At 33.6% G+C, this 130,029-nt stretch overlaps 9 protein-coding genes, 1 long non-coding RNA gene and 1 pseudogene across 11 annotated transcripts; 5 read left to right on the top strand and 6 right to left on the bottom strand.

Moving 5' to 3' along the window:
• Window positions 1-5,138: 5,138 nt before the first annotated feature.
• Window positions 5,139-6,523, top strand: LOC120577206 (auxin-induced protein 22E). The gene is made up of 3 exons (XM_039828365.1): window positions 5,139-5,543; window positions 5,680-5,979; window positions 6,078-6,523. Exons 1-3 carry the CDS (start codon window positions 5,302-5,304, stop codon window positions 6,148-6,150), a joined length of 615 nt encoding a protein of 204 aa, XP_039684299.1. The 5' UTR covers window positions 5,139-5,301; the 3' UTR covers window positions 6,151-6,523.
• Window positions 6,524-11,101: 4,578 nt separating this feature from the next.
• On the top strand, window positions 11,102-14,072 carry LOC25499196 (tryptophan synthase alpha chain). The gene is made up of 9 exons (XM_013594370.3): window positions 11,102-11,335; window positions 11,897-12,043; window positions 12,144-12,209; window positions 12,335-12,443; window positions 12,701-12,777; window positions 12,902-12,979; window positions 13,211-13,288; window positions 13,544-13,603; window positions 13,759-14,072. Exons 1-9 carry the CDS (start codon window positions 11,141-11,143, stop codon window positions 13,891-13,893), a joined length of 945 nt encoding a protein of 314 aa, XP_013449824.1. The 5' UTR covers window positions 11,102-11,140; the 3' UTR covers window positions 13,894-14,072.
• Window positions 14,073-18,640: 4,568 nt separating this feature from the next.
• On the top strand, window positions 18,641-22,503 carry LOC25499194 (ATP-dependent zinc metalloprotease FTSH 3, mitochondrial). The gene is made up of 3 exons (XM_013594368.3): window positions 18,641-18,881; window positions 19,913-20,715; window positions 20,870-22,503. The coding sequence occupies exons 2-3, from the start codon at window positions 19,999-20,001 to the stop codon at window positions 22,256-22,258; spliced, it is 2,106 nt and encodes a 701-aa protein (XP_013449822.1). The 5' UTR covers window positions 18,641-18,881; window positions 19,913-19,998; the 3' UTR covers window positions 22,259-22,503.
• A 210-nt stretch (window positions 22,504-22,713) lies between these two features.
• Window positions 22,714-23,228, top strand: LOC112416496 (glycine cleavage system H protein 2, mitochondrial-like; annotated as a pseudogene).
• Window positions 23,229-26,286: 3,058 nt separating this feature from the next.
• Window positions 26,287-36,186, bottom strand: LOC25499192 (histone acetyltransferase GCN5). The gene is made up of 13 exons (XM_013594366.3): window positions 35,540-36,186; window positions 34,936-35,000; window positions 34,051-34,131; window positions 33,102-33,173; window positions 32,452-32,620; window positions 31,294-31,337; window positions 30,869-30,968; window positions 28,790-28,858; window positions 28,418-28,469; window positions 27,411-27,529; window positions 27,123-27,216; window positions 26,651-26,792; window positions 26,287-26,556 (listed from the first exon to the last, which is right to left on the bottom strand). Exons 1-13 carry the CDS (start codon window positions 36,095-36,097, stop codon window positions 26,493-26,495), a joined length of 1,629 nt encoding a protein of 542 aa, XP_013449820.1. The 5' UTR covers window positions 36,098-36,186; the 3' UTR covers window positions 26,287-26,492.
• A 1,444-nt stretch (window positions 36,187-37,630) lies between these two features.
• Window positions 37,631-45,844, bottom strand: LOC25499190 (guanylate-binding protein 4). Its single transcript, XM_024770668.2, has 17 exons — window positions 45,531-45,844; window positions 44,547-44,649; window positions 43,832-43,901; window positions 43,680-43,718; window positions 43,461-43,578; window positions 43,313-43,370; window positions 43,169-43,233; window positions 42,987-42,993; window positions 42,828-42,888; window positions 42,620-42,679; window positions 42,514-42,533; window positions 42,356-42,421; window positions 42,048-42,215; window positions 40,374-40,631; window positions 39,317-39,529; window positions 38,916-39,187; window positions 37,631-38,249 (listed from the first exon to the last, which is right to left on the bottom strand). The coding sequence occupies exons 1-17, from the start codon at window positions 45,614-45,616 to the stop codon at window positions 38,117-38,119; spliced, it is 1,797 nt and encodes a 598-aa protein (XP_024626436.1). The 5' UTR covers window positions 45,617-45,844; the 3' UTR covers window positions 37,631-38,116.
• A 5,730-nt stretch (window positions 45,845-51,574) lies between these two features.
• On the bottom strand, window positions 51,575-52,337 carry LOC25499189 (uncharacterized). The gene is made up of 2 exons (XR_003007297.2): window positions 52,161-52,337; window positions 51,575-52,089 (listed from the first exon to the last, which is right to left on the bottom strand). It is a non-coding gene; the product is annotated as an uncharacterized lncRNA (long non-coding RNA).
• A 5,964-nt stretch (window positions 52,338-58,301) lies between these two features.
• Window positions 58,302-60,160, bottom strand: LOC25499188 (uncharacterized). The gene is made up of 3 exons (XM_013594362.3): window positions 59,422-60,160; window positions 59,113-59,308; window positions 58,302-59,012 (listed from the first exon to the last, which is right to left on the bottom strand). Exons 1-3 carry the CDS (start codon window positions 59,794-59,796, stop codon window positions 58,513-58,515), a joined length of 1,071 nt encoding a protein of 356 aa, XP_013449816.1. The 5' UTR covers window positions 59,797-60,160; the 3' UTR covers window positions 58,302-58,512.
• A 6,998-nt stretch (window positions 60,161-67,158) lies between these two features.
• Window positions 67,159-69,225, bottom strand: LOC25499186 (uncharacterized). Its single transcript, XM_013594360.3, has 3 exons — window positions 68,680-69,225; window positions 68,480-68,596; window positions 67,159-67,817 (listed from the first exon to the last, which is right to left on the bottom strand). Exons 1-3 carry the CDS (start codon window positions 69,031-69,033, stop codon window positions 67,743-67,745), a joined length of 546 nt encoding a protein of 181 aa, XP_013449814.1. The 5' UTR covers window positions 69,034-69,225; the 3' UTR covers window positions 67,159-67,742.
• Window positions 69,226-69,381: 156 nt separating this feature from the next.
• Window positions 69,382-75,693, top strand: LOC25499185 (beta-carotene isomerase D27, chloroplastic-like). 2 transcript variants are annotated; one of them, XM_039827715.1, is made up of 8 exons: window positions 69,382-69,816; window positions 69,884-70,023; window positions 70,120-70,212; window positions 70,724-70,785; window positions 71,191-71,297; window positions 72,191-72,283; window positions 72,531-72,571; window positions 75,517-75,693. In XM_039827715.1, the coding sequence occupies exons 1-7, from the start codon at window positions 69,603-69,605 to the stop codon at window positions 72,566-72,568; spliced, it is 747 nt and encodes a 248-aa protein (XP_039683649.1). In that variant the 5' UTR covers window positions 69,382-69,602; the 3' UTR covers window positions 72,569-72,571; window positions 75,517-75,693. The 2 variants fall into 2 exon arrangements, with proteins under 2 accessions (XP_039683649.1, XP_013449813.1); XM_013594359.3 differs by lacking the exon at window positions 75,517-75,693 and having other exon boundaries at window positions 69,384-69,816; window positions 72,531-72,871.
• Window positions 75,694-85,474: 9,781 nt separating this feature from the next.
• LOC25499184 (protein LONGIFOLIA 1) lies at window positions 85,475-89,434 on the bottom strand. Its single transcript, XM_013594358.3, has 4 exons — window positions 89,147-89,434; window positions 87,997-89,070; window positions 87,700-87,886; window positions 85,475-86,259 (listed from the first exon to the last, which is right to left on the bottom strand). Exons 1-4 carry the CDS (start codon window positions 89,294-89,296, stop codon window positions 85,703-85,705), a joined length of 1,968 nt encoding a protein of 655 aa, XP_013449812.1. The 5' UTR covers window positions 89,297-89,434; the 3' UTR covers window positions 85,475-85,702.
• Window positions 89,435-130,029: the final 40,595 nt, after the last annotated feature.

Genomic DNA, 130,029 nt, shown 5'->3' with positions numbered 1-130,029 from the left:
TCCACATACCAATCTCTTTGATTATTTTTACTAAGTATTAACAACGCTTTTTTTTAATCTCAGATCAAAATTTTATTGGACCTAATTGGAAAAAACTTAAGTCTCTCATCAGATAAATAAAATTCTTGATAAGTGTTTATATAGAAGAGGTACTCCTCATCTTATGAACCAGTTTTATAAGGATGAGTTGAGCCCCAAATTTTAACATGGTATCAAAGCTTGTTGAATTCAAAGATCATATACCTATCATATTCACGCACCAAACTTCCTATGACATTTTAGTTGGTGCATGTTTGATTTTATTTTTTAAAGTGGCAAAATTGATTATAAAGATAGTCAACAAGTTACTGATTTTAGGCTTCTCAATTATTTTTTTTACTGATTTTAGAAATTATTAGCATTGCTTGTGCCACTTATAATTTAAGTAAGTAATCTTCTTTTTCAATGCGTAAAAATTTGTTTATTTTCTTGGATCTTGCGAGATCAGATCCATATATTGTGCTTTCTAGGGCTCCTTGACAAATTGCAAATTCGAAAATTCCACGCTTATACCAAAAGTGCATGTACACACACAGCCCTAAAAGCTTCCTCGAATTTTAAATACCCTTGGTACATAGAATCTGAGATTAAATTCTGTGGTCTTGAATTTTGCTAATGTTTTATTACATTGATCAGTTTGTGTCAGTTCTGCTGCACATGTCTACGGAATGAATTTGATTAAGTTATGTTATAATACACTAGGTAGCTAGCTAGATCCATTATTTGATTTCACATGCATAAATCGAAAATTTGGCAATATATACAAAAATATTGATCCAGCATGTTGTCACCTGTTCTGTTTCATGAATAAAATTAGGTTTTATGTCATACTTTGGTCTCCTTGATTACTTATCAAATGAATATGAGTAAATGATAATATTAGTACTTTGAACACATTCACCATCAGTTTCATAACCAAATACAAAGAAAATGCTTTGAAAATATATAGAGTTGAAAAACGATTAACAAGCATGCCTTTGATCAAGACTTTTCAACGCAGACTATGAAATTAGATGGGAACCAAATCTGACTTTAACTTCACAAACACATGTAAGCAGGGAGTCAAAGGCAACGTCCAACAAGAACATCAATTATTTAAGCCGTATTAAAAAATAGTAACAAGAAGATATCGTAGTTGTTACAAATTAATAAGAATCAGGAGCTGGGGGGCCTACGGTGCAATGACATATCAGCAAGTGTTCTGTTGATGGGCCACTCTAAAACTAAAATTTACTTTATTAAAAATCTATCCTCATACAATATATTAAGGTGAATTTCAATCTTAGTGCACAAATGAGAATTTAGGTTTAATTTTGATTTAATCAGGGACACAATTGGAATAAGTAAAGATATAATGACACATCTTACGAGTAAATGTGCAATACACCATATAATCTGACGTTGCATGGATTAAATACATAAATGATCAATGACTTCACCATAAAATTTTTCTTAGAAGTTATGTAGGTTGAGGTTCTAAATTTCAAGCTCCTTCAAATGAATATATGAAGGCTGACACTTCTTGTACTTTAGCTTCTCTTAGAATAAAATTTTGCTTGTGAAAAAAATAAAATGTGTTCAAGGTTGGTAAGCTCGGGGAAGAATGGGCAATTAACCCGTGTATAGCTTTAGGGTAAATAAAGAGATCTAAATGACTTAAAATCTTTGGTTCGATTCTTTCCGTGACAATTTGAGTGGGTTATTTAACTTAAAAAAAAATGTTAATAAAATTTTATAACATTAAATAATACTAAAATAAATATTAAATGCATTCACATTATCTATTGCCTTTTTTACTTAATTAGTTATTAGCAAAATTAGGAGTGAAAATTTATACTTTGAGGGAAAATTGGTAGAAAACAATTAAAATTAATATTAATAGTTATATCAAAAAACTAATTTTGAGGCTTGAAGTAGTTCCATTAATTGGATAGTCATTGAGATGTGTTACTCTTTGTAACTTCATTCCAAACTTTATCTCTATTTTATGTGGGATTTGAGTTTGACCTAATTCAATCCTTACAAAATTGCATGAGTGTTGCGCCACTTTGTAGTTGTTTTTGTGTAAGTCAAGAATTATTTCATTTAGGATTGTGGGTCTCTAAGGAATTTCCAACCCTGCTTTCCCAACATCGCAAGATTAAAAGCAAGATTTGAGTTTGAATTGCTTGAGTGTTGCGCCACTTTGTTGTTGTTGTGTAAGTCAAGAAAAGATTAAAAGCAAGTGTTGTTGTTGTGTGTAAGTCAAGAAAAGATTAAAAGCAAGATTTGAGTTTGAATAGAATGAGTGTTGCGCCAATTTGTTGTTGTTGTGTTAGTCAAGAATTGTTTCTTGACTTATCCTTAAAACTGGGTTTATAAACTTTTATCAAGAGTTATCTATCTGATGTGGGACATGAATTTTTTCCAATAGTTAACTCATTTATAAACACATGTTCACCTCATATCTTATTCAATATAAAAGTTTTAAAACCTTTCTTAATTCCTATTTCATGACATTCAAAATTAGTGACTAAAAACAAACCTATGTACGTATGAGCATCAACAGGTTAGCTCCAATACATAAAAGCTGGAACTGAGTTACATCATTGCAGAATTGTCTGTGCTACTGCTTTCACACTAGCTGTTTTGCCATGATATCTCAAAAGAAGGCGTGTTGATAGAATCTCATGGCAAATGTATGGCCTAAACAATCAACAATCACATGGAATACATTGACATCAAGCGGGAACAATGGAACAGTGAGACGTTGAGAGTGGGGTCTAACTATTCTTTTACCCAACAAAATTGAAATTGGGCCTTCATTCCCCACCTCCATTAACACCTAAAAGGCTCCAATAACAATTCCCTCACAACTCACGTGTGACTCTAGTCCCACATTAATTAATTCACTATCAATATAATAATTTAACGGGTGTGCTACTGTGCTTCCATAAGCTTCTACTAGTATATTCAATTTAATTTTTCTTCTATTTAACCATAGTTTCTCTATTTTTTAAGTACTTGTATCTTTTTCTTTGTGATATCATTTTTTATTTAGATACATTATGTGATGTTAATCAGTTAAATAAGATTAGGAAACAAAACAGAAATTTCTAAATTTGGTTGAGTTATCATGGTGAAGTGTACAACAAAATACAAATTAAACTAACATGGAGAAGAGGGAATTGAAGTAGCATACCCTCCATGTGCACGTTGCTGTAGGAACTTAGACATCATTGAGGTTGCCAGCCTTCACTGGCTTTTTATGAAAACTTTTCGTGCATTTATATTTATTTGGTATATAGCCCAATCAATGAATATTCCCAAATATGTTGTTGTAGCCTGTAGCTGTTTTTGTTTGCATGATTATGATTTTGAGTAGCAACGAGATGCTCGATGTGGCAAGTGTGAGGTGAGTTAGATGTCTTACATACACATTGGATGGAAAAATGAGTGTTGAGCAATATATAATTGAGATGACTCATAACTCTAATGTTTTTAAGATTTTGAATACAAATGAAGTGTCCAACTCACTTGTGTGGTTTGCTCTTGCCCTAACGTAGATGATCCACCAGACTCCCCTCATCTTGATCCAACATTGGTATTAAAGTCAATGGCTGAAGAGTTCCATCAAATCCTTGTGTTGATAAAGTCTTCCTGACAATGATGGTTAGGTAGCGTGTCCGTTGAGAACAGCGGTGACAGAAATGCAAGATGTGTGTGTCAGTGTGTGGGTGAAAAAATTTACACTTGAGGGGGAACATAAGTGAGTTAGAAGTCTCTTATTGGATGCAAAAGGTGAGTGTTCAGCCATATGTACTTAAGATGGCCCAAAAACCCTATTGTCTTAAGATTTTAGGTTAAGATGTAGTGTTCAAATCACTTGTGCGGTTGTTGTTTGTCCAACACAGTTGATCACCACGTTCACCTCATGACCCAACAATACTAACTCCACTATTTTTTAGTTTTCATAGGTTGTTTACACATGAGCTACTAAGTATGTCATCTGAAAGAACATGTATTTTGAGATCCATGTTTCATTATCTTCTATTCAATATCTGAAACATCTTTGAAGATTTGAGCTGAGCATATGTATTATTGCGGTTCCTAATTGAAGTCAACAATTAGAACCATATCATCCGAATCTGAATACACAGATCAGAATGATATATGGCTCAAAGTAATTGTATGATTAAATAAATTAACAAACAAAGTGATTTATTCGATTGGATAGCATACCAGCACATGTATCAAATGAGTGTATAATCTTCATAATAGACATACAATAGTCTATAATATTACAGTATATCTAAACAACATATACTTTTGTGAAATTATGAAATGGTAGATAACATATAGAAAGAGTTCTTTAAAAAAAAAAATATATATATATATATAGCTAGGGGTTGAGCAAGGAATTGAAATCCCTGCAATCATTAACTGCACGAACTCACGTACTCAAACATCATCTGATTGGGATATATGAAGCTCAATAATTTAAAATTTTAGAACCCTTGAAAAAATGTTTATTTTTTGAACCATCTAATCTCGATCCGATAGTCAAAAATCTCCTAATTGCATGAATGCGTATAGTCCAGCGACTCGCTACATCTGACCCGGAACAGCAAGACACATGCAAATCTCACATGTCATGTACCCACAAGCCAACATCCACATGGTAATGCTCATCCAATATGGACATCCACGTAGGACCCTCACCCCCAATCACATGTCATTGTTTCCAATATCAAAAAAAAAAATCCCTCATGATCCAACGCTTCTAGATTCATTACTAAAACCTCCCAACACCAATCTAAACCGTCCGTTAGTAGTGTATTCACCATCCATTATTAACTCTACATGTTCCTTGGTTGTCCCCTCTACCTTAAACAACATGCTATTCCTTGTCTTTCATGTCACATACACTCACACCTGTAGCTATGACAATCACTCTTTCCACCGTGTGGAGTAGGTCCCACAGCCTTAAACAATGCCGTGTCAATAGCTTATTGGTCGCTGACTAAGCGCGTGTGACACATTATGGTCGGTTTATTATCCTCCACATGAGAATAATTTAGGTACATTTATTTAATGTGCTACTATATAATTGATGAGATACCTAGCTTCTTCTCATCTCATTCCATTTCATCAATCATCTATTCTCTTTCACATCCCAAAAGAATTTAACAGATTTCAGAATTGATCTGTAGAGTTTTGGATTTGGATTTGAAGGTGAATTTATTAAGGTAGCATCAAAGAAAAAAAATATTACCAAGAAAAATGGGGAGCTATATTGAAACAGAGTTGATTATTAATCACAAGGACACAGAATTAAGGTTGGGATTGCCTGGAAGTGATGATGAACAATCATGCAATGGTGGTTCTATTGTTAGAAGCAACAAGAGATCTTTTTCACCTGAAACAAGTGTTGAAGAAGAGTCCATTTCTAAGAGCTCTGGTGATTCTAATTCCACAACCACAAGTGATCGTGATCATGACCAAGACTCTGTCCAACCTACAAAGTAAGTCATACATAATCAACACACACACACACACACACACACACATATATATATATATATATATATATATGATGAATACACATAAACTTTTGTTGATTTTTGGGATTATATTTATTAATGAATTCAATATTTGCAGGGTACAAGTTGTTGGGTGGCCACCAATTAGATCTTTTAGGAAGAATAGTTTACAACAAAATAAAGTGGAAGATGGAAATGGAATGTATGTGAAAGTGAGCATGGCTGGTGCACCTTACTTGAGGAAAATAGATCTCAAAGTTTACAAGAGTTACTCAGAACTTCTTAAGGTTTTGGAAAATATGTTCAAGTGTACATTTGGTGAATATTCAGAAAGAGAAGGGTACAATGGATCTGAATATGCTCCTACTTATGAAGACAAGGATGGTGATTGGATGCTAGTTGGAGATGTCCCATGGAAGTAAGTTCTTAATTTTAATTAACTTGTTTTAATTCCGATTATATTTTTGGTTTCATGGAGTAAATTAATTAATAATTGTCTGTTTTTATTAATTGCAGCATGTTTATATCCTCATGCAAGAGGCTCAAGATAGTGAAAGGATCAGAAGCAAAAGGGTTGGCATGTTTATGACCTCACAAAATCAGGAATGCATGTCCTAAAGGATGCATGAAGTTGAAGATACACAGCAGAGAGTTCTATAGAGGTGGCTTTGAGGCCTCATTTCTTAATTCAAGCCTTTCTAGAAACTTCTAAATTTGATAATGCCAATGCTATTTTGATTGTACATAAGATATATATAATTAAGATCTCATTTTGTAACTAGATCTATTTATGTTCAATTAAAATATATACACAACATGGGAATTTTTTTTTTTTTTTTTTTAGGGAAACATGGGAAAAATGTTGTTTCTTCATATACACTTTTTTTTTCTATTTATAATTTTGGTGTTAATTGCACAAAGTTAGTTCAAGTTTTTGTAAATTTGACATGACACATGTTTAGGAATTTTGATTTTTTTTTTCTTTCTTTTTACGTAAGGAATTTTATTGTTAGTTACACGATTTTGAAATTATCTTCCGTTGTTGTGAATATGAACAAATCACATAAAAAAATAATGTGTTGAGAAAAATATCAATGACAACTACATACATACTAAAATGATCCAAACAACGAAACTAGCAACAATCAAATAAAGAAATAAAGATTAGAAAAAAAAAAGAGAAAACATTAAGAATTTGTTTACCTAGTTTAACCTAAATTGACTTACGTCTCAGGGAGAGATTAGTTCTCTAGTCCTTTATTAATTCTCGGAGAGAGAGTAACTCTCTAATCCTTTATCAATGAGATTCTTTCAAAGATATACAAGAATTAACCTTTTAACAATAAACCTTAATTTCTACAATATTCTCAGTCTCTTCCTTTAAACAAGAGATTCAAAGATTTTCACTCTCCAAATTGTTTACGATATTTCTCAATCCAAGATTCTACTACAAAAACACTCAATTCTTAACCTTTGACTTTCTAAAAATTCCCTCTTTTATCAACAGTGGAACCTCAAAAGCCTCTCATACACTCTCTATCTTGTAAATTGTGCTAAAAACTCTATGTTTAACATAAATTTATATGCGTTTTCAAGGTTGTTTCTATCACCCACAAGGTTGAATCACGCAGTCAGAAAACCAAATTTTCCCTTGTGGATGCTACCTTGTGACCATCCCACTCAGCAAGGAGGATTGTGCAAACAAACAGGAAAATACGTATTTGCAAGGCACACTTACAACAATTCTCCAACTTACCTTTAAATCAATGATGATGTCAATTTAATTATCAACCATCTTGCAACTCTTTCCATCTTTTTATTATTCTTCTACAAAATTGATAAAGTTCAAGAAATACTTGAACCTTGATTTAGGTAATAATTTTGTGAACACATCCGCAAAACTGTCTTTCGAAGCAACATTCTCAACTACAATCTCTTTAGATTCAATCATGTCATTAACAAAGTGCAAACAAATATCAATGCGCTTTGTCCTTTCATGAAACAATCTCTTTGAACGATACTTTGACTATCACAATATATCTTCACATATCATTGAGTAACTCCTAATCCTCCAATAATATATTTCACCATATGACAACTTTGACCCATTCAACAAGGGATATATACTTCACTTAAGTTGTAAGTAGAACCACTATGGACTGTTGATTTATCTACCAACTAGTAGTTGTGTCAAACTCATGATATCTACCAACTAGTAGTTGTGTCAAACTCATAATATACTTCACGTATATTCAGACCCGGCTTTGAGGGTGTGCAAGGTGCTCAACCAGGCCGGGCCTCCAAATGCTACGGACCTCTAACGAAAAATTAAATCTAATACCCACTCTCCACTTAAATAAAAAATATATATGTTATATCTTTTTCTTTCTTTAGTACACGTTTGAGTTTTTTTCTAGACTCTAGTTTTTTTTTTTTTTTTTGTACATAAGTCGGATCCTATCAAATCACCCCTAATTTGTATAATCACTTAATCAGTCAATTTGGAAAACTATTTCATTGAAAGAATCACAACAATCATTTTTTTCTTCGCATAAACCATTCGTTTTACCCTTTTCTACAACAGAGGAGTGACAAATCCAAACGACACCGTTAGATAAATTTCACCTCTTCTTTCACTTAATTTTTTTAATTCCTTTCATGTTTAGAAGTTCTTCTGATTCTGATTTTTTTTTTTAATGAATTTAGCTACACAAAAAAAAATTACATTTTATTTTACTAGGGGCCTATTTTAAAAAGAGAGCCGAGCCTCCTATTTCACCGGGACGGCCCTGCGTATATTATAGGTATAGCCCACGTTTTCGACAACGCTACTAGGTTTGTTCCTGCGCTATAGTTTGCATCTTCATAAAGGTTTATATCCATCACTCTATAAATTTAAGCATTAATTATTCTTATTAATCATGTAATATACGTGAAGTCTAAAAAATGACCATGTAATAGAAAAAAAACATAGATTCGACCCCTGTAATTTGAAATTCTCCCTATTTTTTCCAAGGACATAAAGTCTAGAAAAGTGACTTAGAGACTTAATTTTTTCATGATTTTTTGTTGACATGTTAAGGACGTTACAAAAAAAAATAGAATTATCTGACAAGAAACATATTAATTATGAATTTTTAAAACGCCAAAACATAAAAAAACAAAACAACGGAAATATTGATCTAGTAATCAATATTTGAGTGGTTTTTTTGTAAACACTTCTATAAAAATAAATGGAGATGAATTAAACACAGGTCAAAAATTGCTAACACGTGTTAAAGTTTACAACATCTTGCAATTTCGATCCAAGTAAACATATACTCATGGGTCAAACTTTGTTTCCTAATTTTTCTAGAGGGTATATAACATCATAAGAACCTCAAACACTAAATTTTGGAATTTTTAAATGAGAAGGATTTATTATGAATTTGCATTTCCCATAATTATGAATTTCTTAAACAATTCATAATTAATTCATTCTTCGTTTAAAAACTCACTACTTTTGGTTCCCATAAAATTTTCAATCACTACTTTCTGTCAAAAAAAAATAAAATTTTTAACAAAACATAAATTAATCATGAATTTTTTACCTCCATATAAAAACTCATATTTAATTCATTTTTTGGTAAAATAAATTCTATATTTTTTTTGGGAGAGATCCTTATAATAATATAAAAAATTTCTACAAAATTTTATTCAAAAATATGAGTTTACTTTAAAGGAGGACCAAAAGTGAAGATAAAAAGTCTCAAGAGGACTAAAAGTTGAAGAAATTTTTTAGAGAGACTAAAACGAAAAGTTGACATATTTATAAGGACAAAAAAAATTATTTAACCATATATATTATTAATTTTTCACTTGTCAAAAAATATTATTAATTTTTCCCCTCAAAAAATATATATATTAAACAATAGGAGTCGTGCGCTTCTAACCTTAAGAAGATTTTTCTAAAAAAAAATAAAAAAAAATTCCGATGAGACTTTTAAAAATTAAAACAAGATATTTACCCCCCATTAAAAAAAGAGGGCATTGTTATATCAAGCGAGAATTTAATTCGCGGAAATTGACGAAGCAACGTCGTCAGCTTATACAGAACGTGAACATTTATTTTATTATTTTAAACAATTACAGGGCCGTCCCGGTGAAATAGGAGGCTCGGCTCTCTTTTTAAAATAGGCCCCTAGTAAAATAAAATGTAATTTTTTTTTGTGTAGCTAAATTCATTAAAAAAAAAAATCAGAATCAGAAGAACTTCTAAACATGAAAGGAATTAAAAAAATTAAGTGAAAGAAGAGGTGAAATTTATCTAACGGTGTCGTTTGGATTTGTCACTCCTCTGTTGTAGAAAAGGGTAAAACGAATGGTTTATGCGAAGAAAAAAATGATTGTTGTGATTCTTTCAATGAAATAGTTTTCCAAATTGACTGATTAAGTGATTATACAAATTAGGGGTGATTTGATAGGATCCGACTTATGTACAAAAAAAAAAAAAAAAACTAGAGTCTAGAAAAAAACTCAAACGTGTACTAAAGAAAGAAAAAGATATAACATATATATTTTTTATTTAAGTGGAGAGTGGGTATTAGATTTAATTTTTCGTTAGAGGTCCGTAGCATTTGGAGGCCCGGCCTGGTTGAGCACCTTGCACACCCTCAAAGCCGGGTCTGAACAATTATTAAAAAGAAAAAAGAGGAGTCTCGTAAGTGTAGCTTAGTTGGTAGTTACCAGATATAATTTGTGCAGGAGTCGGGCTTCGAACCGCGGATTACCCACTTCTCAACACATAATGTGTGTGAATTTAGCAACTAAATTACTTAAAAAAAAAAAAAAAAAAAAAAAAAAAGGAATTGACAAAACAACTTTTGTGATATAATTCCGGGATTAGTGGAATACAGACCGCAGTGGTGTGTTAATTAGCCAATGGAATGCATTCGTGAATATTTCTGGATAATTTCTTTCGCTAAACATAGCATTATCCAAAAAAAATTACTTATACATACAACTTTCTTTTATCCGAAACCATTTTGTTAATATACGATTCAATTTTAAAGTAAAAAAAAATATGACTTAATGTATATTTTTTACTACACAAATATTAAAATAAAATATCCCTTCTTAAGAAAATTAAATTAAAATATATAAAGAAATATCTTTATTTGAATGATTTTTTTACAAAATAAGATAAATACCATAACTATGCCCATTTATATTTTCTTTAAAAAAAAAATCAACAAAACTAAATTTATGAGGAGGAAAAACCATTGAACTTTAACCATACTTACAAGAGCTACATTGTACATGGACTTCGTCCCATTTTTAGCAAAATCCATTTAAGGTCGAATATAATAAAAGGAAAGAAAATGAAGAAAATAAAAAGATGTGATTCATTCTTCAACATTACAAAACGCATTCACATCTGATTTACATTGTATTTAACTATTCTAATATTTTTCAATTTAAATACATTGTAACTAATCAATATATCCTTTATATAATTTGATTTTTCTCATTCTAATATAATATTTTGGTTTGGTGTTTTGTGCAATTCTTCTGTAGAATATTGAAGACAAATTGTTCTCATGGCCATTGCATTGAAATCACATTGCTTGTTGCAATTGAAGAAACCTGAAACCGGTTTTCGGGTCGGTGTTTCCTCCAAGAATGCTACAATAATCTCAATTAAAAGATACACTTCGGTGTCTGCTAGTGCTACCAGGAGTATTGAAGCGATTAGCATCTCAGAAACATTCAACAATCTGAAGAAACAAGGAAAAGTGAGTGTACTTATTTATTATATTTTTATTTTTTGGTTCCATGCAATGCATGTCACGTTTTCTCTTCAACTTGAATAGTTGTACCACATATTGTTTTAATTATTCCATTTTCTATGCTTTTACAAATCAATAACTTTTCTTTGCCTGGTTATAATATGGATTAGTATTTATGTAGCAAAAACACCATACACGACACTGACACCAACACTGACATTGGTAATAATATTTAAGAAAATGAAATTGATTAATTGTAATATGGCGTTAATATTGGACACTGGACAGACCTTTGATATGAAGCGTTTGTACATCATGGATTAACAATATTGTCAGGATATAATGTATTAGTAACTATGTTTATACATACTTTGTACCATGCCAACTTAATTTATTTGCAAAGATGTGAATGAAATTATGAATTGAAATACTACTGATTTTTTTTTTTTTTTGAATCGGCAAATATTATTAACGAACAAGCCCATACTTGTGTAAAGGTGGCATTATCCCATACTACTGATTGATGAGTTGAAATTATTATTTTCTAATAATCATATTTGTGTGAAGGTGGCATTGATCCCATACATCACAGCTGGTGATCCTGATCTTTCAACCACAGCAGAAGCACTGAAAGTTCTTGATTCATGTGGATCTGACATTATTGAGCTTGGTGTTCCATACTCGGATCCTTTGGCAGATGGTCCTGTTATCCAGGTTTGTTAATTTCATTCTTTCTTATTTTCTATAATGCTGATATTATTATAATTTATCACTGTCTTTAATGATTCTCAAACTGATGTGTCTTTCTGTTCAGGCTGCTTCTACAAGATCTTTGGCAAGGGGGACAGATTTTGATTCAATTATTTACATGTTGAAGGAGGTACAGTTTTATGAAACTATTTTCCATTTATTGAGTATTCATCTGTGTCGCACTACTAATTTTTGTGTGCATTGTTATCTAGTTAAAACTATTTTTTGTGACATTCTAAATGGTTGATTTTTCAGGTTGTTCCAGAATTATCTACTCCAGTTGCTTTGTTTACTTATTACAATCCAATACTGAAGCGTGGTACTGAGAGATTTATGTCCATTATAAGAGACACCGGTGTTCATGGTGAGACTCAACTTAAGTAATGGTTTCACAAATCAGTCACCAACATTAACGACTAGTGGTTTAGTCAATTTTCATAAAAGTAGTATGTTTATCGACTAATTTAGAGACCGGTTTGAAAAATAAGCCGTTTAATTGGATGCTACAGAGACCAAAAATATATATTGGTCACTAAATTTGTTTATATATACCGAATTTCTAGTAGCAAGTTGTGCTTCATTACTGGTGATGATATTATTTTGTTTCTCATATGTATGCAGGGCTTGTAGTCCCCGATGTTCCTCTGGAGGAGTCAGAATTTTTAAGGACCGAAGCTAAGAAAAATGGAATTGAACTGGTTTGCCAAGCTAACTTGAAATTTTCTTTTTATTTTGTTAATTTTTGGATTTCAAATGGATATATACTTCATTATATTGTTGATCATAACGATTTGGTGCATTTTCTTCTTTGATGTCATGAAGGTACTCCTCACAACACCCACCACTCCGACAAACCGAATGAAAGACATTGTTGATGGTGCAGAAGGATTTGTCTATTTGGTAAGAGCTTCTGTCAAGTATGCTAACTTTGGCTATTTTTCTGTATGTTTTGTTTAAGTTCTTCAGACATGAACTTTAAGTTTCGGAAGCTAGATCAAGAGATTTATTTTCAAAAAAATTATATAGTTTGTGTGACATTGATAACAAGTCACCGTAGTGCCAAATTTTGGGAATACAATCAAAACCAAAAATATGTTGCATTAACCATTTGTTTGTTTAATTGATGTATAGGTAAGCTCTTTGGGGGTCACTGGAACCCGAGCATCAGTTAGTGATAAAGTTCAGGCACTTCTGCGGGAAATCAAAGAGGTTTGTCTTCTGAAACGAGATTTGGATTCAATGCTGCAAAAATATGACACACAATCACAAGAAGAATTCGTTATAGATATAGATTAAACGACTCAAATTCTAAATTTATATTTAAATTCAAAAAAATACTCATTTTATTTTCATCCAACGACTCTAATCTTATGACGGTAGATTGCAATAAACTCAAATGTAGCTCAAATTTGGTTAGTGAATCTTGATACTTACACTCTTTATTGATTCTTTTTTAAAATTAAGGCAACAACGAAGCCAGTGGCAGTTGGCTTCGGGATATCAACAGCTGAGCAGGTGAAACAGGTAATAATTTCTTTAATAGTCTTACATTATTCGTTAGTATATTATGTTAGCGTCAAAGTTTGAACTTTAGACCTTATTTTCAAGCCACTTCGAGTTTTATAGTTCAATCACTTGAGCTACGCAGCAACGACATTTGGTTAAATAATTTGTTACAGGTAGCTGGATGGGGAGCTGATGGTGTAATTGTTGGGAGTGCTATGGTGAGGTTGCTTGGTGAGGCCAAATCTCCTCAAGAGGGATTGAAAGAACTTGAAAATTTCACCCGCTCCTTAAGATCAGCACTTGATTGAAATTATGTTTGGAAGAGCACAAAATCCTATTAGTTGTTTTCACAAATAAGGATTGAATAAAGATTGTCTTTAATATTTTCAATACAACCGTGATGTAATATGTTCAAGTTTTTGTTCGTTTTCAATTGTGACAGACAGGATATTTTCGTTACCGAAATAAATGTTCAATGTTAGATGTATCACCTTTCTCTGCTAAGCCGTGATAACTGATAACTGGTTCTCATAATCATTTCATATGCTTAGCAATATCAGTTCTGCCTTGTTTTATGATTTTTTTTACATGAGTTTTAAGATTGATTAATTGAACACTTAATTGGATCATCTACATCAGTATCTTTTTAATAATACCAAAACTGCCCTTCTCCATCTAAATTTGTCAAAAAAACATTTTCATCCTTCAATCTGAATTTGTACTTCTCTCTCACAAGCATTCATGGATGTGTGGCCTAATCTTAAATGAAATATTAAAGATTGAATGAAAAAAGTATTATAGTAAGTGAATTTCTTCCTCTCATTGATTATTTTATAAGTTTTTATGCAATTTAGAAATTTCTGTTTGCGCTTTTGGAATTGTTGCACGAGCTCACGTTGTAGGAACGACATAGGAACATGTAAACTGAGTTTACATAACTTTAAGTAAATCAAGTTTACATGACTTACTCAAACAAATTTATTTTATTTTAAGGATATTTATGTCATTTTAGGATGCAACAAATGTTTTTAGGGGTGTAACTAGAAATAGTTGCATTGTATCCACAATAAGGTAACTGATATGTGCACCAAATAGTTTAGTACACTCCCGGACTGAAGAATGGTGGGAAATATCAAGCAACTATGTTATCATCTCAACACCTTGATCTTGGGAGATCTTTGTCATATGATTCATCATTTTCCCTTTAAACAGGATGTTTAGAAGACATGACATATCATCCAGTGTGATGATTATCTCCCCGACAGACAGATGGAACCTGTTAGTCTTCTGATGTCATCTCTCAGACAAAACCGTAAGCATGACATGACCCACATTGTAGAACCCTGTCGTAAGCAGCAGAACAAGATCGGAAGTCGTAACTTGATTCCAAAACCAATTCAAATGGTCAGATGAGTGTGTTAGTGCATCTATCTCCTTCACATGTCTAATGCATCATAGTACACGTTCGTGACTCTAAAATACAAACAAAAAAAATTGTTAAATTATAACACAAAAAACTGTTAAATTAATATAATTACACTTGTAACGCCCTCTTTGATTATTTTTTTTATAGAGTTTAGAGTCTATTATATGATTTATATGATTGATGTGATTTAAATGATTATGAGATGTGTGTTATTTTATTTAAGAGGCCTTATTTTATTATTTAATAGAATAAGATTTGAAAATAAAATAAATATTGAGATGAGGGGTTGTTTTGAGAATTTAGAGAGTTTTGTGGGAAAAGAGGAAATAAGATAAAATAGATGGGAAGAGATAAATAGGAGAAAATAGGTTTAGAATTATTTTCACGTACAATCAGTTTTGGAGAAAAGGGAGAACAAGAGGAGAGAAGAACCAAGAGAGAGGCTGTCGATCGATTTTCTATGGTAAGGGTGGGACTAACATTCAATCTTCTTAAGCCTATGATTCTGATAATTAGATTTAGCATGTTGTAGGTTTAGTTTTTTTGAGAATTTGAAATTAGGGTTAAGAGTGATAATTGATGATTAGATGATGAGAAACTGCTGAATTGATGTAGAAAGTGCTGAACTGATATAATATGATTTGATGTTATTAGTAATGTGATATAGTTGTATATGCATTATGTGGATTGTATAAGATGTTTAAGTTGATGTTGATTATCATTTGATATTGTTATATCTTGAGATGTTTATGTGCTGCCTATGTTGTTGTTGTATATTAATTAAGCTGCATGTGTCGGTCTGAGATGTAAGATGTCGTTCCAAAGTATTGGAGTCTTAAGTTGTTGATGTTGTCCAAGTTATACACGTTGTTGAGTCCATGCATACTCATTTAAGTTGAGGGCTTGATGCCCTGAAGCCTTTGCTCAACACGTTGGGGGCTTGATGCCTTGTGAGCTTTTGCTCAAATAAGTTGAGGGCTTGATACCCTGGGAGTGTATTTATGCTCAAATAAGTTAGGGGCTTGATGCCCTGGATTGGTACCACATGCATGATTAAGAAGAATAAGTTACATAGTCAAGTCGAAGTTGCATTGTCGAGTCAAGTTGTTAAGTTGATAAGTTGTTATGTTTTTAATGAAGTTGTTAATGAAGAATTATTATTATGATGTGTTGATGATGTTTATGTTGTTAAATATAATTGATGAATTATATGTTTAATATTATTGTTTGTGAAATCTCACTCCTTCTGCTTGGAAATGTTGCCCTTCGTATGGGTAACTTGCAGGTAATCGAGAATAGTTGTTGTTAGTTGATGTCGTGAGTGGTTTCTCTCTCACGTGTGTCTTAGGTGCTCTGATATGTAACGAGATGAGTTTTTGTTGATGTTTTCTATTCCTTACTTATTACTTTATGAGGTTTCATGAATAAGTTGTTGATTGGATTTTATGAGATTTTTATGATGAGGGCCTTCGTGCCAAAGATTGTTTAACGTTGAATAAATTCCGCTGCGAAGTATTAAATATTATGTTGTTGAATTTTGAAGGATAAATAGTTATTTATTTCCGTTTATGATTTTAAGAAAAGAAGTGTGACATTCCGTTTTTGTTGAAAAACTCTGATTATATGCGAAATTTTTATGTTGAGAAAAACGGGGTGTTACAACACTTACATCATCGTCCGTCTAGACCTTCTAGGCAGGCAACATGATCTACAAATGAGGGCAGTATAGATAAATCAGAAAGACCCTAACAAAGGCAGCAAATGTTGGTGGGTTTCATTGAATTATGTTCTTCATCGGCTTGAACCTCCTCATACTACTCCTCAAGCTCATAATACTGCTCATAAGGCTAATAGTGTTGCTCCTGCATAGGGTCAACCACTTGTGACTAACTTGGCTTTGATTTTCCCTCCCCATCGGCGTTCCTATGCCCCAATCCTCGTTTAGGAGGAGGGTTCAATTTCGCTTTATCTCTATGTGCGCTACCGACCATGGTCTCCATGCCTAGCATGCGCCTATGTGGGTTGTCAGCCATATCTACACAACAAACAACATGAAAAAAAATTAATTAACAACTCGTTGAGACATTTCGTCAAATACTTGAAGCGTAAACTATACATTCTCAATTCATTGTGTTATTTCAATTTTTAAATTACCAAGTTGTCCTAAACTTAGTCTAAACAACATTCAACGTCAAAACATGCAAATATTTAAATCACAAACTAACCAAAAAAAACCTAATAAAAATATCAATGTATTGGTGAACTCTTTCTTCAAAAAGAAAAATGTATTGGTGAACTATTGTCGTTTTTTTTTTTTTTTGAGGGAAGTGAACTATTGTTGTTATTCATTATTGATTGACACAAGCTACTACTCTTTTATTCGAGTAAACCCTCATTTGAGTCCCTAAAAGTATACATCGCTATCAGACACGTCCCTGGATCAACGAAAATTATCAAAAGCTCCCTCATTGTTAACTCCGTTAGTCATATTAGTCCAAAACGTTAAGTGAACATTAAGTATGGTGACATGTCTGTTATTTTTGCCATGTTGGAGGCTTATGTGTCACTTATAGGTTGGATGAGGACCAGAATGAATGTAACGTCCCTTACATTTTCTGGAAAACAAGCTTATGTCTTCATCTTCCTACATACTCTCCCTCTCATCTTCTTCCATACTCTCCCTCTCAATACATACCAAGAGAGACAAAAATAATGATCTTTGCAAACCATAAAATTTGATGCACGCATAAAGAGTTTTGCCCGATTGCTAGAATCTTGTAGAACAATAAGAGAATGGAACGGCGAGGTTGCTGGTGAGAGTACGGCGTTGTTGTTTATCTTTTTCTTCTTCTATTTACCAGAAAATCAAAACCAAGGTGGAGGAAGAAGATGATGAATTTGTTCATCAATAACCCATGTTTTTCTTTACCCTTTTATGTTGACAAAAATCCAATAAGCTTCACCGTTTTTTCAATATTGAATTTGTGTTTTGGATTTGGGGTATTTTGAGAGTTTGATTTTTGTGCTCGGATCTATGTATTTTGTTGGGTTTGATTTTTTAATTCTTATCCCCATAGTTCTGAACACCAAAAGCCATGGATGCAAGGAAAAAAAAATAAAGGTTTGCGCATGAACAATCATGGAGTTTTGAGGAAATTTAGAATTTTTTATGTTCATCATGGTTTTGAGTTGTGAATTATGAATTTTGAATTGATGATGAAGATAAATATAAAGAGGGTAAATCAATTTTGAATTTTGATTTTGAATATGAATATGATAATTTCTAGCCAGATGTGTTGGTGAACATGAGTTTATGAGCACTGGAAGAAACATAATTGTGGTTATTTTGATCCCTCACCTACCAGCAACCTAGTCCCTTGCCAGCGTGGTACGCCAATACAACAGCTGAAGTGACAAGTATAAAAGACATGTCAGCATCGTTAACACTCTGTTAGTGTTTTGGATGTGAATGACTAACGGGAGAAACTTTGAGGGAGTTTTTGGTTGGATTCCTTGATCCAGGGATGTGTCTGATAGCGATGTACACTTTCAGGGACCCAAATGAGGGTTTACTCCTTTTATTCTGTATAGAGCAAATTACCAAAATGTCCTTTATAACTTTTTACATTTACACATACTCCTTCCCGTTCTTCACCCTCGCACAGTTTCAGTTCACGACGGCACTGACTCCTCTCTCCTCTCAGTCTCCGGCGACGGCGAGGCGAAAACGAGATCGCATAGTCTCACCGGTGCGGTGACGCGTGAGCGTCTTTCCTCTCTCAGTCGCGACAACAAAATCTTTTTACATATCAATTTAAACTAATGCGAGCTTCAGTTCCCTTCTCGATTCGCTTCACTTCATAAATTCAGGTTTGTTTTCTTTAAAATTTTATCATTTGATTCAATTCAATGTCGGTAATAAATTATTCTATGTTACTTGAACCCTAGAAATCAAAAATTGGGGAACTTGAACCATTGATTCAATTCCATGATTTTCATTATTGCCGTTTGATTGGAGATTTTCAATTCATGCTTGTTTTCCTAAATTCTTTGTACATACCTCTATTTGTTTTCCTAAATTCTTTTACTTAGATTTTGTGGGGTTTTTTTATATAGCACATAGAGGGTGAAAACAGCAGAATTGAGGTCCTGATCTTAATGTGATTTTTATTAATTTTTTTATTTTGAATTCTTTTTATTGGTCTATCTCATGATGATGATGATGATGATGATGATGAATTATGTTTTGATTGAGAGAAATTCTGTTGGAATGAATAGTTTATGACTTGGTTAATTGGAATTTTGTTTATGATTTTGGTTAATTGGCTAATTAGAGTAGTTTATGACTTCACTCATTGAAATTCTGTAGTTTTTTTTTTTTTAGTGTTAACCCCCCCGCCTCTCAGGGAAAAGAGGCCCTGTTATTCCGTAGTTCGGCCGGGTAAATAAAGTCTGCCCAAGAATTGTTCCAAATCCAATTGAAAATTCTGTTTATGACTTGGCTAATTGGAAAAGTTTATGACTTGGCTAATTAGTCTAATGATGATGAATTTTGTTGTAGTGGCTTAATTGGAATGAGGCTAGTTATAGTTTATGACTTGCTAATGTTTTAATAATATGACTAGCCTAATGTTATTAAAGTTAGACTTAAACTCATGTATAAGATTTTTTCTATTTTGCAAGTGGCAAGCATTTTAGTTGGCTGGTTTCGATTCTCTAAGGCTATGATAGGGCTGAGTTGGTAGCTAGTATATTTGGAGCTTCAGTTTTGTGTTAGAGTTGTTGCGGTGATATTTTTTTGATGAAATTGTATACGACATTCATGAATATCAATTATAATATTGTAGTTAATATTTCGTGCAAGATCCGCCACTGCTAATCTCCCTTCCTTCCTTCTACAGTTCCACTCCATTGTTCTTGAAACTGCAGAAAGTGTTCCCAATCAATCTTGCATCACCGTTCAAAAAATTACGTTTGAGGAAACAGAATGGGAAATGATAAGAAAAAAACGAATCGAAAGAAGAAACAAAGTCAAACACAGAAGATGAAGGAAGGAAGCTTTCAAGAAGCATTGATGAAACAATTTCAAGAATTTCGCACCCCATTGTCGGTGGCGATGGCGATGATACTGATAATGGGGATAACTCTTTCTATCTTATATTTTGATGCTGGGAAGCAGCAGCAGCAGATTAGCTTTCAGGAGTTTGTGAATAAGCTTTTGGAACCAGGATTGGTAGATCATATTGTTGTCTCTGACAAAAATGTTGCCCAGATATATGTTATGAACTCTCCTCGTAATCAAACAGAAACGAACTCTCCTCATAATCAAACAGAAACGAACTCTCCTCGTAATCAAACAGAAACGAACTCTCCTCGTAATCAAACAGAAACAGACGGTGAAGAAACCCATCCTGCGAAGGGATATGGTGGGCAATATAAATATTATTTCAATATTGGGAATGTCTTTGCTTTTGAGGAGAAATTAGAGAGAGCTCAAATAGCACTGGGCATTGACCATCATGATTATGTACCTGTTACCTATTCTTCTGAAATTGGCTGGCACCTGGAGTTCATGACATTCATTCAACACCTGTTGCCTTTGGCGTTTCTAATCTATATGGTTGCCGGTGGTAAGGGTCCTTTTGGAGTCTTTAACATCGGAAAACCACATTTTACTAAAGTAGACAAAGATGCCAAAAACAAGGTTTGTTGGGTCTACTTTATTCTTTTGTAAATAAATGGTTTTTTTTTCTTCTTATATTTGTATTTTGGGGGAGTTGTGGTGTGGTGAATAACTTAAGAGTGATAATAAATTAATTTAAGAGAATATTTTTCTTGTTTGAATTATTTTTTGTCAGGTATATTTTAAAGATGTTGCTGGCTGTGATGAGGCAAAACAAGAAATTATGGAGTTTGTGCACTTCCTCAAGAGTCCTAAGAAATACCAAGAGCTTGGTGCCAAAATTCCAAAAGGTGCTCTTCTGGTGGGTCCTCCAGGCACAGGAAAGACCCTTTTAGCAAAAGCAACTGCAGGGGAATCTGGTGTGCCATTTCTCTCTATATCCGGTTCTGATTTCCTAGAACTGTTTGTTGGTGTTGGATCATCTAGGGTGAGAAACTTGTTTAAGGAAGCAAGGAAGTGTGCTCCTAGTATAGTATTTATTGATGAAATTGATGCAATTGGTCGGGCAAGGGGTAGTAGAGGCGGAGATCGTGCAAATGATGAACGTGAAAGTACTTTAAATCAATTGTTGGTGGAGATGGATGGTTTTGGAACCACTGCTGGAGTTGTTGTGCTGGCAGGTACAAATAGACCTGATGTATTAGACAAAGCCCTACTTAGACCGGGGCGTTTTGACCGCCAAATAACAATTGATAAACCTGACATCAAAGGTCGTGACCAGATATTTCAGATTTACTTGAAAGGGATCAAACTTGACCACGAGCCTTCATATTATTCACATAAGCTTGCATCCCTTACTCCAGGATTTGCTGGAGCGGATATTGCTAATGTTTGCAATGAAGCTGCTCTGATTGCTGCAAGGACTGAAGAAGCACACGTCACACATGATCATTTCGAGGCAGCTATTGATAGGATCATTGGTGGTTTGGAGAAGAAGAACAGGGTAATAAGTAAGCTGCAAAGACGCACTGTTGCTTACCATGAAGCAGGTCATGCTGTTGCAGGTTGGTTCTTGGAACATACTGACCCATTGTTGAAAGTAACTATTGTTCCTCGCGGAACATCGGCTCTTGGGTTTGCCCAGTATGTTCCAAATGAGAACCTTCTCATGACAAAGGAACAACTTTTCGATAGGACTTGTATGACCCTTGGTGGTCGGGCTGCCGAGCAGGTTCTCATTGGGACAATCTCTACAGGAGCACAAGATGACTTGGAGAAAGTCACCAAGATGACATATGCTCAAGTAGCCGTCTATGGTTTCAGCGAAAAAGTGGGCCTCCTCTCTTTCCCTCAAAAAGAGGACTCGTTAGAGATGTCTAAACCATACAGCAACAAAACTGGTGCAATCATTGATAATGAAGTGCGAGAATGGGTGGACAAAGCATATGAACGTACTGTGCAGCTTATAGAGAAACAGAAGGAGAAAGTAGCTCAACTTGCAGAGTTGCTTCTTGAAAAAGAAGTTCTTCACCAAGATGACTTGCTTCCAATCTTGGGTGTGCGACCCTTCAAGAGTACTGAATCACCAATTACGATAGAGCCTGAGGTTGTTCCACATAGTTGAGTATGTTTAAGTTTATTACTCCATTCATCCCCATAATATATGGCTTATTTGAACATCTCACCTAGATTAAGAAAAATATTTAAATGAAAGAGAGATAATAGTATTTTTACTATATTATTCTTCTCAAATATTTGTATGTTTATGATTAGCCTAAACGTTTAGTAGAGCCTTTGAATTGGAATTCTTCTCAAATATTGGTATGTTTATGATTAGCCAAAATGTTTAGTAGAGCATTTGAATTGGAATTGGTGTATGTAGTATTAATTATATGTACAATTGAAAAAATATGATGAATGCGACCTTGAAATTTAAAAGAATCAACAATTTTAGGACATTCTTTTTGGAGACAGGTCATATAGTATGGTTGTGTTAAAGTTGGTAACCATCATGGTCCAGTTGATATCAATTGTAGATTTTGCAATAAACAAATGCAAGGGTGAACACACTCACATCGCAGCCAGCTAGAAAAAGATGCCTTCTAGGTAGTTAGGCTCTTCAAGCGCCGCTCTGTACCTTGGGATCTCTTGCATTTCACAAAAGCTTTTCAAGTTTTAAACAATCTGAAGTATGCTGATTCTCATGAATGGGTGAAAGTTGATGGAAATTCTGCAACCATTGGCATGTTTGATCACGCCCATGATCATTTGGGCGATGTTGTGTACGTTGAGTTGCCAGAAGTGGGAGCTGCAGTGACACATGGAGTTGTTTTTGGTGCAGTTGAAAGTGCGAAGGCAACTACAACTACTGACATTAACTCTCCTGTTTCGGAAAAAGTGGTTGAAGTTGAAATGAGTGAAACTCAACAAATTGATGGATTCACAACAGTATTCCACGTTATGTGAAGAAGATTCCAAGCATTAGTAGTCTTGCCAATATCTTTCAGTACAGATGAAGTCAATTTGGAAGCTAAGAATTGCTTATTTTTATTTGCGGAATCCAATATTGAATATTGAATTTTGAAAGATGAACATCAACAACATTAGGTGATTTGCTAAAGTCATATATAAATATACCTTCTGAACAGGCAAAACACGACCCTTCCCTTGGGTGAAGCTCGTGCTTATAGAAATTCCTCAAATTTTGAAGCAGAGATTCAGAATCATAGTTGTTGTTCTTAAGTGCCTTCAACAACTTGTAAGATGGCGTATGGATGAAAATATTATTCAAAACTGGGTAATACAACCTACGTCAGACAAAAATTCCATCCTCTTATGTGGTCTATGTATCGACTTATCCACTAACTAAGCCATTTGAAGTGACGAAACATCACCTTTGAGATTCTCCCTGTCACAATAAACAAAGAAAATAAGGGTAAAACAAAAAAGAGTTGTTTTTAGGTAAATGAAACGACATTACAGTTATTTGGAGGAAGTAAATGGTGTCCAAATGAGGGGGAAATAAAAACTGACATTACATAGTAGTATTACTTAGAACTGATACTACCATACTCTTCACTTGAGATCTCAAATATTAAACTACCATTTTCTAAATTAATGCCAGACTCATTCGAAGCACTTAGTAAGTTGAGATGCTTATCAAGTACGAGCAAGAACTCACAAAATCCTTATAGAAGATGTATATGCAGCAACCGGAGAAGTGACATTAAGAAGTTAACGTGTATCATGTATGTTGTTGTGTGGTGCAAGTACCCTGCCTAAAAAATTATGGAATTAAAATACAGGGTAACATAATTGGATGAACATGCTGGTAGATTTGAAACCAATGACGGAAAAAGCATATGTATGATAAGGCCTAACTAAACTAACAATGTCGTTATTGTTTAGTTGGATGTCTTCATCCAAATTCAAACCTGAGACCTCAAAATTGTTTGTGTGAATTTCAACGGTCCTTGCAACACAACGTCCCACTAGTCAAACAATAAACTTTTTGGTAGTAACTATCTACAAGAGTAATACTAGAAGTATTTGTAATTGGAATAAACTATCTGATGCTTAGTGTTTAGTGAAATTAAAGGAATAGAGTATGTTGTTATTCATTAGGAGCAATCATCCCGTGTTTACTACATGCTAGAGAAAGTAATACACAAGTAAGTTTATCTCCAACAAAGTTTCAATTTTTTTTGATTGCAGGCGCTGTGACGAAAGCTTTCTTCAAAATTTCAAAAGCTATAGCAGTGCTTATCGAAGTCCAAACCTTACATTGTGTTGCAACTATTTGCACAGGGACTTAGAAATTTGGGAAAAATCTTTGATGAATTTTCTGTAGAAACCAGCACGTCCTAAGAAACTTCTAACTCCCTTGATGTTTGTAGGAGGACGTAGCTTTTCAATAACATCAATTTTAGCTTTATCTACCTCCAAACCTTCCTTAGATATTCTGTGTCCTAACACTATGTCCTCCTTCACGATGAAGTGAAAATTGCTCTTGATTATGTAGGTACTTGTGAAATGATTTCCCAGAATCTGAGAAATCATTCATGAACAATTTCGTAGATCTTTCAATAAGATCAGAGAATAAAGTCATCACACATCTTTAAAAAGTTGATGAGCATTACGTAGTCCAAATGATATTTATTCAAACATAAATCACTTTATATTCAACTCACTTTTATTCAAAAACAATTTTATAGAATTAATTTTACTCACCATAGAACCAAACATATACTATGTACAAGTTGTTTATTAATGGATGAGTTGTTGTTTTTGCATATTGTTGTTGTTATTTAAGTACGAGAATAGTGTTGAAAATTATGCGATTAAAGTTAATCTGTATAAATTAAAGTCGAACCATTCATATACTCCCTCCGTCCCAAATTGTATGTCATTTTAGAAAAAATACTTGTCCTAAATTATATGTCGCTTTACAATACCAATAAAAGATTAATGTTACTTTTCCTATTATATTCTTAACAATTTATTACACTCTCTTCTTTCAATTCCTTCATTTATCTTTTCCATATCATTTATTGAAGACAATTTTGTAAAACAACTCACAATATCTCTTTCCCACATAATATTAATTATATTTCTTAATATGTATGAAATGCCCAAAACATCATACAATTTAGGATGGAGGGAGTAGTACCTAAATTTGATCTTTGACCGAACCAATCTTCGAACAAACATCATTTACCTTTTGGCCTAATTTTATATGGCACATTACCCCAAAAAGGGAAATTGCATAACGTTCAGTGGAAGTCTAAAAACTTCCAATATCATTTAAATTCGAGGTTTTTTAACACAATAAACTAACAGCTATTTCATAAGGTTACCGAGTAAAACTTTATGACCTATGTGGTTGGAGAAAGTATTTTCTATTTTCATTTTTAATTATAAAATTGTCCCTTTTTTAACTAAAGAAACGTGATTGTTGTAACAATCAATAAAAAAAAAACTTCACATGTTCAACCTTATATACACAACATAAGATTTTCAACTCAAATGAGATGGAAATTTTGGTGTAATGAGAATGATTTTGACACTTTGTTTAATAAATATCATCAATATACAATACGGTAAAGACCTTAGGCAGTATTATGATTATGTTGCTTCACCGAAGAGAGCAGTAGTTTTGGTTCGAATGACATACATATACACTGCAGCTCTCAGTATAGGAAGACAATATAACTTACTGAGTTATCAACACTAGTTCAATTGCAATATCTTCCCTTGTTGTGTAGACTTTGACAGTTGTTTCTAAACATCCCAAAGGAATATAATGGGTACCAATATTAGTGCCCATTAAATTAATTGTAAAAGTTAAAAACAGAGGCTACTTTTCCAAATAAAATAAAAAATCTTAATGATGGCGGTATAAATGGAACTCTTCACATTTAAGAAGGCAGGGAATCACCATATTAATCACAATTACCACATCATCACAATTTGAATTTAGTTGAGTACATTAAGTTTGACAGATTGAAGAGAAGTGACATACTTGCATTGTATCCACAATAATGTAATTTTGAATCACGGTATTTAAAAAAAAAAAAAAAAGCAGAACCGATGATTTTTAACTATCCAATCCTTTTTTCTTTCCAAAAAAAAAAAAAAAAAAATATCCAATCCTTTTGAAATGTCCAATTCTTTTTATAAAAAAGAAAAAGAATATCAAGTGTGTTGCAGCAAGTCAAATAGGAAGTTACCCTAAATAGCATCAGAAAAAACTTTGGTTCAAGTCGATACTACTACTTACATGGCTGATTGATCATAGGGAATAATTATACAATATCTATAATCTGAATATAACAGTATGCATGGCTGATGAAGTTTCCCTACTGAACTTTGTTGCCGGACTGGAGAATCGAATGCACTTTGCTTTGAAAGTGTGCTTCTAGCCTGCAAAAGAATACAAGAATACAAGTAAACATACATTCTTGATATGAAGGGTAAGTGAATGAAAAAAAATAAACAGAAGGTTGAAGCACCATGCCTTGTAGCACATTTGTAATATATTGTTTCTGGAGAATTATAGGTCCGTGCATTCGAAAACATTCTTTTGACATCCTCAACAAACATCTCAAATGTGACATAATATAGCTCTGACTCCACCCTTTTACTCATTGTCTTCAGATCTGTGCTCAAATTTGGAATATGTTATATAGACTTCACACACATGTTATATAATGGATTTAAATGCTCTCATGTACCGATTTCATATAAGAGAATTATGTGGAAGATCTCACCATTGAAAATTAAAAATTTAGTTGCATATTGTTTTAAATGTAAGACACGGTGAATTTTAATGATGAGATCTCTCATATAACCTTCATGTGAGATTCACGCATGAGAGAATTCAAATCCATGGATTCGAAATAATATCATACCAATAACAGATAGCAAAAGCAGCGAGCATGCTTCTAGACATAGGTTAAGTTAATATGAAATACAAGGATCCTTCTTACCTATTGGATCTTTGATGATTTGATAATAATCAGGAACATCTAGTTCATCAACAGGTTCCTTGAATGGCCAAGCATCAGCGTGATCATGCATCGTCTGCTTAAAAGAAAAATGATTATAATAATTGATTTCTCCAGTGTAACTATTCTGCTCTCAGACATATTTTAAGGAGGGACTATCCATGAATATGGATTTATGTATCAGTGCTTCTTTGCACTGTTTTCAATTACTTCACTGAAAAAGATCAATGAATGAAAACTTGAGTCGAGGTGCAACATCAAGTAACTTGCCTTCAGAAGTGTACGCATAAACGCAGTTAAATGTTTTAGATTTGTAGCAATGTCGGTAGAACCACCTAAGGTTCTGAACCGCGAATGACCCCACTGATCAGGACTCCATCCAACATCTCCTGTTATTGCCATTCAACCATTGATTAATTCAAACATTGATCAGGAAATTACCAAAGAAAATATTAAAAAGAAAACCATTCATTCATAAGGATGCAATGGGTTAATTTTTTCATAACATCCCAGTTGATGAACAAACATATTATGCTATCTTTATTAGGAGTAGGGGAGCAGGGAGAGAAGAGGTGACAAAGCTTTTGATTGGAAGTTTTTTGCAGAGGAAAGGGAATGGACGGGGAAGGACCAAAGGAGGTGCACATGTTCACACCATCCTTTCTCCTTGAATTTCAGGGTTGAGGAGACATTTTTTTCTTTCAAATTTAATAAAAGGAAAATGGGAAATAACATCCCTCTAATTTTAGTTCCCAAACAAGGTAAATGAGAGTTCCCCTCCTTTAATGAAACATCCAAACAACAACAAAATAACACCGCCTCCCTCCATCCCTTGGCTCATGAACTTCCAAAAATGGCAAAAGTTTCATACATAATAAATAATACCGCCTCCCATTTCCCTTAGCTCAAGAACTTCCAAAAACGGCATTAGTTTCTTACATCATAAATAACAAAACAGAACTCCGTACCCAAAATCTATGATGATAATAACACTAGAACTATGAGTAGAATCTATGCTTCTAGACATGGTTAAGTTTAAGCAGTAAGATGCGATCAGCATTAAGAATCAAAAAGGTTTGGAACCATTCATACGGTCTTAGATGAGAGAGGTCGACATATCATACAAGTAAAAGTTAACTGAACTATAAAAAGAAACGAAAAAGATTGAAATGAAACACGCTATATTGTGAAGACAGGTAATGCATAATCTTTCCCACAGAAACCAAACAAAAAATGTTGATAAGTAGTTAAACAGAAATTGGGAATAAAGTACGTACCACCTAAACCAGGGATGTCTTTAATAATTTTCATAGGAATACCAGCTTCATTCTGCATATTGTGTCAATCAGGAGGGGGAAGGTTAATATTCTATAAGCTTTCTAATCAGACTGATGTATGAAAAAGAAGAAAAATGCAGCTTCAACCAAAATAAAAGATGATTCTCTTCTCTATCCTTACTCATTGTTAATGTTAAGGAAGTTAGCATGCTTGGATATTGTAAGTACAGTACAATTGTGCTAATGTCACAAATGCAATATGCATTAAGCCGACAATACAATCCATATTTTACAAAATCACTAGACATGGGGAAAACATCAAATTCTAGACAGGAAATTACAGAAACAAGCAGAATTGAGAGTGCCACATACCTTATAAAAATTGAGTCCTTCATGAACAACTTGACAATTAGACAATTCTCTAATCTTTTCATCTATTGCCTACAATTACAACCAACAATAATAACCAAACATGTCATGATTTATTAAGAGTGGCAAGTAAAATATTAACTAGTAGAAGCTAAACATCATATAGAAACAAAGATAGTGCATTCAAAATATAAAAATGGCTAAAACTTCAACAAGATAACATCATATTTTTTTACAAAATTTCAACTGGCCAACTATACATCATATAGAAACAAAGATAATGCAGTCAAAAATATAAAAAAGATCAGACCAGCTACACATGTAAAAACAAAGATAATGCATTCAAAAAAATATGACTGATCAGACCAGACAAGACCGACAAAAAATTCATTCAAAATTGTAGAACAGATTTGAAATAATAGAAATACAGCACAAAAATAACTTGGTTGTTCACAGAATTAAAGCAGACCAGACCAGCTACACATTATAGAGAAAGAAAAAAAAAGTAATCAATTGACCAGACGGGGGGAAAATTGGTTATTGGGAAGTTATTGGAGTGGTTATTTGGAGGGAGAGGCCAAGCTCTCTAATTCTTGGAGAATCAAGACAAAAGTCGTGTCCCTGTCAACATCTTTCTTTTTTATAGTATTTTCTGCTGGAACAATTGTGCACGTGTATGTTTGTATATCTGATTGAGAACTTTTACATCATGTAGGACCTAACACCACCTAAAAGAGCTTACATTCACAGCCTCCCTTCTGACATTCTCGGTCCCCTATCACGAGGAAGTCGCGCCAGAAAAAGCACCATCCTCATCCTCGAATCGTAGAAAAATGATATCTCTCAAGGACATACTATCAGCTAGGAAGCCCTTTAGGCTTTGTTTGCGAGTTTGGAGGGGAAGGGAGGGGAAGGCTTGGGAAAAAAGGAATGAGCAAGTGGAAGAAATAGAGGAAAATGGGAGGGGAGGGCTTTGGGGGGTTAACTTTTCTTCATAATACAAAACCCTCCTCATTTGGGGGAACTATAAAATTGTATTGGAGGAGGGTTTTGGAGGGTTTATATGAATTCTTCAAATTTAATCTATGTTGTTATAATATTTTTAAAATTAAAAATATAGTAATCATCTGCATTAATTTATCATTCTCTAAAAAACTACTCTTTTAAAAAATTTGAAAGATTTCTCCATTTTCCCTCAAATTTTCCACCCCTCAAAGCCTTCCCTTCCCCTCCCCTCCAAACTCCCAAACAAAGCCTTAGGATTCGAGTTTTGTGATGTCGTGTACTGCTTTATTGCTCTTGTACCATGGAACTGGGTTCAGAATTGTGCTCTTTTGTTGAATATGTAACAACCAAGTCCATGACCAAGGATAGGGTGAAACATTTTGTTGAACCTTTTGTTACTCCTATTCAAAGCTATAAAAAATTCTTATTCTAATATAATTTGTAATCTTCCTTTCCTATTTATACTTCATATTTGATACTCTCGTTTTGATCTTCAACATTGTAAGGTAAACAATTCTTGTGACAGCAAATTGTTTGATCCAATGTTGTCAAGATCGAGATCCTACCTAAAGACCAGGAGGAGGTTGCAAGATCGTAAAACATAGGACCGTAATGTGACAGAGATCGTAAGATTTGTAAAAATAACAAACTACACTGAACACACATGCACGCACATAACAACAACAGCCAAGCCTTATCCCGCTAAGTGGGGTCGGCTAATATGTGTGTGTGTGCATTGATAATAAGCTTTTTCAGAGTCCGTAATAAGTCCTAGCTCAATTGGCAAAAATGCCGAAATTTTTAGGCCGGACGCTGTGACAAGGGTTTGAACCCCGGCTCCTCCACTTGTGTGTGAGTTTCCAATGGCTATTATCATTTCATCTATCTACCAAAAAAAACAAATAAGCTTTTTCTGAGATTTAACATTATGATTTAATGTATTAGTTATTTTCAATTATAATCCTGTCTTTTTATTAAAATAAAATTTATCTAAAACATTTTAGATGGGTGATATGATATGACCCTGTTTTAACAATGCAAATTAAAACTAAATTAAAAATATATATATTATCTTACCTGTCTTTGACGACGGATCATAGTTGATAAATCAGTGTAGGGAAGCTTTGGATCAATCTTACATTCCATGAGAATTCCCCCATCATAATCCTTTATGTAACTGAAATGACAAGTAAATATAATGAATTTTCATAGACTGTAAACGAGAATACATCCATTTAACTAAATAGTGCATCATGAAATTTTTATTTAATAGAAATCATAATCATAATCTAAACAAAGTTACTAGAAATCCCTGCAATGGTACTTTAAAACCCCACACCCTCAACAACTAAATAAAGTTATATAATAGCAAAATCTAAGTTCAAAATTTTCAGTTCACTTAATAGACGCAGCACAGCATCCATAGTAAAATCATGAAATGAATGTCCTAGTGGGAAGTGCTTCTCATAGATATCAGACAACAAAATTGAGTATAAGCATACCCATGCCATCGATCTTTCTCCAAGTGAATCTCTTTAGTAAATCCCTGAAAATACAATCAAATAACATTGCAAGTTTGTAAAATGTAAAACAGTATCCGGTTAATTCAACATAAGTTTTTTTTGGCACAGAACCCCTTCCAAATTTAAAAAATAATTTCTAGAGTACCAAAATATTAAATGAAATAGAAAGAACAAGATATGGATCCTATATGACTGCTACCATGCAGTGAAATTATGCTTCTGTGACTACCAAATTCCTGACAAACTTAACCAGGAAATATACAGGTCGTTGTGAAAGTTCTTTGCGAATAAACTAATATTGATAGCCTCCACCAAGAAGCAAAAAAGAAGATTCGTAACAGATAATTCTACTATTATTTTCCAGAATTAGGGCAGAAGGAACCCATTACATACTTTCTATTTTCTAATGCCAGCTAGTAAAATCCAGATGTATCTCTATCGGAATTTACCAAGCCATCAAGAACCACGAAGAAAATTTGTCAGACAAAATCTCATATCAGATGGAAAAATGGTTTTTTTTATCCCAAATTAGGTATTTTTCAACTTCATGCTATACTATATTGTAGTTGTACATTTTCAAACAATTTCCCAAATTATTGCTCCTTTAGCCACATCATCCTTTTACTCCATAATAGCAATACACATTGATTCACCATAATATTATACTATTAGCATTTAGCACAACCCAACTAGGATGTGATGCTCCAGAGCGTGGTTGGCGGGTTGGCGCAATAAACATTGCACCTACACATGTTAGAAATATGCATATTACTTTTAGGCAAATGCTAACAAGTGCCAAGGGCACATATTAAGGAGTCAAAGATAGAGATATTATTTTGGAAGTTGTGTATTTAATTCTTTAAAAGTTTAAAATTGTTCTGTTCAACACATATTCCAAGATAATGTTTCTATATTTAGCTCATTAATGTGTGCCTTTAGGGCACTTGTTAGCAAGATCCTTACTTTTATTGTTTTTCCTGCCATGTGAACTGCTGCAACTCATGTAGCAAAAAGATTAATATTTAGGGAAATTGTTCATAATATATGTATGACTTGGTCAGAAAGCAAAACATTTATCTAACTACTGATATCAATAGATACCCAGATGATAATGATCATAAATATTGACAACCGAACCTGTTTGATGAAATATCCAACAGCATTATTGTCAGCATATGTGAGAAAATGTGTCAGCCCATCTACATCACGAGCATACTGTTTTAAGTGATTCATCAATCTGGTACCATACCCTTTTACTTGCTCATCAGCCGTAATTGCACAAAAGGCTATCTCACCAAACCTCTGGCTATCAACCATAGTGCATAACAGTATTAATAAATTAAACCATGGCGCAATCCTTACAAGTAAATTTTTTTTAGTAGGGGGTGGGGAGGAGAAATTATAGGAAAAATAAGTAGGCAGGAGACAAAATTAATGTGGGAAAACAAGCACAACATATATTTAGAGCTTGGGTATTTCCCGTCAAATTATTAATCAAACTGAATCCCAGACTGTAAACTTATATGGACCACGAGAAGCATTTTTATCATGTGCAACGAAAGTACAACTGTACAAATAAGACAATATAACAGCTAAAACAGACAACAGTTCACCTTTTTAATAACCTGTGATAATGACTACTATTACTGTAAACATTTTGTTCTCGGTTATTAATACAAGAACAATAACAATATAACGACATAAATATAGATATGTACAAGAAAAAATATAAAGCAAGGACTGCTTGAACCTGAAAGGTAGATAAAAACATAGAGACGAATTATTACCTTGCATATGGACGATATGTAATGCCTCCAACAACGTGATTACGCCTTATAACCATTACAGACTTATGGCTCCTGCAAATTTACCATAGAAAGGTTTCATAATTAGAGACAAAATGAGGAAAAATTCCAGAGTAGCAGAGGAAAAAAATAATAATATCTAGGATGCGGTTCATATTCAATAAATTGACTAGTTTCCGAACTAATCCTAAGTATCAAATAGAGATATCCCTTACAAATCAAACTTTAATCTTTAATAAAATAAAGGAGATGATATTGATGTAAGACCGAGAAGCAACAGTGGTCCTCTTGGCAGAATGAAGAGTACTCCTGGTATGGCACGTTGGTAAACCTATGGTGCTCCTCCGCATCAAGTTTCAAATACTCTTTGAACTTTGAAGCAGCAACAGATACAGTATTATTACTCATGCCACAAGTATGAATTACGTAAAGTACTTGTAAAAATACTAAGCTATTCTGTATAGATAGTTTCATGTCTTTCACTTCTATTCCTAGTTTCTTATTGCTTGGTATGGCTGCAAAATCTTTGGGAAACCATAAAAAACAAAAGGAAAAAACTTTATGCACTTCCACTTCGCAATTAATTAGAACTGTATCTGCTAGTTTTTTCTACATAGAAATTATGGGATCCTAGTTTAGATGGGTAGAGAAAGGGAGGAGAGAATTATAGTAAAATAAGTTTCCCAGTTGTTACTAATGAAGAAAATTTACATTCCAAACTAAAACGCATTGGTCAACATTATTATATTTGATATACAAATAGTATAAGACATGCTTTTTACTAAGTTTCTGTTGGGCAGTGCAACTGGGAGTTGTTTTTGCCTTGAATGGAGAAATAATTTTTCACCAAATATGTATCATACCCAGACTAATTTAAGCACCGTGTGAGTAAGAAAGTATGATGAGTACTTAAAAAGAGTTTGGGCATTACCTATCCATAACAAGCCGGACAATGTACTCCTTGGGCATATTGGGAAGTTGTCTAGCAAATATATTCTTCAATCCTATCAACCTATGGAGCAAAGCAAATAACAATGGCAAGAATGGAACAATATCAGTAATGACTATTTCGCCCACTAAAAAATTGTCTTGAGTTTTAACTAACAAAAGAAAGTAGCAGACTAAATTATATGCAGGAATGGATGCAATGCGGGTGAGCAGGTGCCTTGGCCTAATATAAGTTCATGTTGCATAGATTCTACACTAATTCGTAACTTTAACTAAAAAAATGTAGTCATTAGGTTAATGGGTATGTATTTTTATTTATTTTTTGTGAATCGCTAATAGGTATTATGTTGCAGGTTATATGATCTATTGAAAAATACTCACATAAATTAGGAGTATGCTTGGAGTATCATTATGCACAGCCTAAACTTTGAAAACGGTATGATACATTCATATTTTAAACCACTAATTTTTAATATCTTAACTTTAAGAATAAATATCATTTCAATCCTTAAAATATATACTTCGCATCACATTGGTCTGCTATTTATTGGCATCAAACAGACCCTACAAGTCATTACATTGGTTCTTCAAATTCCACTGAATTGATCTCTCAAGGGTAAAACAATGATGTTAGTTTCATTCTATTCAGTAACAAATTTGATCTCTCCTATAAAAAAGAGCATAAATATAATATTGATTACATCTTTAAATTGCTGGAAATATAAGTTTACTCTCACTTTTATACTTGCCCTCCACAGAAGTTAATTGTTTTATCCATTCCCGCTTACTAGCAATCAAGTAAATATTATATGCATAAATGTTAATAAGAATATCAGTAGTGTAAGCAGGGAAGGCATAAATGTTATACCAAACCATATGCTGGTCAACTCCATCATTTGACAGACATGTAAATTTGAGCTTTCCAGTTTCTTCCTGAAAAAGACAATACAATCTCAATCATTACACCTATCACCTCAAAGCTCAAACTAGTTTGTAGTAATATATGTTAAACTATGGGCCTGTTTAGATAAACAGCTTATTTGCAGTTTATAGCACAAGCGCTTATCATGATAAGCGCTTATGTATATGATTACAGAAGTTATTTTTGTTGGAAATGATATAATAAAGTTATATTCTTTTGTATATGCTAAATTGTTAAGCTGTCTTCATAAGCAATCTTGGAGAACTTATGAAAATAAGCTGGAAAAAGCTTATGAAAAATGTCATAAGCTGTTTTGAAAAGTTCTCCCAAAGAGTCTCGCAATAAATCTCAAATAAGTCAATCCAAACAGGTCCTAACAACTTTAAGTAAATTGTCCTTAACAAACAGTTAAAAACTCCAAGAAATTTACAAATTCTCAAACCAAAATTACAAATAACTATGAAATTGAGTTTTCGAAACAAATTCTCAAACAAAATTTACACAGGTAACTACGAAACTTTATCAAGGATTGAATTGAAGAGGCAATTACCTCTTTCTTGAGACTCTCTTCCCTGGCACTATAAGCACCACTAGTCTGCAAATTTTCAGTGAATATCTTCGTCGCGTCCTCCTTAACCACAATGCCGGGAACAGAACCACCGCCGGCACCGGCACCGGTGACAGGAGGTCCAGCATCTTTAGCTCCATCAGATTGTTCAATCTTAACCGTTGAATTTTCAGTTTTGATCTTCGTATTGCGAGGAGCGGAAGGAGCATTGTTAAGCCTAGCAGCAGTGAAATTCCGCATGGAGGAACCGTTGTCATTATCGTACTCGTCTTCGTCGTCGTCGACAACTGCGTCTTCGGAGTCGTCGTCGGAATCAGAGTCGTTGCCGCGAGCGGAGATGCTTTCGAGGTCGTCATTGGATGTTAAGGCGCCGTCGCGTGTGTCGGCGGATAAGGAAGAAGGCGCGAACGGTGGCGCGTGATCTTCGGAGACGAGTTTGCGTTTGTGGATGGATGAGGTGGCGGAAGCGGAGGCGGAGTGGGATGGAGAAGCGGATTGGGAACTCCGGGAACGGAGTGGTCCTCCGCCGTGTGATTCCATCGTAGGGTTTTACTCTCTTTCACTTCAATTGCTTCCAACGGTGCGTGCTATTTTGTGCATCGAACCTTCAATGTCAACGTCTAGTAGTATAAAATAAACGGAAAAAAAAAAAATTTGTCAATATTTTCGGTGAAATCTTATTCAAATACATCAATTTTGATTTAATTATATATTTTTAATTGAATAAACCTGAAAAATAAAATTTTCTTATATTTTAAAATGGAGTGAGTATTATATTTCCTCCGTCTTGTATTAGAAGACTTAGTTGACAATATGCACCATTGACATATTTTGACCATATTTTTCTACTAATATACAAAAATAAATAATATCAAATAAGATGTTGTTGGATTCATCTCGGGAAATATTTTCCAGATATTAAATTTTCATTTTTTATAATAGATAATTAAAGATATTAAAGATAAAAAAATATGTATTGATATGTGTAACAGAATCAACGCAACTATGTCACTTAATATGGGACGAAGGGAATAGTTAAAATTGTACTCGTATCTGTCGAAAGAAAAACAAAAATATTAAACCTAAACTTATAATATGATTTTCTTAAATTTTAAAAAATATCAACCTTTTTGAACCAAACCGAACCAATTTGTTCTTCGTCAATTTATTTGGTTCAGAATTCTTTAGAATAAATATTATTTCTTAGAATGATTTTTTTTGTACCAAAAAAAAATAGTGAAAACTAAACCTAATCTAACAAATTACTTTTATTGGTTTGAATTTATTTTTTCTCAAATATCAAACTAAATCAACTTGTTACACCCCTAAATAGTAAATACAACCCGTTCCTCCTTTCTTCTAAGTTCTCAAAAGTAACTCAAACACTCAAAAATGCAAATCATAGAACTCTTCCCAAACCCTTGGTTTTTCATCAAAACCACATCTAAAACATCATATTTCGCAAATCAAGAAGTTATAAGTAAGATGTGGGTTCTCTTTTACTCTTAGTTTTTGTTTTTAGTTAGTTTCTTTTTCGTATTTGTTTTGTATGTATTGTAGAATTCGAACAAGGTTTGTGACATGTCTGGATTGTAAAACTCAAGCGCCTCGCAAACTATATCTTTTTCCTTAATGGAGAGTCATGCTCAAGATGTTGATCGATTAGCCAATACAAAAAGAGGCAAGATATTGTCACATAACTCTACTTGCTTCACAGATGTTGATGTGTTATATGAAAATGAAACAATGTAGGAAAAGAAATGAAAAGAGAAGAGAATGTGAAGAGGAATAAAATGGGAGAGGAAGACAACGTGAAAAGGGAAATGGGGCAAAGAGTATGTTTTTGAAAAAATTAATTTTGGAATTATTAAAGGGTATTACTAGAAAAAATCATGAACGTATGCTACACATATTTTTAACATGATGGTACATGTCAACACACACACCTCCAAGAAAAAAACAACATTGGTTGCATTTGAGAACAAAGAGAAACACTGAGAGCACTCTTTCAAACAATTATTGTAACACTCACTCTCTTATCGAGTCAGAATTCTGTGGAACTCATTTCCAAAGTATGAAACTCACATTGATTTATCTAATAAGAGAGTAAGTGTTGAAAAATGAATCTTTCTAGCCCTCCTTTTTTTTTTGTTACATTATAGCCCTCATCTTAGAACAAATGAAGACTCCCAAAATGAAAACAAAAGAATAAATCTATTTCTTTTTCGTGTTATATATATTTACCCGTCTACATGTCAATACACGACAGTGGCTCAGCACATACATGTATCAAAATTCCAATTTACTCTAAAATGTGACATAAATTACGGTAAAGTAATAATTCATTGGTAAAATCAACATGATACTGTGGCTGCAGAGATCAAGCCACAGAAGCTGTGTGGGAGATGATTCACCCTCTGATCACCATTTGACACTGTGTGCTTGCAACAAAACTAGGTACGTGCATGCAGGCTTGCTCCATGTACAAAAATGAAAAGGCTCGCCCAAAGGAATATCGGAGTGATGAACAAAATGGCTCCAACTGAATCATCATAAGTTTTAGTCTGTTCTTGGTCTATTTTTATTGCTGCTATATAATGGTAATAGCCACCGTGATCCATGTTTCTTTTTCCCATAACACCGCCAATATAGAATGAAAAAAGATATTATTACACCAAGTGGGATAGCCCATCTGCAATTTCAATAAAAAGTATATCATATATCAGCATCAATATTCCATAAAATATTGTTAGTTTGATAACTCTAAAAGATAGTCAACAGCGGCCATTGCTTAAGAGAAAATGGAATGCAGGTAGGGTCGGCTCAAGTATAAGGGGGACTAAATCCCTTGCTATAGGCCCCGCCAACAAAGAAAACTATTTACCATAGTTTTTATGAATCAAACAGTCAACAGATGTTGACAAAAAATCCTAACTTAAAGTACGACAAAGAAAATGAACACATTCACATGCTTTTAGCATAAGCATGTATCATACAAGTGCTTACATATAAGTTATTTTATAACAAAACATAAAATAAATCAAACTGTTTTCATATAACCTATATAAGCTATAAGTTGTTTTCATAACCAATCTTTGGAGAGCTTATAAAAATAGGCCGAAAACTGTTTATTGACATGTTATAAGCTGTTTCCATAAGCTTTTCCCAACAATCACACAAGTGTTTATGCAAATAGATAAGTTCATATAAATCGATGTAAACAGGCCCTAAGAGTCGTGAAACCACACAACTTAACTTATCTAGCCTACAATAAAATGGATCTTAAACTCAAGAGAATGCAACTTATATCAGATGCTTGAATTAAGTTGAAAGAACGAAAGAAATACGGTTTACTTACCTGTCAAGATCAAGGACTGGGCTGTAAACAAGAGTTTCCCACGATGCAACTATAAAATGCCAAACTGGATTGTAGTAAAGTGACTCTGCTGACCAAAACAACCTTGTGTAGGTCTCCAGAAATATAAAAAGTAACCATCCTCCAATTTCAATCAAAATGAACTTTATAATAAACCGGCCAACCACAACAGTGACGAGGGAGAAAGCCACCAACCAATTGAAAAGCCTGTGGTTGTACTCCTTTATAAATAGAGACTTAGACTTTACCAACATCTGCATATTCATTTGTTAAGGTATGTTAAGCATATGAAACAGTGTCAAATCAAGGAAAATGGTTAACTACAATAATTCATTTGCATGTACTGCAGCAAAGAAAAATAAAACACTGTTACTATACCAGACCTTTGCCATACGTCCCTCGTAGTTTGCTTTTGAAGGTCCAACACAATCATGCTCAAAAGTACGATTGCATTTCTCGAGACCTGCATTAAATTTTGCCATTGAAGGAAGCTTGAGAACTTGAAGCTGGTCCATCATGTCCTCGCAATCGGTGTACAGTGCCTCGCAAAGCTTTGAAGATTTATATTCATTTTGTAAAATGACATTCTTAAATACCTGCATAATTATCCTCAAGTAAATATGATTTTTCCCATAGTAAATATAAGCTTCAAATCATCATATTCCAATTCCAAGATCAAAATAGAGCAGACTGTAAAAAATCATATATCATCCAATCAAATGCGGCTAAAATTTAAAGGATATTAAGCATCTTGGTTTAATTTAGACATAACTTTCACATTATTAACAAAAGCAAGTTATGAACACGTTGATTCTTAGAAGCTTTGTTGTGATTCATAAGTCCTTCATAGGTCGAGCATCTCACTCTTTCTGACACACTCGGTGTGCGTTCCCTACGCAAGACACTAGCAACAAACACAGGACTTTTTGCTATTCATTTACACGCTCGTTAATTTTTGCGAAGAAGCAGAGTTGTTAAAAACCAAAACTATATAACATATTTGACATGAGAAAATCATTATACAAACTAAATACTTCAATTTAGGCAAAATTACACTTTTAGTCCCTTAACTTAATTTCAGGTAACAGTTTGGTCCTTTATCTTTTTTTCATTTCAATTTAGTCCTTTTTGTCCATTTTCATATACATTTTCAAGCTTCAAATCTAATATTCTTATCCAAACATAAACGAGGATCATAGATTTGAAGACTGAAAGACCATAAGAAAATAAAATCATGAATTTTAAGCTTAAAAATTCATATGAAAATGGACAAAAAGGACCAAATTGAAATGAAAAAAAGATAAAGGACCAAACTGTTACCTGAAATTAAGTTAAGGGACTAAAAGTGTAACTTTGCCTTCAATTTACCAGCTAATTAAATTCCCAATAAGCCTATTTTTCCAAGTTCCCATTATACTATAACGAATATTCAAGCAATACCTTATCTATTTCTTCATCCAGTTGCGTGACTGACTTCTTAGCATGGTGACGGCCAAAATGTTGCTGATCGAATGCTTGCATGGCGTCACCTCTAGCCATGTCATGGGAAGCTTGAAGATATCCTTCTGGAAGAGGTAGAGCCAATGTGGCCATCTTTTCACTGTATAACTTAAGACATCTTTCAAGAATGTCCTTGTTGAAAATCTCCACAAGAGAACCTGTTGATGGAATCTCTCCCTTGTTCAAGGCTTCAAGTATCTAAATACGAAAAATAAAAGATAAAGCTGTTTTATGGAGATATACAAGATAAATTCACACAATTCAAAAAGCATTATCTTATTTTAGTTGTGAAATTTTTCCATCGGAAAACATCAAAAATGGCAAAGGACTAAATTGGGAGAGAAAACATATTGCATAAGGGTCTGTTTGGTTCAAAGGAGGGGAAAAGGGAAGGATTTTCATTAAGCGTGTGTTTGGTTGTGCGGTGGCGAAAATTGATTTTGTTTGAATTGATTTTGGTTAAAAGTGAGTTGAATGTGAAGTGGTTTATGTTTGGTTACCTTCACAATAGAAGTGATTTGTATGAAATATTTTGTTTGGATATTTGGTGTCAAAATTGTTTTTGAGTGTGTAAATGACCAAAATGGATTTTCATAAAACACACTAGATTTCATTTATTTTTGCCTACAAATTTCATTTCCATTTTTAGTTATTCAATTTTATGTTGCATTTTATAAAATTATTAAAAACGTAACTGGTAACTAGTAAAATTCATAGTATTTTTTTCCTATAAAAAAATGGATAGGTCCTTAAAAAAAAAAAGGATAGGCGATGGTCCTTTATGGAGCAAGAAGACAAAATATCATTTCTACTCACAGAACGTGTCTTCTTCAACCTTGAGATTTTTCTGCAACACACAGAAAGAAAAATCGCAACTGCAAACAAAAAAAAAATTACAACAACATAACAAAGCATGCAGAAACCAATCAACAGAGTGCAGATTTCTCAAATAGGCGAAGGGCTTTGTCAAATTTGAAAAGGTATGTGAAAGGAAGTGTTGAGATTCAAGGGTAAAAGAGACAAATGGATCCTATGTATTTCCACAGCAGAGAGAATCGATTTGAAAAGGCTAAGAAGAGCAGCTTCACTAAGAATCGATTCTGAAGATGAAACGCACGACGGCGGCACAGTGTTGGTGGAGAACCAAACACATCAAAATCCCGTTTGATGAGGTAGGACGCGCGTTTGGGTGTTGTCACCGGGCAACCAAACATAGACTAAATATTTTGTTTGATTGAGAGGGAGGGGATGGGAGATAACTCTCTTAATTTGGTTCACAGAGCGAAGGGAGAGATGCTAATAGAGAGAAAGAGCCAACTTACTTTGTATCTCCTTAAAAAAATTGTGCTACATTTTATATAAGGATATTTTGATCAATGCATTTAAAAAATTACTAAACATGTCTTCTGTCCCCCCTCCAATTCTCCCAATGTTGGAGAGGTTCCATAGAGGTCGAGGTGGGGGATTTTATAAACACGCCTTCATAGACTATTACTTAAAGAAACAACAGATACCACTAACATGGAAAAATAAGTTAGAAGATTTACTTTACATTGAACTAAAACTCAAATTACTTTTATTTTTCCATTAAAGAGAACATGAAAAACCAAGTACCTGCTTCAGGAAGGAAACAAACTCTTTCCCATTTAGAGATTTTCCTTGTACAATCTTTGGACGGATTATACTAGAAACAAGCTCTTTTAGCTTCTCCCTTTTCTTCACATATGATGGATCGAGCTCCCCATCCTTCAAGTCACAAAGCTTTGTCCGCTGGAGATGTGGCTGTTTGAAGTCCAATTTCAAGGATTAATTAGCCAACCAAAGCAGTGTTTTTAATAAAATATGTATAAGAATGAATTCCACGTTAGGGTTGAGATGGAAATGAATGACTGATTTTTAGAAGACATGAGGAAGACACATACTTGTGGTAAGCTAAAGGCCGTACTATTGTCACCCATAATAGCCAATGAATCCCGGATTTGATTGATCTGATGATGTAAAATTGCAGTATAAACATTCAATACCAAACTAGTAATATTATTACTGATAATTGGAAATTAAATTCCAGAAGAGACTATACCATATCAATATTTCTGTCTCCTGCAAGTTAAATATAAAGAGCATCATCAAAAAATTGCTTTAGAAAACAGGAAAAATATAATGTATAAGCTAGTAATGATACTGACTATCTTTATTAGGGACTTGTCGAAGAGCTTCATCCACCATTTGTTGCACCGATTTCCCTTCTGCAGGATATTAAGGAAAACGTTAGTATCCAATAGAGTTGACATGATGGACAAGGGTAACAGTAGAGATATATTCCCAATTATTCAGCAGTGACCAAAATAACTTTATAAGCATTGCATGAGGATACTCAAAAATTATCTAACTTACGCAGAAAATCACGTTGGATAAGCCACAAGAGCTTGGCAGGTTCAAATGCAACATCCTGGCCCTATAAAAGCCAGCAATTGAAAAATGCATCAAATTAACAACAAAAAGGTTCATGAAATAGTTGATTAGATGAACGATGAGCTAAGGCATGTGGACTACCTTCACTCTATTCCAACACGCAGAGATTGCAAGAGTAAATATTATTGCAAAATCAAAAAACAAGTTAGTAACCACAATTTACCCCAAAAATTGTTACAAAGCAGAATTAAAAATGATAAGAGAAATGAATTAAGAAAAAAGTAGATGATATCAACAAACAAAAAGTTCATCAAAATGCAAACCTTCCATAAAATTCTTCAGCGAGCTCAACCGCAAAAGAGAGTCTAGAGATGTCAGCTTCGCGTATCTGAATACACAGAATAGAACATTTTAGTATGGCCTCAAATTTAAAACGAGCTCATTTCTGAGCGGTTATGATGACTAACCGTCTCAGGCAGATTATAGATAAGCACAGAACTAATTACAGTGGCCAGAGCAAATATCCTGCAAAAGGAAAACACAAGAAAAAGCTAATTGTTGAATAGCATGTGATATCAACAAAAACCACAGTATACAAGATCAGCACACAATTACCGATCATCATATACATTCGACTTCCCAATGCTTTCAAATCCTTCTGTATCAATGTAAAAGACTGAAGTTTTTACTCCATCAATTTCCAAATCTATAGGTGTTCCCCAAATCCATATTCCTGTATGACATGATTAAATGAGATTAAAGATAGATTGAAAAAGACTTATATCTCTAACTCCAACTAAGCATAACAAAGAGAAAATGATAAATTCCATCCACCTTTTGTTTTCGTGTCACGCATGTGTCCCACACCAAACCCTAAGAAAACAAATATATTAGCTAACATTAAATACTTGTCATATTACAACTGCAAATTTTACCTAAAAACTGCATGTGATAAGAGTAAATTCTAGTAGCAGTAAAATATGCACCTTCATAACAAGAAAGAGAGAGAAGTTGATTAAGCAAAAAAGACTTTCCGGAGCGGTACGGTCCAATTACCTGATAAAAAAAGCAGCAACAATCCCCTGATTAAGAAAGCCGTAAAGTGATAAAAGTAGAAACCATGAATGATAAATGCGGAATAAACAACATTTATTCAACACATCACAAGCTTTCATCACTTTGAATCGCAGCGAAATTATCAGATTAATATGCAACCATTCATAATAATTTTAGCTAATGAGGATCATGGCAGATTTTTAGCTAATCTTTCGCAATTTCTAATTCCTCACTCTTATAAAGATTTTCTGTCGCATCTTTAGGCGAAGAAAATAATAGTTTGCATTTGCGAAATATTAAGACTTACATGTTTTGACATACTTTACACTATTATTTCCCTAGAGGCCTATTTATTTAGTATCTGCTGTCAAACCCTTTGACTAGTGCAACCAAGTTAAGTCAACTTTCAGGTGCAAGTTCTCAAATGTTTTAAGAACATGTAACAGCAAGTGATCATATATCAATTAGCAACACAATCGGCGGAATAATGACTTATCTAAATGGATTATACTATTTAACATGGTATGAGCTGAAGACTACATCATGAAACTAGTCCACCAAACATCAATAAGTGTCACGAAAATCCACATAATAAAAGGTTAAATTTAGAAAACAAAAGGATTTTATAGTTGCAGTCAAACTTACTGCCACAGATGCAATGGGGTTTGTTATTCTCTCGATAGCCTCCAAGCCGTCCTGTGATAGACGAAGTTTTGTATGACCAGGATCAGGTTCGACAATGGGAAATCTGTACACACAAAAATTGGACAAGGATAAAGACACGCTTCATAACTAACAAAAGAAGTTTGGTCATACAATACCCAAGAGGATATGACAAAACAATAACAAGGAGTGTAACATACAAAACATAAAAAAAGTTGGTAATTATTATCACAAATCAATAACGATAACAAAGAAAGAGTCCCGGCCCGAAATTATTGAATTGGCAACATAACACAGATACAAAATACATGTTATATTTCTTTTCAGCACCACCTAAATTAATAACAATTTCTCACCACATTATATACAACCTGAGATAAATATTCACTTGAATGCTCTGTTCATGCAGTGCACAAGTTTGCAGTGTGTTTCCCATTTTGTTTATATTGTGGAGGGTCAATTATTCAGCTCATATTCTGTCATGATAAGTTCTGAGCTAAGCACATGCTAATTATTATGCACAACCGCAACTCTATTGATGATAGCATACACTAAGTAATCTTCATTAATTGGAAAAAGCTATTGATGATAGCAATACAAAGAAGCTACATTTAATCTCTAATTCTACAAACCACCATCCATTTATTTACCCTCCATACATTAGCAAAGGATCCACTAAATTCAAAGCTAGCTCATGATTTGGCTTAAAATTCTTAATCAACGTGCAAATTCATCCTTTAACCTCGTAAAAATTGAATTTTTATTTGAGACATAATGGGTGAGTGAATCTTACGTTACCCCAATAACCAAACTCCAAAGAAAGGATCCAAAAGGTTTTAACTTTAACAAACAAAACAAAAAACAATGAAAAATTGTGTAAGGTTACAAAACTGAAAACAGTTACCAGATCTCAGAAACAAACGAACACATTATAACAAGAACAAGAAAGAGATAAAAGAAACTTACGGTTGATGAAAATTGATAATGGTTTCAGAAGAAACAGTTGGAGAGAGAAAGAAAAGAAGAAAAAGAAGAGAGAGAAGAGTGTCCATCAAAAGTGTCAAATGCGGTTTGATATCTGAAAATCGAAAGGAACGGAGGTTGTTGCTGGTTGAAGGAATGTCAATCAAGAATCATAACAATTTTATGTTGAATTGAATTTCTGAACAAGGAAACTTGAAAGTTGAAACAAGACAACATCATGGATCTGAAACAAGCAAGTCTTCGATTTCGATCCTTGTCCGTGCGAAGGTAAACTTTGTTGAGAATTGTTGTTGACACATTTGGTTTGGCTTACAAATATGGGTAAATTACTCAAATGTCCCTCAGCAGTTAACTGTTGAAATTTAACCGACTACAGTTAATTACTGAGGAAAACAATCATGCGGTATATGGTTGACCAGGGTGCCAAGACTCCATTAATTCTTTATGTGATTTTATTTCAATTTTTCTTCCCTTGCGTGGTTGACCATGGTTCCATTTTTTTTTTTGAAGACATAAAAATGGTATATAATAACAACGGCAGTGAAACACCTTAATACAAGATGTATTAAAAGTGTCATCCCTAGAAATAGTCAAACATACAATGAAGAGTCAATGTGATGGTCAGTCGATACTCAAACATAATAAAGGGTCTGACCACCATCTTTGTGTACCGTACATAAAGTTGGTCTTATTAGCCTTTAACCACCACAAAGAGTGATATTTAACTTTTTCTACTAGCTGTTCCATGGTTGTTTGGATATTATTATAAAGTCTATTATTACGTTCATTCCAAACCAGCCAAACACAAAGTAACCATGGTTCCAATTTAATTCTCCATTATTATTTATTTCAATACCTTTATTGCCAATAATCGCAATTGAAACCAAGTATCGATATAGTATTGAGTAATTACCTCTCTTTGGGTACCACATGGAGTAATTAGTATTTATAGCCATTGATGAAATTTGAGATTATACGGGGTAGTGCACACCATGAAACCGATAGTATTGATAATTTGAAATATAATCTGGATTATGAGAAATTATATTGATAGCCATTGATGAAATTTGGGATTATAACAATAATGTTCATTAAAATTGAATCAATCATTTCCTCGGCAGTTAACTGCCGTCGGTAGTTAACTGTAGCCGGTTTTGAAGAAATTCGGCAGTTAATTACCGAGGGGTGTTTAGGTAAATTACTCGTGTTTCTCAACCTTTGCATATGTGTCAACAACAATTCTCAACCTTGTTTAGCCAATGTTAGAAAAAACAACTCCACAATAACTCGATTTCTCACGTTACCCTTTTTACTATTTTTCTGTCCATTCTATCTTCTTTTTAAGGCAATGTCCACTCAATTTATTGCTAGTAAATTATTTTACATTTAATTTATTTAATTTTTTTTGTAGAATACATTTAATTTATTTAAAATTAAAAGTAATTTTTTAATCTAATTTTTGTTAGCGTATAATCAAACATTTATATTCAAGTATATTTAAATATTACTATATAGGACACGAGCAAAGTAGATCGTTTGAAAGAGTCCGAAAAAATTGAATGTCTCATTAACGATAGTGACACACCAAATCGTTTGAAAAGGTCTAAAAATTGAATGCCTCCTTATTGTTAGACGTCAATCAAAAGTTGATTATCTTAATGATGTTGTGGATTAGAGAAAAAAAAGTATAATGTAATTTATTCGATTTTTTTTTAATTGACTCAGATGATTCCAATTTTATTGATGTGTATTTATATATTTGTAGTACATTGTTTATAAGAGGTTTAATATATATATTTTTTTAGGAAAGAGGTTTAATATATTTTTAAATTGTCTCATAAACATAACTCAAACTCAATTGATAGTTTTGTAAAAAAAAAACTCAATTGATACTTGTAAGATGATTAATATACATGGGTCTGAATTAGAGCCTCTGCATAAATTTTATTCAATTTTTATCTCTAGTTTTATTATTTTTTACATAAAAAAAAAAAAAAGAGTATTTATAGTCTCAGCATTTAGTTCATATAAAAGAAAAATAATGACTAAAATTTAATAAATTTTTGGATTAGATTTATTTTAGTTCCAACAAAATTAAAATTAAAAGCTTTTAAGTTTAGTTTTCTATAAATTTTTGTTCACTTTTAGTCCTGATCATATTTTATAAGGACTATTTTTTAGGATTAAAAATATTCATTTTTGTAAAAATAAATAAATAAAATAAAATAGAGATTATTATTACAAACTATAATATTATAAATGATTAAAATTACCATTAAAATTTTATAAAGACTAAACTTAAAAATTTGTAATTTTGTACTTCAGACTTCAGGCATGTTTAACTCTAAATTGCCTTGCCCCGGATTCAAATGCACACATTAACTCCTTGGCAATTAAAGCAATTGATTTTCCTTGATTAGCAACTAAGGCCTCTTTAATTTCACATTCCAAAATTTCCAAAAAGTTCTCCTTATTTTACATTATCTCCTTTTTGAATTTTGGCCTGAAAAGATCCCCATTATGCATTCAAGTCTTTTACCAGTTCATTGATCTTTTCCTGACTTACTCCATCCCCACAATCAAGCAACCCAATATAATCAAGACAAAGATTGGCCTATGACGTTGCATCATAGTACATATCTTCATTGTATTCGTAAAAAAAAATAACGGTCCAAAGAAATGTTCATCCACAATCCTAACTGAAATACCTCGTCATCTATCATAATATGAGCGACACTATTAACCATATCACTTAAAAGATATGCTATCAATCAAGACCCGCGCAAAGTTAATTGGTAATTTTTTCGTCACTGCGCATATCTAACTTTGAAAATATCCTTATATTAAACATTTAAGATAAAATTTAGGCTAAAATATGGTTTTGATCCCTGTAAATATGCCCCGTTTTGGTTTTAGTCATGTAATTTTTTTGTTGTTTTTGGTTCCTGCAAATATGTCTCGTTTTGATTTTGGTCTCTGTCCACACTTTTGTGATGATTTGCACACGTGGCACATGATGACTGAACTCATTTATTAGAAAAATAGTCCCTGCAAAATCTTTTGATTTTTAAAAAGGTCCCTGCAAAATATTTTGCAGGGACCAAAAACGACAAATTTGTTTTAGAGGAACTAAAACTAAAACGAGACATATTTACAGGGACCAAAATCATATTTTAGCCTAAAATTTGTTACATATGTCAATAGTTTGCAAAGAACTTGTAGATATTCAAGGATAAAATTAGTGAGGGCTGGTTCAAGGGGTAGGCGTCTCAAGCAAGGACTTTAGACCTTGAAAAAAACTTTTTTTTATTAAAGGAAAAAAGCCTCCAATTTTTTTTTTTATTAAAGGAAAAAAGCCTCCAATTAATGATATGTTCAATAGTTTACACTGAGATGATGTTTAAAGAAAGACACAAAGACCTTTAAGAAAATAAAATAAATGTGTCTTCCATCCCATTATGTCAAAAGAATTATGATATTAATTTATTTATTTTTTAAATAAAAAACTCTTTGTGTTTTTTGTTTTTTTACATTGACTTTCACTTTTTTTTTTTTACAAATACATTGACTTTCACTTTTAAACCTTGTGTAATTCATAGACAACTCCTTCATCATCATCCCTTTGTTTCTTTTTTTAATCAGCAAAATTTTATTAAAAATCAGGTCTCTGCTCAAGACGAACAGAGACTGGTGTTACAGAAAGTATAAACTAAGGCGTCGTAAATAGGCGGAACACCCGAAAACAAACACCAACAAAAAAAACTCTGCGATCAACACCCATAAGTACAACATCCAGCAAACTAAACATCTTCTAAAACTGACTCCTATAGTTACCAACCACTGAAAAAAAAATGACATCCAAAACACTCGTCGCCACAACTCACCTCAAAAGAACACCTTTGTAAAAGAGAACCAAGTCCTTATCACCAACAATGAGCCACATCTGAAGAACTCCTTCTCTAAAGATCATTCAGCTTCCACCACCGTGCAACCTCCGGTCCATCGAAGGAACACCAAAAAAGCCCAAAACCAAACTAGAACCAGATACTGACTCCCGATCTCGAATCAAAAGTGATCGGCCCACCAGACTTCAGAACAAATTCAGAAGGGCACCCCTTACCCCCAGTCCACCAGAGAAACACTATAGCCAACCAAACAATAATGCCGCTAGATGTCAACTCCGAACTCGAAGCAAAATGATCGGCCCATCAAAATCCAGCACACAATAAGTAAGACAGACGACGTGACTTGCGGTGGAGCAAACATCAATCAAAAGGGAAAAAAAGCTCAGCTCGAAGGACACACACCCTTAAAACACTCTAAACTCAAAACCAGAGCTAACAACAACGAGTATAGACCCGAATAACAGAGGCGACTTCAAATAGAAATCACCCACAACAACCACCCACTTCCTCACCTAAGCAACACCAACCACTCACTTCCTCACCTAAGCAACACCAACCACCACCACACATTATCACCCCTACCACCATCACACATCAACACCATCACTCATCACCACAATCACGCACACCACCACCACCATCACTGAAAAACATCCACCACCACTACATCACCACCACACATCACCACCACCACCAAGAGGAAGACGAAACCTGACAACAAAACATGGGCAGCGACGCCGGTTTGAAGCGGAAACACAACCCCATCGTAAAAAGGTGGCCGTCAGTGACAAGGAGAAGACATCTGTCGCCGGAGTAAAATAGAAACAATGGTGGAGCGAAACCACAGATACATCCCCACTACCACACAACCAAAACTGCCCCCCACCAAACTCGTCACACACCTCACAGAACCGTGACCAACGTCGACAGCCACCGGAAGATGGTGACAGCCAAAACCGAGCACTTCCAGACAATGAACAAGAACTTAACAACACAACAAAGACAACAACATAAACTTAGAACATCACATAAAAAAAAGCAATGAAACGAAATAAAAGAGCTCTCTAGATCTGCCAAACAAACAAACAAGCCCAAAAAAGCCCCCACAACGGCAACGAGGCAGATTAACACGGTGACCCACCCGTAACAGTCTCACAAAACCCTTACGGACGGCAAAGAACCCGAAAGAGTAGTGACGGAGGAAGGATGGACATGCGGTATAGAGGCAGCCATCGGAAGGAAAAGAGTGACAGCTGCAACGTTCAGCGGAGAGCCACCATGAGAAACACAACCACTGGAGCCACCGTGAGAAACACAAAACATCGGAATGCTACTCCAACCCGGCGGACAAAGAGGTGGTGCGGAGGACTGAACCGCTCATCACACCACCCACAACCACCAGTACATCTTTGAGGCAAAGGTTTGGATCATGAGAGGGAGAGGTGGTGGTGAGATCTAGTTTTTAGAGAGAGGTCAGAGAGTTTATGTTTTTAGAGAGAGAATGTTTTTTTTAAGAGTGGTGACATCCCTTTGTTTACTTCAATTTTTTTTTTCCAGACTTTTAGTTTTCTCAATTTCACATTAACAATATCTCAACAAAGATTTATTTCAAAAAATAAATAAAAATATCTCAACAAAGATAAAATGAATTGTCTTTATTATCGATTGAAAAAAAATGTTAAAAGAAATTTATTATGATAATTTAATAAATGATTTTGTATCTCAAAAAATTTGTAAAGTAAAACTTAAATAAAAATAAGATATTATTAATATTTTTTTAACTAAAACAACCTCATTTTGGAGTTCGCTTTAGGTCTCATCAAGTGTTGGGCCGACTTTGAAATCAGACAACCTTGATGAACGAATGGAAAAGTCAAAGGTTGACAAGTCATCAAATAAGGATATGATTCAAATAGGAAATAGTCGTTGGAGAATCTGAAAAAACCAACAAGCGGGAATCGACAACTAGGCTACGTTAAGTAATATTGATAGGCCAAAACCAGCATGTGCTCTTAGGTATTTAACTCGTGTCAACAAGAAGGATGACTTCCATGAACATGGACTCCCACACATTGGGAAGTTATATCTAATTTCTATTGTTGTAATTCTCGAACACTTAGCTGCAAAAATCAAACACATACATAAAAAATAACTCTATCATACAAAAATACGTTGAGTCTTAGACTATATCACTCTCTTTAAGATATTTTCCGACTCTAACTCAATAATACAAGAATTTATTTTACAGAGAGAATCCACCAAACCAACACCCTCATTGATTTTCTATATTTCTCCCTTGTTTTAATTATATACTGTATACTATCATATAATTCTAAGAATAATTATATATAATTAATAAACATGGCTTAACATTAAAATGATATCATTGATATTAAAGATTAACGGTATTGTATACTCTTTACTTTCACACCCATAAAATGTCAAAGGTGAAAACTACTTGATCAGAAACTCAATGCTCTAACATTTGAAGAAGCAGAAGCAATCATAACTAGTTCCTCCACAAGAACCATATATTGCAGCAAACTCTAAGTCGAGGCACGCTTCATCACAGTCCGAATCAATACAAGGCCCTGACCATGTTCGATTTGGCCTTCCACAAACTTTTTCTTCCACCTCTGCACATCAAAAAAGGCTTAGAATTGAAGAAGCACATGAGAATAAATAAATTTTGTTTAGTTAGTTGTACCCCATGGCCATGAGAAAATAAGGAAAATGACAAGACAGAGGAACATGAAGACGGGGTAGAATTTACTAATAAAAGAAGTCATGATTTCTAAATGTAAATGACTTTCTCTACCAACAAAATGTTCTTCTCTAAGTATATATATACAGACAAAACAACATAGGTAGAGATGACAAAACTAATTGCATTTTTAAAATAACCTAGCTAAAAAAAACTGCAAGTTAAGCCAATATTTACAATTTATTATTATTATTATTAATCTATTTTAATCAGCCCATATAATACTTCTATGAGTCAAGGCATGACAAAGTTTATTGAAAAGAAAATAAAGTTTTCAATTTTATCATTTTCAATCACTTCTAATTCGCCCATGCAATCTTTCTAGGAGCCAAGATATGGAAAAGTTTATTGAATAGATAATCATATAATTTAGAGGTGACAAATATATCATACATAGTAATTATATAAAGAATTTTACACATATATTGTGAAACAATTATAATCATTAGATCAACATAAACCACAAGTGAAAAATGGTGATTAAAAGATCCTTAATTTAGTTAGAGTTAACTTCCATTTGACATTTTTCTGCTAGAGTTAATTTCAGCTAACACTTTTAAGATTGATTTAATCACTTTTTAAGTCAGTTAAACCGTTTTAAAATGTCAGCGAGAGTTAACTCTAGCTGAAAAATATCGAACAGAAATTAACTCTAACTAAGTTAAAGGAATGAACAATTTTAAAAGTGATAAAATTAATTTTCATAGACGAAATCGGCCTCTAGATCCGGTCCGGAACAAGTTCTTAGTTCTTCAAAAATTAATCTCTCAACTAAAGTTATTGACAACGTTTAATCATGCATTAACAAATGCATTAGAACACTATTAATACATTTGAGAATTTTTCAACTGTCACCCAAATAATTTTCTCCTTAGACTCTGTTTGGTAAAAATAATGAATGCTTGATAAGGTAGTTGATGGCTGATAACTTATAGTTGATGACTAAACGATTCAATTAGCTGATAGATGTAAAATTACATAAAATGACATTTTTAATTCATAATAAAGTTTATATCAATTAATGTTTAAAGTATTTAAAAATTAAAAATTGTTAATTTAATATTATTATTAAATTAATTTTTAATTCCTAAATGTTAATTTATATTTATTTTCATTTGCCTAAAAAAATAGATATAAAGTGTAAAAAAGTTTAAACATAACAATAAATAAAATATAGTTTGTACAAAAATATATATATAGTGAATGTAAACGTAACGTTCTCATTTTTATTTTTTTTTGAGAAAGTTATTGTCGTTGTTCTTATTCTCTACAATTCTGATATATCACACAAAAATAACGTGTCATTTCGCAAAAAAAAAGGTGACATTCAATATTGAAATAGTTACACAAAAAAAAACGTAACAATTGTAACGGAAAAAAACTTAAACGTAACGGTAAAAAAATATATTTTTCTATTGAGAAAAAAAGGATCTTTCATTCATAAAAAAAATAGCATTCATATTTAAAACATATGTATTTTACTTTATAATATAATAAATGATTAAGGGTAAAAAATGAAATTTAGTTAGAATAATAAGGATAAAACTGGAATTAAAAGTGAGAAGTTATAAGCTCAAACGCTACTTGGAATAGCTTTTGAAAAATAGCTTATAGACTCGTGAAATAAGCTATAAATTCATGGTGAAAAAGTGTTACCAAACAGAGCTGTTTTTGTCAAACGAACTTATAAGCTATAAGCTAATAGATGTGTCTTACCAAAGAGTCACTTAGATTGTGTTAGTTTCCACAGATAGAGGTTGGAAAGATTGTGAGAGGAGAGAAAGACAATGGAAAGGAAAGGTTTCCATTGTTTGGAGCAACATAAAAAGGCATGGGAAAGAAGCATATTGATGGGCCCCACACACAAAATTGTTTCCACGCTGATTTGTGCAGAAAGAGAGTAGAAAGCTCATTCTTATGTCAAAAAGTCACAAATACCCTTGCATTCAAATTGTTTCCAACACTTTTTCTTTTTCTTTTAGGGTTTATTTTGTAACGTCCTATTTTATTATTTGAATATTTTATTGAGTTTAGAGTCTATTTTTATGACTTATGTGATTTATATGATTATTGTGATGTGTTGTTGATTTATTAAGTGACTTATTTTATTATTTAATAGAATAGGATTTGAAAATAAAATAAGATTAAGTTGTGGAGGTTGTTTTGGAAATTAGATGAGTGATATTTTGTTATGTTATATGTTGATATTTATTAGTAAAATATATGTTATTGTTGTACAAATATATGTTATTTGTTGTAGAAATATATGTTATTTGGTGCAGAAATATTATGTTATTTGTTGTAGAAATGTATGTTATTTATTGTGGAAATATATTTCTTATTTGGTGTAGAAATATATATGTTATAGAAATATAATTGTTATAGAGATATATTTGTCATTCGTTATATATATATATATATATATATATTAGAATAGAATATTGAGACTCGGAGGGCAGATTTTGAAATAAGAGAAAATAAGTAGGTTAAAGATTTATAAAAAAGGGAGGAGTTAGAATTAAAAAACAAGGATTACGTGAAACCTGTTTTTGGAGAAAAGGGGAGAAAACCAAGAGAAGAGAAGAACCAAGAAGAGAGAGAGCTGCTGATCGATTTACTTTGATGATTAAATGTGAAAATATTTATATATTGTGAAAGACGTTGATATGAAGTTGTAATTGTTATTTATGATGATTATTATTGATGGTGACTTGCTGCATATGTTTAAATGATGTTGTCTTGCTGTTGTGATGAATTAATACCATTAAGATATCTAAGTTGTTAAGTTGTAAGATGTTGATCCAAATTATTGGAGTCATATGAGATGTCTAAGTTGTTAAGTCGTAAGATGTCGAGTCTATTGCATACTCATTTAAGTTGAGGGTTTGATGCCATGTAATATATATTTATACATATTATGTTGGGGGCTTGATGCCCTGTAAGTTGAGGGCTTGATGCCTTGTGAGCCTATTTACGCTTATTATGTTGAGGGTTTGATGCCCTGTAAGTTGAGGGTTTGATGCCCTGTGAGCCTATTTGCGCTTATACGTTGAGGGCTTGATGTCCTGGTTGGTACCACATGCATGATTAAGAGGTCGTAGTTGCATTTTGACGAGATGGTCTAAGATGAATAAGAAGTCTAAGTTGCATTGATAAGTTGAAGTTGCGTCGTTGTTGTTAAGTTGTTATTTAACCTTGAGTTGTTGATGAAAGATCATATGATGTTGTTTATGATATTGATTATGATGTTGTTATGTCGGTTATGATGTTGTTGATGATGATTATGTTGTGTTGTTTATGTTATTATGAGATGTTATGATGAGGCCTTCGTGCCAAAGACTATTTTAGTTGTTGAAATAAATTCTGCTGCGAAGTATGAATTATTATGTTATTGAGTTTTGAAGGATAATTAGTTAATTATTTCCGTTTATAATTTTTAAGAAATGTGACATTCCGTTTTGTGATGATTACGATTATTTGAATGAAATTTTTATGTTGGGAAAACGGGATGTTACATGTTTGGTTGGAGTGAAATTGAGAAGAGAGAAATTAAAGAGAGAGAAGTTGAAGAGAAAGACCATACTTCTCCTGTTTGGTATGAGGAGAACTTGGGGGAGAGAGACTAAAAAAAGGTGGGACCTACACCTTTTTCTTTTCTCGGCTAGCATGTGAAGAAAGAAGGAAGAAATGAAACAATATTCTAATCTTCCAATTTTGCCCTTACAATAGTACAAAACCTTTCTCCTTTCCATGTTACATGTTACAAAGATTAATTCTAGAATTAGAAGATTAATTTTTAACTGATTAATACATATCCGCTTCATTCTTTTTGTGAGCTCACTTTCCATTTCAAGATAGTATAACTTAAAAAAAAGATAGTATTATTTAAAAGCATTTTACAATTTATTTGACTAGTTTTAATAAATGTTAATAAAAAAACTCTACCGTAACGTAAAAAAAAAGATAAATCATGACAGATAAAAAACTTACGTACGCTTTACTTTTATAAAAATATTGTTTACTAATATAAACAATATAATTGTGTATAATTTTCTTCACAAAAATTGTATATTAATAAAAATATTAAGTTGTTAGCACATGAATATTTTTGTCTTTTTATAAATTTACAAACTTCTCTCTCCTATTTCTTTTCTCTTTCTTTTATACCAAACAATACATTAAATCTACTATATTTTTTATCTTTTTCTCTCTTCTCATAGTCTTTCCCACCTCTTTATCTCTTCTCAATTTCTTCTCACAACCAAACACACCCTTAATGTAAGTAGCGTTTTTCTTTTTGTGTCAGGTTGTCATATTTTTTTGTTATCATTTCCATTTCTATGTTCTAGTTTTTGTATTTTTCTTTTGACATCATGTTCTATTTTTTGTATTATATCATGAATATTTTTTTCTTACGGATATTGTAAATATTAGGGAAATGCTATCCAGTGTCCCTGGGGCACTGGTTGAGAATGCCCCCGGGGCACTGGTTAAGAAGTAATAAATAAATGAATCTCAATTGATTTACCTCAATTAATTTGAGAAATAAGTCAACAATTTAATGTAAGAAATAGGTGTACTGAATACTCTTTAAAAGACAACCATAAAAGACCCGCAATGATACGCGCGCCTGATAACTCAGCAATTTATCTTCCTTCGCCCTCCGCTCTTAAAGTAATATCCATGCCACCACTTTTCTGCGGCTTAAGTTCTATGACACTTTTCCCACTTTTCTACGGTTACTACATTACAGCTCATATTTTATTTTTGTACTACTCTTTCTTTTATATTTTTATGTCTGAATTGGGTTTGAATTAGGTCTTTCTTTTATATTCACGTAAAAAGAAAATTCACACGTGTGCTGTATTAAAATTCACAGCAAAAAGAAAATTATTAAGAAATAAAGGCCCAAAATTCAAATCATGAGGAAAGGAAAGAAATGCACGCACGTGTGCTGTATATAGCCTGGTAAAGGAAAAGAAATTTGGAGTATTAAAGACAATTGGTTATTGTTTTAATTAATTGATTTATTTATCACTTTAATTAAGGTAAATTAAGTGAGAATAGTTTATTTATTGTTTCTTAACCAGTGTCCCGGAGACACCGGTTAGCAGCACCCTAAATATTAATATAAGTAAATACATATCAATTTAATATATAGGTAGTTATGTAACTATATAACTCAAACATTTTGTTATCTTCAATTTTTTTATCTTTCTTTTCTTCCTCTTTTTCTTATACCAAACAACTAATACAATCATCTCACTTTCTACTCTCATTCCTTCCTATCACAATCTTTCCTTTTATTTTCTTTCCTCTTACTTTCTTTTATCATCCAAACAAAACCTTAGTGTTAGTGTTGTGACCACCAAAGAAAGAGCGTTGGAATTTTGGGTACATCACTGAATTCAAGGATGCCAATGATCGAGAAACCGACATCATTTTCTGTGTAACTGATCAACCACCACACTAGCACCACACTATGATTCCCATAGGGAAGAAAAATGAACACGATTGACGCCATCCTTTTGTAAATTTGTACCGTCCAAAAATGAACCGAATCGCTCAGACGTTTGTTTCTGTGAAAAAGTGGTCCTAACATTTTTATGGAGAATGGTAAATAGTGAGTGAGAATGAGGAAAATTTGACAGATATATACAGTAATATGTTGCTCATCAAACAAGTGAATGATGGAAAATACTAGTGCTCTTTATCCTTTTCAGTGTGTTGTAAGGCACCAGCAGCATCTTTTTCAGTGTATTTAAAGGCACCATCAAAATTGTTTTCTTAGCGTTCATTTCTTATTCTTAAAGAGAAGAATAAGAATCAATCTTCAATCAAGCATACGAGTAATTTACAAATTATCTATCTTTTCCGAATCCCACACCCACAATGCACTGAATCAAACAATTTCTCCCAACACAAGGAATATATAACATAAAGTCAAGCAAACAACAAAAGCAATCCGCAATACTAAACAAATAAGGAATCAACTTCTCAACACTCTAGCTAATTAATTAATAACCAACAATATATATATATATATATATATATATATATATATATATATATATATTCATCAACTTTATTTTATTTATATTATTAATTATTTTATATATATTATATCAGTAAAAGAAAACCCATCCCTTACAATAAAAACCAGAAGGGGATAGAGTTGTTAGCCTATTACAGTGGTACTTACACAAAGCTCTGAATTCTCAATCTATAGAGAATTAAAATTTCATATAAAAAAAAAAAACAAAAATCTCATTTTTTTGGGTTAAAAAACAAAACTTCATGGGTTTTCACGAAAAACAGCTGCCAAACCAGTCACAACCTTAACCCCAGTCTGAACTGAGTTTTTGGGTTTCAATTCTGGTGGCTTCCATTCAACCACCACTTTTGACTCTGACTCACCACCACTCTGTCCAGACTCATCGCCGATCAAAATCCTCTGTTTTCTCTCTGTTTCCTCACTGATTTCACGAGACCAAAGACAAAACATGGGTGGTGTGATTCTTGTGTAAGGAGAGAACCATTTTGATCTAACGTATTCTAGTTTTCTCCAAGGTGGAACATGTAAACCCTTTTTCTTCAAACTCTGTTTCGCTGCCTCAGATGCTATGGCTACAATACTATGTAACCGATCACTCTTCCCAACAAATACATAAGGAAGCGTTTGGAGAATCACTTTGTAAGCTTTGGTTGATCGAGCTATCTCAAATTCTGATCTGAAATCAACGTCAATTATCACCCTCTCCTTTCCAATTACCACATCAATGTATTCATATTCACCTAAAAAATTAAAATTTGAGTATCAGAGAGACACCGACAACTGGACACGTCTTTGATCAAAAGTGTTTGATAAGAATTTTTCATAGTTAAGAGAAATTACCGGCTATACAGAAAGTGGATTTTTCCCAGCGAGATTTGCAAATTGAAGCATCATATCCAAGACTCAACAATCCATCAATAACAAATTTTCTACAATTATCATCTTTGCGTTTGCACAAAGTTTTGTTCTTCTCAATTATCTTTGTTGTGTCTGCTAACAAGTTTCTTTCATTAACATTTGGACACGCCACCAAACCCTGTTAAAAATAGTAACAAAAAACGGTTAAGAAATAATAATCAAACAATTAATTAATCTCTAACTTATCGGTTTAATTAATTAATACTAAATCAAACACGCGATTAATAATACCTTAAGAATTTCATACGCTTCACCAAATGAACCACCACCAAGCGCGTGAAGTTCACTGTCGGAACCATCGTCGAAGTTTCCGTTGAAGCAGTTACGAGCACAGGAAACTGAATGCTTCTCATGATTCTCTTCAATGAAACTCTGCACCATCTTCGCAAGACACACTGAGTTTGGTTCGAAATCGATGAAGCCGTTGTTTGAACCGTCCTTGCGTAGATGCGGCTCATCTCCGGCGATCTTCTCTGGAGGTGGATTCTTCAGAACGCCGGAGAATTGTCGCTCAAAAAGACGTTTCAGCCGTGACTTGACGACCGGCTTAATCCTCTCTGCCGGAATCTGTGAATCGATCGGCTGAATCTTCATCGTGAAAGGCATGACGAAATTCAAAAATCTTCAGAATTTGAACAACTTCTCTAGATTTTGCAGAAGATAATTCGGAAAAATTACTAGAGCGATCGTCTTAATAATTTTTCAGATTAATTTAATTTATACAGAGAAAATAGAGTAATGGAATAACTTGAAAACTATGCTAAGTAAAGTTGCTTCTGCTTAGGGTTTATACTAAACACAATTAGAGTTCTCAAACAAGACACGTAACTATGACATCAAGAAATGAAGATCGGTTGCGTGGCCGGAGAATTCGTAATCTCCGGCGAGTAGTTGGAATTTTCCGACGAGTGAAGACTCGGTTTCTTGTTTGCGCGTGAAGGTGTGGGTGAAGAGAGGATAAGGAAAAGATCGCAATGACAGTACTTAAAGGCAGCGAGCAGAGAAAGAATGGAGAGAGCGCCACGTGTTAGCCTATGTGGCAGATTAGAACGACGCTCCTGTAGTTTGTATGCCGAAAATACCCTTGTAAGACAGTAGTTGGTCCCGCTATCGCAATCACGATGGACATAAGTGCGTGTTTGTTTTTGCGATGATAATAGTTTTGATTTTGAATGAATGTTTTTGTAAGATTAATTCTAGCTAAAAATAAGTTGAAGGTAAAAAGATACGTGTTTGAATATTTTTTATAAAATTGAATTAAATTATAAATTTGAGGGAAAATCAAACGTGTCAGAATTAATTTTATGTTATTATAATGAGTTTTGGTTCTTTTCTAATTTGAGTCAAACAAATATTAATTTATAAAGTATATCATTTTGGTCTATAAATACTTAAGGTGTTGTCGACTTGTCGTCATAATCCATGAATATATTAAATTGTACATATATTTCTCTTTTATTAATTGTTGTGATTTTCAAATATGTTTTTTTAATCAATTTAATTCTTGAATATTGATCAACATCGGATGATCCAAATATGTATTTTTGGACCATTTGATATTAATAAGACAGCTACCAATGACATATGCGCGAACACGTTTGTTGTGGGAATAAGTTAAGATATGAACAACAAAGAACAGATAGTCATTTTTTGTCCTTGAATTTGTAAAATTACAAATAGTCAACTATGGACATGAAATTACAAATAGTTTGTGATTGTATCTCTATTAATCAAAATAATTTTTGACGACTAATACCTCAAATTAGTCCTCGAATTTTTAAAAATCGGTCAAATTCGTCCCTGAATTTTGCGAAATATCTATTTAGTCCTTGAATTTTACAGACGCCTATCAAAATGGTCCATCCGTCCAAAAGCTCCGTTAGTGGTGATGATGTGTCCTCTTGTATGCTGTGTTGTCCTGTACACGTGTCAACAAGACAGCCACGTGTGCAAGGACTGAATTGATGGAAATGGTAAAAATTCAAGATTTAACTTTTCAGTGTAATTTTTTCTGTGTTTCCAATTATATCTCTCTATTACCTGTGTTAACCTGGATCGATTTGAGACTTGCTGTCATAATTTGAGGACTAATTTGATGGATTTTGTTATAATTTAAGGGCTCATATGATTGATTTTATTTGCAGAGAATGAGTACAACACAAGGAGATATGACATGAGAGGACTAGTGATTTCAAATGACACGCATAAACAAACACCATTGAGGGGTCCTGCTCCACAAAATTCAACTGCTCCTTGAGTTATTAGAGTTCCAAATCAAAATTACGGGCCATCCACTTCTACTCAACCCCAATACATGGAGTTTATCCCAACTCCAGAATTTCCAAAACATTGATGCATGTTTAAATTATGTTTTTGGACTAGTTTAATTAATGCTTTTTGGATTAGTTTATGCTTTTTTGGATATGTAATCACTTAAGAACATCAAATGATTTGATGACTTGATGGCTATGTAATGTTATTTTTTTGGCTATGTAATGACTTATGAACATCAAATATATGACTTATGATGGTATGCAAATGTCTGTCTTTTTATAATCAAAGTGTATGTTTTTACTTTTTACTTTGTTTAGCAAATGTATGCACCAAGGATCACAGTGATATCTGTTGTGAAAATTCAAGGACCTATTTGATGGTATTTTCACTAATTTGAGGATCGATATGATGAGTATGTATATAATTCAAGGACCAATTTGATTGAAATTTTTTGACAAAAAGGTTTGATTCATTCATTGACAACCTCTTTTCATTACAACATTACATGGACTTGGCAAAATACAATAGCATTTTAAACAACTCAATCAAACAAAATACTCCTATCAATATCTTAATCAACCTAAGTTCACTTCCTACACAATCAACTTTATCCATCAACTTTGCCCTCCAAACCTCTTCTCTCCCCCTATCCTTTGGCTTCTCCATCAACCTTGCATTTCTTCCATGACCAGCACCATTGTTTTTAAAATTGCCTAGTTATTCAGCTTCATCAACCCACACAAAAAATTACAATTTTCACCATCATCCTATACAATCAAAAGACAAAATCAGTATTGTTTAAACAAATCATTCACACATCACATAACCATTGTTGACAGTGTTGGCTTTTCTTACAACACAAATTCTAAGACACCAACATTGAAGCTCTCTCATCTCATAATTGTACATAGAGCTTGAAGATGAAGACCGACTGTTGTAGTTGTTTTTGTCCATACGCCCACCACCCATCATTTGTGAACACCGAATCTTCAACAATGACCACTGATTTTTGAATTTCGAATTGAATAAAAAAAAATTAGGGTTTTAAGTTTTTTGAATTGGGGAAGAACATTGACATCAATTCATGGAAGAAATTCGGGGGATTTTGAACTCTAGGTGACAAATTATAACATTAAGGTTCCAAATTTATATATTTGGGGAATAAAGAATCGTTAATGAGGAAAAGGAGAAAAAGCCGTTAATGAGAAAGAGCCGTTGGCAATTTTCTGAAAATCCATCAATTTGGTCCTTGACAATTTTCTGTAAATCAATCAATTTGGTCTCTGTTTGCGTGGCATTTGACGTGGCAAGCCTTGTAAGAGGTTAACGTTACACGTCACCTCCGTTAACAGACCAACTTAACAGAGAGACTACTTTGATCGATAAATAGATCATACAACAACAACTATTTTATAACTTCCCTCAACTATTGTATCAACTCATTGCATGTTTGAAACAAAAATGAGTATTTATCCAAAAACAAATGGACATAGTGGTGCAGCGCGTGACTTTGACGTGACAATAATACACTCCCGTCTTCTCTTCTCGTGCTAGAGAGGAAGTTCACACACCTCATTGATTGGTTTTAGGACCGTTTTTGAAGATAAAGTTTGAAAGGGTAGTTTTGTCATGCAATGTATCATTGTCCGTGTGATTAAAGAACGGTGGTTAGAATCCAAAGATTGACAATAATATCCCTATATGTTGGTTCAAATGTCAATATCGTGTTTATGAAGGTTTAGTGCAGTTACACGGAAAATGCCACACACTGATAGTCGCTAATGGATATGAGCGTTTAAACGCCGCGATCTAAGCGGTGACTTGTCCTGAACTTGCTCTGTAACTTGTACGTAACTTGCATAACTTAAATTAATTCAAAAATTGTTATTCTTATTTTGCATATAAAATAAGGGTATACGATTCGTAGGTCTTTTGTTTAAAGTATAATTTTGGTTCTAACAAGTTGTCTTATATGAACGAAACTTTTAAGAAATAGTTGTAGTTTGTTTGTGTAAAATAAGCTAAAGTAAAAACACACGCTAACTATTTAACATTATCGTTTTGTGAAGCTACTTACTTGGCATGAAATTTTAGTAACAATATATTCTTTTTGAAAAAGAGTAATTTATTAGTGTGAATTATTCATTAATTTTGCCAAATGAATAATCTCCATCAAGTTTTCACAAAAAAAAACTCTATCGTCTGATCACTTACAACAGGATCTCTCTCCATCTAACAGCGTTTTGTTTCCTTCAAAAATTCAATTTTAAATGGTGTTGGCTTCAGTCTTTAGAGTGTATTTTTCTTAAGATTTTGTGTTCAATTCTTTTTTATATCAATTTTGATGGATTAATTTGACTTTTTCAAGAAATAAAAAATCAAATTTCAGTTTTACTCGGACTAACTTAATATTAATTTTGATATGTCCTTAAATTTTTTTTTACTTGTTCTAAGCTTTAAAGGATAAATCAATTGTCCTAAGCGTAAGTCGTAACTAGCAACTAGCAGTTTGCTTAAAAAGGGAGTAACTAGCGTTGGACCAAGGTTTTTTTTTTTAGAGAGCGTTGGACTAAGTTGAATAGTTAAAGTTATAGCTTTACTTGGAAAAAAAAATAGATGCTTGGCCCTTGACCCATTTTTTTTTTTGGTTACATGACCCATTTATTTAAATGAGACTAACCAAATATATATATACACACACACAGTTTTCTTCATTTTTAAAGTTTATTAGTTTAGTGTTGATAATTTTTTTTGGTCAGGAGTGTTGATAAAATTTTAATATTATATGATAAACTACAAATAATTCTTGAGCAACTAAGCTCCTTTAAAATAAAATATAAAATAAATCATATATATATACCCTCATATTTTCCACCCCTCAAAGTCTTCCTTTCCCCTCTAAACTAACTCCCGAACAAAGCCTAAATGAAACTATAACATTGCGGTGGGTAATAGTTATCTGTGATCAAATTACGCTTCATAAGCTACCCTGATTTGTTGTGTCTTATTTTAATTAGAGACCTTATGCATATATTCCTGGGCTGTATGAGGCGTGGTAAAGCCATAAAGTACAAACGTCCCAGAACAATAAAGAGTTTATGAATTATGACCAGTTTGGTGGTTAGAACAAGATAGAGACATACCATGATAAGTGATTTGGATAAGGATAAGCACTAGACATGTTAAATACTTTAGTTGAATAAGCATAGTCTAAAATTTCAAGATCTAAACATGACTATTAGTTTTTTTTTTTTTTTTTGAGAGAAAAACATGACTATTAGTTAATAGCTATTGTAGACCATTTTCACATTCTGTCTAAAAGCATATATCACATTGAGAAATTTTAATAGGCCACAAATGCTTCATATTAAATAAATAGGTAATAAACTAATAAATAAGCACATATAAAAAATAAAAATAAAAACTCCACGGTTTCACCAATTAATATGTCCAACATTTGAAAGAAAAAAAATAAATACAAAGCGAATCAATTTTATCCAACTTTTCATTTTTAATTTGTTTCATTGTTAAAAAAGAACAAAACAAATAATAGAATAAGAAGATATTTGGGTTCATTTCCTGTCGACATACTGCGTCCAAATTGCAACGTGATGGCGATGGGTATCCAATGAGCAGGGTACTATGATACCCATCCCCATACTCGCGTTTGTAAAAAATGTTTGTACCCGAGTCCGTATCCTCGTGGGCAACAATTTTAGTACCCTTCCCCATACCCAATGGGCACTTAAGTGCCCATACCCGCACCCATTACCCGCACTTTAACTGTAAAAATACAATAAAAAACACCACAATTAAAATAAAACTATAATCCATAAAATTTCAAATCAACTTATAAAATAGTACAAATAGTAATATTTAGCCAAATAAAAAAGCATCCAAAATATTCCTAGAAAGAAAGAAAAAATAGATAGTACTTTACATAAGTTATACGTTAAAAAGTTGCAGTTGCATGTTAAATCATAATAAATTGTTACTAAAGTTTTTATTAAGTTGTATTAAGATGTTTTAGCGTTAGGTTTAAATAGTTAAATAAATTAATTAATTGTACTCGAAAAATAAATAAATTATTTATCATATTATATAGACACATATATGCGGGTTGCGGGGCTGGGTAGTACAGTGCCCATACCCATTCAAATTTGCGGGTACCATACCCAAGCTCGGACCCATGAAGGCGGAGTTTTACACTACCCATAGCGGGTACTTTTTGCGGGTGTCCATAGAGTCTGAGTGCAATTGCCATCTCTAAACGCGACATACATCAAATAAAAAAAAAAAGTTTTCAATATATGAAACAACATGTTATTTCTGATATTTCCTTTTTAAAAGATAAAAAATTATTAAATTTATATGAATAAATACGCCAACCGAAAAAGCTTAATAAGTTTTTATTAGCTTAAGTCAGACCTATTTAAGTGTATATGATTTTTAGAAAGTATAAGTATGACCTTTTTATTAAACTAGCCAGGTCAGGCTATAAGCTGTAAAATTGTATTTCATGGAATTTTTTCATCTTGATGACATCCAAAAAACCATCACTTCATATCAAGATTAGTTTTTAAGCACTTCTAGAGGACCTTGTGGAAAAAATAGGCACTCAATTGCAATTTAATAGCATTGGTTACCACTTACCCCTAAACATATGGACAAACATAGGTACCGACAAGCTTTTGAGGAATCTACTCAAAGCTTTGTCAAGAAGAATTTAAAATATCTTTGCACTGGTTGAATTCCCCTATAGCAATTCCATCAACCAAGCAATGAGATCAAGAAGTTGCGTGAGCAATTTCATGCAATAATCTAAAAAATAAATTAAGATATAAAACTAAGTTTGACAAACATTGTAGGCTGCACACTTTCATAGAAGGAGACCTGGTAAAGATACACATGCGAAAAGAACAATTTTTTAATCAACCAAATGCCAATGATTCCTTAACAGATGATGGTTTGTTCAGAGTTGTGCATAAGACGGACATATTTACAAGGTAAAACTTTAAGCACCTATAAAGTTGCTACAACCTTCAGTGTTGTCGATTGTTTACCATACTTTGACAATGAAGCATAGCTTGACTTGAGGTTGAGTCCTAATCGAGTAAGGCAGAATGATATGGATCAAAGATCAAGTCCAGGAGTTCAGAAGTGACCATTCTGTAAGGCAAACCGAGGAACCGTAGATGGTTCAACATTTACTACTTAAATGCCAACTATACAATTGTAACCACCATTTTTGCACAATGTTAGTTAAAAGAGTTAGGGGCGCTAATGTGGCACGTTAAATACACTGCTGTACACGTGCGTGCATGCATGCCATGTTAAGTGAATTAGACTAACTTGACACACCCTCACAATTTCATTGAGCAAATTGAGATTTTAATCATTGATATTCATTCATATGAGAAACATGAATATTCACAATAGACTCTTACTTACAACATAATATTATATGCAATTTCCTCAACATAATCTGTGTTAAAAACATTGTAGGTTGCACACTTTTAAAGGAGACACACGAAAGGAACAATTTTTAAATCAACTAAATGCCAAGATTTCCTCAACAGATGATGGTTTGTTCAAAGTTGTGCATAAGATCAATGAACTTGCTTACATGGTAAAATTTTAAGCACCTATAAAGTCAGTAGTACATTCTACAATGCTGTCGATCTTTTACTGTACTTTGACAATGAATCATAACTTGATTTGAGGATGAGTCCTAATCAAATAAAGGAGAATGATATGGATCAAAATCTAGTCCAGGAGTTCATCCCGAAGACCCAATACATGAACCGACCATTATGTAAGGAAAACCAAGGAATTGCAGATGGTTCAACATCCACTACCTACTTTAATGTCAATAATATAATTCTAACCACCAATTTTGCACCATGTTAGTTAAAAGAGTTAGGGGCGCTAATGAAGCACGCTAAGTATTTGGTTGTGCACATGTGTCCCATGTTAAGTGCCTTGACAATGAACCACATTAACACCGCTTACTCTGTTAACTAACACCAGCAAATAGATAGATCGACTTGACAATGTTTTGCAATTTCAAGAACTAACTTAGAGTTTCGATAAAGTGAATTAGACTAACTTGACACACCCTTACAATTTCATTGAGCAAAGTGAGATTTTAATCATTGATATTCATTCATATGAGAGACATGAATATTCACAATAGACTCTTACTTACAACATAGCATTATATGCAATTTCCATATGACTTACGCGGATAAAGCAACAAAAAAGGTACTCTATAATTATTAATAACCATCCCTCTTGTCTTGTTCCTCAGCTTCCTTGTTGGCTGCTTGTACAGACTTGAACCACAAGAAAGCCTGAATTGAATAACATCAACTCATTAGCTCACAAAAGATTCAACTAAAATGCCATTCAATTCGTGTAAATCAATAACTATCTCATATCAACATTGTTGAGAAGCATGGTTGAGTCTGACTAAGAGAAATAAATTCAGAGAATTTAAAAATAGTAGAATGAAGAATATGATTCAATTAGGGTAGGATACATCTTTATATAGTGATCCCAAGTTAACTAACATAACAAATTTCCACCTAATCATAACTAACCTCGGATTACATTAAACAATTTCTAACAAATCTCCTACCATATCTAACAATTATTGCAGTTTGCATGAACTATGGACATTTTTTAATTGACTAATGTCAACGAGTCACAGAAATCGTGGTTTCTGAGGTGATGATTGCCTCACTTATAAATACATTGTCGGGCTATCTCTTGTCCGATGTGGGACTCTTTAACAACTAATTTGAGGCTATCTATTCACATAAACACTTGTCCACAAATAGCTTATGAAAAAAATATTAAGACATTATTTTATCTCACCATCCAAACCAGGCCTATAAACTGTTTCACTATGTTAATTTAACTTCTGATTTCACAATTTAACTAGATTATTACATTAAACCTTAACAAACATATGGATAACGAATAATCATGAAATGGCGATGAAAGTAATTACCGAAGTTGGAACGCCGGTGAAGGCGAAAAAACCAAGCAAAGGAGCATAGAAAACACTATCAGAGCTCAAAACTCCAAACACTGGCTTTTGATTCACATACTCAAATATCGAACCTATCTGTAAATCAAATTCAAAACATTATATAATACAATTACAAAAGTAGCAGAAAAGTAAAAAGAGAAAAGAGGTTAGTTATTTACAGCGGCAATTGCAGTGATAGCAGAGGCAAGTAAATAAACATAAAACGGAATAACAAATCCTTGTTGTTCAGAAGAAGAGGGTTTGTTTTGGGCTTCATTTTGAGCCCATGGAGGAGGTTCTTCTGAGTCAGGCTTAGCCCATGAAGGGATTTTTTCATCGGATTTACTTGACTCTGCTGAGCCTTTGGTCACTGCCACTGTTAAAAACTTGTGTGGTGATTTTTTGTTACTGAGGAACGTTTTCTGACATAGGGGAATGCCTAAAAAGGTTGTGGGTTGTGATGCATGGCGGTTTTGTAAGGTACATACCGTTGATAGTGAGGATGAGAAGGTAGAACTTGCTGCTACTGCCATGGTGTTTGTAAATTGTAACGCAAGTTTAGCCAGTGAAATCTTATCCTACGTTAGTTAGGGTATGGGCCTATGATTTATGGGCTGAAAAATGGTGTTTCAGCCTAAGCCCAGAGAAAAATCGCAAAAAGGTTGCTATTAATCAAAGGTCATGAGTTTGAATCTCGACTCGAGAGACTAGTCTCTGCAGTTGTGTGCAGAGATACTCAGTTCATACAAAAAATTATAATATCTTTTGCATATAATTTTTAGATTTTACACAATATTTATATAATGCACTATATTATTGCTTGTTGCTAGTTCTGAATAGTATAGTATTAGAACCGCAACCCACAAAAAGGATAATTCTATTTGTTAAATAAAAGAATAAATAAATATTCTATTATCCAAACAAAATGATAGAACAGAATATGGAACATGAAGTTTGTGTGAATATGCTATTCATGCACTTATTGTTTCTTATATGCCTCTCTTACTTCATTATCCTCTTATTGACAACATTTTAAAACAACTACAATTCATTTCATTGCATATAAATTAGTGTCACATGAAACTCAAAACAACATTCACAAATGGAAACTAATGTTTTCAGGCAGAACAGAATTTCAACACTAACTTCAACAACTCACTACAACCTCATCAAACATCCACCTTCTATAGTTTCTGTGCTCAGAAAGCCTTCAAATCATGACATTACAGAAGAAACAGCAAAAAGTGTCTACAAAGATAACTGGTTTGATCTGATAGCAATAAACCATTTATCAAAAACAGTTCAAGCTGCCACAGGTTCATATATACCCTTTTGTTGTAATTCAATTGTTATCACACCTTCTATAGTTTTTATTCTTTGCAGGACTCAGAAACAATAAGAGTGGCTATGAGAGCCTTGTTGAGGCAGCTACTATGGCAAAACAGAAATTTAATGCTATTCAACAACAAGAGGTTACCATTCAAGCGCTTGATAAACTCTTCCCACAGTTTGTATTTGCATTGGTAAGTTCATTACTCACTTTTATTTCATCTTCTTCTTCCCTCATGTTGTTCTTCCATTTTTAAGCATTGTAATTTCCACAATGAAATTGTTTACAGATAAAGAAGCAGCCACTACCACCTAAATTCACAAGGGAATTTTTTGCACTTATCACCACTATGTTCTTTACTTGGTTACTTGGGCCCTCCGAGGTAAATACAATTGAGATGTTGTTATATGTAGCTTAGCTGTACATTTTTGTATTGTTTATGATTGGATAAACCACTTTGAATGGTGATAGCTTGTGAGTGAAGTTGTGACCAAATCGAGTCCACTAAGACAAGTCTTGTTGAAAAAAACAATATAGTCGGCAATAGGTTTATCAAAATACAAACAAGTGTGATTAAAAAGACACTTGCATGTAAACAGAGTGGTTGCAACATGAAATATATCACCTTAGTTTATCTATAACATATCATGCCCCACTAACTGAACTGGTGTGACAATTAGCGTACAATGTCTTCTCCACCAGATTAAGCCACATTTCAGTTTCATTACCAAGGTTTTGAATTGTTGATCAACATCAATTAAAATATTTTTGACAAGATCAATAATGTATAAATTAAGTTACACTTTAATTATTTGACCATGTATACTATTTGCTTTTACTTTCCGTCCTATAATTTAAAAAAAGATTAATCTCTTTAATTTCACCATGAGTAGGTAAGAGAATCTGAGATCAATGGGAGAATAGAAAGAAATGCAGTCTACATAAAAAAATGCAGGTTAGTTTTTTTTTATCTATCTATTCATTCATAATTCATTTATACTATATGGTATATGATATATCTTTAACATGAAATGATGCTCAATTCACCCACCTAAGACAAATTATGTCCCCACAGTCTACAAAATTAGATCCTCTAAAATCGTTGTATGGTTTGGTGCCAGTAGGATACATTAGCTTTCAAGAAAAAAGCAATGATTTTAGAGACTATACGTTGGATTGGACCATATAACGATTTTAGAGGATCCGAGTTCCATGATCTATGATTATGCTTCTCCCTACCCCGCTCTCCTTTCTTGTTATGATTTTTATCATGATCACCATAGCAAGTGTTTGTTGTCAATACTCAATACCAAAGTCATGACTATTATATTCATCATTTCAAAAAAATTAATACATGCAGGTTTTTGGAGGAGACAAATTGTGTAGGGATGTGCGTTAATATGTGCAAACTTCCAACTCAATCGTTTATAAAGAACACCCTGGGTATGCCAGTCAACATGGTACCAAGTAAGTATCCTAACAATTCCAAAATTAAACCTAAATAGGAAATATCATGATGCTGAAAAATGAACTAAGTTTATCTATTTTTAGTAAGTCCACTAAAAAATAAACAAAAGAAAGAATGTTAGTTAACACACTTGAAAGAGTATCATGGCCTCTACAAGCCTCCACTACATTGTGGAGGTCAGCATCATTATTGATTCATTTCAATGGAGGACCCCATGAATATACCACTGAGGGGGCAAAATTGCAACTAGACCATACAATGACATCTCTCATATATATGGTTTTAATTTCATAAATAAGTGACACCTCTCATGAACCTAAATAATATCTATTAACTTCAACATCATATATAGTTTTAGTTTGAGCAAACAATCATTTTAATCTTTCAATTTCAATGTATGATGCGTGATTACTATAGTTCTTGAGTTAACCAAAATTACAAAAATATTCTTGAATATATCAGATTGGTCTTCATATGTGTTTTTTTGTTTAGTTACTTGAGTTCTTAAACGCATCTTTCATTTGTTAGTTTGATCCATCGAATTAATACTCAACGATATTTTTGTAAATTTCATACATTCAAAAACTACAATGACATTACATTACACACTTTTAAAGACTAAAATGACTATTTACTCGTTTCAATTCCACTAATGACATCTCATGAACCTATCATAGAATGAGTGGTGTTTACCAAAAGCAATCAAATTGTATCATGATGACTGTGTTGACATTATGAGTTTCTAAATTATACATGACTCCCAATGATGAAAAATAAATAAGGGAAGTTCCTAACATGCTTAAATAAATCTCAACAATTTTCTGCCAAAAAAAAATCTGAACAATTGAAGTATACATTTAGATTGATTTTTTATTTATCTTTCTATTTGCAGATTTTGATGACATGAGTTGTGAGATGATATTTGGGCAGGATCCTCCAGCATCAATTGATGATCCATCACTGAAGCAACCATGCTATAAACAATGTGATTAATTTACTGCAAGATTACTTACATTTGTTTACATACCAATTTATATTTTCAATTCATAACAAACTGCAAAACTTGAGACATGATTTTGGAAAACCAACGCCAACTTTATTTCTGGTCTGCTAAGAGACGCCATGGTTTAAGAAATAGCATAACTTCAAAAGTAAAATAATATTACTCTTTTTTTTAGCAGAAAAAAATATATAACTTAATTTAACTAATATTTTATGTTCATATCATGCAGGCAAGGTATATAGAAGTCATGGAGCAGACTGCCTCTAGAGGGTATGGATGGAAGAAGTCACTCTACTAAGTTACTAACCACTAACAATTACATGTTTATATTTTCTTCTTCTTTGGGGATATTAACTTGCTTATCTACAATTTTCTGTAGAAAATTAGTGTTGGTGTGAGCTGTCCTTTACAAGATTGTAGGAGATATTTTTGGAGATATAGTTAGTAATTATTAATTACTCCGTTTTTGGTTATATTAGAAATATTGTTTTAGATGTATATATAACCTTATTCATCTTCTGTAACATTAACCGAAAATAGAATGAGAAATACTGATATATCAGTTTGACATGGTATCAGAGCCAGGTCTTAACCCTAATTTGCGGTGACACCCTTCCTCCTTCTTTTTCCATGGCCGACTCAGATTCAACTACCGACGACACAGGCTCGTCCTCTATTCTTGCTGAGTTGACGACAAAAATGACAGAAATTCTGAATCGCGCTTCAGCGCCGCCGCCACATAGTAATTCTGATCATACGGTGGCGCCGATTGGCATCAAATTGGATGGCAGCAACTATCCCCTTTGGTCTCAGGCAAAGACAAACTGGGATACATCAATGGAGATCTTCCGCCACCTCCTCAAACAGACCCTACCTTTCGACGTTGGGGGACTGACAACGCGATCGTTAAGGGATGGATAATCAACTCCATGGACTCTTCTCTAATCAGCAACTTTATACGATTCTCTACTACCAAGTTGGTGTGGGATGCAATCGCCGACCACATACTTTGATGGCATGCCCAATTGATATCCAACACTACAATACCCTTGTCCAAGAAGAACGGGTTTATGTAAGCTCCCCTACCTCTCCTAAGAGGATTAATAATAATGTTGATACTATTGTTGGATATGAGCTACCTCACAGACATAATCGAGGAAAACCACCAAAGCAATACTCTCCTGAAGAGGAGGATCACAGATCAAGGTATCCAATTGCTAATTATGTTTCTATGAAGGAGTTGTCTGAACCCCTTAAGAAGTTTGCAAATGACCTCTCTTCACATACTGTACCTAGCAAGGTTGAAGAAGCCATTGAAGACCCTAGATAGGTTCAAGCCATGACTGAAGAAATGGAGGCATTAAACAAGAATGCAACATGGACATTGGTTCCTTTACCAAAAGGAAAGAAACCTGTAGGGTGTAAGTGGGTTTTCTCTATCAAGTACAAAGCAGATGGGTCTATCGAAAGGTACAAGGCAAGATTAGTGGCCAAAGGCTTTACACAAACATACGGTGTAGACTATCAAGAAACTTTTTCACCTGTGGCCAAGTTGAGCACTGTCAGAGTTCTTTTATCCCTTGCAATAAATCTAGATTGGCCCTTGCATCAGTTAGACGTAAAAAATGCCTTTCTCCACGGACATTTGAAAGAAGAAATATATATGGATATTCCTCCAGGATACATGACAAACAATGAGACTAAGGTGGTGTGTAAATTGCAACGCAGTTTGTACGGTCTCAAGCAATCTCCTAGAGCATGGTTTGGAAGATTAAACTTGGCAATGAAAAAATATGGCTTCCAACAAAGCAACGCAGATCATACTTTGTTCTTGAAACATCGCCAAGGTAAGATCACAGCTTTGATTGTGTATGTTGACGATGTGATTATTACAGGAGATGACTCAGAAGAAATAGAAAAACTTCAAAAGCAATTGGCATCAGAATTTGAGATGAAAAATCTAGGTGGACTCAAATATTTTCTAGGTATTGAGGTTGCTAGGTCAAAGCAAGGCATCTTTTTATCTCAATGAAAGTATATCCTAGATCTTTTATCAGAGTTGGGGCTACTGGATTGTAAGCCTGTAGATACTCCAATTGTCCAGAATCACCAACTTGGAGAATATCCGGACCAAGTGTCAACAGACAAAGGGAGGTACCAGAGATTAGTTGGCAAACTCATTTACTTATCCCATACACGACCTGATATAGCGTATGCGGTAAGTGTCGTGAGTCAATTTATGCACAACCCGAGTAAAGATCACATGGATGCAGTGATTCGAATCTTGCGGTATTTGAAATCCTCACCTGGAAAAGGTTTGATGTTCACGAAGAATAATCATGTACAAGTTGAAGGCTATACAGACGTTGACTGGGCAGGAGATATCACCAATAGGAAATCAACCTCAGGCTATTTTACCTTTGTCGGAGGGAATTTGGTTACATGGAAAAGTAAGAAACAAAAAGTTGTTGCATTATCAAGTGCTGAAGCAGAGTTTCGAGGGATGGCTAAGGGTCTATGTGAGCTTCTCTGGCTTAGAAGACTGTTGACTGAAATTGGCTTTGCTCCGAATTATGCGATGAATCTGTTTTGTGACAACAAGTCTGCAATCGAAATTTCCCATAATCCGGTTCAACATGATCGAACAAAGCATGTGGAAGTAGATCGACACTTTATCAAACAAAATTTGGAGACCAAGATAATTCAGTTTCCATTTGTTAAATCTGAAGATCAATTAGCAGATATACTCACAAAAGCTGTATGTAGCAGAGACTTCTTCAACTCACTTGACAAGTTGGGTATTCGAGATCTCTATGCACCAACTTGAGGGGGAGTGTTGGTGTGAGCTGTCCTTTACAAGATTGTAGGAGATATTTTTGGAGATATAGTTAGTAATTATTAATTACTCCGTTTTTGGTTATAACCTTATTCCTCTTCTGTAACATTAACTGAAAATAGAATGAGAAATACTGATATATCAGTTTGACAATTAGGACTATTGTGATGTACTTACAAAACTTTGATTTGAATCAAAGTGAATTATTAATGTTAATTTAAACCGGAGAATAGTGATCCTTAGCATAAAAAAAATTCTTTAGCATGCAATAAGGAAAGGAAATTGGTGATGACAACATTGGTGTCCTTTATATATGATTGCAAAATCAAGTAGTTTCTATTTTTGGGGAGAAGTGGTTTGACTAAAGGATTTGTTGTAGGCTTTAAGGGCAGCAAGGATGGAACAAGAATGTTGTCTCCCACACACTTTTCGTATGCTGCCAAAACTCATACTCATCAGCCATAGTTTCTCTCATTAAGAAAACAACCAAGTGCTTCAACGCACTTAAAATATGTAAAAGTATAAGTGACAATAATCCAAAGGTTTATTTATATGATAGGCTAGTGGCTCTTTCAAATGTTTCTATTGCTTCCCTATTATATAATAATATTATTTTTAGATTAGAATGATTCAATAGAGAACACTTGAAGCTAAGAAAATTACATCCGCATAATGTTTTGGACACTTGTACAAGAAATCTAGGGGTCTGTTTGGTTTGATAATAAAGATTGGCACTTGTTTTCAATCTGTATAATCTGTTTTCAAATACTTGTACAATAAAAACAAAAACATATATTTTCTTTGTTTACTGTATAATTTTTTAAAACAGGGAAACAAATTCAAAACAGGTTAAATAGAAACACTTTTACAAGTGAAAGTGAGTAAAAATAAAAACTAAAAATATCCACTTCTATACTCATGTCTGAAAATTTTGCAAGTTGGCCGGTATTGTCAATTGTAGGGGTATGAGAAAAAATTTCCCTAACCAGTTCTTTAAAGGCTTTGGTTGCTAGTGTAGTGGATCAGATAGAGCCCAACTCATTTTTCAGTCTTTCAACATGAAAGGTGAGAACAATTGCTCTTTAAACACTTACGAAAAGTCGACCGGTAAATAACCATCATTCAACACACTTTTTAAATCGAGTGAGTCAATTTAAAAAGTATCTCAACCAAACTTAAAAATGTCAAACAACAATTAATTTTTGTTCGGTGGGTACCTGAGTACAATCATTAGATGTCTAAAGAGCAATCATCAAAGGTGAGTACAGTTGCCAGAAATAATGCATAATTTTACATTGCATATATTATTTTTTTACAAATATGCATTGCATGTTCTATTCCGTGGCTTTAAGAATAATCATCCCCTCAAAAAAAAGAATAATCACATAATACCATATTGAGTAAACTTTTTTACATGGCTTAGAATATTTACACTTATAAGGTGTTTGTTTCTAAAAGCATATGAATTACATTTCTGAAAATATATGGGAACGAAATGAGTATACCCAGATTTTTTCACGGTTGAGAAAAAACTATTTGAGGGTACAAGGTTCTCAAAAATGACCTAACTTCTTCTCATAGTTTTATTCTTAAGGGAAATGTTAACGGAATTCTGCTATTCACCAAATACATTTTGTTCGCGCCCTGCAGCCGTTCCAAATTTAACCTTATGCTAGTTAACTCACGCAAGTGTAAATATATGCGCTACTTAACTAACGCTGCGCAACTTAAAGAGTGCAAGTGTAAAACACTGCGTGAGTTAACTCACGCAGACATTAGCACATGCGTGAGTTAACTCACGCACAGTCTGTGCATACAACCAAAAGAGGCAGAAACCTCTATTTTCCCTATTTTTTGCAATCATTCTTTCATACATTCATTCAAGCAAACATTTTTCATCATTCATTCAATCAAGCATTAAGTCATAAGTAGATTACGAAAAATAACGGAATAAAACAACGGAATAAAATAACGAATAATGTCATAAAAACGCTAAAAAGCGCAAGTGTTATAGGATTACAACCAAATCCAACAAAATGTCAAACAAAAAAAACTACACAAGTCATAAAAGCTACACAAGTCATACTGGTCCATCCCGTGGACTCCTACTCCTCCTCCGCGGAGCCGGCACCTGCTCCACTCAGACTATATGCCCTGCATCAAGCGCATAACCTCCTCTGGATTATGAAACACCGCAGGAAGTCCCATTGCACCTCCTCATAAGGAGGGACAGGACGAGGAGGGGCAGCAACAGCTGCATAGTCAGGAATGGCCACATGGGGGTTCACAATAGGATGTGAAACTCTAATGAACCATCTCATGTACCCCCTAGTATGAGCCCACAACTGGTTATCCGGAACCGGATGACCCCTATCCTGATGGTTGAGGACATGTAGAGCAAACTCCGTGAAGGCCTAGGCCATGTCATCCATCGCAATAAGCTCAATGTCTGTAGGAGCGCTGGGAATAGTCTGAATATACCCGTACTGCCTAAGAACCAACTCTGGCAAGTGACGGACCATCATGTCGCTGCCGGCCATGATCCATCCGGAGTACCAGCATATGTCCTGAAAGGGCATGATGTGTCGTCGTCTCTCGTACGTCCTCCAGGTGACATGTGAATGGTCCAACAAATTGATGGCAGCTCTGTAGTGTCCAGGATTAGAAAAGCCCCTTGGAGGTTTCTATTGACTCACAAGCGAGGAAACAACAGGGTCGTAAGCATCATCATCAATCCTCAGAATGATGTTCGAGAAGTGAGCCAAAGTCCATACCTGCAAACACAAAGAAACAAATATTTATATCACTGTAAAAATTATACAAACAACTAAACATTTACGATCTAATAAGTAAAAAGGAAGGAAAAACAAATATTTCCACAAGCAATGTCATGTAACCACCACAGGAGGCCACAAATGAGTCGGAGGTAAGAGATAGTTGCTCATATAGGAAAGCAATCCCACCCCATGACCAGTTGTCCAACTCGTCCATATCTTGCAGAGCAAGCAGCCAAAGAAGATTAATGTTTTTGTCGTTCTTCCCGAAAAAAATGGTCCAACCCAAGCAAGAGCAACAAAAATGCCTTAATGCAGGCCAGCCTAACTTCAGCTCGCTCGTCTTACTCCTCCTATGTGTCAGTCACAAGCAGTTGGTTACACCTATTCAAGAGCTCCTCGTAGCGCTCTTCAGTACAAAAAAACTGACGTGAGCAGCACCCTATCTTGTCATCTCTTTAGCGGTAGCCTCCTCCGTAAACAGTAGGTCTGCCTGCATCATCTATAGCCCCTCCTCACGGGTTAACTCTCTATCGGGAAGGAGCCTCCCAGTGATGGGGATGCCCAGGAGACACGCCACATCATCTAGTGTGATGGTCATCTCCCCAACTGGTAGATGGAAGCTGCCGATCTCCTCATGCCATCTCTCTGTCATCGCACAAACAAACATGTGAGAGATGTTCTTGTATCCACTAGTCAGGAGGGGAGTAAGACCGAATATATTCACTTCTGACCAAAACCACTCGTTTTGTTACCCCGGCATAGGCAATGTCAAGTTTTTAAGGCTCAGCTTCTTCCCGTGCGAGATACCTTTCACCTTATGTTTTCTTCGAAACTGAAATACAAAAACAACAAACAACACCGTTAAATAAATAATAAGTAAATCAAACATTAAATATATGCTAACATAAATTTTAATTCTAACATTAAATAAGTAAAATAATAATTAAATTATACTTACATCGGCATAGACCCAGACCCTGCGCGCCACATGTCCACCAAAGTGAGGTAAAAGCGTCAGCTCATAAGACCCCCCTGCATATCCGTCCAGTCTGGCCTCGTACACCACCCTCGGCACCCCCTGAAAACGAGCTCCACCATCATGCTGTGGAGGCTGCTCAATATCATCCTACTGCTGAGGCTCCTCAATATCAGGCCGCTCCTGCTCAATATCAGGCTGCTTATGATGATCCTCATACCGATGTTGCTGATACGCATCAAACTGATACAACTGAGGCTCCAGAAAATGATAGGCCTGAACTTGCACATGCTCATACACCTGATAATCCTGCTGATATTGTGTCATGGTCACCGTCTGGGATGGACCCGTCTGTGACGTTGACCCCCCTGCAGCATCAACTCTAGCAAGTATCGTTCCCCCACCTCTCCCTCGACCAACTATAGGAGGGCGTAATGCTTGTTTCTCCCTCCGTGCACTACCAGTAGGGGCAGGCCTCCCTGCCCTAAGCCTGTCACTCCTATCCTGAGGCGGCTCAGGCGGTCTTTGAGACATATTCCTCCGAGGCATATTTGCACAACATTTAACATAACACAAATTCAATGATACATTTTCACACGCACATTGTGTCATTTCCAACAATTCAACAACAACACTAAAATTCCAACAATGTTATTTCAATCTGTAAACTACCACATTGTAGTCAAACATATTATAATCAAAATTAACAAACCATATGCTAACTAATTTGATAATTCACAATCCAAAAAAACAAAATAATTACCATAGAGACATTTTACCAAACACATAGTGTGCAATTTTCAAACAACTAGGTAATCTAACAATTTGTAAACCCTAAACTACCACATTGTACTCTAAACAACTTCTAAACAACAATTTCTAAGTTAATTCATCACTAACAATCATCAAAACTAACATGCAGGCAAAATTTATAAAAACCTAAAAATGTTATATTTCTTCAAAAAAAACTAAAATTTCTACAAGTTAAATGCAATGAAGTAGGGTAATCATCACTTACTTGATATTGTGGGAGAAATTGGCTTTGAATGGCGCAAGAATGGTGAAAATCGCACTTGAAATGGAAAATTTCGTGTTTGGAGAAGTTGGAAAAATGAGGACCTTTGTCTCTGTTTTGCTGATAAACGACTTAAGTAATTGCTGCGTGAGTTAACTCACGCTGCGCTACTTAAGTGGCGCACAAAATACAACGTGCGCAAGTTAAGACACGCTGCGTGACTTAACTTGCGCAGGGGCAATTTAGGCAACGCTGCCGGGCGAAAGCGAAAAGTGCTGGGTGAAGAGCAGCATTCATATTAACGAGTGTCCCCGGAGCACTCTTCAAGGATCTTCCATGAGAGGGGTGGAGAACAAGATTAACATGAGAGCTGATATATGTGTTTTTAAAAAAAATCTTATAACTATCAATTTCCCAAGAAATGTATCCCTAAAATATACACAGGAATAAGATTCACATCCTTATATTCCTGGAACAAAAATGTATCCATAGGTTGTTTTTTATGACTTGAAACAAGCACTTCCCTTAACTAATTGCAATCACAACTCTTGAGAAAAGTTAACCAAAGCTCGTATATTTTTCATGTGATCCTAATTAGAGTAATTTCTTCAACTACTAACCCATTTTTTGTGCAACTTTTTTTTGATATATTTGCTTACCTCGAGTGGAGGTATAAGAATGACAATTGAACTCCGTGACATTGAATATTTACAATGAGTAAGGTAAGAAATTGCACTATAGGTGTGGGCACAAGTATATCTACCTTAATACCCACCCTGCCCTGCACTCACATTACACACACACATTTATACATCGTGATTGAAACAACAACTTTTTTTCGTGGTGGTTGGGGTTCGAACCCCAAATCTTACGTATAATATGCGTTGTTATTATAGGGACATAAATTTGTATTATTTTATTATTCAATTTTAAAGCACGGGTAAACACATGATGAAGAAGTAGTCTAATAACTTGATTTGTAATATTTTATTATTCAATTTTAAAGATCTTTAGTTATTTATTAATTTAAAGCACGGGTAAAATACGAGTGGTGAATTTGATAATTACATCTTTAGACTTGAGGTCCATACTGGTGAGCTGGGAGACCTAACTTATATAAATTTCTTTTCATAAAAAAGAGAAAATAATTAGACCTGCTTTGTTTTCTATATTTTATGATCAATTTTCATTTTCATCAAATACTGTCTTCTATTTTTTATTTTTTTTATGGTGTATGAAGTTCGAACTCAAACCTTACATATATTATGCATTGTCCGTACTAACAAATACAAATATAATGTCTTTTATTTTCTCAAATATGTTATAAACAGTTCAATTGATACAAAAATTCAGCACTGACAAACCATATGTACAAGGAAGTAGAAAGAAAGAAGGAACAAGTTCCTCATGCTTCGCTCAATTATTACCAGTTCATACTGACAAGTGACAAGTTCACATATCATATGGCAAAGGGCCCCCAAAGGAGACAAGCTAGCCCTGCATAGCCAAGCCATCATAGCCTTTACAAACAGTCAAGGGTAGGAATGGCCCGATTTGATAAGAACTTGGGTAGAGGCATGTGCCTCTCTCTGCCATTTCACTCGATGTCTCATGCACATTATGCATTGCATTTCTATGTTTGTGCACACTAGGTCTAGGAAGGGATAACATCAACTATTAAAATTTGTGATATCAAGCCATAGTGTATGGCTTCAAAAAAATGATTTTTCACGTGGATCATACTTATGTGCTTCTACTACAAGTGTATGTTTGATACAGCTTTTATCAGAATTGATTTTGAGTGAATTGATTGATTCTGTAAAATTGATTTTAGATAAAAGTGATTTATGTTTTAATGTATTTATGTAAAAGTGGATTTATCAATGAATTTAAGGCTAAAATCAATTGTAGAAGTCAAAAGTTACAAATAGCAGCTTCAAGTAGAATCAATTCTACTTTAAATCATCCAAATATCATAAAATCAATTCTACAACCTCTAGAATTACTTTTGATCCTCTAGAATTGAAACCAAGCACATTGACAAGTTCAGGAATATAAGAATGAGAGTAGTTAGAGGACCTTAATTGTTTGAATTTGATGGGCCTACCCAGTGGCAAAAACGTCTAGAGAATTGCTCTTCTCCCTTTTGGTTTTACTCGTTCCTCTTAAAAATATCTAACATTAGTTAACTCACGTTCGACATTTTTCAACGTGAGTTGACTCCCATAGGCACAAAAGCAAAGGAGAAGGAGCAAAACCAAAAGGGAGAAGAGCAATTCTCAAACATATATGCAAGTTGAAATTGATGGGCAGGATGAGATAAATAAAAAATTGTCACTTTTTTCACCATACTAGTTTCTCACACATTTTGAAGATTTCAAATTTTATAATTTAAAATATGTTAAATGCCCTCTAAACTTTTTCAAAACACGTTAAAACTCCCGGATAAACTCTCATATATATATATATATATATATATATATATATATATATATATATATATATATATATATATATATATTGATTTTATAATTTAAATAGGATACGTGATAAGGATGGAAAAAGAAATTTCCTAAAAGAAAAGGGGCAAAGTCAAGGCTCATCATAGCTTTAAGGCTGCTACATGTTGTTGCTATGATAAGGTAGCTCTTAAGTCCCATCCAATCAAAAACCCCACCAATACTGAACCTTTGTTTCGTAATCATAATTATATTTTGCATATTTCGCGGTCAAGAACTTGAGGTTGCACAAAAAGTATAATGCAAAAATGTATGACTTCAAGTTGTACCTATCTTGTTACTATAATTGAGGAAATAAATGTAGCAAGAAGAACTAAGGGTAGCAATGTGAATTATTTGGCCTGCAACAATTGCTTGTTCTCATTCTATATTCATATGTAAGAATCAATGAGAAAGGTTGGATCGAATGAGAAGTTGCCATCAAGTAGTTAATGTAGTTAGGAATTACTCCTAATTAAGAGAAGGAACCAATTTTGCGGCTATGGTTCAGTTTTTACTTCCTCCATTTTTTTTCCTTCTAAATATTCTTTGGAAAATATTAATCAATGCCCCGGCCCTAGTTAAGGCCTTTAAAAGATAATTTATTATGAAAATATGTGTAACCAATGCATCGGAAATTGAAATATTTGACTTTTTTATAAAATAATTTCTTCTTTTTAAATCCTTAAAGAATGTTCGGGGGCACTCGTTAACATGATCCATATTCTTTCATTGTCATTTTTATTCCTCATATATTCTCATTGGAGTTATCATTCAAGAGATGGCTAGACATAAAAAGTGAACATCTCTTTCGGCAACAATTTGATTTTTTTAGTAGATTGCGTTTGTGAGAGTTTAATCTCTTTTTTTTTTTTTTTTGGTCAGGTAGTCTAGTGGCTAGAATTCACCTTATAATGTGAATAAGTGGGGTGTCCGGGATTCGAACCCCGGCCCCTGCATATAACAATGCATTGTCCCTGTCAACTGAGCTATGCTCACAGGGACGAGTTTAATCTCTTCTATTGACATAGATCCGTTTAGTTAGAATCTACCGCTAAAACAAACAAAGGCTTAGTCTTTTCATCTTTTGAAAATGTTTACATTTTGATGTTTTAAGATATTTTTGGAGGACTACGTCATGTATTATTTATTTTTCCAAAGTAACTACTGCTTTCGTGTAACAAAAAAAAAAGTAACTACTTTCATGCTTGTGCAACAAGACATCAACTATTATTACATTGGCTTGTATGTTGGGTTTTACCCCTCTTAGTTTTACTTGTTCCTTGATGATTCCACTATGATTAGACTATTTCTGGTTAATTAAGAGTTATGTTCTTGCATTTTACAATGAAATCCAAACGTAACCTTTTTGTATTTTACAGCATACTAGTATGTCCAAATTAAACATTGCTTCTTCTATTTTATTTTTTTTAATTAAAGAACCCTAGCTTCTTTCATTCACTAGTTTCATTATATGTGCACATGCATATTTGTTAAACAAAAACTGCTGAAGAAAAAGACCTCAATTAGATCCTAACAAAATAGTACAAGAACTTTAAAATGCGACCAGAATTAGAATACAAGCTAAAGTTATGGTGTCAAAATCAAACAATCATATTGTTCTCTCAAAAAAAAAAAAATCAAACAATCATTGTGAAAGTAAACACCTCAAAATAATTTCAAATTTTTACCATTTCACAAAGCACACAACGATTCAATATTCTGTTTCTTAAAGTGGCAGCCCCTAGGCTAGAACTAGTAGTCCAAAAGTGTTGTAGCCTAATTGTGCAAATTGATTTGCATGGCTACTCCATTAATATGGTGTGGGACCTCCATTCGTTTGTCACACAGAGAAAAAAACCTAAACCATATTCAACATTATTGACCCCATCCCACAACAAAACTCCCACTAAAGCTTATTTCGATGATTAGGATTTAATTAGGAGTTGGTAACAAATATGACTAAACAAAACCTTTTTAATTTTAATTTCACGTGCTTGCTGAGACATCACGTTTGAAATCTAACGCATATTGCTTTCGATTTTTCTAACAACTCTCCACAAAAATTAATCGAGTAAATAGTCAATTTCCCCCTTGAAATTATAAGTTTCGTCAATTACCTCCTTGAAATTGCATAACGTTAATCAATTTACCTCTCCGTCAAATTTTTCTGTTAACTGTTTACGGTTATGATCAAATATCCCCTTGAAATTTTGCACTTATGTGCAAAATGTCCCCTAAACTTAAAAATTTAGATTTTTTTTCTTACCAAAAATCATACATTTAGTTCTTCAAGTAGTATATTGTACCTATTGTCATAAAAATTCTATTCAAAAGAAAATGAATGAATATATATGCCAAAGAAATCATGGTTTTGTCATGTAAAGCCTTTTCATTCATATTTCATATTTATCAACAAGGAGCAAGATAAATTTTTTACAAATCTATTTAACATGCATTATAAAAATTAAACATGCCGCAACTAATAGATATGACATTTCCTGCATTATAAAAATTATATCATTAATTAAGTTGCAAATTCACAAACCTAAGCCTTGTTTCTTCCTCCTTCTGCAGATATTAACCTATGAATTTTCTTTATTGACACACAATTATCAAAGACTTGTGTACTTTATGACTGCATACTCTAACATAATTACCAACTTGTGTAAAAAAAAGTCTTCTATATATGTATATATTTAAAACACATGAGTAACATACCTTCCATAAAGATTTATATGACCAATAGTTGCATAAACATACATTCCATAAAGACTTATATGATCAATAATTGTTAATTGTTTGCCTTTAATATCTTTTGAGTCAAGGATAAAAAAAAATATATAAATTTTTAAGTTTAGGGGACATTTTGCACATAAGTGCAAAATTTCAGGGGGGGTATTTGATCATAACCGTAAACAGTTAACATAAAAATTTAACGGATGGGGTAAATTGATTAACGTTATGCAATTTCATAGGGGTAATTGAAGTTTTGTTAATTTCAGAAAGGTAATTAATGAAACCTACAATTTCACGGAGAAACCGACTATTTACTCAAAATTAATCACCAATTAAAAAAGCAAAAGTTGTCATCGTTAAACATGCCTGGATTTCAGGTTTAAAACTCCTGATTCCACTAATTTAAAAAACACACATATTACAATTAGAAAGTAGTGAGTAAACTATGGGACTACTAAAGATAAGGAAAAAGTAAGCAACCAAAACAAAAGAAAACCCCTCCCTTTTTTCATGTGTTATTATATTTATCACTTTGCTTTTCTTTTTTCCCTTGTTTTGCCCTAATTATAAAACTCTAACTTCCTACGAAGCATTGAAACTTTGTTACGTGGTACCTTACACAATGCTAAATCTCTAATGGTTTCGCATATAAGATCTTTGAATATGAACCGTTCGATATCCAACACTACATCTCCAATTTCCACGTGACATTCACACCATTCATTCTCTCCATTCATGTCCTTCCTCAAAATTCCACATATAACTTCAAACATGTCCTCTGACTCTTCCCTCTCTCGGACCCTCCGAAATTCCGACCAAATATGATTTAACGACGGCGCATTCTCTAACTTCCATGGTGGCAAATGGCGTTTACGGTTAAGGATCTCATGAATTGTGTCGAAAATTAACAGTCTTTCAAGAGTGGAAACTTTGGAAGTGTCGTTTCCTTTGAGGTACTGTTGCTGTTCTAGTAAGAGGAACATGTCATTGTCTTCGGGTAAATAATTAGAAGCACGAAGTACTTCTGAAACATATACAAAATCGTTATCTTCTGACTTTGCTTCACTGTAACACAAAGCTGCACACCACCCATCATCTTCTGACTCAGCTCCTAGATCTGCAGTTTTACCATAGTTCATTAACATTAAGAAACAAAATAAAGTTCATTAGAGATTAGGCGAATAAACATGTCACATTATACTTTGAACCCACATTATACTTAGAAACAAATTTGTCTTACAATAATATAGGGATTAATTATTGGCAGATTAGTCCCCATGATATCTAAATTTTATGGGCAAATTTACCATGCATTTACCAATTCACAAAAATCAAAAGACTATTTTAACCGATACTTATAATTTCAAGTAGCATTTTGTCTATTCACTTGTTAAGAAACCAAATCCACCGACTTGTCACTTTGAAGGATTAAAAAAAGGACAATGTTAACCGGTATCCTGAGACATTGGTTAAGCAACTAAAAGAGGTAAGATTTTTATTAAGTTCTTTTTTTATTACCTTTGAAAAATTGTGGATAATTTACCCACCAATCAATCATAATGAGCAATTTATTGGTGGGGTCAAGATAGTTTATGAATATCACCTAAAAATGTGAATATTTATTGATTGGGGTAAATTATCCACCATTTTTCCATAAGTACCCTAATTGTCACCTTTTTATTAAGAAATGATGTAATAATTAGTTAGTCAAAAACAATGATTTATATTTTCAAAATAATTTTTTATTTTTGAATTCCTTAACTATGCTCCCAAAACCCTTAAAAAAAATACTCCTTTACTAACTTTTTAATTACACTTCCAAAGTGCAGTCTGTGGAGGTAATAATATTTTCACGGGGACACAACACAACACCACTATCGAAATTAAAAGGCAGAAAATGCCATCACTCCCACGTGATCGTACAAGTATACTTTCTGACGTAGTCAATGAACCAACAACTCCACTTCCCTAGTATCAAATCATTGGTCCACGTAGGATAGAATAAGATACAAATTTCATCACTTCCACTGCCACTCCACTGTTACTACTAGTGTGAAACAAAGAAAATTCTAATTTCTCCTCCCAAAGTGAAGTAAGTAAAAATTCACCATTTACCCAAGCAACAAAACAAAACAGTTGATAATGTTACCAAGTAAAGGAAAGAACAGTTTGGTTCTTAAAAAGACCTAGTAAACACGCGTAGCCCAAACTTATCTATCAATGACATCACCGCCAATATTAACTCACTCTAACTAAAAACCACACCCTAAAGCTAACTAAAGCAAATGCCAAGCAACCAACGATTACGACATGTGTCTATGTACCAACAAAATACATTAGCCTTTAATTATCTTTTTGGTCCTCTAACTATTTAATTGATATTAGATTGATCCATTAAAAATTGATTTATTTCAGTCCCTTAAGTTTCTCATTTTATTCAAATAAAGTTAGAGGATCCACATAACACAAACCCAATATTTATTTGAATAAAATTTAAAGAAATGATTAAATGTAGTAACGGTAAGGAAAGTAATTTAGCCAATACATTACTATTTACCTTTATATTCAATGCTTCGTTTCATTACTGGAGACGCTGAACACGACGAGTCGTCTTTGTAAAACGAGGAGTCAAGAACCGATACTGGACTCGGTTGTTCTAACTCAGCTATACTGTTTAGTAATTTATCACACCTCTTCAACAGTTCTTTCCCTTCTCTGTATTGCTCCTCCACCTTGTTAAACCTCTGCACCGTAAATAAATAAATAAATCTCATTAATTAATTTACTAAGGTAATTTAGTAACTATCGTGATCTAATCGATATAAGATATGAAAAATTAATAAAATATACAAACCTCAGTATCGGTATGTGAAGAGGTACTTGATGATTCATCTTCCACCGAGGACTTCTCTTTTTGGTAAGTGGCAACTTTTCTCATTCTCGGCGACTGGTTCGGTGATTGCCGGTTCGGTTCACTCCTCGAAGAATGAACCGGAGTAACTCTTCTGCGATCAACATTGTTATCCACGTATCTCTGTGTCTCCACGTTGGTAATCTTCCTCACGCGATTGGAACTGTGCGTGGGTGAGTTTACGTTGGTTCTATTTCTAACATGCGGTTGAATATGATCAGTTCGAACCCGTGGTTTAGACCGGAAAGTGGATACCGGTGGTGGAGAATCATTTCCGATCCAACCGGTTCGATTAATTGATCTTCCTGGTTTCATAACCACAATTGGGGAATGAGAATCATTCACATTCTCAATAACAAAGTTTCTTTGGTTTGTTACATTCACTGATTTCTTAGAATGTAATAGTCCTTTCAACTGCAACGCTTCAAGGATTTGTTTTAGTGTATCAAGATCTTTAGAAGGTTCATGAATCCCACGCATCTTCAACCGTTTCTCAATCTCACCAACTGAAACAGTACCACTCTGTTTTGGACCAGGGAAAAAATCAGCAGAATCATAGAAACATTTCTTTTGTTTTATTACTCCTCTGAATGGTTCTGTTTTCTCGTTTAGATCTATAGCACTGTCGTTTAAAGATGAAACTTTGTCGAATTGCTTTAACTGGAAATTTGTAGTGTCAAAGAAACGATACTGTTGAGATAGATCTCTATGAACCGTTGATTCAGAAGCAGATCTTAGAAGCTTAGGGTTTGGATCAGAGTCTTCCAGACCCATGAGTTTTGCAACGACGCTGGTGGAAGTGGAACGTCGTCGTTTTTCTTCTTCTTTAGGATGGATAGTCATTGTTCCTTTTGCATCTACAATAGCTCTGCTATCCAACGAAAGTCTTGGAGCTTCTCTGGTGAATTTCCATGGAGATTTCGTTCCTTCTTTGAAATCAAAAACCGGAAGAACCGATGTCTTTTCTGGTTGCGGTATTGATGTTTCAGCTGGTGAGTTACCGTTTGTTTCCGGTTCCTGTAAAAATATGAAATCGTTAAAACAAGGATGAAGTATGAGAGTGAAAGTATGATATGAATGAATGAATTGATACCGTTGATATTGAAGAAGGGAGTCTTTTAACGGAGTAGATGCGTTTTCCTGGGTGGCGATCGAAGATGTGAAAGAAACCTGACATGCACCCTATTTGTTTTTGGATTTGTTTCTCAAACTTTTGATCTTTTACTTCCATCTCTCTTGTCATTTTCTTTCACTCTCTTTGATTTGTTTGTTTCTCAATATTGTGAAGAGTTTCTCACATTCTGTTCTGCTGCTTCTCTGTTCCTAGCTCTGTTTCTCAACTCTGTAGTATGTATGTGGTCACTCTTTCTTCCTTTTATTCTACACTCCCGCTTTTCTCGTCTTTAAAACACAAGACCATAAATCTTACCAAATTATATTTTTGCCCTTTATTTTTTTTTCTATATCCCAAACAAGTTACACAACATTTTTGGCTTAATTGCACTTTTGGACCCCTATCTTTTCAAAAGTTGCGGTTATGGACCCCTAACTAGTTTAAATACAAAACAACCCCCTATGTTTTGATTCTTTGGCAGTTTTGGACCCCCAGTCCATTGTTGACTCGGTCAACGCTGACGTGGCACCCTAAGTGAGGTGCCACTTGTCAAATTTTTTTTATTTTTTTTGCCTTGGGGGGTCCAAAACTGCCAAAGAATCAAAACATAGGGGGTTGTTTTGTATTTAAATTAGTTAGGGGTCCATAACCACAACTTTTTGAAAGATAGGGATCCAAAAGTGCAATTAAACCAACATTTTTTGTGCATCAGACTAAAACAGGTTATCTAGTATTAGAGATGAAACACAAATCATATCTGGACACATGAATTTCACTTGAAACATAAACAGGTTATTATCTTACTCACTCTACCGAGTGACATTGTCACACATACCAATGCACAATTTTGATCTTAAATAATTTTATAAATCTATAGAAAAATTATAAAAATATTCATCGAAACGAATTCATATTTTTTAAATTAAGATATTTAAAAGTTCTAAAATTTAATTATCAAAATAAAAAGATTTTTGGGGTTTATAAAAAAAAATTGTTTTTCAATTTTTTATTTTTTTTTTTTAAATAATGGCACTTGAAAATAAAAAAAAATCAAAAAATAAATAAAATATCATGTCAGCACGCCACGTCATCAAATTTATCCAGTCAGATGCTGACTGTTGGCAGGGGTAAACCAAAAGGTCCTCAAATGGCAGGGGTAAAAGCCCATTAGCCCATTATTTTAAGATAGGCTTAAATGCTCTTTTGGCCCCTTAAGTATTTAATTGGTATCACTTTGGTCCCTTAAGATTGTTTGAGTACTTTAAGTTTTTTTTCTAGTCTCGTTTTAGTCTCTTCTGTTAGGTTTAATAAAAAAACGTTAAGTGTGGCACGTGTCACCTTGTCATTGGCTCTGAGAATTTTTTTTTTACAAAAAAAATATATATTATTTTTTTATAATTTTTTTTAGGGTTAATTTAGTTTTTAGTCCCTATAAATATTCACAGTTTTGTTTTTAGTCCCTACAAAATGAAATCACACTTTTTAGTCCCTGTGACATTTTCCTTAAGCATTTTAGGGACTAAAAATGCTGATGGAAAAATTTTATAGGGACTAAAAATGCTTATGAAAATTTTTATAAGGACTAAAAATATTGATGGAAAATTTTACAGGGACTAAAAAGTGTGATTTTATTATGTAGGGACTAAAAACAAAATTATGAATATTTATAGGACTAAACTTAATTAACCCTTTTTTTTAATATATATATATATATTTTATTTTTTTGTAAAAAATTTCCATAAACAATGACAATGTGACATGTGTTAACTCTGGGACACGTGTCACTTTCTCATTGGCTTTGGGATTATTTTTTAATATATATATATATATATTTTTTTAAAAAAATATTATTATTTTTTTGTAAAAAAAAAAATCTCAGAGCCAATGACAAGGTGACACGTGTCTAGTAGTTGATGTTTTTTTTTAAACCCTAACGGAAACCTAATAGAAGGAACCAAAACGATACTAAAAAAAAACTTAAAGTACTCAAACAATCTCTTTTTTAGTTAAGCAACCAAAACGATACCAATTAAATACTTAAGGGACCAAAAGAGCATTTAAGCCTTTAAGATATTTTGTGTCTTTCCCTCCCCAAATGAAAAATGTCAAGAGTTAAAATGGAGAGGATCCTAACTTAGGTAAGACGACTGAGAAGGACAAAGGCATTTTATTGAGTCAAATAAATTCCCCTATGTACGAAGCAATAGAAGCGAATTCATTTAATTGAGTCTATCTTATTTCTACAATGCAGACCTTAGACCATCTACAATAGAGGGTCCTTCCCCTATTTACCACAATGTTAAATAGACACCTCCATTGTAACATCAATGAATATGATGCTTATGAAGATGAGTGCTTCAATAGCCACCCCCTCTCTCCTCTTACTCATGGGTCCCACATGTACAATTAAATTTATTTTTTCTCTATATTCAAATATTGTATTATTTTAATATTAAAAAATAAATTATATAATAGTTGCAAATAATAGTTTCTTGAATTATTAATAAAAATAAAAAAATGTTTGTTTTTATTTATAATTTATTAAATTACTTCAATATTTTAAAATTAATAATTATGAATAAGTATATAAATTATTGTTAAAATTTAATGATATAGAGTCATTGTTGGGACCCAATTCATAATTATTTTTGAGGTGCTGAATTTGAGATATTGAGGGCTTATTCAATATTAATTATAAAACGAATGACGTATAGAGTTTGGACCCGTTTAAGCACCAAAATTGGATGCTGTATTGTGAATGATCTTAGCTTAGGCATGGCCGAATCTTTATGTAAATTATGTACTATTGGAACTGTAAAGTAAACATTCATTTGTTTTCCTAAAATATTATACATATTAATCATACTTATGTTTTTTTATATACTTGCGTAAAAATTAATTTTTTTATACTTGCGTAAAATATTCACAATTTTGTTTTTAATTCTTAAAAAATAAAATCACATTTTTTAGTTCCTCTGACATTTTCCTTAAGAATTTTGGGGATAAAAAATGTTAATGAAAATTATTGACAAGGACTAAAAATGCTGATGGAAAATTTTTATAGGGATTAAAAATGTTGATGGAAAATTTTATAAGGACTAAAAATTGTGATTTTATTTTGTAGAGGTTAAAAACAAATTCTGAATATTTATAGGGAGGACCATTTATTTAATTAACAAAAAAAAAAAGAATTATGAGAAATTTGTGAAAGAAAACTAACCGTTGGGCCCAGGGTCTGCAAGAAAAGCGAGCGCACACTTTTAGGGTGTGTTTGGATCAGCAGATTGGTTAGGGATAAAAAGTTTTTTGAAAAACGTGTTACCATAGTTCGGTTCATTGTCATAAAGAAAAGAAAGGGTGATTTTGGTGCGGCCCCGCACAGCCAAGAAAGTAGAAACACGAGGGAATGCAGCCATTATGGTTAAACTACCAAATAACCATTGCATTGAAGCATATTTTATCAACGTTATTTTTCTTTAATTCATATGCTTTTTTTTTTTTTTTAATTTATAATATACTATAAATTACTTCCAAAAAAATATATATACTTATAGATTACTTGTTTTAAATTTTAAGAATGGTAATTATTTCTTGTCAAAAAAAAGAATGGTAATTATTTATATCAATATATTATATCTATATATATATATATATATATATATATATATATATAAATACTTTTCCTTCAAAAAAAATTATATATAAATACTTTAAATATTATATGTATTATGTAGGGATATTTATGACAATTTACTATCTTTCCTTTCACTTTCTTCTCACTATCACTCAAACCAAACGACCACACAGATCATCTCACTTTTTACTCATTTTCTATCCACTTTCATTCCTTTTATATTTTTTCCTATTACTTTCTTTCCTTTCACTTTCTCTTCTGATCCAAACACACCCCTATACACTTTGCATCCGGTTCTTTTACCGAAGTCACATGTACTTGATTTCATCACTTACAGAAAATCACATGCACATGTCACTTAATAAGTGCATTGATTTTCTAAAATTATACTCCATCCGTTCCTTAATATTTGACACAGTTGACTTTACTACGTATATTAATGCATAATTTTGAGCTTAAATATCTTGAATAATATATTAAAAAAAATTATGAAAATTTGATATTTTGAAAATACTCATCAAGACAAATCTAACGATATCTCATATGATATTATTCATCTTTGTATATTAGTAGAAAAATATGGTCAAAGTAAGTTAGGTAAAAATTACACATTTTCAAATGAGTCATCTATTGTGTAACGGAGAGAGTAAAAAAAATCTCTTTGAATTTAAATTAACAAATGTTTTAAGAGTATCAATCATGTTAACCGGTGCTCCCGAGATATTAGTTAAGAAAACCATAAAAAAAAAAGTTTAAAATTAAAGTAGTATATCCTTTATTGAATTTTAAAAAATTGAGAACACAATTTTAAAAAATTAAAGTAGTATATCCTTTATTGAATTTTAAATAATACTCATAGAAACAAATATAGTACTTCCTCCGGTCCTATTTATAAGAGAATTTTGGGTCAACAAAAGTTGATGTATCTAGTTAAAAATTCAGTTCAAATACATTCACTTTTGTTGACATAAATTTCTCTTATAAATAGGACCGGAGGTAGTACTATATTTGTTTCTATGAGTATTATTTAAGAAATTTACAAAAAAGAAATTTGATCTTAAACATACAAGTTAAATAGATGTAAATAATCTAAAACTTACTACTTTTAGATGCTTAAATAATGTTTTAGTACATCTGATGGCATTTTTCAATACTTAATTAGGAAATCTCCTCAAAGAAAAAGTAAGCTTGTATACTTTAAACTGAAAAAATGTTAACAAACACATCATCACCTAGATAAAAGTGAAAAGAAATTTGATGTATTTAGATTAATTTTAGAATCAAATATATTAATTATATTTTATCTATTTTTATTTATATTTCCCCCCTCGATAAAAGTGGAATGAAAATATTTTGTTAGTTGATTGCTAGTATTTTGTAAGCCTTGAATTTTTTGATGATATTTCTGGTAGAATTATTTGATGATTATTTTCATGATAAAAATAGTTAAAAAAAACGAGATTATCGAACAGGAATAAGCTACTTCCACGAGATGACACTCGATTAATTAGTTAAAAAGCAATCAAAATTATCTCACCCCAATATGATTTTGGGACAAACATTTTGAGCTTGAGCAACTTCAAATAAGCAGCAATATTTCCTTTTTATAACCCCATTTTGCTATGGGTGTCAATACATGTAAATAGGGATGTAAATGAATATCCATGGATGCGGATAGTGTGATATTCGTGTCCGCTTCGTTGGATAAATATGAAATTCGTATCATATCCGCGCGAATATCCATTTAGCAGGTAATTCGTGGATTTTGAGGTATCTGCAGGTTTATACAGATATCCATAGATAACATTTATAAAAATAAAATAAAAAATTTGTTTAATTCTTTTTTTTTAGCTAAAATTTAGAAACAAAGATTCTTCACATGGATTTTCTTTTCTTTTTAGTAAAACATAATATTCATACATTACAATAACAACAAAGATCATTGACTCAACAAAAACATAAATAAAGTTCCTTGCATTTAATAAAAATAATGTTCTTTGATTTAAAAAAAACATAAGTAAAGTTCATCATTCTTTAAAAAAAAGAAAAAAAGTTCATCATATTCAACAAAAACAAAGCTCTTGCTCCAACAATCCCAACCACTTTCACTTCCTTTTGAAGGAGCGTAATAACTTATAACACTCATAATACCTAGGGTGTTTTCTTAAAAAGTTGAATGATATTGAGATTATTTATGTAATTTACTCGGTTTAATAGTGGGTATGGATATCTGCAGGTGTGGATACCATCAAATCCGCATCCGTATCCATTAATTAGCGGGTAGTTAAAAAATTCGTTTATTTTATCTATGGATATCCATTAAGGTATCTGTTCCATGCCCGTGGAGATTTTATCCGCGTATATCCACGTGTGCAGACTTTTTTGCCATCCTTACATGTAAACCCATGGATAATGCCCCATTTATTATTTAATTTTTTTTGTTGACAAAAGTAAAACGATATGCATTCATTTAAATTGATATAATATATCTGATACAATATCATGATCAACATCACTAAAAATGTAAATTATGAATTTGCAAACAAACCCACAACATCCAGATTAATAACATACTACGGCAAAATACCAATATTATGATAAAATCAAAATCACCAGAATACTCATACGTTTCCGGATCTGCAACGCTAGCCCCCAAATCATTTAAGCTCAAAATGCTATGATCATCACATTCCTTTCCACCGTCGGAGCGTAATCTTTTAGTAAAATTTCCCAATTTTATTTGTACCATATTGTAAAACTTAACAAACATGTATTATCCTTTGTAAGCTTACAAATAGAAGTAAGATTGTTCGAAAGACTGAGAACATGATGCACATCATTCAATTTAATAAATTGAAAGTTAATTTCTCCACAACGATCAACAACATTTGTATGAGAATCATCTGCAGAAGTAATATAAAGACTGTTAGTAGGAGAAATATACATCAAATTTGAACTCACAATTAGGTCCTTAAACTTATTTTTCTTTTGGAAAGGATGGTTTTAGATCTTTATTTTTTATTTTTTTTATATGAGATCTTTTTTTTGTCGTCTTACAATATCATTTGATTTTTTGTCTTTATGCGATGTTAATATATGTTTGGTTTACTTAGACATGGTAACAAGGTGGGGATGAGTTTTTCCTTCCACATCCATGAACCTCACAGGGTTCAGCTATCATAGTATTCGATTTCAACAGAAGTGAAAATGGAACCCCAACCCCACACGCTAGGGTTCGAGTATACCCGCTTCACCCTCTATACATAAACTTCGACTGCATTTTTGTACTTTTTTATTAAAAAAAAAGTAATGACCCAAAAAGACGTCGTTTCAACAATATCATATTTTCTTAAATAATAAATAGAGGAAAAGTTTGTTTGAGTTTCTAAATTAAGAAGTAAAGTGTAATTTTAATACAAAAGATTTGTGCATGAGTGTCTCCATTATCCATCCTACCCTCGTCTTTTGAAATTGGGAAAAATTCAAACACGAATCCGATCAATTCGAGTTTTAAAGTCACAAATACCGGTTTTAATTTGTTGCACTACTTAATTGTACTCTACTAATTTTAATGTAAAATATAGTTTTTTTTTGTGGTGCCCGGGGTTCAAACCCAATACCTTGCATATATATTGTCATTACCATTTGAGTTAAGTTCACAGGGACAATGTTAAATGTAGTTGTTTGGTAAAAAAAATTCTTTAAAAAATATTGTTTAAAAAAACTATAAAAGAATTTTTCTTCTAAAAAATATAAGAAATCAAATCAAACACTTTTTTTCGCTTTAATTAAAAGACCATTTGGATTTTTTCTTTATCCCTTTTATAAGACTGCTTTCAAATTTAAATGTGCATTAATTATTTTTTACTCCTATACCCCTATTTATATTTCATATTTTTCTACAATACATAATACTAAATGTTCAATTAAAACATTAATTAATTCTCTCTCTTGAAGGATAAACATGTATAACAATAAAAACTGTCTACAAAATTAATTCAACAATCAATTTTCTCAATTCTTGTGTTTTTTTCTTCTAAAGAGTCTTATATTTTGAGACGAAGTAATAATTACATCATATTTTTCTTATGAATATTTTGATTTAAAGACACTTGTTAATATTTTTGTATCTTCCCCTAAAAATAATATTTATGCATGTTTTTATCGTAGATAAACGAAATGATTTTTTATTTTTTTTTGCAAAAAATGATAATAGTTAAGGAAAACTCATACACATAATTAAGAAACGTAAATTTGAATTCCGACCACAACGATTTAATTTAATCCAATCTTTAAATATGGTTAAATCTATATCTATACATACACATGACAGTAAACATGTTGATTTGTAAAAGAGAAATATCTACTAACTATTTATTAAAATTGATGCAATATAAATTTACAATTTTATCCCTAAAAGGGGTAATTTGGTAATTCCATAATTTCTTAACTTTGGGGATTGCCACCTCATCCAATTTTTTTTACTTTTTTATTATTTTCTTTTTAATTATTTTTTATTTATTTTATATTATTTTCTTTTTTATTTTATATTTATTCTATAATAATAAAAATAATCTTAAATTCAGTTGTTTCTACATTGCCGTTGTGGGAGATTAATGTACCGTTTGACGCGGCTTTTTCCAACTTCTCTACATTTTTAAGGAGAAGTTAGACTAAACACAATATCAATTTAGTACTTACTAAAAAAATATTTTTTTTTGAATGCCAAAAATTGAATGGAATGAACTTTGGCCAAAAGTTGTTGAATCTTACTTTAAAAAACTACTTCTCGATAATTTATTTCACAAGCACCTTTTTTGAACTCACGCTGGGAACCTTTTCTTTTATTTTATAATATTATATTTCAATTTGTTTTTTTTCTTCCATTTAACTTTATTTTATTTTTTGGAACCGTTCCATTTAATTTTTTAGGGGGGTTCCATTTAATTTTATTATCTTTTTTTCAAATGAATTTTATTATTCTTTTATCACTTATATATTTAATTTCAATATCGTTTAATCATCACACCCTTACAAATATTTTTATTCACGCTGTCATTTAATAATACAAAATATTTTTATTTGCTTTCTTCAACCTCGCGAATATATACACAAACACATTAACGTTTAGAGTAATATTTTATGTCCGTCTATCTGTTTTTTTGTTACGCGAATGCATATAATTTTTTTAGTTTTGCTTGGTTGAGTGCTACCTTACCTATTTTTTTTTTTTATCTTTTTTCAATTTTTATATTTTAAAAAACTTTTAACTATTTTTCAATTTTTTTCTCCCAAATTCAGTTGCTTCATTTAATTTTTTTTAAGGAGGTTCCATTTAATTTTATTACCTTTTTTAAAGGAATTTTATTATCTTTTTATCACTTATCTATTTCATTTTAATATCGTTTAATCATCACAACCTCACAAATATTTTTATTCACGTTTTTCAAATAGTTTTATTTTCTTTCTCCAACCTCGCTAAAATATACACACACATTAGCGTTTAGAGTAATATTTATGTGTGTCTGTTTTTTGTTACGCTAATGCTTATAATTTTTTTTGGCGTTGCATAACGCGTATGATTATTTTTATTAAATTTTGATTTTAATTAAAAGCAAAATTGTACATGTCTTTTCTTCAAAAAAAGGTATAAATTCCTAAAAAAATTATACTTATATATATATATATATATATATATATATATATATATTGCACTTTTATATTATAACAAACTATGCATATCTTTTTCTTATTCAAAAAAACTAAACATATTTGTTTCCATGACACCAACAACCTAACAAGCATAATATCATATAATATAAATTCTTATATTTTTGAAAGACACAAAAAATATGGTATTCTTATAACAAAATTTGTTATAGAGTATAATTGAAATAGAAAAAACTAACTATTTTGATATTATTTATGTTATTATTTCAGGCTTCTTAAATTGTTTCTCCTATTCAAATATTTAACAAGTCATTTATATGATGATACAAATTTGTATTCATGTTACACAAAATAAACGTTATTGAGTAAATATAGTATTTGTCAAAAAAATATCTTTTATTTTTTAACATTTTTAGCCTTCAGAAAATATTTTAAACATTTTATTATTTATTATGTTAATTCATAATAAATTCAAAGTTTTGTCCTCGTGAGCTTAACTCAGTTGATAGGAACAATGCACAAATATATGTCAGGTCCGGGGTTCGAACCACGGACACCATAAAAAAAAAAAAATCAAAGTTTGTACAATATTTTGGCAAAGAACATTTAACTTAAAAATAGCTTTAAAATTAAGAAAACAAAGAAACCAAACAACTTTAGATTCTTTCTTAAAGGTCTTTATTTTAACTTTGTTTTGAAATAACATTTAGACCGTAAAAACCATTGGTCAAACGGTAGCAGAGTTCGGATGGGAAAACTGTTACACTTTCTTCTTCTTAAGAGGTCATTTTCTTCCTTTTTTCATGGTTCTGAGACCATGCATGACTTGAGTTGACTGATTTTTATGTCTTGAGGGGTTCATTTTTTGACACTGTTTTAGTTTTTGCTTCATCATAGGTGATTTTCTTCCTTTTTTCACGATTATGCATTTTAAGAGTTTTTTCTTTCTTTCCAATTGTTAGTGGATTATGTACCATAAATTTTTATGTTGCATGGCTGTAAAAAAATCTTCCTTTGTTATGTGGAGTATAGTAGAGATCATGATGATTGAATTTTAGCTCATGGTAAGATTTTGACACAATTGTTATTTTAGCTTCTCGTACTGTAGTTGAAAAAAATTGATGCATGTGAGTTATTTTAGGTTTTCTGAGTAATCCTAAAGTTGTAACAGTTTTCATATTTGGTTTATTCTTTCCTATACATTGAGCCGTACGAAAGCTGATTGGTGTAAAAAAAAATTGGCTTAAATATGTAAAAGGTCCCTGTAAGTTCGCGTGTTTTTGGTTTTCGTCCCTGTATCTTTTTTTGTTCTAAAACAAACCTTGTAAGTTGATAACTTTTTGAATTTCGTCCCTACCGTCAACTTCTGTTAAAAAAATGTCAAAGTGTCTAACAGCACATGACGTGGCAATCGTTGACATGGCATTAGTTGCGTACGTGGCCTTCCAGGTGATCCCTACTATATTACAGGGACCAAATTCAAAATTGAAAAAGAATAGAGGGATGAAAATAAAAAACGTGAACTTACAAAATTTGAAATTTAAAACCCATTTCTCCATCTTCTTCCACTCTCTGTCTCTTATCCTCTCCAATTTTCCAATTCTTCCCAAATTACACCAATTACACCATATTACACCAGCTTTGTCCTTCAGACTCTTCCCATATTACACCAAATCAACTTTGTCCTTACAAAATTACACCAATTTTCCAATTCTTCCCAAATTACACAAATTATTAGTGTTCTTCAAACTCTAATAATTTATTTTTACTGGTTTGTTGTTCTGTGTGTGCTTTTGTTTGTAAAGAAAATGATAGCTCAGGGGAAAAAGTAGTAGCAATGGTACTTCAAACAAACTATGAGTCAAATTTGTCAAAATTTCAATCGAAGATAAAATTGGCAACAAGTAAAACAAAAACCATATGAAACAGTAGAGAGAATCAAAATCAAGGAAGATGTGAAACTAGGTGTGGCAAGTAACACAAGAATGAATTGTCAGTTATAAAGTGAAACTCAGTTGCTGACTAATGTAATAGGTTGATGTATACGAAATTTCTACTTCAATTTTTGAGAAGAATTGGAAAATTGGAATTGAAGAAATTTGAGGGTTATGGAGTTACAAGTTGTGTTTCACTCTAGTGGAATTTACTAATGTGGTGTGGATGTGTTGTTTAGGATTGAAAAGAATAGAGAGGGATTAAAGTAAATGTGGGTTTGATGATTTTTTGATGAATGATGAATTTAGTTTTGAAGATGAAGATTCGAGAAAGAAGAATTTTTATGAGTTAGGATTGAAGAATGATGGTTTTTTTGGGTTAAGATGGAAGAAGATGAGAAGAGGATGAATAAAATCTGTGAAAATTATAAGTCGTTTTTTTCCCCGTTTAATCCCTCTTGTAATTTTCGTTTTTGAAATTGGTCCCTAAAACACAGAGAGAGATGAAGAATATGGAAACAACAAGGGTTTTAAATTTCAAATTTTGTTATTTAGGTGTTTTTAATTTCGTCCCTATGTACCTTTTCCTTTTTGGTTTTGGTCCCTGTAATATAGTCAGGGATCATCTCTCACGACACATAAGCGTTTTTTGCCACATCATCCTTTGCCATGTCAGTCGCCGTTAGAAAGTGAGGCGCTTTTGTAACGGAAGTTGACGGGAGGGACGAAAATCAAAAAGTTATTAACTTACAGGGGTTGTTTTAGAACAAAAAAAGATACGGGGACGAAAACCAAAAACACGCGAACTTACAGGGACCTTTTACATATTTAAGCCAAAAAAATTTGTCACATCATTGAGGTCCAGAAATTCGTGCATTTAAGATCAGGTTGATTTGATGATACAAAAATTGATCACATAGAAATATGTTAGCTTCTTCCGATATCAGAATGAACAAAGTGAATAAAATTAAATGATGTATTATTTTATTTCCATATAGGACTTTCAATGTCAAGGGATTATGATTACATTAAGGATTTCAAAAATGATTGGACATTTGAAAAATAGGATTTGTAGTGTTGGATTCTTGGATTGTGACTGGTAGTAATGAGAATCAACATATGAAGCTCATTATTTGTGATGCAAAGGTTAGATGAGTTAGTTAAGATTTGTTGTAATTTCATTTATGATTTATCAATATTACTTATTAGTGTACATTTTGATTTATTTATATTTTTTTATTTCTTTCTCGGATTTAGCGTGATCGAGTTCATGTAATAACTCGATATAGAGAATTGGAGCATTGGAAGGCTTTGATCGAGGAAAACAAGACTTATAATTTGTATAATTGTCATGTGTTTGATAATGACATTGCATTTAATCCTTTTAAGGTTGTTTTTTTTTTTATTCTGGTACAAAGGTGCAGAAGTATGACAAGTTAACCAACGTTCTTACTCATGAATTTCGCTTAGAGTCATTTACGGAAATTCAAGATGAAAAATTTAAAACTGACGTTTTATATGGTATAGTTACGTTTTATATGGTATAGTTATGTACTTTAATTTATTTTTGTGTTTTCTCCGATTATAATGTTCTTATAGATGTATTTTTTTTTTTTTGAGAAATCATCGGGTTTCTTCATGAGATTGTCAAGCCAACGCCAATTGGGACGGGAAAGAAATCGTGTACAAACATTGTGTTGAAAGATAAAATGTATTATTTTCTAATTTGTCAGCATCAAATGATAGGATTTTGTATAAGTTTGATAATGACCTAAAAGATGTATTTCCTTATGCATGAGAATATCTGGGAGTGATGCTTAATTTCCATTTGTTTCAACAATGTTAATTGGCCAACGGGGTAAATATAATCCACATGCATGCATTTATCTAGAATTTATAGGAAGATAGTAGGAAGATAAATTAGAAGTCATGGTACATTTTCTTTAGCTTAAAATCTATCATGCTACCTTCATTTTATAAATTATATGTAACTATATTCGCATACATCTTATCCATGTTAATATGCATTAGACTAATATTGCAGTTATTTTCCTGTTTAGCATTTCCCAAACAAGGTGTCAAGAACAATTCTGAAAGAAAAGCGCAAAACAAACATTCTCATTGATGACCAGACACAGAGAAAGTATAAGTGTCACCTCATTAACGCCGAAAGAGCATGCTATGAAAAATACTTGGATGGGCAGTGGTTCAATTTCTGCAGAGAACGTGTCATGGAAGAAGGTGGTAAGCTCATCTTTGATCTCGAAAAGTCACCGAAGAACTTGCACGTTCGAGTTGTTCCAAAATAGATCTTTGCTGCTGAACTATTTGAACTTCTACTATTTTGGCGTATCGCTTTGGACTGTAATCGTAAACTATCTTGTCTTTGGGATGCCATTTGTTCTTTTCATTTTATCTGATGTAAATATTGACAAAAATCCCTTTTTTGTTAGTCTATGACACTTGTAGTCTCTTTTATAAACCTAACTATTATGTAACGTTAATCTGCACATTGTTGGTTCCTTCGTTGGTTCCAATTAGTATCATGTTAATTATAAAGTTGTTTTCCTAATCTCTTGAACAAAATAGAACATGCTCTTTTCCCACATCAAATCTTTATAATGCTTTGGTAAATGTTTTAGAAATGTACATATAGCTGAGATTTGTGCAATATGCTTGCTTGATTTTCACATTTATGAACGGCAACAATTTCTTAAGAAAAATGCAGATATTTTCCTTAATTTGCTCATTTCTTCTTTATAACAAAGTTTTTTTTAAAATACAATAAAAGTGATTCATTTATAATATCCGAGTTTGTGCAATATTCATTAATTTGCTCATTTTTCCTTTGGAACAATTTTTTTACAAGATATGTTATTCAACCCGTGCGAAGCACGGGTTTGTAACTAGTTCAACAATATAAATAAAGAATGAAAACATGTGAAAGTGGAGCACTGACATGTTGTCAAATATAGTAAATTATAAATTAAGATGAGGAACATTTTGATTCCGTTGCAACGGAAATATTCCAATATCAAACTCCCAAACCCCAAGCGGCACTCCTCCCTCCATAGAGAGTGGCATTCCACCGCTTCTTTCTCTCTTTATTTTATTCTGCCATGAAATCATCACTCACTACTCACTCACCGCTTCATCAATCACTAACTCAAACAACCACATGCATGCTTTGTGCTTAGTAGTGGAGACATTCTCATACACGTGTGAGTTAGTGTGATTAGCACAAATGGGTGGGTTAATCCAATTTTTTTTGTCAAGCAAGACCAATGACCAAGTAACAAGACTATTAGAAATTGTGTCTTAGTTTTCTATTGGGGTATAAAGGACAAGCTTAACCGCTTCTATTATATTACACAGATATGTCTGATACAATACGATGTGGCATTGGAACTGCAAGTAGATACCCAATAACTACTCAATAAGCTAAGTTTGTTCCTCCAAGCAAGCTCCCCTTGTTGCAACAAAGCTCAAATGGACTGTACCTCACGTGGTGAGAGTATGGGATGAAAATAGATATATAGTAATAGATATTAATACACACTGCCGTTCATATTTAAAAAAAAAATATTGCATAACACTTACCTTTTGGATAAAAGATTTTAATATGTGAAAAAAATTATAGTACAAATCAATAGTATATACATAAGTTTTTTATGTCACATGTCACTTTCCCGTTTATTCTCAATATTTTATTATTTTATGTAACAGAAATATCTCAACAGAAATAACACAAATTCCTAAAAGTTGATTTTATTATTTGTGTTAATATTTTTACTAAATCCAATTAATTTTATCTGTATGTGCATCTATAAATTTACAAGTATTTATAGAATATGGTATATTTTATTATATTTGTGTGTATTTATTAAGATATTCATCTTATTCAAATCCGCGATAAATTTTATTTGCGGATATCATACATATAATTTTTTCATCTTCTTAAATATTTATAACCCGAACAACGCCAGATAAATACACTAGTAAAATAATAAATCAGTTGGCAAACTCACTTCTGTTGGGTTTGACTTTGAAGTGTTAATGGTTAGATTTTGAGTAAGTTGATCCCCACTATTTTAAACTAAAACTGTTAGGAGAAGAAAATAACTAGCCGCAAAAGAATGACAACATTTCATCAAGCAATACAAAGAAAAAACTACACAAATAATAAAACTAATCACATGTAAATCTATTTCTTAATGGAAAAAAAATCCAAATCATCTCCAATGTTTTTTTCCATTAATTTTCACAATACAATATTCTGAATATGACTACCGTCGCAATTCAATTAATTTTTTTTTTGTGGTATTCGAGATTTGAATCCTAAACCTTACATATATACATAAATCATTCTTATTAATATTTACCATACATGAATTATTAATAAGAATGATTTGTTTTTGAAGATCCTATTGTTTCTTTCCTTCCAAACTGTCCAAATGCAAGCATGCCAGATCACTATGGGGAAAGAATGTGTAAATCGCGGTAACCCCGCCATGTGACCAAACTGAATAAGATGCTCACGAACAGATTCAGACGAAATGAATGAAACATGAAGCCACTGATAAACCCCGTGCCATACACGCCAAAGATGTCACATCGGAAAAGAAGATGACTCGTCGTTTCCGAACACCCACATCCATCTATGCAAAAAATGTCATGATGAAGAGCTCTCCTACGGATAAGATTGCCTTTGGTAGGTAGTCTGTTGCGAAGGATCCTCCAAACAAATATTGAAACCTTTAACGGACCCTGCTTCAGCCATGCTACATCAAAAAAGCCTCGCTCCAGAGAGGTGTCAGATAACGTGAGATACTGGTAAACCCCCTTAACGAAATAACCGTTAATAGGATCCATAACCCAACACCACCTGTCAAGAACATGGTTCTGCAAAACAATATTACATTCCATAACAGACTCCTCTTCCCACACCAAGAGACGCCTCCGCCACTCCCAAGCATCACCTCTGACCACCCACCCTCTCCTAGCCATCTCCCTCACCATCACCCCCTTATTTTCAGCCAGGTCATACAAGCGAGGAAAACACACACAAATAGGTGCGCCCCCACCCAATTATCTAGCAAAAAATAGGTTCTACTCCCTCCACCATCCACTCTACGAACATTCCCCTCAAACCAATTTCCCTCTCCGAATCCGCCACCACTCCGTATATCGGACATCATCCGCCACCAGACCGAACTATCCCCCACCTCTTTCTTCAACCGCCCTCCCACCTCCCCGTACCTAGCCTTTAAGACTCGATACCATAATCCCTCCTTATCCACTAACATACGCCAACACCACTTCCCATCTAAAGCAACATTAAATTCCCTCAACCTCCGAACACCTAACCCACCCTCCTCCTTCGACATACAAACAGAAGTCCAGTCAACCCAAGAAATTTTTCTAATATCCTTGATAGATATTTGGAAAGTGTACCAAAAGCTATCGAAGTAGTAATAAAGTTCGTATCCATGAGGACCGTTGTTAATTTCTACTTAGCAAGTTAGTTAAAATAAAGGATGTAGTAAATTTATGGGTTGCCCTAGGCAGTTGGATTTGGTTGCATAAAACTTAATATAAAGTAAATAAAATGGTTTGATAATTAGATTAAAACAGATGATCAAGCCTTTCGAATCCTCTATTGCTCACAGTGGGTAATTTTCCTCTCTTCTCTCTCAAAGAAATTAACCTAGCTTTACGACAAATTAACTAAGTGGTTTTGATCAATCTCTTGACTCAAAACCATTTCCTCAGTTATAACCTTTTAATCTCTTAAACCGATTGAATAACCGCATAAACATGGTGAGAACCTTAATTCATAAGTCATAATCCTCAATTTCCTATCTCTAGGTTCCTATGTTGAATTAAACAGAATTACTATTTCAGGATTAAAAGCTAGGGTTGGTAGTCATTCAATTTCTAAGATCAATTTATGTGATTGAAAGAAGCTAGGGTTAGTAGTCATACAAACAATCATAAGAAAAGCAGTAAGCACAAATAATTCTGAATAAAGACTAGGTTTTCATTGATGTCAAAGAGAGTTCTTATCAAATTACATGCTCACAGATCACAAAGATTCATCTCATGGCTTAATCAATCTAAGAGTTTAGCTACTCATAACTAAACAATCAAATACATAGAAATAATAGAACATACATAAATCAAAACCAACTATGAGTTGGGTGAGATCCACTGCGTGTTCTTCAGCTTCCTGGTGTTGTCTATGCTATGTTTAGGTCTCCAAAATCGCACCCTAATCTCTGGTCGCTTCTGGCTTTAATAGACACAAAATTAGGGTTTCAGAAAGCCCACCATCGTGCCACGTTTCGAGACCATCGTGGCACGATTTTCTCATTAATCCTACGTGGTAGAAAATTTACTCAACCGCCGTGGCACGTTACACATCCGTCGTGCCACGATTTTTCCAGCATCTTCAGGTAAATTCCACTCTTCAAACGTGCCATGATTCAGGTCCATCATGACACGATTTTTTCAGCATCCTGTAGCTAAATTCTTGCATCATTCTCCAATTTGTGCAAAACTTCTCTTTTATGAATCTTGAGCTTATTTACCATGTATACAAGCATTTGACTCTCAAAATATTACAAAAACGACGCAAATATGACTAAAAAACTAGTGTTTACGTACTGTCATCAATCCTCACAGCCACCCCCCCCAAATTTTTTTTTTTTAAATAGAGATTCGATAGAAGAAATTATACCTGTGGGGGCCTTGAAGAAGGAAAGAAAGTAAACCGGAACAGAGGACAAGACAGATTTAAGAAGAATCAAACGACCACCAAACGAAAGAAATTTGCTTTTCCAATTTGACAATCTAGAGATGATGCAGGTCAAAATCGGTCTCCAAAAGTCTAGCTTCCACGGATCCCCACCTATAGGCAGCCCTAGATACACAAATGGAAAGGTTCCGACTTGATAGTTTAAAACCCGAGCAGCCTCAGACAACCAAGAATCTGTAACGTTAACACATGTAAGCATGCTTTTTGTGAAAATTAACCTTCAGCCCAGACAGTTGCTCAAGGATCAGCAACACGGCCCATATAGATCGCACATTCAACTAACTCTTTTGTCCGATAATCAACGTGTCAACATAAGGACATTAAAACCTTCAGCCGGCACATCATGGCCATGAAAATACTCGCATCCAACAATGACAACATAAGGACATTAAAACCTTCAGCCCGCAACAGAAAAAGAAACGGAGAAAGAGGGTCACCTTGACGAAGACCTCTTTCCATTGGAAACTCATATGCGGGGCAGCCGTTGACCAGAACCGAAGTTGTCGCCGTTCCAACACATTTGGCCATCCACTTCCTCTAGAGTGTAGGAAAATTCATTCTCTTCATAACCGAATCCAAGTAAGTTAAATCGACTGAATCATACGCCTTTTCGAAATCCACCTTAAAAAGCAGCATTTCCTTTTTAAGGCGACAAGCCTCGTCAGCTGCCTCATTTGCCACCAAGATACCATCCAAAATTTGCTTGCCTTTAACAAAATCGGATTGTGAGTCTGAAACCACACTACTGATAACAACACGAAGTCTATTAGCAAGAATTTTGGCAAACACCTTGTACATACAATCCACCAATGATATAGGTCGAAAATCATGTAACCGTTGTGGGCTATCCACCTTAGGAATTAAAGCAATAAAAGTCGCGTTAATTCCCTTTGGAAGCCTTCCGTTGCGATGAAGTTCCATTTCAAAGCGCAAGAAATCATCCTTCACCACATTCCAAAATTGCTTGAGAAACCCGAAACTGACACCATTCGGCCCCGGGCTTTTGTAACTATCACAGTCCCATATTGCTTGTTTCACCTCTTCCAACGTGAACGGTCGAATAATATTACCCGACTCAGTCAAAGATAGTTGTCAAAAACAAAGATTGTCCACTCTTGGTTGCTCCACTTCGATGTGACTGAAGTGAGACGAAAAGTGATTAAAAACAGTTGCACGAATATTTTGTACTCCTTCAATCTGAACCCCGTTCACCTGTAACATCTGGATTGCATTACGACGTCTCTTTGAAGACATAATACCATTAAAGAATTTAGTATTTGCATCTCCTTCCTGTAACCATCTCTATCTCGAATGTTGCCAACAAATACTTGTCTAAATCCTTGACAAAGAATGCAAATTTACAGAAAGGTCATGGAGTTCAACCACCTCGTCTTCCTCAAGAGCGGAGGACTCCCCCTTAATGTCTAGAAGAGCCATCCGCTCCTTCACCATGCGGCACCTACCATCCACATTTTGCGTATGACACTGATGCCATTCTTTCAGACTCTCTTTGATCAGCTTCAATTTCTCTTTTTAAGACATAAGCACCCCACCCTTCAATATTAAAGGACATCATGAAACACCCCAATTTTTGTATTGATATACTTTAGGATTATTATGCTAAATTATTACCCCAAATATGTTTGATGTGGATTGACAATTTTTAATGTGTTTTTCTTTATGTGGTTATTCTATTAATTATTTATATCACTATTAATACTATGATTCTTACTGTTTCCAAGATATTTAATAATTAAATATACTTGTTTTATTTGTGTAAATAATCATTAAGTGATGGACTTAGTTATTATAAAATTAGTAGAATGGTTTTCAAGAAAGAAAACATAGACGTAATATTGATGATGATGTGGAAGTGGGATATTCATATTAGCAAACCAGACATACAAGAGGCACACCCCAAAAATATTACTCCCTCCGTCCCTAATTATAAGACCCTTTTGCTAAAATCACGGGAATTAAGAAAGTGAATATTTGTATTAAAGTTGTTTGTAATCACTATTGTTTTTACAATTTTATCCTTAAGAGAGAGAGTTAGTTTATGTTTTCCATATGCTATTTATTGCTGATTGAAGAAAAAAATGTATAATAAACAGGGGCATGTATGTAAAGAAATAATTAATGTAGTTAGAAATAACAAAGGATCTTGTAAAAAGGGACAAAAAAAATTCTCAAAATAGCAGCAATTAAGTTAGCACACGGGAAGGGGGAAATAGAATAGGAGTTACAACGTGACTCATGAAGAAATATGTAGCGATGGCAATACAAAGAAGAAAGTAGAAAATCTAGGTCCCGATGCCAAACAATTGTCCAGCAACTTTTTCTCTATTTTCAGCAAAACTCAATATGTTGTTTTCTCTCACTAAATTTGTGAATTAAGGTCTTTTTCCAGAATTTTAACCTTCCCGATTCATATACCAAATCCTCAATCCTGCCCTGATTGAATAACTCTACCTCTAATAATTATAACATCAAATGCATCTAAAGGTCCTTTAAGTTTTTTGTTTTTCCTAAATCGTCCTTTAAGTTTCAAAAGTTTCAAACAAGTCATTTAAGTTTCAAAAGTCTCAAACAAGTCATTTTAGTTTTTGAATCATTTCAAACAAGTCCTTTTAGATGATGATGATGTGATTTAGATTATAGCAACAAAGAGCATTATCCGCCATTTGTCATGCCTAAAAAGATGACTAATTTTAAGTGGGTGTTAGGAGCCAGATTTGATACCAAAGATGAGTTCAAGGAAGCAATTACCAACTATGCTATCTATAATAGGACTTGTTTGAAACGATTCAAAAACTAAAATGACTTGTTTGAGACTTTTGAAACTTAAAAGACGACTTTGAGAAAAATGAAAAACTTAAAGGACCTTTAGATGTATCTGACCTAATTATAACATGAGGGAAGCTAGTAGTGGACCAGACATCTACAAGATTACAATCCCACACTGACAGTAACCCCCCTGAACCTCCTCTCGCAGATTGAAAAGAATATCCCTCCTATGAACTCCCCGAAATCGTATTAATCTCCGCATCATCCACCATACTCAGTTTTGACTCTTGTAAACATAACACAAAAGGTTTCTTGTCTTCCACCAACCTCCTAACCTCACTCCTTTCCTCAAAACCGCCTAACCCCCTGACATTATAAGAAATAATTTTCGTTGGAACAACAATCCACCCCAACACACTCCCACACAGACCGACACCAACTAACAGACACCCCACCTCCCACTAGACTCCCCTTTGGCCAAAATCTTCCCCACTTCCGCTCTCAACGAACGCCTACAAATAGTTTAATATTGTTTAAGTGGTTTATGGATTTGTAGTTTATTAATTGATTATTATAAGGAGAAACCTACAAATGTTTTACTGTGCATATTTTTCTTGTATATCAACTTTCTCCTCTCACATTTTGAGTGTCATTGAAAATTAAATATTTTACTACATAAAGAAAAAACATATATTTCCACAAAAAAACAAAAAAAAATATAAAAGTCGATGAGAATGCAACATCCATAAATGCAATCTCTTCAAAAATATCAAACGTAAAATCAAATAATTTATATACCAATACATTTCTACCAATATACTTCTGGACAAAATGGGATTCGTCGGATTGATCCGTTTAACCCGCATTTTTTATTGGGGTGGTTTGAGATTTTGAACCCCGCTATTGACAGGGTGTCCGCTCTTCCTAACCCGTTAAAAAAAGGGACGAGGATGGTTGACTTGATATTAGAAAGAAACTCTCTTTTTTAATTTATTTTTATTTATAAGTCACAATCAATTTTCTTATGTGGTGGAGAAAAAAATTCAATTAATTTTATCACTTTTGTTTCATGATTTTAACTTCATATTTTTCAAATAGTCAATTGATAACTCATAAAGTTCTTATTTTGAATGTCTTATTGATTTATTATAGATTTTTAGATGTTGTAATTTATATATTTGAATGATTATGTTCATATTCTTAGTGAGAATTAATTGTATTTTTTTTTAAGGGGACATCATAAAACGGAGAGGGGTAAGATTTTCAACCGTACATTTCTAGTATGCCTTTCCCGCTCTGCCCCTTTTTAGACGGACTATTGACGAAGTAGGTTGTCCTTTTTTGCAATCCCTAGTTATAATTACATTTCCAAGTCGAGATTAAAACAATTCTTATAGAGACGAATTTATTTTATTACGTCAATGAATTTTGAATACAGTTGCTACAAATTTATCAATACCTCCAAATTTAAAAGATAAGGGGACATCATACATAAAACTTTTTGCGGCTTTATTTTCTTTCATTTCCACAATCCTAGATTACAATATCATAACTTCAAAGTCCATGAAATTAAGAAGAAAAAATACGAATATTTGAAACATGAAAAATAAAAGACAACTTGTGGAATATTCTAGCATTAGATATATTATATAGTTTATTTGCTAGCCCATGTACTCACTCATCTCAGATTCAGAAGCCCTGTACACATTCGCCATTACGACACCTAATTTTAATTTTTCCCATTTGTGGACAATCTTTATCCGTTACACAATGTTGTTTAAGCACCCAAGGACTAGTAACAGAATGAGATACTATAATGACAAGAAATAAGGAAATAAATAGAATCAGAAGATAAACAGATTTTAAAGTTTCAGCCATATTTTTCCCTCTTTACATCTAAGAAGTAGGATATAATTTGATCTATTTATAGTGTATAAAGTTCACGCTCACATAAAATTAATTAAATTATTTAAGCATTATAAAATTAAAAAACCCTTTAAATGCCTCTTGATTATATTGGTGTGTTGTGTTTGTCCTTTTCAGACACTTCTAAAGGAGGCCATATAATAAACTTGATAATCATAAGAGTTGAATATTGTTTAACTAAATTTTCATTATTTTTTTCTTTAATAAAAAAGTTCGTTACTTTTTTAACCTTTCGTCATGGTAAAGGGAAAAATTATTTTTTTGCACCTGGTGTTGTTATCAATGAATATAATGTATCATTTGGCTGAGAAATATTTATAAACAACTAGATCGTATTGTAAGATCAATATATATTTTGATTAAATAATTGAATCATAAAAAATGTTTATTAAAAATAGTAATTTCATAATTTATTGCACTTTTTCATTCAGATCAACGATATGATTCATATTTATTTACAAAGTAAAGTAAATTGGTATTGAATGTAAACCAAAATGGATTTTAAAAATGAATTATATTTATTATAGAACCACTCTTTCTGGTCTTGGCGGTTCCAAAAACAAGGGATGGTATTGGGTACCCTGTGGACAGGGTATTACACAATGCCCATATCCATAATCCTGTTTGCAAAAAATATATGTAGCTAAGCCCGTATTGTAACATGCGATTTTCGTTAGATTTATTTTTTAATTGTTTTAATATGTGCTTTATGTGCTTGTCTGTGATTATTTATCGTTTTGTGCATTATAATGGATTTTCATGTTAGAAGGGTAATTTAGTCATTTTGGACTCAGGGGTATTTTGGTCATTTTGTGAGTAAGGATAAATTAGTAATTTTTGGTGATGATTATTTTTTAGCGTTTTAGTGAGAACCATTAGGGTTAAGCCCATTTGAGAATAGCCTATATAAACCTTGTCTTAAGATAAAATATCATTCATTTTTCATTTCATAAGATTTTTGGAGAGAGGTAGAGAGAAAGTGCAAGAGAAGAGGAAAAAGGTTAGAAGAGAGGAGACTTGAAGACCTAAGAGGTGATGGAGATTCTAGGAGCTAAATTGAAGTTTGGGCTAGGATTTTTGCTAACTAAGGTAAGGAGGTTAGATTTCAACCATAAACAATTAGTTGTAATTTTTCATTAATTGCATGATTAAGTGCTTAATTGAATAAGTGATTCTTTGTTCATAGTTGTTGAAATTCGTGCTCTGGTTATGATGATATGTTTGAATACATAAAATTGGTGATAATTGAATTGTTGTTGGTGAAATTGCATGTTCATAGTATGTGAAAATGATATATTGTGAATTATGCTCAAATTGTTGAATTGTTCTATGTTGTTGTTGAATTATGATGAGAATTATGTTTAAGTGATGTTGTTGTTGTTAAGAGATATTGTTGTTGATGATTCATGACTTGGGTGTTCATAAATCATGATTTGATGGTGAAAAATAAGTTGTTGTTGTGGGTTTTGTAAAAATGGGTTGATTTGATGAATTATGTTCAAATGACAATTGTTTTCATGTTTGATGTGTTCTTGGGAACCCCTTTAGTTGTTTTGACTTGTAAACAAACGTTGGAAACATATTTGGGCATTGGGAGATCAAAATTGGGGATTTTGGGTGAAAAAGGGTTGAAACCCATAATATTTTTTCTGCATAACTATGATTGTTCGCTTAAGCAAACGCGTAAGCGAACATTCACGGAAGGTTCTGTGACTGGGTCACTTAAGCGAACTAGAAGCAAACAACAAGCGAACTTTTGTTGTAGCTACTGGAACTTGTTCGCTTAAGCAAACAAGGTGCTCGATTAAGCGAACATGCCCAGTTTCAGCCACCTTTGATTTTCGTTCCGGGCTTTAGAGGGTCAATCCGAGCTTTGTAAAATGGTTCTTTCAACTTGTTTAACTACTGTTTGAACTACTAAATCTACTGGAACATGCCTTACTCATTCGAACTTGGGATTTTTCATTTTGGGTTGAAACTTGAATTTTGGTAATTTCGGATCTTTGTCGAAATGAACTTTTGTGAACTAACTGAGATTACAAGTCGGGCCTACAGTTCATATAGACTTAGACAAGACTTGTAAAGTGGGTTGGATGTCGTAAAGTGAACTAACTGAGATTTTTCAGGTTTGCGACTTATCGAGCTTTTTCATTTTAACAAAGTATTTCTTGACTGCATCGGTATTCACAGGACATACAAGTTTAACCTCATGCTTTGTAATAGGCATTCATTGCCCCTGGAGCTTGGTTAAATCAGATAGTATAACTTTTGAGCACGAGGCCACTCTCTTGACATTCATGGGGACGAGCCTTCTCTTGTTGAAAACTTGGTTCATGCTTTTGATACAACTGTCCATGGCACACGACAATAACACTTTTAAATTCAATCAAGCTTAGCTTTCATTAGAACTTCCGTTGACAGGACTTTGACCTCCATGTGAGGCACTGCTTTTATGTTGTATACTGAGAGATGGAGGGGGGGGGGGGGGGGGGGGGGGTTTGCCCCTGTTAAAGTATGCATGAAGTACAATATCCCTGCAAGATAGATGGTAGCATCTCGTGCCAGTCTTTGTACATGAAAGTCCTCTTATGGACAATCTTTCTTGATATTTGCAGCTTCGACGGCCCAGATGCTCCAATTGGCGAGAAAACTTATTGGAAACTTCTTCATCATCCTTTTATTCAGCCTCGGATACAAGGAACTCAAAGTCGAGAGGGAGTATAGGATTAAAGTGTTCAACGGGTTTATTAATGCATGATTTGATTATTGATATAAACATTATGATTATGCAGATATGTGGAAGTGATTAAAGAAAAAGAAATTTTTGGTTTTTTGTATTACCATTTTTTCCAGACAAAGCACAAAATAAAACTAGGTCGGGATCGAGACGACCTTTCATTAATGATGAAAATACATGAAGCAAAAAGCCCTAAACAAATTCACTTTCGCCTCGGGTGGGACGAAAGGATTTTTTTTTGAAAAACATAAAGCAACAAACAAACATATTACTTGAACAAAAGAGTAGTAGAAATAAACTCAGCAATGACCCAATTGCAACTAAAACAATCCATGTGTCAACACAAGGTGCAAAGATCCGATAGCGGACTAACTTGCATATTCAAATCCAAACTCTTCGAAAGGTATGAGGTTTTTTCGGATCAATTTCTGAACTATCTTCTGTAATGCAAAACATTCTTCAATATCATGACCTGGTGCCCCTTGATGGAAGGCACAAGAGAGGTCAGCCCTATATCCTGCTGGCAATATTGCCGGCACTGAGAGAGGTGCCTTGGTGTGGATCAAATTCCTTTCAAGCAACCTTGGAAATAACTTCGCGTACTTCATAGGAATAGGGTCAATCTATGTCCTTGGAGCCTGTTGTCGAGGTTGTTGTTGATATTGTTGAAATTAGGACTGATAACCCGAATTTTGAACAGCATTTATGATAGGCATAACAGCGGAAACAGAGTGAGGAGCCAGATATTATTGTTGGCTTGGTTGAAACTGGGGTTCATAACCCGGATCTTGAACAACGTTAGTGATGGGCCTAACAACAGCAACAGAGTGAGAAGCCAGATGTTGTTGTTGAATTAGCACTTTTATATCTGGGTCTTCGAAGGACCAGGCGTTATTTTCAATCAACTTCTGAACTTTTTGCTTCAAAGGATAGCATTGCTCAGTGTCATGATCTGGTGCCCCTTGCTGGAAGGCACAATTGCGGTCAGAACGATACCCGGGAGGCAGCGGATCTGGCACATGAGGAGGTGACAAGGTTTGAACAAGGTTCTTCTTAAGAAAAATGGGAAGCAAATCCGCATATTTCACAAGAATTGGGTCGCAATGCGATGCTTTTCGAACATGATTTTGCGAAATAAGCTGCTGAGGAGATTGATTTTGAGGGATAAACCGCTGAGGACCCTGTTGTCGAGACCGTTTCACGCATATTGGCTGACATAGTGGCTGAAGCCTTTGTTGGACAAGCGGTGGATCCTTTGTAACCATCATCGACGATACAAGACTAGTTAACTTCTCTACCTCAGCCCGAAGTGTTGTTACCTCTCCACGAAGTTCCCGTACTTCTTGCTCAAGTCGATCCATTTTTCCTGTTTGCACGAGTGTTTGCATATGCGAGCCGGACTTGGATGAACTTTATACACTACGTCCAAATAAATAGCAAGGAAAAAAAATGACATAAGATTAAACATGCATGATTTTAGACATAAGTAAGATGCTAAACAAAAATATGAAGACGATAAAAGAGGTTAGAAATAATGCAATAGACTTTAAAACAATAGAAGGTAGGGGTGCAGTAATGGAAATAGTAGGTGCAAACAGCAAACAGCTAAGAATTCCAGCAGCAAAAGAAAAGGGCCAAGAGAGGATCCATTGGGCTAGGGGGTGAACCGGTTTTGATTTGGTTCGGTTCAAGGACGGAACCGGTTCAGCCTAGCGGTATAAATAGGTTGTGGACTGGTTTTTGTTCATTTTTTACTTTCATTTCTCTCTCTAACTTTCCTCTTCTCACTAAAATGAAACTGGAAACATAAGTATGAAGAAGAGAAGATGAACTTTTTTCCGGCGCGGTGGCCGGTGGTGGCACCACCGCGCCGGAGTTTCAAACTTCTCCGATTATAAAATAAAACGCGTTTTCAGATATCCTTTTTCTTCCTAAGTTCAAATCCACAAACAGAATTTTGAAAACCAGCTTGAATCGTCCTAGATCTACACAAATAGAAACGAATTTTTTTTTACCTCTTTTTACCTTTTGAAGTGGATCTGAGCTTTAACCCCTTTGTTATGTTGTTTCGACTCCATTCACTTCTCCTTTCTTCACGTTTCTGCTTCGGTTCAGTTACGGATACCTTGGATTTTGATGAATTTACTTTCTGTTCTTCTCGAATCCTGTTCTCTTGTATGCAGTTATCAGAGGTTTCGAATTCGGAATGAATTGTTGTTTGTGTGGTGATTGTGTTGAGGTCGGATTTGTCTGGTGTTGAATGTTTCTAAAAAAACAGAAGGTGAGAAGAGATCACGATGAACATTCATCTGTTGTTCATGATTTTTGATGATTTTTGTTTGTTTTGATTCTAAAAATTGAAGAAAGGAAATTAGGGTTTTTTGTGTGAAAGCTGCGGCTGCCAATGATTGACTTCTCCGTGAAAGTTTTGTTTGGCCCTCCCTCGTGAACAGTGCAATGGGCTTTTAAATACTACCACTACAATTAGGGTTAAGCCAAAACGTGTTGGCCGAAAAGAAGAAAAAAACGTCCGAAAATCCCAACAAAATAGGAATCGATCCAATCATAAAAAATAAAAATAAGGTGAATAGGAATAAAGTCAAAAATAGTAAAAAGGAAATTGAATAATAAGAATTAAAAATAATAAAGATAAAATAAATGAATTAATAAAAATGTAAAAGGAAATTGAATAATGACTTGACTGTTATGACTAACAAGACTATAAAAAGTGTGTTTAAAAAGTTATAAGAATGCAGATGAAGTGATTTTAACTATTGAAAAATGCAAGCGGGAACTTAAATGCAAGATAAAAGTTTTTTTTTTTATTAAAGACGAAAAACGCGAGTTTTGAATGGTAAAAAAAACAAATAAAAGAGAATGTGAACTATTTAACAATATGGACAAATAGAATTTTAAACGGTCCAAATTTGGGGTATGACAGATGCCCCTATTTAAGTTTCTTCGTCACGAAGGTTTTAAAAGAGAAAACTTTTAAACCAAAGTGTCGAAGAGACTTAAATATAAAAAACGCCAATTTTGGACCGTTTGAAATGCCATAGATGCGATGTTGATGAATGTGATGGTATGACTGGACATGATGCAGACATGAATGTAAAGATGACGAATAAAGACTGACCGGGGAACAATTGGATAGGTATCACTGGGGAAAGAAATGACAAGTAATGTTTATGATTGATGTGAGATAGCTTGAAACGACTGGAATATAAATGATAATATTTATGAACATTTCTTCAAGGTAAAGGTGGGGACATAATTAGCCGAAGAATGGCGAAAGTAACGACGTGACTAGCCGACGAGTAGCGAAAGTAAAGACCTGATTAGCCGACGAGTGGCGAGAATAAAGACATGATTTTCCGACGAGTGGCGACAGTAAAGACATGATTTGCCGACGAGTGGCGACAGTAAAGACATGATTAGCCGACGAGTGGCGAAAGTAACAGACAAGACGGACCTACAGGGTTTGCTAACATTGTGGGATAGCAAGCACACGATAAAAATAAAGGCAAGACGAACCATTAGCATTTGCTAAAAGCAATGCCTCCGGTGAAAGTAAACACCAGACGGACCGACAGGGTCTGCTAACATTGTGGGATAGCAAACACACGGTAAAAATAAAGGCAAGACGGACCATTAGCATTTGCTAAAAGCAAAGCCTCCGGTGAAAGTAAAGACAAGATGGACCGACAGGGTCTGCTAACATTGTGGGATAGCAAACACACGGTAAAAATAAAGGCAAGACAGACCATTAGCATTTGCTAAAGCAAAGCCTCCGGTGAAAGTAAAGACAAGATGGACCGACAGGGTCTGCTAACATTGTGGGATAGCAAACACACGGTAAAAATAAAGGCAAGACGGACCGACAGGGTTTGCTAACATTATAGGATAGCAAACACACGGTAAAAGGCAAGACGAACCGACAGGGTTTGCTAACATTGTGGGATAGCAAACACGCGGTAAAAATAAAGGCATTGTAAAGCTTGGTATCAATGAGGGAGTAACTTGATGAAGGTAAAGCTGAGGGGAACAAAGAGTTTGTCTGAAGATGATGGGGGATTGTATGTATAGACTGATTACTGGTGAGACCTGCCACTTTGAAACATGATTGATTTGACAATATCTCTGAGTTAGATACGCTGGAGATAATATTTGAGGATAGTGAAGCAAAATATTGGGTAAAAATGCAACTATGTATGAATGATATTTATATTCGTGCTATGTATGCATGAATGAATAAGCACGTATGAGATACGTATGACAGTATAATGGTATGATTGTTGAGACAAGACTGGGGATGTCTACAAGGAGAATGGCCCGGCATCACTGTACGAACACTCGAAACCTTCATTGGGGATAAAGTCACTAGAGATGAAATCAAGCCACTGCTGGGGTAAGACCCAATGGTCAAAAGCTGGGGTAGAAGTCGCCATTTATCGGGATGAAACCCATCAATCAACCATTCTGGCAGGAGTCGCCATCAATCAAAGCACATGCAGAAGTTGCCATCAATCAAACCATAGGCAGAAGTCGCAATTTCTCGGGATAAAACCCATCAAATAATAAATCCGGCAGAAGTCGCCATTTGTAAGCCAACACAAAGTGCATTATTCCATTTGGCCAACTTGAACTGTGATGCCTCTGTCTTTGTTTTTTTTTTTCATTTTTGTATATTTTTTTAATCCCTAACTTTTGCCTGGACCGCCCTTTCGGGTTTTCAATCCACCGGGAATATATTCTTTTTGTTTGTATGCCCCTAATTTTTGCCTGGACCGCCCTTTCAGGTTTTCACTCCATCAGGACGCTCATTTTTGGCTTAAGCCGCCCTTTCGGGTTTTCGACTTAGCGAGCTTTTCCTCTTTTTTGTATTCTTTTTTTTTTTTTTTTTTTGTATTTTCTCTTTTTTTTTTTTTTGACAGAGGTCATCTCACAGCTTTTGGTCATGCCAACCTTGCAGAGTTTAACTGTCCTTGAGACGGATGTTGATGTATGTTTCACCCACTCATAAGTTCAAAGAAGATGTACCTGTTGTTTATGCTTTTCAAAAGACATGATAAAAGTTTTTCAAAAGATTTTTTTCAATTTTTTTTTTTTGCTTTAGGTATTAACATCAAAAATAGAAGAAAAATTTGCAAACAGAATAAATGAGAATTTCAAATAAATGGGCACAAGCTCAAGTTAATGTAAATGGAGTGGTGGCCTGCCAAAGGCGTGGTTCCACGGATTTTAAAAGTTTGGAAAATGGTAATTATATGGAAAAGGTACATTGAACACAATAACCACTGTTTCCTCTACCAACTTTGAATCCCACTGTTCTGAGTCTTTGATTTGCAGACGCTTCAGATCGGAAGCCCTTTAACAACTAAGATGCCCCAGATGAATCATATCTGATTTGATGCAATTACCTTGCCATGAGTCGAAGGTCTTTTGACGGCTGAAATGCCCCAGATGAATCATATCTGATTTGATGCAATTACCTTACCATGAGTCGGAGGTCTTTTGACGGCTGAAATGCCCCAGATGAGTCATGGCCGACCAGATGCAGTTACTTTGTCATGATCCTTAACTTTTGCATAGATCGCCCTTGCGGGTTTCAACCTATCAGGATAATCATTTTTTTTTTATATATCTCTCTAACTTTTTCATGGACCGCCCTTTTGGGTTTTCAGTCCATCGAGACGCTCTTTTTTGCCTAAGCCGCCTTTTCAGGTTTGCGACTTATCGAGCTTTTTCATTTTAACAAAGTATTTCTTGACTCCATCGGTATTCACAGGACATACAAGTTTAATCTCATGCTTTGTATTAGGCATTCATTGCCCCTGGAGCTTGGTTAAATCAGATAGTATAACTTTTGAGCACGAGGCCACTCTCTTGACATTCATGGGGACGAGCCTTCTCTTGTTGAAAACTTGCTTCATGCTTTTGATACAACTGTGCATGGCACACGACAATAACACTTTTAAATTCAATCAAGCTTAGCTTTCATTATAACTTCCGTTGACAGGACTTTGACCTCCATGTGAGGCACTGCTTTTATGTTGTATACTGAGAGATGGAGGGGGGGGGGGGGGGGGTTTGCCCCTGTTAAAGTATGCATGAAGTACAATATCCCTGCAAGATAGATGGTAGCATCTCGTGCCAGTCTTTGTACATGAAAGTCCTCTTATGGACAATCTTTCTTGATATTTGCAGCTTCGACGGCCCAGATGCTCCAATTGGCGAGAAAACTTATTGGAAACTTCTTCATCATCCTTTTATTCAGCCTCGGATACAAGGAACTCAAAGTCGAGAGGGAGTATAGGATTAAAGTGTTCAACGGGTTTATTAATGCATGATTTGATTATTGATATAAACATTATGATTATGCAGATATGTGGAAGTGATTAAAGAAAAAGAAATTTTTGGTTTTTTGTATTACCATTTTTTCCAGACAAAGCACAAAATAAAACTAGGTCGGGATCGAGACGACCTTTCATTAATGATGAAAATACATGAAGCAAAAAGCCCTAAACAAATTCACTTTCGCCTCGGGTGGGACGAAAGGATTTTTTTTTGAAAAACATAAAGCAACAAACAAACATATTACTTGAACAAAAGAGTAGTAGAAATAAACTCAGCAATGACCCAATTGCAACTAAAACAATCCATGTGTCAACACAAGGTGCAAAGATCCGATAGCGGACTAACTTGCATATTCAAATCCAAACTCTTCGAAAGGTATGAGGTTTTTTCGGATCAATTTCTGAACTATCTTCTGTAATGCAAAACATTCTTCAATATCATGACCTGGTGCCCCTTGATGGAAGGCACAAGAGAGGTCAGCCCTATATCCTGCTGGCAATATTGCCGGCACTGAGAGAGGTGCCTTGGTGTGGATCAAATTCCTTTCAAGCAACCTTGGAAATAACTTCGCGTACTTCATAGGAATAGGGTCAATCTATGTCCTTGGAGCCTGTTGTCGAGGTTGTTGTTGATATTGTTGAAATTAGGACTGATAACCCGAATTTTGAACAGCATTTATGATAGGCATAACAGCGGAAACAGAGTGAGGAGCCAGATATTATTGTTGGCTTGGTTGAAACTGGGGTTCATAACCCGGATCTTGAACAACGTTAGTGATGGGCCTAACAACAGCAACAGAGTGAGAAGCCAGATGTTGTTGTTGAATTAGCACTTTTATATCTGGGTCTTCGAAGGACCAGGCGTTATTTTCAATCAACTTCTGAACTTTTTGCTTCAAAGGATAGCATTGCTCAGTGTCATGATCTGGTGCCCCTTGCTGGAAGGCACAATTGCGGTCAGAACGATACCCGGGAGGCAGCGGATCTGGCACATGAGGAGGTGACAAGGTTTGAACAAGGTTCTTCTTAAGAAAAATGGGAAGCAAATCCGCATATTTCACAAGAATTGGGTCGCAATGCGATGCTTTTCGAACATGATTTTGCGAAATAAGCTGCTGAGGAGATTGATTTTGAGGGATAAACCGCTGAGGACCCTGTTGTCGAGACCGTTTCACGTATATTGGCTGACATAGTGGCTGAAGCCTTTGTTGGACAAGCGGTGGATCCTTTGTAACCATCATCGACGATACAAGACTAGTTAACTTCTCTACCTCAGCCCGAAGTGTTGTTACCTCTCCACGAAGTTCCCGTACTTCTTGCTCAAGTCGATCCATTTTTCCTGTTTGCACGAGTGTTTGCATATGCGAGCCGGACTTGGATGAAGACATTGGACGACTTTACTGATGGATTGACCTTTTGCTGGTAGAAACAAAATATGAGACACGGACTAGAAACTATGAATGCAAAATGATGCATGATATGCTTATGCAAAAATAGATATATTTTTTTTGAAGGACTTATCAAAGTGAATTGTAAACATTGTATAGGAACATGGTTTCATTTTGAACATTGTAAAGACGTTGCAACTGGTTCCTTTTTCAAAAGGTAAGAACGAAACCAAGCTTAATTAAGATTTTTGAAGTTGTATATCTTGGTGTTCATTCTTACAAGGTCCCCATCCGTGATGTTTACAAAAACTTGTCTTAGTCCTTCAATTTTTGATGGAAAAAGTTGTTTATGAATGAATGCATGTATGGTTATGCTAAAGTACATAGAATACATGATGAGGTTAAGTCCACAATGTTGAAGTCAAGGGCAACAACGCCATTTGGTAAGGACTATGGTTTCAAATTGTACCTGTATCACGGGTTCTACCAAGGTTCCCAAAATTGGTAAGGGCACAAAATAAAGAAAGTAAGGTGGGTTTAACCCGCATAGGACCTAAGTCCCCAGTGAAGTCGCCATTTCTGTGCTCGCGATTTTCGGATATCAAACCATTAATTGATTTGAATCGTCAATCTTTGAACTCTCGATTTTTATTCGTGGGAAGGGAAAAAATGAGTAAAAACCCTTATCGAGACTTTGGATTCGGGGGTTGGTTACGCGAAGGGAAGGTGCTAGCACCCTAAGCGTCTACGGTATTTCGTAGGAACCTCTTACCTAAATTATCTTGTGCTAAATTGATTTACTTATTTGAAAATTATCACCTAAAAATCTAAGTGAAAGAATGGGGGAGAAGAAGTATGTTTTTGGTTATTTTTATTTGATTTGGAAGGATAAAAATCCTATGCCTACATACCCTTTAAGAAAAGGGATCAAAACCAATGTAGTTCACCTCAAAAATTTCTTTGGTGGGTTAGGTTGATTTTAAGATTTTTTTGAAAATGGGTTTTAAGAAGAGAAAGAGGCCTCAAGGCATGAGATAAAGAAAACAAGTGAGGTTGATCGATTTTAAAGTTTAAAAATGGTTGAAGTTGAATTAAGATTGATTGAGAATTTGATTAAGAAAATAAAGAGAAAATGTTGTTAAGAAAATGATTTTTGAATTTGACATATTTAGGTTTTTTTTGATAAAAAGGTTTTTCTAAACTAAAGGTAAGCTAACGTAACGACGTACAAGAAATAAATGTGAAGTGTCGGTGCTTGTGTTACCTACATTATTAGGTCAATTCCTAAATACAATCCTAAGGCCTTTATGCCAAAACAAAATGCAAGAAATAAATTTACATTAATTCCCTATTTATACACACTACGTCCAAATAAATAGCAAGGAAAAAAATGACATAAGATTAAACATGCATGATTTTAGACATAAGTAAGATGCTAAACAAAAATATGAAGACGATAAAAGAGGTTAGAAATAATGCAATAGACTTTAAAACAATAGAAGGTAGGGGTGCAGTAATGGAAATAGTAGGTGCAAACAGCAAACAGCTAAGAATTCCAGCAGCAAAAGAAAAGGGCCAAGAGAGGATCCATTGGGCTAGGGGGTGAACCGGTTTTGATTTGGTTCGGTTCAAGGACGGAACCGGTTCAGCCTAGCGGTATAAATAGGTTGTGGACTGGTTTTTGTTCATTTTTTACTTTCATTTCTCTCTCTAACTTTCCTCTTCTCACTAAAATGAAACTGGAAACATAAGTATGAAGAAGAGAAGATGAACTTTTTTCCGGCGCGGTGGCCGGTGGTGGCACCACCGCGCCGGAGTTTCAAACTTCTCCGATTATAAAATAAAACGCGTTTTCAGATATCCTTTTTCTTCCTAAGTTCAAATCCACAAACAGAATTTTGAAAACCAGCTTGAATCGTCCTAGATCTACACAAATAGAAACGAATTTTTTTTACCTCTTTTTACCTTTTGAAGCGGATCTGAGCTTTAACCCCTTTGTTATGTTGTTTCGACTCCATTCACTTCTCCTTTCTTCACGTTTCTGCTTCGGTTCAGTTACGGATACCTTGGATTTTGATGAATTTACTTTCTGTTCTTCTCGAATCCTGTTCTCTTGTATGCAGTTATCAGAGGTTTCGAATTCGGAATGAATTGTTGTTTGTGTGGTGATTGTGTTGAGGTCGGATTTGTCTGGTGTTGAATGTTTCTAAAAAAACAGAAGGTGAGAAGAGATCACGATGAACATTCATCTGTTGTTCATGATTTTTGATGATTTTTGTTTGTTTTGATTCTAAAAATTGAAGAAAGGAAATTAGGGTTTTTTGTGTGAAAGCTGCGGCTGCCAATGATTGACTTCTCCGTGAAAGTTTTGTTTGGCCCTCCCTCGTGAACAGTGCAATGGGCTTTTAAATACTACCACTACAATTAGGGTTAAGCCAAAACGTGTTGGCCGAAAAGAAGAAAAAAACGTCCGAAAATCCCAACAAAATAGGAATCGATCCAATCATAAAAAATAAAAATAAGGTGAATAGGAATAAAGTCAAAAATAGTAAAAAGAAAATTGAATAATGAGAATTAAAAATAATAAAGATAAAATAAATGAATTAATAAAAATGTAAAAGGAAATTGAATAATGACTTGACTGACTAACAAGACTATAAAAAGTGTGTTTAAAAAGTTATAAGAATGCAGAAGAGGTGATTTTAACTATTGAAAAATGCAAGCGGGGACTTAAATGTAAGATAAAAGTTTTTTTTTTATTAAAGACGAAAAACGCGAGTTTTGAATGGTAAAAAAAACAAATAAAAGAGAATGTGAACTATTTAACAATATGGACAAATAGAATTTTAAACGGTCCAAATTTGGGGTATGACAATGATATTTATCATAAGGTGTTGTATTTTCCTTCTTGTAGACTACAATTGGTTATAGGCTTTAGGTGTATGACGTTTGAGGGACATGTCATACTTAGTGAGTCCTTACGATTGCTTGTCTCGACTGGGTTGTACATATTTAAAGCCCTTTTCATTGCTATATTCTTGATGCATATTTATACATTATTTTTTAGGGTTAATAGTGCTTTTCACCCCAGTAATATATGTTATTTTTGGTTTTCGCCCCTATAAAATTTTCGGTTTGATTTGCACCCTCGTAAAATTTTTATTTTTCGGAAAACACCCTAATAGGCCATTCAAAAACCAAAATTTCTTGAAAAAAAATTCTAAAAATGGCCTATTAGGGGTGTTTTCCGGAAAATAAAAATTTTACGAGGGTGTAAATCAAACCGAAAATTTTATAGGGGCGAAAACTGGAAATAGCATATATTACAGGGGTGAAAAACACTATTAACCCTTATTTTTATGTTCCCGTTGTTTGTCTCTGTAGCCGTTTATTTCAAATTGTTTTAATTCGTCAAGTAAAATATTTTATTTTAAAAATATTTACTCTAATTTTATCAAGAAGATAACCAAATACAAGGTCGTAAAAGATAAGCTTTGTCTATGGACAATATGCACAAGCAAACCTCATCGTAAGTCTGACTCAAGGGAATCGAGACAGATAACATGGATTTCCCCCGCAAGCTTCCCGAGAATTGCATGAATTCACAAGAGGCAACTCTTCACTATTAGCAACATATGATCCAAAGACAAAAGACATGTGAGAGCAAAACTCAAACTTCCAAAGATAAAAGTATACGGTCACCATATAAAATCAATGTATCTAAAAGAATACACATATGAAGTATAACATGGTCAAGGCCGTATCTGAGATCGGGCGAAGAGGACGGCCGTCCTAAGCCCAATAAAATAAGTCTGAAAACTTGAAGGAAGGTAGCCTTATTTTATGTTCCAGTTCTGATTTATCTACATATATGTAGAAATATGGTGTAACAAGGCTGCTATATGTTGTAAAATTTTGACATAAAATTATTTCCAAATAATAATCAACATATAAAAATGAGAAATAGTTAAATATTAAAAAGAATCAACAAGAGAGATATCAAGTAAATTTATCTTTACTATATATTATTGTATGACTTAGCCATCCACACAATTCCATCAATATCCTCTAGTCAGGCCCGGCTCTGAGGGGATGCAAACAGCTCAACAGAGCTGGGCCTCCCTTAGTCATGGGCCTCAAATTTTTTTTAATACCCACTAGTATTATTGCCCTCCAATTTTTTTTAATACCCTCAGCCATTTTCTATTCCCTTGTTTTAGTCTTTTAGGCCTATTAGAATTAGGTCCTCTTGCTTTTGGTGTTAGGTGGGGGTTCCTCATGTATACAGTAGTCATTTTCACCTTTGGGTGTACCACATATATACGTCACCTTATATTTATCTTTTAAAAAATACAAATAGAACGTTGCTCTTTTGCAAAAAAATACGTTTTGATTTTATGACTAGTCTCTTTTCATTTCCAGAGTCGAGCCTCCGAATTCTTAGGGACGACCCTGCCTCTAGTGACAATTCATATGAAACCTACAAAATATTAAACCGGTATCTTAGGAAGAATTTATCTGCCTCATAAATGTAAATAATCCAGGATTCAACATGCCCTTCTTAGTTTAAAACCAAGGATACAAAACTGACAAGAAAAAATATTTTAGGAAGATGAAACCCAAAGTAGTGTATTAGATTGACAAAAATTGATTTTGATTTGTTTTATACATGACTCAAAGCATAAATATGAGGGTCTTTTTCTATGTTTTGTGTGAGCACTTTTTTGTACTAAAATGGTGAACTTCTGATCAATTTTTGTTTGGATGATCCAATACATATATAACCGACCCTACTAAAAATAATGGAAAACCATTAAGCATCTGATATATTTCCAAATGTTATTCCACTAAATCTTAGTGAGCCATTGATCAAGTAAAACACAATTAATGTGGTAAAATGAAACGGTTGAGAAAATTATGCTTTGACTAGGCACTATTATTTCCTCCTTTAAGGGACATCAAGCCGTTACAAAAATTTGGAAATTAAATACAAGGTGTATAAAACCAAGTCAAACATATTATAAATTAATAATATGAAAATAATTTTCTATTAAAATAATTTTCTATATTTCTAAATTAAAAATATAGGACATAATATTTAAAACTTTTGAAATATACTCAAAATTTACAACACTATTGGCTGAGGGGTTGATGTCTTGAATTTGGAAGTATAAGGGTTAGAGCTATCAAAACGGGCGGCCCAACCCTAAACGGGCCGGCCCTAACGGACTTCAGGCTTAATAGGACATAATATTTACTGTAACACCCCGTTTTCCCAACATCATAAATATCAAAGTAAATCAGAGTTTAACACCTAACGGGCATGCTACACTGCTTTTCAAAAATTCATAAATAGAATAAAGTACTATTTATTAAAATCAACTTTGATAAAATATCAGTTCATTGCAGCGGAAAGTATTTTTCAACATTAAACAACTTCCAATAAAACCTTGGCACACGGCCTCAACAAAATATCTGTAAAGATTAAATTCAACATCAACAGTTTCATAATGATACATAAGGAATGAAAACATGACAACAATTTCCCATCCCGTTACGTATCAGAGCCCTAAGACACTTGAGCCACAACTTCTAATAAGCTTTAATACCTGCAAGTTACCCATACGAAGGACAACAATTCCAAGCAGAAAGGGTGAGATTCACAAACAATAATAGTAGATATATAAATCATCAACTTAATTAAATAACATAATTAGCATAATATATTCAACAATAATATTCATACTTCTTCATCTTTAAAAACACTTACTCAATCAACCAACGACGACAACAACAACTCAATCAACAACAACAACAATAACTCACTCAACGACAACCACAATTACAACAACTCCATCTACAACAACGACAACAACACAATCAATCGACAACGACATCAACTACGACAAATTCTCCATCAACAACAACGACAACAACAACATCAAGGTAGCACCATTTCCATCGTGTTGGATGACTAAGCATTCCGGGGCATAAGCCCCCAACAATTTGAATGACAAGGCATTCCAGGGCATAAGCCCTCAACGGTTGAATGATTAACATTCCAGGGCATGAGCCCTCAACGGTTGAATGACAAAGCATTCCAGGGCATGAGCCCTCAACAGTTTATGAGTATACAATAGACTCGACTTGGTGTATATCAACATACAACTCAACTACAACATCAACAACGTGAACAACGACAACTACTACTCAAACAGTGCATATTTAAATATGTCTTACACCTCAACATCTTAACGACTTAGACATCTCTTTATGACTCCAATAACTTGGATCAACACCTTACGACTTGATCGACTCGAACGATTTAACAACTTTGACCAACTTAGGATCTTAATGACATTAATACATCACCAGCAAGGCAGCATCATACAACAATAAGCAGCAAGTCAACAGTAATTCATATTCATCATATACAACAAGTGTAACTCATATCAACATCTTTCATGATATATAATTATTTCCACTTTTGATTCATCAACTTAAATCATGTTATATAATCCACATAATGCATATATTTCACATTAACCAACATCACCCAACATTAACCAACATTACCCACAACATTAACCAACATTACCCACAACATAGGTTAAATAATCTTAAACAGCTTAATTGAACTCATGGTACATCTAGTTTTGAGCCTTGGAATTATCCCATAAGTTTTGGATTAACTTAGAAATGGTTTTGCTGAATTTTCATAAAATTTCACTAAGACCTCCTTGGAGTATTTTCATCATAACTCCTAAACCAAAACTCATTTTCACGCCAAACCAGAGTCATTGGAAAGCTAACAAAATTATCTACAACTTTCATGTTTACACCAAAGGCCAATTCAAAACAGAAACGTGTGAAAAAGACGCAAGAACGCAAAACAGGTGATGCTGTCACTGTGCAGCTCGCGAGGCGAGTAAGTTTACTCGCTGTGGCGAGTTGCGACAGACAACTCTACGGGAACAGACCAGTTTCCAGCCAAAAACCCAATTTTTCATCCACCCAAACCCCAAAACCGATTCTAAACATCATTACATGAAACATCTAATGTTTGTTCATCATTTCTACATCAATTCGCCCTAATTCCATCACTTAATCATCAATTCTCATCATACCCTTAATTCCCAATTCACCAAATTTATTCATAACCTTTGCCAAACAGAATCAGAATTATATAAACTAAAATCATTGCAAGTTAGCCTCACCCTTACCTTAGATTGAAGGACAGAACTCTACAGAAAATCCGGTTCTCTTCACTTGGCTCTCCTCTTGGTTTTCTCTTGCTTTCTCCCAAAACTGATGTACGTGAAAACTGTTTCTTTCTGACTTCTCCCTTTTTCTTAACTCCCCACTTATTTCAATTTAACTCCCCAATTAATTCTATTAATTATTAATTAACCCCACAACTCTAATAATTACTAATTCTCACTTATTCTATTAAATAGTAAAATAACTCATTTAATAAAATATAACACACCACCTAATCAACATAATTATATAAAAAGACTTTAAATCAACCAATAATAATTAAATAAAATTGGGGCGTTACATTTACTACCTGAGCCCGGCCCTACACGGACCGTGGGCTAACGGGTCGGCCC

Source organism: Medicago truncatula, chromosome 7, assembly GCF_003473485.1.
Source record: "Medicago truncatula cultivar Jemalong A17 chromosome 7, MtrunA17r5.0-ANR, whole genome shotgun sequence".
NCBI classification, from domain to species: Eukaryota; Viridiplantae; Streptophyta; class Magnoliopsida; order Fabales; family Fabaceae; genus Medicago; species Medicago truncatula.
The sequence above is the reverse complement of the archived record's forward strand: the minus strand, read 5'-3'. Positions and strand labels throughout refer to the sequence as shown.

Excerpts from the sequence above, each read along its gene's own strand:
- LOC25499184 (XM_013594358.3), bottom strand. The coding sequence starts at position 89,296 with ATGACAAGAGAGATGGAAGTAAAAGATCAAAAGTTTGAGAAACAAATC. Across the intron at positions 87,887-87,996 it reads CTTCACATACCGATACTGAG|AGGTTTAACAAGGTGGAGGA; the intron begins GTTTGTATATTT and ends TTTACGGTGCAG. Across the intron at positions 86,260-87,699 it reads ACGAAGCATTGAATATAAAG|ATCTAGGAGCTGAGTCAGAA; the intron begins GTAAATAGTAAT and ends GTAAAACTGCAG.
- LOC120577206 (XM_039828365.1), top strand. The coding sequence starts at position 5,302 with ATGGGGAGCTATATTGAAACAGAGTTGATTATTAATCACAAGGACACA. Across the intron at positions 5,544-5,679 it reads GACTCTGTCCAACCTACAAA|GGTACAAGTTGTTGGGTGGC; the intron begins GTAAGTCATACA and ends CAATATTTGCAG. Across the intron at positions 5,980-6,077 it reads GTTGGAGATGTCCCATGGAA|CATGTTTATATCCTCATGCA; the intron begins GTAAGTTCTTAA and ends TATTAATTGCAG.
- LOC25499190 (XM_024770668.2), bottom strand. The coding sequence starts at position 45,616 with ATGGACACTCTTCTCTCTCTTCTTTTTCTTCTTTTCTTTCTCTCTCCA. Across the intron at positions 43,902-44,546 it reads ACCCCATTGCATCTGTGGCA|GTAATTGGACCGTACCGCTC; the intron begins GTAAGTTTGACT and ends TTTTTTTATCAG. Across the intron at positions 39,188-39,316 it reads ACGAGGGACGTATGGCAAAG|ATGTTGGTAAAGTCTAAGTC; the intron begins GTCTGGTATAGT and ends ATGAATATGCAG.
- LOC25499188 (XM_013594362.3), bottom strand. The coding sequence starts at position 59,796 with ATGCCTTTCACGATGAAGATTCAGCCGATCGATTCACAGATTCCGGCA. Across the intron at positions 59,309-59,421 it reads AAGCGTATGAAATTCTTAAG|GGTTTGGTGGCGTGTCCAAA; the intron begins GTATTATTAATC and ends TATTTTTAACAG. Across the intron at positions 59,013-59,112 it reads ATCCACTTTCTGTATAGCCG|GTGAATATGAATACATTGAT; the intron begins GTAATTTCTCTT and ends TTAATTTTTTAG.
- LOC25499186 (XM_013594360.3), bottom strand. The coding sequence starts at position 69,033 with ATGGCAGTAGCAGCAAGTTCTACCTTCTCATCCTCACTATCAACGGTA. Across the intron at positions 68,597-68,679 it reads CTATCACTGCAATTGCCGCT|ATAGGTTCGATATTTGAGTA; the intron begins GTAAATAACTAA and ends TTTGATTTACAG. Across the intron at positions 67,818-68,479 it reads TCACCGGCGTTCCAACTTCG|GCTTTCTTGTGGTTCAAGTC; the intron begins GTAATTACTTTC and ends TATTCAATTCAG.
- LOC25499194 (XM_013594368.3), top strand. The coding sequence starts at position 19,999 with ATGGGAAATGATAAGAAAAAAACGAATCGAAAGAAGAAACAAAGTCAA. Across the intron at positions 20,716-20,869 it reads ACAAAGATGCCAAAAACAAG|GTATATTTTAAAGATGTTGC; the intron begins GTTTGTTGGGTC and ends ATTTTTTGTCAG.
- LOC25499196 (XM_013594370.3), top strand. The coding sequence starts at position 11,141 with ATGGCCATTGCATTGAAATCACATTGCTTGTTGCAATTGAAGAAACCT. Across the intron at positions 12,044-12,143 it reads CAGATGGTCCTGTTATCCAG|GCTGCTTCTACAAGATCTTT; the intron begins GTTTGTTAATTT and ends CTTTCTGTTCAG. Across the intron at positions 12,210-12,334 it reads TTATTTACATGTTGAAGGAG|GTTGTTCCAGAATTATCTAC; the intron begins GTACAGTTTTAT and ends TTGATTTTTCAG.
- LOC25499192 (XM_013594366.3), bottom strand. The coding sequence starts at position 36,097 with ATGGAATCACACGGCGGAGGACCACTCCGTTCCCGGAGTTCCCAATCC. Across the intron at positions 32,621-33,101 it reads ACATATCGTCCATATGCAAG|CCAGAGGTTTGGTGAGATAG; the intron begins GTAATAATTCGT and ends TATGGTTGATAG. Across the intron at positions 28,470-28,789 it reads AAGGACTCAATTTTTATAAG|AATGAAGCTGGTATTCCTAT; the intron begins GTATGTGGCACT and ends CACAATATGCAG.
- LOC25499185 (XM_039827715.1), top strand. The coding sequence starts at position 69,603 with ATGGAAACTAATGTTTTCAGGCAGAACAGAATTTCAACACTAACTTCA. Across the intron at positions 69,817-69,883 it reads AACAGTTCAAGCTGCCACAG|GACTCAGAAACAATAAGAGT; the intron begins GTTCATATATAC and ends TATTCTTTGCAG. Across the intron at positions 72,284-72,530 it reads GCAACCATGCTATAAACAAT|GCAAGGTATATAGAAGTCAT; the intron begins GTGATTAATTTA and ends CATATCATGCAG.